The 110,160-nt window shown below is 46.6% G+C and overlaps 2 protein-coding genes and 2 long non-coding RNA genes across 13 annotated transcripts; 2 read left to right on the top strand and 2 right to left on the bottom strand.

Annotated features, from left to right (window-relative positions):
- The first annotated feature begins 7,284 nt into the window (after window positions 1-7,284).
- On the top strand, window positions 7,285-42,337 carry LOC106738199 (uncharacterized). Of its 5 annotated transcripts, none has more exons than XR_009462981.1 (5): window positions 7,285-7,380; window positions 13,008-13,234; window positions 13,358-13,572; window positions 14,027-14,148; window positions 41,739-42,337. It is a non-coding gene; the product is annotated as an uncharacterized LOC106738199 (long non-coding RNA). The 5 variants fall into 5 exon arrangements; XR_002091826.2 differs by having other exon boundaries at window positions 40,844-42,337; XR_009462978.1 differs by lacking the exon at window positions 41,739-42,337 and adding an exon at window positions 19,016-21,207.
- Window positions 38,915-46,082, bottom strand: LOC109284385 (uncharacterized). Its single transcript, XR_002091828.2, has 2 exons — window positions 44,462-46,082; window positions 38,915-43,929 (listed from the first exon to the last, which is right to left on the bottom strand). It is a non-coding gene; the product is annotated as an uncharacterized LOC109284385 (long non-coding RNA).
- Window positions 46,083-46,259: 177 nt separating this feature from the next.
- Window positions 46,260-54,240, top strand: KLF11 (KLF transcription factor 11). The gene is made up of 3 exons (XM_019492669.2): window positions 46,260-46,529; window positions 48,734-48,994; window positions 54,091-54,240. The coding sequence occupies exons 1-3, from the start codon at window positions 46,488-46,490 to the stop codon at window positions 54,238-54,240; spliced, it is 453 nt and encodes a 150-aa protein (XP_019348214.1). The 5' UTR covers window positions 46,260-46,487.
- Window positions 54,241-68,123: 13,883 nt separating this feature from the next.
- CYS1 (cystin 1) lies at window positions 68,124-108,705 on the bottom strand. 6 transcript variants are annotated; one of them, XM_059729661.1, is made up of 5 exons: window positions 90,977-91,603; window positions 83,276-83,376; window positions 79,117-79,166; window positions 76,417-76,498; window positions 68,124-69,606 (listed from the first exon to the last, which is right to left on the bottom strand). In XM_059729661.1, exons 1-4 carry the CDS (start codon window positions 91,362-91,364, stop codon window positions 76,441-76,443), a joined length of 597 nt encoding a protein of 198 aa, XP_059585644.1. In that variant the 5' UTR covers window positions 91,365-91,603; the 3' UTR covers window positions 68,124-69,606; window positions 76,417-76,440. The 6 variants fall into 6 exon arrangements, 3 of the variants coding, with proteins under 3 accessions (XP_059585644.1, XP_059585641.1, XP_059585648.1); XM_059729658.1 differs by lacking the exon at window positions 76,417-76,498 and having other exon boundaries at window positions 90,977-91,574; XR_009462969.1 differs by lacking the exons at window positions 76,417-76,498; window positions 83,276-83,376; window positions 90,977-91,603 and adding an exon at window positions 108,491-108,705.
- Window positions 108,706-110,160: the final 1,455 nt, after the last annotated feature.

Here is a 110,160-nt window from a genome sequence, read left to right as displayed (position 1 = left end):
AGAGCTGATTGGAAGCCTGTTTCCCTCGTGTACTCAGCTGCCCCAGTGCTATTCTAGACAGAGAAAAGGTAGTCTAACAGTACCCAAAACCCAAGCTGCCCAAATCCATTTCTTTGATTGCAGCTACCAAAGAAAGTAGCTGCAGCCCTGTGTTGTGTCACATGCCCCATCACAGGGGAAGTGTACAAGAATTTGAATTCTTATTCACAACAACTGGAAGATTGGAGACAGGTCTGCTGCTAGGTGGCTTAACATGTTACCACACGGTGAGGTTGGCAGTTACCAAACTTGAGTTACCAAACTACTACCAAACAGTTACCAAACTGCTGAGTTGGACACCAAAAAGATTAAACCTGGTAAAAAAAACAAACAAAAAAACCCTGATTTTTTTCCTAAGAGGTGGTTGCATATTTTGGTCTTGTTCGCTGTCCTTGCCAAATGTACTGAGGCAAATGATCTTGGACTCTGCTGAAGCAGCTCTCACTCCCTGTATTGCCTGTTCCCTTTCTTCTAGCCTCCAAGTCAGTCCACTCTCCTCAGTCCTTACATCAGTTCTGAACCCACATCTACCCAGCCACCACCTCCCAGATCATTTCCATCCACGTCAGTCTCATCTCTGCTCTTCCTGGTGTTTTTCACCCTGTCACTGCACCTCCCTGATGCTGGTTGGAAAGGATGTCAAGGGATCCTCTACCCCTTGTCTCAAGCTGTTGCAAGAAGAGGGATGGGGAGACACTCTCAACTGCTTGGCTCTTTTTGATCTTTTGCCCCTCACATGTTCTTTGTTCAAGCAGTATCAATTTGTCAAGGGGAGGGTGAGCAGTCTGTGTTTGCTTCCTGTGGAAACGCCCAGTCGATCCTTCGGATGGGAGGTGTGGGGGACTGCTGAGGGGACCCTCATCAGAGGGGTGCTGGTGGTGTGGTACAGCTCTGCAGGCACAGGCAGGCAGGGTGGCTGGTGCAGGTCTGGTATTGCTATTCAGGCAGCTAAGGGAAATTATTGTTAACACCTGTGAAGTAAAGAATACTGGGTCACTATTAATGAGCCATTAAGTCTCTTAGCTGCCTGAATAGTAATGCATACACAGCTGTACCACCAGGGGGAAGGAGGTAGCTGTTTGATGGCAGGAGCAGGGCCAAAGCCCAGACACTCATTTTAATTTTCACTGGCCATGGCACTTGCAAGGGTGTGCCAGAGTGCCTGTTTTAATTTTCACTGGCTGTGAAACTTGGAAGGAAACAAAATATTGCAAGTGCCCAAGAAGAGGATGTCAGGGGCACAGAACAGGAAACAAAAAGCTGAGTTAATGACTGCAATGGAAAAAGATGCAGACGCGATGGAAAAATACTTGAAACAACAACCTGTGCAGTAGTAGCGAGATGATCACAGCAGAGATACCAGATGAAGAATGCAGAGATGATTCACAATTCAACTTCCAAGAACCATTGCAAGAGAAACAAAGAGACCCAAATGAAACAGAAATTCTTCATCCAGAGCAGAATAAAAGCAGTGCCATTAGTGATAGAGATTAAATTATTCCCATTATAGGCATTGGCGATGTCATTTCTGATCCTTCTTTGTAGCCCAATCTAACACCCATAATACACTATCTGCTAGTGACCAATGCTCCACCAAAAGTAAATTACATGAATTTTCCTGTGGTTGAACAGAATTACCATTTTTCTATGATCTTTTTGTACACAAATCTTGAAAACAGTGAAGTTTTGGCTGCTTTACTTGGAGGCCATTGACAAGGTTTTCTATTTCTGCTGCAAGCTCTTTGACTTGAATCCAAAATTATTCCTAGCATTTCAGGGGTCAACTGATTGGAAGTATATCTCAGATTCTTGTGCATCATGGAAAGTTGCCTAGTCGTTTCAATTTCTGCCAAATGTTGGTTGAAGCAGAGCAAAGGATAAAACAGGATAGTTCCATAATCTTGGTGTTGATCTAGTGTTTAAACGAGCCCCATGCATTCATCATAAGTGTTAATTCAGCTACAGAAGTTGAAATTAAATGGTTAGTAATCCAGAAGCCAAGATCAAATTTGAATTTTTCAATAGGCTTATAACATGATGAAAGTATCCATGGAAAAATGGTTTGAGCAAATGAATCAACGTACGAACCTTTGGGGCTTTCTATATAACATGATGCAATTCTCTAACAAAGAAACTCTGAAGAAGCACTGTAAGGACCTTCATTGTGCATGGACATGTGGAGAGGACTTTGACATTAAACGGTGTTGACCTCTGCAAAAAACTTAGCTATCTCCAAAGTCTACTTCCAACAGACTGTAGTGCTGCTCAAGAAGTTCTTCAATTTATTTACAACAGTGACATTCACAACAACTTCCCAAACACATGGATGGCACTCGGGTACCTGTTGACCATGCCCATATCTGTGGCAAGCAGTGAACAGAGCTTCTCAAAATGGGAGGAAGGAAAGAGGGGGTGGGAAATGCAAGTTTGCCAAGGGCACCATTTTCCCTAAGGCTAGCTCTGGACACACCAGTTAGCTGCTGGTCCAGAGAAGAGGGTCAGTATCATCAGGAGGTCCAAGAGGTTTCATCAGGTAAGACAGAGATTTGCTGGAGGCCTGGATCTTCAGAACTTCAAAAAACCCAAGGCCTTGTCTGATTGCTGTAGTCATGAAAGCATGCATCAATCATCCACGTGTGTCTGGTGGCTCAGCACAGCTACAATCAGTGTTTCACTGGAGAAAGCACCAACTGCTGAAAGGACTACAACAGCTGGCAAGAAGGCACAAGAGTATCTTCATGTTCATTCTGCCAGCAGACAGGGGAGCAACTTGGTTTTGAAGTCTCATTCTCATGTGGGTAACTGAGAGCCTGTGTCCTGGCAATCTGCCATGTAAACAAAGGGAAATATAGGCAACCCCTGCTTTGTGCTGTTAATTGGTTCTGGACAAAACAAGTGTTAAGCGGAATAGTGTTAAGCAAAACCAATGTACGATGCCCATGAGTGTTGTAACGAAACTCACTGAGCAGTAAGTGGAATTGGGTATCAATGAAAAACAAGCGTTATAGTGAAATAGCACGAAGCAAAACCGTGTTAAGCGAGGGTTGCCTGTAGTACTGCAGCTTGCTAGTCAACAGCATATTTAGAAGGCGCAGACCTGGGAGACTGGAACCCAACACAGCTGACTAGTTGAGTGCGCAGTTAGGAGGAACTCTTCCAGGACTGTGATAACTGGACAAACACATGGATATTGGGGGGGAGGTTCCCCCAGGGGAGGGTCTAATGTCACCTTTACATTTGTTCTGTCTGCTCTTTAACAAAAAAAAATATCACAGGTTTTACAAATATTAATGAGTGAGTAAAAGAGAGTAGGCTGCTCTTTAGCCAGCCAACATGGCAATCCTAGCAACAGCAACCTATTTCATAACTTCTGGTCAGTGAAATGCTCTTAATACTTTACAGTACCAATAATTGCAGCACCATGCTTGACAGCATGTTTCTTCCAAAGAGCTCAAAACACTTTACTAATACAGGTTGTTGGGACAGGGGTGGGCAAAATGCAGCCCATGGGACAGATGTGGCCTTCCAGGACATTCTATCTGGCCCACAGGGCCCCTAGAAAATTTAGAAAATTAATATTTATCTACCCCCGGCTACCTGTCATGTGGCCCTTGATGGTTTGCCAAAACTCAGTAAGTGGCCCTCCACCCGAAATAATTGCCCGCCCCTGTGTTAGGAACTCTGTTTTGCAGGCAATGTAACTCATATGTGGTGCCTGGACAAGTTATTGACAGAGCCAGGGGTAGAATCAGTGTTCCAACTCCCAGCCGTCTGCTTAGGCCATTGGCATTGCTTCCTTTTGTTTGTTTTCCTTGGCTTTAAAAGCAAATGTACCTTGTAAGGAGGATTAATTTACACTTGCAACTTCCAAAGACCAAAACCAAGGTAAGATTAGTTCCACAAACTTTGTCTGGATGGTAGATCACTATGGGTGCCTGTACAAAACCGTGGAGGCTGCTGTAACATGCTGTAATTATAGCACATCAGAAATCGAGTCTGCCGGAGCGTGGCAATTACTGTGTTCCAGCCAGCTTCTGCATCTCGTGATTGTCCCCCCACGCTTAAAAATGGTAGCGGGGGTGCTTGAACTAAAAGCTCATCGAACGAGGTTTAGTTAAAGTGTTCCCATTGACATTTTAAAGTGGGGGATGCTGAATTACGAGATACCGTGGTGCTTTAATGAGAGCTGCTCCCAGAGCCACTTTAAAGTGTCACCCTCTCCACCCCCAGAGCACATGTAAAGGTGCCCTATAAGAGCGCCACAGAGGAGCTGCTAGTCTGAAGTCAGGCAGAAGGTAGGGCCTTAATAGCACCTTACAGACTGACTGTTTCAAAGACGTGTGAGCTTTTGTAGGCAGCAACCTACTGTTTCAGATGCTATAATAATGGATTGGCAGGAAAAAAAGATTTTATATAGAAGGCAGATGAGGTTCTCTGGGTGATCTAATATCTTTTATTAAACAAACAAGTAGTTGGGGGGGGAGAGGGGGAAATTTACCAAGCTTTCGGGTTTAAAAACCCTTTGTCAAGCTGAGGAAGCATCTACATTTGGTGTGTGCTCTTCCTGGATGGAATGAATAGTGAAGAAGCCAGAGGCTAGTCTGCATGCAAGATGGGCAAGCAGTGAAGATGTAAATTGAGTAGTCAGTGGGTGAGACAGGCTGGGGTGGCAGGGGAAAGAGGGGTGAATGTAGCAGTTAAATAGTGGAGAGGTACCTGGGGAGTCAGATGTCAGGCAGGTTAGAATGTGTCATAAATCCAACGTCTATATTTAGTCCATGATTTTTTTGTATGCAGGAGGTTGATGAAGTGGAGGAGTTCATAGGCTTGTCTCTGAAGTGTTTTGTAAGTTCCCTCTGAGGATTAAAACTGAGAAACTAGGGAGAGAATGGTTTTCTTGTGAGAAATGTGCCCCCCCTCCCCTCCCCCGGGTAGTTGGGTATTCTTGTCTTTGATAGATTTCTGGTGTGCGTTCATTTTGGTGTGCAGTTGTTGTTTAGTGTCTCCTATGTATTTTCCATCAGGTTATTTGGTGCATTGGATGAAATGTAGTGTATTTCTGGAGGTGCAGCTGTAAGAAGCAGGGATGCTGATGGCTCTGTTGTGGGGTGTAGTAATTGTGGGGGTGGTGCAGATGTGTTGGAAGGTTTTGCATTTCTTGTCATGGCACGGGCTGGATCCATTTGGTGTGTTCTGGGCCTGAGGAAATTTTGCTTCTGGTGATGAGGTTAGCAAGGTTCAGTGCCTATTTGAAGGCCAGGATGGGTGGTTCTGGGAAGATCTCTTTAAGAATAGGGTCTTCTAGTATGGGTGGCAATTGTTTGAGGATTTTCCATATGCATTTGAGGGAACGGGTTTGTCATCACCAGTGGTGTGCTATTCGTGGGGGTGTTTTTTCCTTGGTATTACAGTAATTTTTCACATGGTATCCAGGTGGCTCTTTCAAATGTGCGATCTATCTCTCTGGAGTAGTGTCCTTGTTGAGTGAAAGTGTTTTTAAGATTAGTGAGGTGGCAATCCCAGGTGTTCTCCTCAGTGCAAATTCAGTGGTATCTGACGGCTTGGCTGTATATCACAGTTTTTATATAGAAGGGAAAGGGATGAGGGGAGGGACCATGAGAGGGAAAACACAGAGGTAATAAGTGGGTTGATAAGATCAGTTAAGATGAAACAAGGCTGCCAACACCTGGAGGAACACAGGAGTTAACAGCTAGTCCAGGTAACGAGATAAGAACCCACAGTCCCAGTTTGTGAATGATTTCTTATTCTCTAATTTTGTATTCAAGTTTGCTTTTAAAGCTTTTTTTGTAGTTTATAAGGACAGTTACTCTGAGGTTAGCTATATCCAAAGAGATTAAAGTGTTCTCCTGCAGGCTTTTGTGCATTTCTGGAACTGATGTCTATTCATTCTTTGACATAGGGATTGCCCTGATTGGAAAATGCAGGTGATGGCATATATGATGTTCGCAGAGGAGCAGGCAAATAAATTTTTTTTACTATTAGGAATTTCCTGACTGAGAGACGTCAAGCATTGTAACAGACAGATGTTTGGCTACGATGGTTTAGTCAGAGATGATCCTGCCTTGACCAGGGAGCTAAATTGGCTGGCCTTGTGAGGTTCCTTCCAGCCCTACTTTCTTATGATCCTATGAACCCTGGGTGTTATAATTTTTAGGCTTGGTCTGGCGATGATGTGGTCTGCATTGATGAAGAGGCACCGTTGACATCTGGGTCTGTGGCAAGGTCTGGTGGCTTGGTGAGAATTGGAGTTGGGTAGTGTGTTGCTAGAGAGGTGTTGTTTGAGGGTGAGGGCCTGCCTGTGATCCAAGACAAGCCTGTCCCTCAAGGCTTCTAAAGGCAGCAGTAAAATAGGTTGTAGAACCATTGCTTCTTCCCTGTTTCTTGCGTTGACAGCTGGTTGCCCCTGTGCAGGACAGACCTGACTCTGCTTCTGCTGCTGAGTTTTGACAACAGCCAGCTGCATAGAGAAAATGTGAGAAGAGCAGCCTAATCCAGTAGCAGTGCTTTCTCACAAGGGTTCCCCTTGTGTTGCAATACGTTCATTGGCATGATTGCTTGGTCTGGGTGTTTAAAGAACCAAAAGACTTTTAGAAATTGTGGTTTCTGTAGAAGATGAATCTGAGCTCTTCAAACCTTTGAGGAAATAATAGGCCTGGATCCTGGCTTAGGCCTTTCTCTGCTTGCTCTGGGGTGTGCCTGCTGCTGCAGTGGTTTGTGGGCAAGGTGAGGAGCCCAGTCAGTTGCTGGCAGCCCCACTGCCTGGTCATGCAGAGTGCGTGTGTTCTGCTGTTGGTGCGGGGATGGCAGAATGAACTGGCTTGATGCCGGTTGTCACTGAGCTGAAAGCTAGCGGTTCAGTTTTGTGCCTTTGGCCCTAGGTTGGGGGCAGGAGAGGAGGGTTCGTTCTCTTTGTTTATCACCTGTGTACTGCCCAGGACCCTCATTTCAAGTAGCCTGCTTACGTTTCCCTTCCTGAGTCTTTCTGCAGCTTTGAGCACACAGCTCAGCTTCTCTTTTGTCTCCTAAGTGGTAAGGAGGTCTGTTGCAGAGCACTGAGGTGCCCTGCTCCTAAGAAGGGAAAACTGCTAGGGAAGGGACCCTAGCAGTGAGTGAATAAAGAGCCCAGCTGTTGGTTGCCAGGGCAACCGAGCTAATGAGCAATCACACCTGCCAGCGGTTAGCTAATGATAAGGGACAGGGCCTGGCCCTTATAAACCCTAGGGGCTGATACCGGAGGCAGTTCCCTACCAGCAGCCAAGGAAGAAGGAGAAGCCTGAGGCAGGAGCAACGTCTGACACTGCTGCGGGATGAAGAACCCTGGTAGGCTTGAGCGTGATTATAGCCAGGTGGCTTGTTTGTGTTATAGCCCAGGGGCTTGTGTTTATGTTGCTGTTTGTTATGGGTGGTTTGGATGAGGCTACTAGGGGTTGGAGGAGGCCTCGTAGTGGACCCGCAACAGTGTGGGAACCCCAGCGTCAGTGAGGGCGTAGCAGTTGGGGTGCACAGACCCCAGCATCAGAGAGGGGCAGCTGAGAAGCCCCAGAGAAGGGGACACTGCTGAGAAGCCCCAGTGCGGGCGTAGTGAGCCCCGGAGAAGGGTGGCATTACTGAGGAACCCCGGAGAGGGAGCACGGCTGAGAAGCCCCAGTGCGGGCGTGGTGAGCCCAGAGAAGGGCAGTCGAGGAGCCCCAGAGAGGGGGTATTGCTGAGAAGCCCCAGTGCGGGTGCGGTGAGCCCCAGAGGAGGGCAACATTACTGAGAAGGACCTGGAGAGAGGGTGGAAAGCCCGAGCGCCAGGGAGGGCGTGGAGAGAGAGAGACCGAAGAACGTCACGCGTAGCCCATAAGGCGGGAGTATACAGAGTACTCAATACCAGAGGAGACCTAGAGATAACAGGAGAACTGTGGGCAAGCAGACAAACGGCAGCCTCCCTATAAAATATATAAGATCAAAGTCATGGCGGGCGAGAATTGGAGGGTGCTAATCGGTAACTTGACACGGTAAAGGAGGAGAGCATGGCGACCCAGGCCGCCCTCCTGTTACAAGGTCATTTGATTTTTCCTATTAGGCAGCTTCTCATGTGCATGTGCAATTTCCTCCTTAGAACCCGGTGCTGCCTGGCTTCTCTTTCTCTTTGCACCGCCTGTGTGTGCCATTCCCCAGCTCCTCCGCTGCCCCTTCTTCCTCTCTGGCTTTTATTCCCAGCTTTCTCCTCTTAATCCCTCGCCCAGATCCTTGGGGACTTTGACCTCTGTGCCAATGAGCTGAGCGGGTTGCCTCCTTTCCTCTCGCGTCTCCTCTTCAGCTCACGGCCCTGGATCAACTCCAGTGCTTGCTGCAAGGGTCATTCCCTCTGCCTTGGCTTTGCCAACAAGACTGTACATAGATAAACAAGTGATCCCATGATCTCCATTATAACCCTTGTTCTTACAAGGTTCTTGGACCCCAGACTGTTAACTCTTTAAGACAAGGAAGGTGTCTGTTCCCTGCTGCAGAGTGCCTGGCACTATAGAAAGAATGCAACCTACACCCCTGCAAAATAATAGTCCTTTTTCGTTCCTTCTCAGTCCTTCCATTTGCAAAGGGTTATTTATTTCTGAGCCCTCCGTTGAAACACCGTGTGTTTCAGCCTAGACCTCCCCAAGGCTGTCCTCAGGTACGCACAGATAAGTATGCAAATGACATGAAGATGCCACTTTCAGAAGAAAAAAACCCCACCTGCTGGATGATGCCTATGTCCACATGTAGAGCACTGTTCCTGATGCACTGGGGATTAGTCTTTGAGCTCCTGATGATAGGACCTGCATTTTTGGTTGTAGTCACGTTGGTCTAAGGCAGGGGCAGGCAATTATTTTGGGTGGAGGGCCGCTTACTGAGGTTTTTTTGGCAAGCCATTGAGGGCTGCATGACCAGCAGCCTGGGACAGATCAAAATTTTCTAAATTTTTAGGGGCCCTGTGGGCCAGATACAATGGTCTGGCAGGCCACATCCAGCCCATGGGCCGCATTTTGACCACCCCTGGTCTAAGGACATAGGCAGGCAAGGTTCTTTGAGCAGATGTGATATCTTTTATTAGATAGGACCTGGCTCTTGAGCACAAGCAGTAGAGCTAAAGCTGCTTTAGCTGCAGAGCTCTCCAATCCACTTCCCAGTGCTGGCCAAGATGGTGGGTCTCATTAAGGGTGTAACTGAGAGAGGGTGGCAGGGCAACATCCCCAAGTGCCTCCTCTGGGGCAACTGTGTAAAAATAGGAACACTCAGCTGGTGTCTGGGCAGGCCATTCTCTGCTGTATGGAGCTGCCCCCTGACACCTCTGGTTCCCATGCACACTAGTTCACATGTAGCCTATATTTACAAATACAAAGCAAGAGGGTGGAGATGTTCAGAACTGATGGCAGAGCCTTGAAGAACTGATTTTTTTTTGTTTGTTTTTGGGGGGGGTGTTGTTTTTTTTTTTTTTAACTTGGAGGAGCAGGTTGCATTAGAAGTTGATGCCCCATTCCTTTTCTCTGGGAGGAGACTAGGGAACCCAGTGACACAAGGCCAGCGTAATCCTGCAACACTAAGAACAGACTGAGGGGCCAGGAAACCTCTCGTGTTATAATTTGCTTGGCTTACACGTCTTGGAGGTAGAGAGAGTCAAGGTCCCCCTACATTCCTAATATGTTCAGGGAGCGCTAACTGGCTATTTTCTCCCACTATCACCTTCTTAGGAGTTGCCAAGTCAGGTTTTCCCTCCTTTCTGCCTTTCAGAGTCATAACCCCTGGACTGAGACTGATGGTTTTTGTGTACCTATGAGCCAGTGCCTGATGGACGGCTGGGAGGAACAGGCATGTGTATGTAAAGTTAGGGTGTGTCGTGTTCTATAGCTATGTTACCAGCTTGTTTGATTTCTCTACCCACAGAGTAGCTAATGTCTGTGGGCCTATGCAGAGCTCATGAAACATTCAGGTGTGCAACAAAGCCAAATTAACATTGCTCCGAGAATGTTACATCTACGCTGCTCTGAAGTGTTGTTCTGTTGCTGAGTAACAAGGGCCCTGGGTGGGTCATTAGCGAAGGTCTCAGCTGCAACCTCAGATCTAAAGCATTGACCTTTCCACCTTTTGGAAAGCGGGACACATGCCCATTTCCCCCTCCTTTCCTATCCCCTCCTTCCCCTTCCCCCCCATGGCATAGCTAGAGCAGAGGTGAGCAGAGCCTGTGGGGGCAGGGGAGGATGCAGACTGCCAGCTGCAGGCTCAGGACTCCCACGCTGCTGCCCACCCCAGGGAGCCCCGCATCGGCTGCGCTGCCATAGTGAGGTGCCCTCTGCCCAACTGGCAGCAGCAGGGGGCACAACTGCACCACTGCCACCACTGCTGCTGGGCAGGCAGAAGGTGCCTCACCGTGGTGGCACTGCCATTGTGGGGCTCCTGGGGGAAAGGCAGCAGGGCAAGGAGCCCTAAGCCCACATCTTCTGCCCCATGCACAAATCTGGGGGACATATACCCCCCCCCCACATGCTTCCCTCTCTGGGAGTGTGCACAGCAGCAGCGAGCCTCTTGCCCCTCGCCACTCCCCCACCTCCCAGATAAGCAACTGGTGGCTCCATCCTGCTCCCTGGCTGGGCCCTGTGGTCATGCATTCCTGCCCCGGGTCCCATGCACCACCCCAGCTGGGCAGTGACCCCAGCCCCAGCTGCTAACCCTGCCCCACTCCCTCCCTCAGTCTGCACCCCCTCCCTCTTCTCTTTCCCCCCCCCCCCCCCAACTTAGTGGCAGACAACTGGGGGACATGATTTCCACTGCTGTTTGGGGCTGTATTGCTGGCCACGTGCACATGTGTGCACATGCACCTGGCACCCCCTACATCCTGTGCTCCCCAGCCACAAGCACCCCTTGCAGGCTGGAACCCTGTCATCCTGCAAGGGGAAACCCATAATTTCCTGTAGTTTTCCACAGCAAACAAAAAACCAGGATCCCTGCACAATACTGGGAATCCAAGACAAATGCTGTCCCAGAGTTCAGGACTTGATCTTTAAATTTCAGGACTGCCCCACCCAATTAGGGATGGGTAGCCACCCCAATTTTACTGCTTGATAGGACCTGGTCCATTGATTCAGAGGCACCAATGAACTTTTCTTTCTTTGAATGTCACTAGATGGGAACAGAAAATTAAACATATTAGCAGAAGTCAGTGGCATTGTTATACGTGTACGTAGATTGCCTTATATTTGAGGGAAGGGAAATACAAGGAGTTAGGAGATGGGACTAGGACAGAAAGAACCATGGTAGGAGAACCGGTTCAACAACTCTCCTGCCTCTACCCACAGTTGGTGGGTGTAGGATAAGGATGGTGTCCTCCTAAAAGGGATGTTATAAGTGCTAATTGTGCCTCCTCTCTTTCCATTTAGTGTAAAACTAAATACAAGCACCAGACTTATGTTTGCTTAGAAATATGGATGTTTGCTACATGTCTCAGAATCAACTGTAGAGCAGGGGAGCTGTGTGGGAGAAGGTGGGATGAAAATAAAAATGATAAAGAACTGCCTACAGGTGTCCAGTCAAAAAAACTGGAAATGAGATCAGGAGGGCAGCAGAGGCACAACACCACTTAAAATTTTGCTTTGGTTATAAAATATGAAGCCCAATCCACATCTTGCTGAAGATGCTGGACTCAAATGTAAGTGACTTATGACAAATATCTAAAGCCAAAACAATTTATTTTTGTTTTCATACCTTAATGAATGCGGGTTTTGAACTTGTCATTGCATATTTTCAAGTTTAGGAAGCTGGCTTGTGGCTTGTCTACTTTAGGGTTATTTACATGGGTGTAACTTCTGTGACAGCTCAGGGAATATATTATCTGTGTCAACAAGTGCATTGCTTTTTGGGTTGCGAAACATAGTTAATGATTTTAACCTGCATTGTGGATTTGTTTTGTAGCAAGTAATAGTGTCTGGGAAGCTGAAAAGTGGTCATCAGCACTGAAGCGTCCTATCCTGGCGGGACAATGGGTAGCCACTTACTTTTAATGATTACATCTAAGAGACAATGGCACTTGGAGCATAACAAAAAAGGAAAGAAACAGAAAAAAGATAAGGGGGCTATCTAAGCAAGGGAGCCAGTCCATCACATGAAACAGAAGAGAGCTGTAGGAGAGGGGACTGGACAATCCGTTTTCCCCCAGGGTTGTAATGGAGGAATTGCATTAAGCCTAGGTCTGTAACTGTTGTGCTGCCTAAAAGTAAAGCATTGTGTTTAAGGAATTCCTTTTTAAAAATCAAGTTACTTTACCTCTCCTGTCCCTAAAGACAGGACTGGCTTTAAGCAAGTGGCCATAGAAAGAAGCCTGAAAGAATGCATCTATGCGACTGGGAAGCTTAGGAAGGTCTTAGCTTTGGTCTTGGGGTCTAGGGCTGTTGCCCTTTGAAGCCTCACATCTCAAGGAAAGGTTTTCAGATGAGAAGTCTGCACCTGGGAATCCTATATAGTGTTGAGGTTATGTTGTTGCTGTGATGATCCAGGCAACATGCAAGGCAAGAATTCTTGTAGATGATATCTTTTATTGGCCCAACTGTATAGTTGATATAGACATAGACAAACTTTTGGGTATCACAGTACCCTTCCTCAGTATAAGGGACAGAGGCAGTGTTGTTTTTTCTTTACTGAGACCCAGCTAGCTTGGAAGCAGATAGTCCAATTAACGCAGTCTACTGACAATCTACTGGGGCACTTGGTCCTGACTACAACAACTACCTTGGTATATAGAGCTAGTTTATACCTAGAATGTTACATCTTCATTGCTCTAAATTGCTGATGTATGATGTACTCTGTCCACAAGAGGGAGACTGGCCTCCCTCAGAGAGAGAATTGCAGAGATGCACATTTTTCTAATGGATTTTGAAGTTGTTTGTCTCCCTAGAGTGTCCTGAACACACTGACAGCTTCCCTTTGCTCTACAGCTCACCTGCTTGTTTCCCAAATCTTCAGCTTCTCTCCCTCATCCATCTTTTGCAAACTGTCTTGACCTGAACTCCTCTTGCCTCAGCCCTGGATTGTATAGTGGAAGAGTAGAGGCGCATACTTACGTGCACACACTCTGAGATGGAAGTGACGCAAATGCAGCTGCCTTGGAACAGAGTTCAATGTGATGATGTGAAGATCTGGTGATACTGTCAAATCATGCTCGGTAGGTTTAGATCTGGTAGGTTTAGCTATATTAATTTTAAAAAATAATAATAATAAAACGTACTTTCTTTTCCGCCTCACTACAAAACAGCCAGTCACTGTTTAAAATGCTCTTTGTTTCCAGGGGTGATGCATTCTAAAGTGCTGTGAATGTACTTTCTTTCATCTGCCAACATCTCTCTTGTAAAACGGCAAACCAGAAATCTAATCCAGCAGATGTGCTGCTTGTAGCAGCAAATGATGGTGATGGTCTAGTGACTTGGCATAAAAACTGTTGGGGGAAAAAGACAGCATAACTCCAAAAGAGAGAGAGAGCCAGCTTAATTACAAACCTGAGAGGTAAGAAATGGTTGCGTTCCACAGAGGAGATTTTGCATGTGATTATTTCTTGGCACTACTACAGTATATTCACCACATGGAAATGCATTGACTGGATGTCATTATTTGTTAATAAAACCTCTCAAACTGGAATTGTCATCTTCTGGGAAATTCTGATATTTCAACATTTGTTTTTATCCTTGTCAAGCCTGGCTGAGCTCCCACCGGGAGCTGTGCTTGGGCCCTGAACCTCTGGGCTTTTAAGCTTCCCTTGGCTTGGGCGGGTTGTGGAACTGACTTTCTTTGGCCCCTCTGGCATTTTTTGTGATTACAAAGTCTCTCTTACTGCTCAAGAAAATGAGACCTCAAGCTTAGACTTTCCAAAATGGAGTCTAAAACCATTGTTGTTGATCTTAGAGAGCACAGTAGACATACCTACCCAGATAAAGCACTTGCACATCCTTTTCTGCCTCAGCTACTTCACTGCTCTGGAATGCCTTTGCAAGTAAAGGATACCCTGAGGAATCCAGGATCCCCTGCTACCATCTGCATGACTTTGGTTTCTGCTTCAGATCCCTTCACTTTCTCAAATGGCTGGTAAGAGAGTCCTGCTTTAATAAAATGCAGCCTCCTTTGGTAGGTGATTCTGATAAGCCTTGCCAGGTGAATGAGGACCCATGCCCTGTGAGCTGTTACTTATTCACCAGCCTTTTGAGGAGGGCTATTTTTCTTTCCTTGGTTACCTACTTTGTCCAAGTGTGCTGCTACCATTTGACTAGCCTTGGGAGAGTGATACTCGAGGTGGGGTACCTATCCTGCAGGGAAGAATGAAAGTCTTGAACTACAGGGCCACAGTTCAGAAAGACACAAGTTAATGTGGAACCAACCAAAACCAAAGCACTGCAGTCTAGTTTGGCAGGCAAACAAAACCCTACAGACTGTTGTGAGTTGACCTGAAACAAAATATTTTGTTTGGATTTTCCAATGGGTAATCTAAAAAAAGTGTTGGCAGCCTGGCCATGATTAAGGCCATGGAAAAGCCCAGGAGGAAATCAACAATTCTGTCTTCCTAGCAGGGTTTGAACAGGATACAAAAATGAAAGCTGGGGAGCACCCTCTGCGCAGTGAAAATTAGACAAAATATCAAAGAGATCTTCATTAATAAGGAATATTTAGCACTGAATGGGCTCCTGCAAAAAAATACTGTGTGTTATACGATGCACAATTCTTAATTTCTGAGGCTTGATTTTGCAGCCTCCCTGAATGAAGTCCTTTTCCTGGTTTTGTGTAGATTTTTCTTTGGTTGTATTTATATTTGGACAATTTTCTACAGACAGTGTTATGGGAACATAGCATCTGTGTCTGTAGTACTTGTATTGTACCTCCTGCTCATGATCCAAAGAGGCTTCTCATTAGAGGTGTAAGCACATGTAATACAAACACAGTGAGCTGGGTTTTCAGAAGTGTGTGTGGGGTTTTTTTAGATCAGGAAAGCGAAGGGGGAACTTGCATACCTCAACTGGATTTCTGGTCCGCAAATACAGCACTGTGGCAAAGAAGGAATAAGGCTGGGAAGGCATGAAGGGGAGAAAAGTGGTGGTCAAGAGGGGAAACTGATTAGAAAATGAGCACAAGGGAGGAGGCAATAGTGATCTAAGAAAGCAGTGTTTGTGATACTATTTCAGTAGGTGATATACTTTTCTCTGAGTCCCAAGATAAACAAAGGCCCAACGTGGCATAGAGAACACAGAGACACCTTCTTTCATATGAAGTGTAAGAACTGTGTTCAGTAATCACTCAGAGCCAAACATAATATTCTTTCAGCATTTGAGTTCTACCTCAAAAGCACTGGGTAACATTCACTCAACAGAAAACAGATTTGAAGAACCAACCTTTTCTGCACTTTCCCAATATTGCTGTTCATTTGAGTAAAACATCTCTGGCCCTTCTCTTGGCTTTTACCTCCTGTATCCTTTTTAACATATTCTTTGTAACACCTCTGAAACTGCTATCCTGGGGCCTTAAATTGTTCAGTAATCACAATTACATTGTTCAGCATCCTGCAGTGTTCAGATTCTAACTGATCAGTGTTCTGGAACATACACGCTGGAACCTTTCAGAAAGACAGGACTGTCAAACAGATGACCCATGGGCCAAATTCGACTCTTGGAGGTAGATCATCCAGCCCTCAGGCTTTTCATCATCCAAATGACTTGCTGCAGGGCTTCTACATGCTGGCAGCAGCTATGAGAGGTTTAATGCTGCTGCCACATGACCTGCCGCAGACTTGTCCTGTTTGTAATCCTTAGTTGGCAGCTGTGAGAAGCCCCACAGTTCAGATCCAGCCCAGCATCTCAAATGAGTTTGGCACCACTGAATTAAGAAACCCATTTCCAAACACCTAATGGATAACATGCCAATGGAGATCAGGAGATGAGGAACAGCCTGCATGGATTTCTCAATAGCAACTCCTGCTTAGCCAAACTGGTTCCTTCTTCAAGACGATGATGAGTTTTGTGGATTGGTAGAAAGTAGCAAATGTGACATACCTTGACTTTGTCATGGGAGACGGCACTAATAAAGTTGCTATTCTTGTGACTAAGCTAAGGCCATGGAGCCTAGATAGGCTGTAGGTTGAGCACCACCAGCAGGCTGAATCTGATCCACAAAGCCATGTCATTTGGTATACAGGGCTCACCTGAGCTCTGGAAATAGGGTAGTGTGGGAGCAGTGGCAGGGTTAATTGCTGTGGCTCCCAGATCTGTGGCAACTAACACTGACACTGTTCCCTCACTGCCAAATTGCCAGACTTGTGGGGAGCTGTGTGCCTTGGATTATACTAGAGCACAGGGCTGTCCTCTGGCCTGTCTGGGGCATGGGGCCAGGCTAGTATGCCTGATCACACTCATAGACTCATAGCCCCTTTAATACTCCTCTGGCCTGCTGGGCCCCTTAGGTTGAACTTCAGATCAAACTATTATAAGTGAGTGCATAACTACTTAGAATATTGTGCTCAAAGAGTAGTTATTTGGACTTCGAGCCACAAAGAAGAGGAAGTATCAAGTGTGTTTCCTCAGGGGTTTGTCCTGCTTCCATTACTATTTATCAATGACTTGGAGGATGCAATTAAGTACATATTCTGTAAATTTTTGGACGACACCAAGCTGGGTGGAGTAGCAGACACTGGAGGACAGGATTAGGATTCAAAATCCATTTCATAAACTGGAGAAATGGTCTAAAACAAAGCAGACAAAGTTCAATACAAATAAGTGTGAAGTCCGGCACTTAGGACAGAACAATCAAGAGCACAAATACAAACTGGGCAATGACTGGGTAGGTTTCCCAGAAAAGGATCCTGGAGGTCATAAGCTGAATATGAGCCAAGTGTTCTCTTGTTGCAAAACAAGCCAAAATCATACTGGGATGTACTGACAACAATGTTGTGTGCAAGTCACAGGAAGTGATGTTTTCATCTTTTTCAGCAATGGAAAGGCCTCACCTTGAGTAGCAGGTCCAGTTTGGGGCACAACAGGTGCAGGAAAAACAGAATGACAAAAAAAACCTGGAGGTCTAGAAAACATCCCATATGAAGAAAGGTTGGAAGAACTGGGATAATTTTGCCTGGAGAAGAGAAGACCAAGGGGTGTAAATTGGTAACAGTCATCAAATACAAAAAAGGACTGCTATAACAAGCATGGTGATGGACCATTCTCTCTGCCCGCAGAGGACAAGAACAGTTCAAAGTTACAATAAGGGAAATTTTAGTTGTATAGTAGGAAGAAATTCTGTCTTCTCAGTTACCCAGCTTTAGAGCCACTGAAGTCAATAGGCTTGTGCTAGTGTAGCTATGAATGCCAAACTTGCCCCGAAAGCTGAGACCCATGATCCTGGAAAGGGAAAGAAGTACTTTGTGAGATGTTCAGTTCCAAGCATCAGAACAAATTATCTACAGTAGGCAACTGTCACTCCTTTTGGATCATGGTGTATGCATGAGACGTCACCAGGACCTTTGACACACATGCCTAGGCAGGAGTATGGAGGAGGCTGCCCAGACCTTCCATCCCACTTTTAGGCAATTGAGACATAATCCAAAGGCCAGACCGAGTCCAGACTTTTGGTGCCTCAATGGCTGTAGTTATATGCACATCCAGGAATCAAACCCAGGTCTCCCATGTGGCAGACAAGAATTCTACCACTTGAAGTTTTTTAGAGCAGGTTGGACACAAACTTGGCTGGGCTGGTTTAGACAGGGATGGTCCTGCCTTGAGCAGGGTGCTGGACAAAATTACTTTTAGAGGTCTCTTCTAAGCCCTGTTTTTCTAGGATCACATAATATGAGCCTCTGTATAATGCAATAACTGGTTCCAGCTGACTCTTGCAAGAGTTGGGGCTCCTCTTAAAGGTAAGGCTCCTCAAAAAAGCAAAGTATGATCACACTTGCATCAGTGAGCTACACAGATGCAGCTTACTCAGTGCATGCTTCTAACATACACAGCATATCAGCACCATGCTAGAGATTTGCATACATGCAGCTGTAGTAGGGCAAAATCCCACTGTCCAGTGACAGACACAGACACCTGCTCTGACATAGATAGTTTTGCAGCATTATTTAGTGTTATTTGTATTACTGGAGTGCCTGGGATCCCTAATTGTGGATTAGGACCCCACAATTCTAGATACTGTTTCACACGCACATAACAAACAGCAATAGAGAGCATGGTGAGAGGCTGATCCAAATGAGTGGGTGGTGTTAAATGAAGTAAAAAGCTGAGAGTTGAAGAATGGAACAAAGGGGAGAAGTTGGGAGAGTCCACGCTGAAGGAGAAATGTGATGAAGGAAGGACAGATGCACACAGGGCATGGAGGGAGAGAGCTATGAGCCTGAGCCACACAAAAGAGAAAAAACACCAATAGGATTTGGGGCAGGGAGATGGCAAAATCATCTCAGGGAAGAATTTACTTGATTTTTCTCAGTTTAAATTATTGCATTTCAATTATGTTAATTCTGCATGTTACATTTTAATGCCAACAAAGTGCTCTGGAACCTGCTGAAGCTTTAAAGTTGCTCCCAGACGCATGTCCTTGTAGCTTACAGGCAGCCTACCATGACTTCCTTCAGTGCCCATCAACTTGGCTTTACTCGGCCAAAGTGGGGTGGGGGGTAGCTGGTGAGCAATATGAGACATTCCCTCTTCTGCTTTCAAGGCCTGTGCCATGTGGTGGTAAATATGGAATTTCCAACTCCTATCACACTGGGTATCGATTAGAAATGGGTCAAAGCCCTACAGTTTGGCTTCAACATCAAACTTTCTCATAGACTTTGGATCTGGGTGTTTTAATTTGATCCGTTTCTAATATAACTTTGGATGGAGAAGGAAAAAAGTAACATTTGTTAGGATGAAACACACAGTGCCAGGGAAAGAAGTGGCCATTTTCAAGTGATATATGTTGGCTTTTCTTATAGATTTGATTGGAAGAAAGCCAAACCAACTCAAGAAAGAAAAATAATTTTGCAGCTCAGACAGTCCAAGTAACTGTTCTTGAATGGGAATAAGTCATCTGGTGGAAAACTGCTTATTTCAGTACTGGGAACTCTTTCAAATTATTGCACTTTTCTTTTGGCTCCAAGCAGTCATTAAAAATATATCATGCAACATATAACATGAAGGGACTGGGCACACCCAGAAAGCTCCAGCTTGGTCCCAGTATATTTGATTGTTGTATCTGTAGAATCAAACCAATGTCCATCTAGCACAAAGCCACACTGTAGAACAAACTATGGAGGCTGCATCACATTTCACTGAGGATCCCACATTCTTGCTGTTACTTAATACTATTTCTTTGTAATGTAGGGGGTTGGTCACTGTGCATTTTATTACTGAATACTTCTTTCCTTCCCCTTTCTAGTATGGTTCTCAGCCTTTCCAGGCAACTGTGATAATGATAACCTTGGCATTTATATGGCACTTCACAAGCTAACTACACCAGCACAATCTTCTTGACCTCCCTTGCACTGAGGGGGAGGGACTGAGACTGACAGTTGGTTCACATATCTTTACCACATTGTAAAAGCATTAACTAGTGAAGCCCCAGAGCAAAGAGCAGCCCTACACAGTAGAAATGAGAAACATTTTTCCTAATGAACAGATGGGGAGAGTCTAAACTTTTCAAATCTTCATGCCTAAAATTAGGGATTGAACCTCAGATTTTGGGCACCTGGAAAAATGACCTGTAGTTCCTACTGATGAAGTGCTGATTTGGGTGTCTACCTTGAGGGAACCGATGCTCAAAAGCCTGAGGTCAGTGAAGGGTCAGTGACAGTGACTAATGCAGGTCCCTGTAGTGCTTAGTCCCAAGAACAATCCATTAATGCATGCTGCCTCTGCTCCATCAACTGGCCAGATCCTTGTAAAGCTTATGTAACCCGGGTGGTATGTGGCTGTTACCCCCTCTCCAATTGAAGGGATGTCAGTGGGTGAGTATGCTGTGAGATAGAGACTGCCTAGCTGCAGGCTAGCTCACCTCCCTTCCCTACAGAGCAGAGTCCAAGGACTCCCAGTGATACTTGACTAGTTGAAGGTTTAATTGTACAAAATTACACCCCCCCCATATATAGATATAGACACACATACATGTATGTGTATGCATATCTATACGTATACATACATTATTTACAAAATATAGGTTCATAAAGACAATAACTGTTATTAACCCTGAACTTAGGCATCAGCCTTGATCTGCTGTGGCCTTCCAGTCAGTATGCTGCAGCCCTTCAACAGGGCTCTCCAGGCAGCAGGCAGGGAACACTCAATCATAAAACACAGGTTAGGCAATAAATCAACAAATAAACATCTGGCAGTGATAGGACAATAACTGAACATACAGAGTGAAATTACATCAAATGAGATGCAGATACATAAAGATAACCAATACAATGAATTTAGATATACAGTTGAGGCTGTGCTAGCAGGCTGAATACAGCATTAAGGACACAAGGTTACAACAAGAATCCCAACAACACAAGGAACCCAAACACAACAATGACCCAGCAGTTGTGCCCGAAGAAGAAACGGCATCTGGGGAATGATTTCGTTACCTAAAAGAGCACCAACACCCTCTCCTAGGGCACCCATCTAGGAGGAGTCCTGTAACCGTGAAACCCCTCTTAACAAACAGGGGGCCCTGGAATCCTGTCCACCCCAAGGATGAATCGTTCCCTTCCCTTCCTGTCAGGTGCTTCCCTTTGATCACCCAAAATGGGGAGTACCTCTCCTCCCCTGTGGGATTCCCCTTTCCCAAGTAAGTCACGACTCCCAGCAGTTTTGAAGGGCTAGGCCCATCTTTATCCCTGGGTTGGATGTGGGGCATCCTCCCTCACTAGAGTGGTTGACCCATCCAGTTGCCACTCACTGCAGGAAGGCCTGAGCTGCTTTGTGCAGCTACTGGGCCTATCAGCCCGCTCTCAGCCCCATGCACTGCCCTGTGCACTGGAGGGGGTGCCTGCCTTGTGCAGGGAAGTGGACCTGTGCTGCCTCATGCAGCCCCAGCAACATGGATGACTGGTGCCTCCTGAGTCTGCAGGGGGCACAACTTGTGGGCGGGTCTGGGGGCAGTCCAAAAGCGCCATATCCACTCCTGCACAGGGGAAGGAGGCGAGGCAGTCCTCTGGTTGACTGGAGCGCTCTCTGATGCTCTGGGCTCCAGAGCACTGTCAGGGAGGGTGGGGTTGGGTAGAGAAGCAGAGCACAGTCCCCAGCTGTAGAATTGAGCTGGCGGGGATTCACTCTGCACCTGGCCCTGTCCTAAGTGGTGACAAGTTGGGGTACCTCAATGGGCCACCCAGCACTTTTGGGGGCCAATCTCAGGGGGGGCATGTGCCCCCCCCCGTGTTCTCCCAAACAGTCACCTGTGCCCAGCATCCTGTCAGCTCTGCTCAGCTCTCAGCCCCATGCACTGCCCTGTGCACCAAAGGAGGCACCTGCCTTGTAAAGGGATGGGGACCTGTGCTGCCTTGTGCAGGGTGCCTTGTGTCCCTTCAGCTCTACAGCCTTGTCTACCAATCCATGCACCGAGGGCTCCTGCCTTGTGCAGGGTTGGGGACCCACGCTGCCTCATGCAGCTACCGAGGTCCCATTTGCTCCCAGACCCTCCGTGCACCAGTCTGCGCACCAATACCACAGCTCTTCCCATGGCAGGGCTGGGACACAGCCACCTACTGCCTCCCACTTGCCGGAGGTGTCTTCAGGCTGCTTCTGGGGCAACCGCTCCGCCCCACTGGTCAGCTCTTGCCAACTCTTCTGTAGTCCATCTTCGTTGTCCCTTGTCAAAACCACCCATGTGCTTGGCATGCAGGCTTTTATTCCTTCTTGGGGCTCCACCCTCAGATTGGGAATGAACTGATGGAAAAGCCTGAGGGGTTAGTTCCCCCTCAAGTCCTCCTTTTCACCTTGCCCCTGGGTCAGGGCGGGGCAAGCCTCTCTCCTACCCCCTTCTGATTGATAGGAAAGGGGAATTTTCTCAGCAATCGGCTGGAGCCATCTGGTTCAAATCATTAAGCCAGGCTGCCACCGGCAAGCCTGCCACACTTAAAACAGCATAGTTCCACTGGAGTTATTGGGATGATTTGTGCCTGGCATAAATCAGCATAGCTCCATTCAAAGCAGCTGTGGATCCAGTGCCATGTATAATAATTTCACTAAGTAAATTCTTCTCAACCTCACTGAACTCGAGGCACCCATCACTGGATTCAAGGCACCCCTTCCATAATTTCTGTGAATGGAGTGGATCCCAATTTGAAAAACAATTTTATCTATTGTAGTTCTTACCACCTTACAGGATGATCAAACAGAGGGGACAGAGAAATGGCCAGGCAGGGACCAGCCTGGGCCTGCTCTTATCTGCTTATCTCCTCATGCCTGGAAGCACCAGTCAAAAGATCTGATGACACCCCAGTGTGCCCTGGCACCCTGAATCACTGCACTAAGCTTTCAGATATACCAATCAGTGTTTATTAATGTGCTCAGAATTGCAGCTGAGGAGTGGTTTGTGCTCTGTCCATGACTGGGAACACAGGAAAGTAGGAGTAGAAGGAGCCTCCTGGGTGTTCACAGGCAATCATTTACCCAAGCAACCCCTAGATCCCCAGTTTAAACCTCACATTCAGCTACTGGACACACTATCTGAAACACTAAAAACACCCTACAATGTGCCAAGGTAAAAGCTGGGGTGCTGATGCCCTACCCCTGCAATGATAGAGAAGTACTTGGATAATATGTGTTCAGATCCTAGGAACAGTCCCATTCTAGAGGAAGGCAAAAGCCTACTGTCAATGCCAGTCTGATCTGAGGGAAAAATTCCTTCCCAATGCTAAATCAGGAAATTAGTATGTCCCTTAGAAAAACAAGGCTCTCTGTCCAGGCATTTCTGAGTCTCCCAAGTACTAGCAGGAGCATTAGGACATCCCAGCACAACCCCTAGGCAAAGCTGTGGCCAAGGTCCAGTGCTTAAGAAGCAGGGGGTGGGGAAATCCCCATAAGCCAATAGCATTTTTGAATAAAGAAAAGTCCTGACTGGAAACCAGCAAAAGCCCTGAGTCTTGGGATCACCTGGTATTTATTGCACTACAAGAGAACTATCTCTATTCCCGGACAGGCGGGTTGCAAATGCATGTTCATACACACTGATCACTGAGCCCAAACTCCAGGTTCTCTTTTATCATCTCATACCATGGAACATGCACAGGGTGAGAGGCACAGGGTGAGAGGCATGGCACAACGGTACACTAGTGCCCAGGACCAAGTTCTTCCACAGTGAGGGAAAGAAGGATCTTACTGCAGTCACAAAAGCCTGAAGCTCCATGGCTGGAAATCATTGCTTTGGCACGTTCCACTGGGTTATGTGAGACTACCCAGATAGTGTTTGCACTGCATCAGAAATAACACTCCTGCAATCTGATAGTACCTGGAGCTGGCTCAGCAAACAAGACTTTGGAAACAAAAAGCCCCTTTTAAGTATTGTTGGTAGAAAAATGACGCTCCTGTTCTACTCTTATTACTCAAATATTAGTGCTGCTGGCGATGAATTACTCACAGCCCTGTGGAGGCAGAGCATGTCTTTTGTTATATTTAGGTATCCCAGATGCTGGGCTGGGCAACATGACTTTTTGTTTGACCCTGTTCTCAGGACAGCACCACCCTGAACGTAGAGCACGTACTCGCAGGGCTGACAATCCCAAGCCAGTGACTTCACTTCCAAATCATCCAACACCACCCCCTCTCTGTACGGAGACCGCCGTTGTTGCTCCTGGGCTCAGTGCTATTTGGCGGCTGCTGAGACATGACTGCCGGGCTCTTTGCTTTGACCTTTCCCCTACTTTCTAGCTGTAGACTCAGTAGATTTACTTTGGTGGAGTTTACAGGAGTCACATGTCATGTGTGACCCCTGACCCCGTTTTCTCTCTGTTCCTGGCTCTGAATCTGGAAAGCTTAGCTGGGAGTGACAGAATTGTCCAATCCACTGCCATACAATATATTTTGTTTTCCTATTTCAGCTTGAAGACTTAATATATTACTTGCAGAGTAATTCAGTGCGTGTTTCCTGTAACTGCATTATGAAAAGACTCGTTCTCGATTTCACTGTACACCAATTTAGGTAAGGAAGTTTAAATAACCAGGCGCAATGACAAGTCAAGGTAGTAAGGTAGTATCACACATGGCACTATTTGAAAATAATCAGTCTCGTTATTTGTTGCGTATCATTATCGGATTGGCAGTTTGTTGGTTTCTGGAGGGAAGCTTAAGAAACCAAAACAAACAAAAAGTCAAGCTTAGGTAATTAACACTGTACTCAATGCTGTTCAAAAGACCTGATTACAGCAATGTGCTGGCATAATCAGATTTTTATTTTTTAAAGTTACTGATTAAGTTTTGAAAGTGTAGTTCTAAGAAATCATCTAGATAATGTTCATGATAAAAGTCTCTCCAGAGAAAATGAGGGGCCTGATTCTGATTGTGCTGGTGTTAATCAGGCCTGACCCCACCAAAATCAAAGGAGTTATACCACCATTGAATCCGATCAGGTCTTAAGAGTCTCTTGAACACTTGCAAGCAGCTAAATAAGAGAGTGCTTCGTACAGGGTAATGGTAATCTATTTCTTGGCAGATCCAGGACTGAGCTGCTTGCCGTCAGGTCTCCAAACAACTACTCCTGCAACTTGTTCAAAAATCAGCCAGTGTGAATTTTTAGCAACAACTGCTAGATTACATAGGGAGTAGGCTCCCATGGGGAACCCTTTCCCAAAGAGACATAAAACAAGACTGGGCAAAGCTCTAGGAAATATACCACAGAGCACAGACCTGCACTGACTGCAGAAAGGACTTTTCCAGGAAAAGTGGTTTTCTGCTGTTTTGTTTGTCACTTAACACAGGGACATTAAATGTTCCCTGATTTAGCTTGTATGGAGGGTGGCTATCACCCTGCAGCTTCGGTGTGGTGGTATGATCGACCATGCCCTTAGCTGAACCATCTTGAACCCCAGTATTCTGAACAAGCTGGTGGCAACTCTTGTTCACTGGGTATAATGTGAATATTAAAAGGCCTAAAAAACCCCCATGTTTCAATAATCTGATATGATATATGTGAAATCTGAATTTGGATTTAATCAACATGGTTTTGAGCACACATGAATTTTGCCCAACAGTCAGCCTGAGAAAACTAAGAAAAATCTCTCAGGCTCTTGTTCAGCAATAGTGGTAAGGGTAGGCTCAGTGCAATCCAATGAGACTGGGAACATGTGATTAATGCAGCCAGGAACTGCAACCAGTAAGTAGCAGTCTTCTGTTATTTTTAATTGTAACAATAGGTCGGTAGGGATAGAAAGCAGTTAGAACACCAGTGAGGTGGTAGGAAATGGGAGTAAGATGCAGCTTAGTGAAGTAGAAGACCTGATTCAAAGCACTCTGTCAGGCATGACCCATAAGATCAAAGAGGGCAATGTTTCATATTGGAATAGCTTTTGGGATGCCATTGTCTGTGGTCAACCAAGAAGAGCCTACTTCTGATCATAGTTGTTACAGTGACCCCTGTGAATACCATCATGACTGGAGGTTATTAAATCCATATGGAAATCTGGAAAGGGGGAGAAAGTTGTGTGTTTGGCCTGTTTAGCACAAGGTTTTGGTGCTAGTATTACTACATTGATCCAAAGGCATTCTGAAAAACCAAAACAGGGGCTGCCAGGATTTTAACAAACTGGAGTGGGTGTCAAAATAACTGGCTCATGGAGGATGCCTTGCAGTAATTTATGTGAAAAAGATGAATCAGGATGAAGCAACTGTCTTTTCTGAGTACACAGGGACCTTGACCAAGAATCAGTCCAAAAATAGTAATAGCAAATACAAGAGAAACAGATCAAACCAGGTGATCAAACATACCCTTGTTTTAGCAGGAGTGGAATCAATACTATACAAGGAGACTGAAAAAGATGAGGGGCCAAATTCACCCCTACTAGTAGGAAGGTTTAATTGGAAGGATTCTGCCATTTTATGCCAAGAATGATTTTGGCTTCATGTTTGAATAGGCATCCATTTTTGATCATCTTTAAAGGTTCAATGGTTTTTATCTTTTGCAGGGCAGAAAAGCATATTGGTTTGTCATTATGACCCACATAAACTCTTACTTCTATAACCCTGCACCAAAAGTGGAACTCAGCATTGAACAGGATGGGGTAATTCATCTCATTTACATCCTTTCTGATAAGAAGGCTGTCAATTAGTGATGGTGGTGGTGGTGGTTTGTGAAGTAGATGCCTGCCTACTGAGAACTAGACTGGGGTGCTCAACTCTTGGCCCACAGGCCAGATCCAGCCTGAGGAGCTGTGTCATCCAGCCTTCTGGGTTCCTTATGGGACCAGAAATCAGATGTTAATGGCTACTTCCTTGTTGCCAAATTTTCAGACTGCTAGGAAGCCTGGTTGGCAGGACATATATATCTGTGTTACAGATCAGGCACATAGGGCTGGGGCAGTGTGGGGCCTAATAAGGGCACTCAGGGCCAGGCCAAGGTAGCACAGGACCCAGCCTGGATGTGTAGGGCCTGGCTAAGACGGAGTGGGGTCCAATCTGTGTGCATGGGGCCAAGGCAGTGCAGGGCTGTTCTGGGTACTCAGGGCCAAGCTGGGATGGCACGGGGCCTGATCTGGGCAGCACAGAGCCTGATCCTGATGCACAGGGCCCATATGGGCTTGTGAAACCCAACCCTGCATGCCAGCCCCTCTTCACTCATCAGGCCCATGGGGCCAAAAGGTTGAGCACCGCTGACCTACACTGAGTTCACCAAAGCTATTTCATAGACACCAGTGAATGACTATCATAAGGTTAGACAAGGTTCCTTGGGTGAATTTGATATCTTTTATTAGACCAACCCAAATGGTTGGAGAATAGTTATTAAGCAAGCTTTCGGGTTCAAAAAGGGGTTTTGAACCTGAAAGCTTGCTTAATAACTATTATCCAACCATTTGGGTTGGTCTAATAAAAGATATCAAATTCACCCAAGGAACCTTGTCTGCCTATATCCTTAGACCAACACGGCTACAACCTAAACCCCTGTATCATAAGGTTACACTTTTCAGTCACTGCTCATATCATATAGTTGAGATCTGAACCAATAAGCTTGGAAAGGAAATCTGGCTGGAGCATGACTTACAATGGAAGGGCAATGATAGAGTTCACAGCAATTCATTCATACAGGTCTGACTGCTCATGTAGGTTCCTGGCTGTATTACAGGACCTTCACCTTATCCAGGAAGTACACAGCCCCAGTAGGAGTAACGCCTTGCTGGACCTGGTCCTGGCCACAGGGGATGACCTGGTGAGGGGATGGCAGGTCCTTGACCACCTGGGCAATAGCAATCATCACTGCTGGATTTCATTATCCAACACAGGGCGTCAAGGGCTCACACCAAGGCTAATGCCCTTGACTTCAGAAGGGCCAATTTCAATGAGCTTAGGAGATTAGTGTGGGAGGCACTAAGGGCCCAGAAAGTAGAGGAGATGGGAGTCCATGAGGGATGGTCGTACCTTAAGGGAGCGATTCTCCAGGCCCAAAGGATAACAGTCCCTGAGAGAAGCAAGCGGGGTAAGAGTGCTCAGAAACACCCTTGGCTCAGCAAGGGTATTCAGGAATGCCTGAGGACTAAAAGGGAGGCATACAACCAGTGGAAGGGAGAAGCTATCACCAAGGAGGAGTACTCCTCCTCGGCCCGGGAGTGTAGGAGGGCTATTAGGAATGCCAAGGTACAGATGGAACTCAGGCTAGCGTCCAGGATTAAGGACAACAAAAAGTCCTTTTTCTAGTACATTGGGAGCAAGAAGAGGGCACCAGCCAATGTAGGGCCCCTGCAAGACGCAAACAGTAATCTTGTGGCTTCGCCAGACAAGAAAGCTGTTATTTTTAACAGTTTATTTACCTCTGTTTTCTTGAACAGGGACCGGGATATCCCACCTACCAGAGGTAGGGACAATCTTGGGGATAGCTCTATCAGGCCTTCAGTCAGTGCAGATGTAGTTAGGGATCTTCTGGAAGGGCTAGACATTTTTAAATCTGTGGGTCCAGATGCCCTCCACCCAAGGGCGTTGAAGCTGGCAGGGGTCATCGCAGAGCCCTTGGCCTGGCTGTATGAGCATTTGTGGTCATCTAGCCAGGTGCCGGGGGATTGGAAACTGGCTAATGTGGTCCCAGTTTTCAAGAAGGGGAGGAAGGAGGACCCAAGTAACTATAGGCCTGTAAGCCTCACCTCGGTGCTCGGGAAGATCTTGGAGAGAATCATCAAGGAGCACATCTGTGCGGGCCAGCAGGGGAGATCATGCTCAGGGGCAATCAGCATGGGTTTATCAAAGGCAGGTCCTGCCTGACCAAGTAACTAAATCCTTGGATGATGGTGTTGCCGTTGACGTAGTCTTTCTAGACTTTAAGAAGGCCTTTGACACTGTCTCTCACCCCATCCTCATCAATAAATTAAGCGACTGTGGCATTGATGCCTGCACAGTTGGATGGGTAAAAAATTGGCTGATGGGGCGCATCCAGAGAATAGTGGTGGATGGGTTGTACTCAACCTGGTGAGATGTGAGCAGTGGGGTACCCCAGGGCTCGTGCCCGCACTGTTTAACATCTTCATCAGCGACTTGGATGAGGGGGTGGAAAGCATGCTGTCCAAATTTGCTGATGACACTAAGATGTGGGGCAAGGTGGACACACTTGAAGGGAGAGAGAGGCTGCAACTAGATTTAGACAGACTACAAAAGTGGGCAGACGAGAATAGGATGGGGTTCAACGTAGACAAAATGCAGGGTGCTGCACCTTGGGAGAAGGAGTCCACAGCATACGCACAGGCTGGGGAGTTCCCTTCTTGAAAGCACAGAGGCAGAAAGGGATCTTGGAGTCATTATTGACTCCAAGATGAACATGAGCCGCCAATGCCAGACTGCAGACAGCAAGGCCAGCCATACCTTGTCATGCATCCAAAGGTGCATCTCAAGCTGGTCCAGAGAGGTGAGACTCCCCCTCTATGCGACTTTGGTCAGGCCGCAGTTGGAGTACTGCGTCCAGTACTGGGCGCCACACTTCAAAAGGGATGTGGCCAGCCTGGAGAGGGTTCAGAGGAGGGCCACCTGCTTGGTGAGAGGGCAGCAGGACAGGCCCTACGAGGAGAGACTGAAGGACCTGAACCTGTTCAGCCTCAGCAAGAGGAGGCTGAGGGGAGACCTAGTGGCTGCCTACAAGCTCATCAAGGGAGATCAATAGCAAATAGGTAGAGCCCTTTTCTCCCCAGCACCACCTGGGGTGACAAGGAACAATGGTAATAAACTGATAGAGAATAGGTTTAGGTTAGAGATCAGAAGGCAATATTTTACAGTTAGGGTGGCCAAAATCTGGAACCAACTTCCCAAGGAAGTGGTACTCGCCCCTACCTTGGGCAAATTCAAGAGGAGGTTGGATGATCACCTGTCTGGGGTCTTGTGAACCCAGCATTCATTCCTGCCTGTGGCAGGGGGTCAGGCTAGATGATCTGTTCAGGTCTCTCCTGATCCTAGCTACTATGAAACTACTGGAAATAGTTCTAAAGAGCCTCTAATTTGATTGTACTTTTTGAATGGGGTCTGATCCATCTAGGCCTACCTTGGACCTATGCCCTGATCTGAACTACCACTCTACAACTGAAAGACTTTGCTTATACCAGTAGTACCCTGAGCCATTCAATCCTCCATGTTGACAGCTTGAGGTATGATCTGTTGACATACACTGTGCCCTCTTCTGTATTACCTTGATGCTTAACTGTGTTTCTTGTTACCTAAGATAAGCTATACTTTGTCAACAGCTATGCATTAGGTGTACAGAGAGAATATATTCTTTCTAAATATAAGGACTGTGACTTGGATTTAATAGAAAATGCAGTTGTTCTCACCTTTTCATATGTAGGAATTGTGACCAGGTTTGGCAGGGGAGAGCAAATGGACTTTCCTTTTAATTATGGATACATAGTTTTGTGTGAGGAAATTCCTCAGTTTGTTTCTATGATAGCATGTGAACAGTGTACTGTATGGAAAAGGTTGACACCCAGGGATCTAACCCAAGAGTCCTTAAAGTTTATTTGACTCATGCCCACTGCAGAAAGTATGGGGTGGCTGTGAAAAGCACTTCTGTCATTTCCAGTGATGGGCCATATTCTAATGAGCCATTTTCATTTACATATAATTGTTTCTATAAGCTTCTATTAATACAATTAACATATAAAATATTATATTACCACACAGTATTTCATTGTTTATTTGTCTTACTGATTCTGTGATTCAGTGCTTATTTTAACAGCTGAATGTAGAGTCCCATTGTGTTTGCTGTTGTACAAACATACATGATCCTTGCCTTTAAATAGCTTTCAATGTTGGGACTAAAAAATAGTGCTAAAATTAGGGACAGGGTTCCCTTTTTGGACAGGTGCCAACTAAAAATTAAGGTTCATTAACACGGCTGCCTTTGAAACCCTGGTCTATCCTTGTAGCTTAGATAGGAGAGTCAGTATGACCAGAATCAGCTGATGATGTGAAGTTTCACTGGTACTGACAACACAAGCTGTAACACCAACACCACTGAAAGATGCGTGCTTATCATATATTTGAGATCTGAAACAGTCAGTAGCCTGGAAAGGAAATCTTCAAAGGTAGGTGGTGATGAAGGGACTAGCGTGCTTTAAAGGTAGGAAGGGACTAATCAGGATGAATCAACATCTGTGAGGGACAGGTTAGAGCGAGTCACTATTTCTGTACATAAGCACGGAGTATGCCCGAGCAAGTCTAGAGTCTGGCAGATTTCCCTCACTCTCCTGACTATGCTTTTTAAGGATGCATTATGTAATATGCTCAGGTTTTAGGTAGGATAAACAACAGTAAATAGTGCCAACCAGGGAAACTGAAAAAAAAGTTAAGATAGCTGCATTGGAGCAGGAGAGTCAATAAACAGCATTCTGTTTTTATTCTTGTTAAACTTTAAGAAGCTTCTATTGGTATCCACATTCCATTGTCACTAAAACAGACAACGGCTGTCTCATTATTGTATGCATTAAAACAACATCACTTGTGTGATGCTCATGTCCTTCTGAAAATATGGACATGCATCCTAAGCTTCTTGGATGCTTCCAGGAATGGATTACAAAGCCTTTTACTCCTGAATCACTGTTTGAATACAGCCCAAGAACCTAGTGACTAATGCTGTGGTTGTGAGAAGTTGATGGTTTTAGTAGACCAAGTCCTAAAAGATGACAACATGAATCCCCTCCCCACCTCAGTTAACCAACCCCTCCCCCCACTATCATATCTGCCAGCACTACAATCTTACTGGAAGTTGAATCAGAGAGGCAAAGGACTGAAAGTGTCTATAAAATTAATTTGATTTCTGGTTCTGTGTAACTAACAGGAAGAGTCCTGTTGTTAGAGCACCAAAGGGAAGATTACACTGGGCATGTCGACATGAGATGCTTTACTTGAGATTAGAACTAATTATTGCACAGTAAATGTCACCATCTACATGTGCGGACACTTACTGCACAGTAATCTGCTCTAATCCCAAGTAAATTTGCTACTGGTTAATGCAAGTAGCAAATTTACGCTTGATTACTTACTGTGCAGTAGTGCAAGTGTAGACGTCTGACCAGGAGCACATTTGCTCCAGTCAGCTAGGCAGCAGGGGGCAGGAAATTGTCCCTGCCCCTGAGAGCTGCCTGTTGCTGGAGTGGGCTCCACCACTGGAGCCTGGGTGGGGACAATGGCCTCCTGCCCCAGCAGCAGCGAACTCCCAGCAGCCCAGTCTGCAATTGCAAAGCCAGGCCTGGGAGATCCTTATCTCCCCGCCCAAGCTTGTGGGGCCTGGGCTGGGAGATTCTTCCCACGATAAGAATCTCTCAGTGCTGACCCTATGACCACGGAGCTGGCACTAGGAGATAAGGTTCTCCCAGCCCCATGACCATGGAGCTTGGGTTGGGAGATAAGGATCTCCTAGCCCTGGCCCCATTATTGTGATTGTAAAGCAAGGCTGGGAGCTCCCTGCTGCCAGAGCAATGGGACATTGTCCCCACCTGGGCTCCGGTAGTGAGGTCTGCCCCAGCAGCAAGCAGCTTCTGGGGGCAGGAAGCAATGTCCCAGCCCCTGCCAGAAGACAGCTTTTTTGACCTGGTGCTCCCTTCCAGCCCCTGGGCTAATACCCAGGAAAGCCTAGAGCTCCCCCTGGCTGCTGCAGGGGGCTGATGTAGGACCAGCAGGGGCGGGAGCAGATTGCTGCCATGAGCAGCAAATCTCCTTCCAAGTCTCTGCCAATGTAAGTGTGTGCCCGGGTCAGTTTACTCTTGACTGATTCTGCATTATTTTTCAGATGTAAATGCACCCACTATTACTAAACTGTATCAGCAGATAGTTACAGGCAGTCCTCGACTTACAGTGTTTCACGTTACAATGTTTCACACACACAAGGTTTATAAATTGACACTGTTTCAACTTTATGACGTCAGTTTCGACTTTACAACGCTTGATCCAATATGACGCCATGCCAGCGAACAAGTTGGCTGCATCGCTCATCTCCCTGGAGAACATCTGTCCAAACTTCCTTGGAAACTTTCTTTAAGAAGCAGACAAGACTCCTTGAGAGGCTGGATACCTTCAAGTCAGCTGGCCCTACACCCCAGGGTACTCAAGAAGCTGGCGAGCATCATAGCCCAACCTCTGGCACGGATCTTTGAGAACTCCTGGTGCTCTGGTGTACTGCCCGAAGACTGGAAGAAGGCCAACGTGGTGCCTATCTTCAAGAAAGGGAGGAAAGTGAATCCGGCAAACTATAGGCCCATCAGCCTGACTTCTATCCCAGGGAAGATCTTAGAAAAGTTTATTAAAGAGGCCATCCTTAATGGACTGGCTGACGCCAACTTCCTGAGGGATAGCCAGCACGGGTTTGTTGCGGGTAGGTCTTGCTTGGCCAATCTCATTTCCTTTTACGACCAGGTGACCTATCACCTGGACAAGGGAGAAGAGATTGATGTCGTATATCTTGACTTCAAAAAAGACTTTGATCTGGTATCCCATGATCACCTCTTGGCGAAACTGGCCAATTGTGGCCTTGGGTCCACCATGATCCGCTGGCTGGGAAATTGGCTCCGTGGTCGGACCCAGAGGACGGTAATTGACGGAAGTCAATCGTCATGGTGCCCTGTAACCAGTGGGGTCCCCCAAGGCTCTGTCCTTGGACCCATATTGTTCAACATCTTCATTAATGATGTGGACGTTGGAGTCAGAAGCGGACTGGCCAAGTTCGCCGATGACACCAAACTTTGGGGCAAAGCATCCACACCTGAAGACAGGAGGGTGATCCAGGCTGACCTGGACAGGCTCAGCAAATGGGCGGACGAGAACCTGATGGTGTTTAACACTGAAAAATGCAAGGTTCTCCACCTTGGGAGGAAAAACCTGCAGCATCCTCATAGGCTCAGCAGTGCTACGCTGGCTAGCACTACAGAAGAAAGAGACTTGGGGGTCATCATTGACCACAAGATGAACATGAGCCTGCAGTGCGATGCTGCGGCTAGTAAAGCGACCAAAATGCTGGCTTGTATCCATAGATGCTTCTCAAGCAAATCCTGGGACGTCATTCTCCCCTTGTACTTGGCCTTGGTGAGGCCGCAGCCAGAGTACAGAGTCCAGTTTTGGGCCCCACAATTCAAAAAGGATGTGGAGAAGCTTGAGAGAGTCCAGAGAAGAGCCACGCACATGATCAGAGGTCAGGAAAACAGACCTTACGATGACAGGCTGAGAGCTATGGGGCTCTTTAGCCTGAAAAAGCACAGGCTCAGGGATGATCTGATGGCTACCTATAAATTTATCAGGTGTGACCACCAGTATCTGGGGGAACATTTATTCACCAGAGTGCCCCAAGGGATGATGAGGTCGAATGGTTATAAACTACTGCAAGACTGTTTCAGGCTAGACATAAGGAAGAATTTCTTTACTGTCCGAGCCCCCAAGGTTTGGAATAGCCTGCCATCGGAGGTGGTTCAAGCACCTACATTGAACACCTTCAAGAGAAAGTTGGATGCTTATCTTGCTGGGATCCTATGAACCCAGCTGACTTCCTGCCCTTCGGATGGGGGGCTGGACTCGATCATCTTCCGAGGTCCCTTCCAGCCCTAATGTCTATGAAATCTATGACTCTAGGAAAACCTGCAGCCAAGACTCCTGAGAAGACTCCAGCCAAGAACCCTTCAAAAAGTCCAGCAAAGTCACCTCAAAGAAGTCCTTCCAAATCAATATGATTGTTATTTACAATATAAATACATTAATGAAGCTATATTACTCATCTATAATTGATCCAGTACAAAATTCTGGGGTATTTTTAGAAAAAATAGGGTATCAGGCCTTGGGTCAGGAACCAATCCCCCATTTATAACATTGTTTCTTATGAGAAAATTGGTTCTGAGTTACAATATTTCAATTTAAGACACGGTTTTTAGGAACCAATTGTGTCTTAAGTCCGAGGACTGCCTGTACTTCAGTCACCTGTTCTTCTTTGCAAGCATTTGTATGAGCTTAAAAATTCATTAGAAAAAATGCCTGTATATGGGGAAAATCTTTTCAAAAGATTTTTGGGCTGAGAAAAGGAGTGGCAGATTTGCTCAGAAAGAAGCAATTAACAACCAGTTGCTCTAATCAGTGGTTTCTATTGTCCACAGTAAGAACAACTGAGTTGTAATGAGGAAGGGAAAGATGTAAAACCAGATAAAAGTACTTAACATTCAGATGTTGTTTTATGAGAGGAAGTTAATTGTGATAGTCTAAAGTCAGGAGAAGGCAGGGCAGAGTTGCACCTTATAGACCGGTGCTCAACATCTGTGTCCTGATCTGAGGTCCAGGACAGGCATTGTGGGGCCCCATCCAGGCATGCAGAAGCAGGGTGGGCAGCCTGACCCTGACCCAGCCCTCCTCAGTGTAGGGGGTGTGGCCCATTCCCATGGGAGAAAGGGGGTGGGGCCTGCCCCCAACCTAGCTAGACAGGAAGAAATGGGGTGTAGCCCAATCCAAACGTGGCCAGGCAGAGGGAAGGGGGCATGGCCTGGATCTGTGGGGAAGGGAGAAGGGGCATGGGCCAGCCCTGAACCAGCTGCTTAGGGAAAGGGGGCATGGCCCAGCTCTGACCCACTGTGCAGGGCTTGGGATTTTGGCAATGGGGAGGGGAGGCAGTATTAACTGCTAATGTTCCCCCAATGCCAAATTTCCTGACCCTTGAGGAGCCTGCAGACTGGATTCCAAGGCTCCAGGGGCTGCATTTAGCCCACGGGCCGCATTTAGCCCACAAGCTGTTATAGACTCACTCAGTGGTTCTCAACCTTTTTAGACTCAAGGCACCACTTCGAAAATGCCAGTTCTTAATTTTCACTCATTTTTGACTACACGAAAATAATAGAGCTATTCTTCTATTGCAAAGAACTCAGAAAGACCACAACAGGTTAAAATGCTTTTAACACTATGCATTCCTATTTGAAATCTCTGGGTTTATTGTGTGAACCAGCATATTCACACACCTACTAGTGCTAATATTACATGGCACTCTGCAGCACCCTTAAAAGAATCTCAAGGCACCCCACAGTGCTCTGGCAACCTGGTTGAGCATCACTGACAAAGTAAGCTGTTGCTTACAAAAGCTTACACATCTGTGAATTAGTGTGTAACGTGCAACCCTGCCCTGCCTTCTGTGTTTTGTATTAAACTTTGTGGATCTGGGACTTAGGGAAAGCTGCTGAAACAAGGGAAGGTGTATGCGACTGGCTCATTATAATAATGGTCCCATTGGTAGGTTCTTACCTTAGTGAATAAATATTTGTATAATTTTCTGATCTTCCTTGATTTAAAAAAAAAAAGACATCACAGTGAGAAATGTGGCAATGCTTAGCAACAGAGAGCAAAAACTGTAGTGTTTCTTGTTTTGCACTACTGATAGGTTTTGGAAAGCATGTGATTTATATCACTGTATTTTCTTAAGAGAAATGTGTTTTGGGGGAAAAAGAAAAAAGGGGTAGAACATGATTATTTTACTAAAATTTGGTGGTCAAAATAAAGGGAGAAGAGGAAAAAAAGATAATTTTATTAATTTTTTTTAATGCAATTTGGGCATGTGTTTTTCTGAGCTTTTGGCTGTTCTTCAGGCATTTGGATACTGCATCCAATTTATTTGTGTATATGCTTGAAGTTTTGCCTGTCTGTTGAGTTGAATGCCCCTGCCCTAAAGAAGATACAGGGAAGGGAAAAGAGAATCCATTTTTCCCTAATCCTTGGTGATGTCAGAGGAGGGAGAACATAAATGTGATCTTCTTCTAGAACAACAGAAATGGTCATCTCATCACTGCTTGCCCCTGCTCACACATATTTTATTCACAAGGAATGGAATTTAATGATCTATGGACAGCCTAAGGATGGAGAAGAAATTCATTACATGGATTCATGTCCCAAAATGATAAATGAGGACTCCTGTTTAGCAGGGTTCCCAAAGTTGGTACGGCAATGAGGATGGATTATACATTGTTTGAACACCCTTTCCCTCTTATTCATTGTCAACTACTGTGGCACATTCGCTCTCTGGGGGCATTGCTGCGGAACAGTATATTCAAACACTGGCATGTTTAAGGAACAGGGGAAGGCTAAATGGACAACCAGGATCTACCTTTATTAACCCTCAGGGAAAACAAAACTGGCCATCAGAGCCATACTTTCATAGACTCTTAGCTTCAATGCAGGCCAGAAATCTGCAGATTTCCCTTTGACTCTGAACTCAAAGATAACTTTGCTTTGGGATATTCCCTGAGGTGCTCTCTAGTCCCTTTCTAACTGTTCCCTGATACTTGAGTCTTGTAAAGCAAACCAGCCCACTCTGCAGCTTAGTGCCTGCTCCACTCTTACTCCCTCACCCGATATAGCCATATCTAGAGGTCATTAATCAGGTTAGTCTGAAGTAAGGTGGAAGCTAAAGTGGTGTGGCATCTTATAGATTAACTGGTTCAGAGAGGTATGAACTTTTGTAGGCTACAACCTACTTTGTCAGATGCTAGCCATATCCAGAAAAGCCATGCTCACTCCCCTACCCACATCCTTGCAATTCCCCTGCTTAGCCCAAGAGTGAAATTTATCTGAGGGTTTCCAAAGGGATGGTTCCTGAAGGGGGATTTTAGGGCTGTCAGGCTAAATATGCTGCTTGTTTCTGTAAACATACCTCCAGTCCATTTCTTTCTAAATATTTATTTCTGGCTGTATCTTCTTATTAAAAGTGGCTCCCTCTTGAGCTGATTACGTCACTCGCTTCTACTTTTCAGCTTCCTGACTTGAATTCGTTGTGCAAAGAAATTGAGACAAATTCACCCCTAGCGCAATTCCACTAATTCTGCTGAAATCAAAGTATTTACTCTCAGGGTGAATCTGGCCCTGTATAGGATCTGAATTCGTTTCTTTCTCCTCTTCTGTGAAATGTGACTCCCTAGCACTGCCAGCGTTGCCTAAAATCACCTGCTGCCTGTCTCTTCATGAGCCAAACATATTGGACAGTACTAGCGTGATAACCAGGGATCCAGGTTTTCTATTTGCCATGGAAAAATGCAGTAAAATGTGGATTTTCTCATTTTAAGGAGAAAAACCTGGATTTTGTCTTTTTAAGGAGAAAAATGCAGGGAATGGTGGGTTTTCCCTTGCAGGCTGGCAGAGTTCCAGCCTGCAAGGGGCTAGGGAGAGCAGGAGAAAGGGGACCAACAGGGACTGCCATGTGCACACATACACATGCACATGGCTGCCAGGCAGCCTGGAGAGCAGCTCCTGCAGCTCCCAACAGGTAAGTCTGGCAGTTGGGGGACGGGGAGGGAATTGAGGCTCCCCATAGTGAGGGAGGGAGTTGGGTAGGGCTGGGGCTGCTGCCCAGCTGGTGTGGGGTGTGGGGCATGGGGCCATGTGCGGTCGCAGGGGCTGGACAGGAAGTGGGACACAATTGCAGGTGGCTCATCCTGGGGTGGGAGGGGTAGGGCTGGCTCCCCACCGCTGCATGCACTTCCAGGGGAAGTGGGGGGCACATACCCCCCCAATTTGGGGTGGGGGGAAGATGCAGGCTCAGGGCTCCTCTGGTCCAGCAGATGGGACCTGGCAGAGGTGGTGGGTGCAGTTGTGCCCCTCGCTGCTGCTGGGCAGGCAGGGGACACCTTGCCATGGCAGCGTGGGGCTCCTGGCAGTGACACAAGCCACCCACCCAGCCCCACTCTGCCCCACCAGGTCCTGCCTGCTGGGCCCTGAGGCCCTGGGGGGGAGGGCAGCAGGGCAGGGAGCCACAGCCCACACCTGTGTCCCCACCATGAGCCCCACTCCAGCTGTGCTGCAGATGAGAAAGGGGAAGCATGCTCTCCTCTGCCACAGCAGCTGCTGCCTCCTACAGGCGGCACCTGGGGCTTGGGCGCTGCTGTGGGGGGCAAGGCACTATGAAGCCAGGTCACTGGTCCCATAACCTTGACAGCTGGGGATCTGGCAGGGCTAGAGAGGGTGAAGGGCCTGTGGCTGGGGAGTGAGAAGCACCAGCAGGCCCAGGGGACTGTGGGTGGGGGGAGTGAGGGACACCAGCAGTGAGGGGCTGTGGCTTGGCAGTGAGGAGCAATGGCACAGGCAGGGCACCTGCATGTCAGGGCTGCATAGTGCCACAAAGCAGCTGGGGGACAGCCATAGCTGGACCTGCATCCTAGTGAGCGAAGGGGGCAGGGAGAGCTCTGATTTTCCATGATAAAAAAACCCCAAATCAAATGCCAAAATATATAGATATTTAGAATGTATTTTATTACTACTGAATTGCTCATCAAGAATGACAGATGGATTTCAAATAACAAAAACAAACAGATTTTACTTTTTATATTTATTAAATATTTATAAAACTTAAATAGGCTGAACATTTGAAGATACCAATCCCTTTCTGCACTTGCTGTTGTGCAGCAGGCTGGAGATATACCCACCAATGCTGCCACCTGAGTGCCTCTTTGCTGGGCAAGGGCAGCCGAGCTCTGTACCTTGCAATAGCCACCCACACCCCGGCGCTTCCTCTGCACCACCCCCGGGTGCCTCCTTCCCTGCTCAGGGCTTGGGATGGGGCCACTGCTGCTTGCCCACTGCCTCGTGTCTTTGCCCTGTTCCTGCTTTTCCTTAGCTGCTCCCCACACCCTTCTACCCTTCCCGCCATGCCAGGCTCCCAGTGTCCTCCCGGGAGGAGCTCAATAGAAACAGCCCTGGCCTGACTTTTTTCCCAGTTCTGGAAGTTCGAATCTTCCTGACATGGTCATTAAACAGGCGCTAAGGTTTAGCAAAGAAATTTCTCTGAAGACACAAATGTTCTCTCTCTTACAGTTTTCAAGTTGTTCACATGTAAAGAGTGTTACAGACAACAGACAGACAGATGGACTAAACCGCGCGCGTGTGTGTGTGTGTGTGTGTAGAAGATGGTGACTGAGGCACTGGCAGGTTTCCAAACTGCTTTAAAATTGTAAATATCACTAAAACATTGTGTTCAACTGATACCTGTATATGTACAGATCCCCAGGATCTGCACCAGGTGAGCAAGGCTGGGGCTGCACTGGGCAGGAGGCACTGTGAGCAGGGGTTATGCCCCCCTGCCACTCGCCCAGCTGGCACAGGGCTAGTGCGAGACTGAGGCACTGCACTGCCTCCGGACAAGTGGTACCCAGCAGCGGGAGCTGGCTCGGCCTCCCCACACCTCCTGGACAGGCAGCAGCTTTGCCCTGGCTGGGTGAGCAGCAGCATGGCATGGGGGGGATGTGTGCCTCCAGATCGGGGCAGGGTGGGCAGCAGAGTGGAGGCTGTGGGGGGGCAGACCTTCCCCCAGCCCAGGTCCCAGCCCCAATTCCTCTCTCATTGCAGGGGTATTGATCTGGGCCCCCACACCCCTCCCGACTCCTCTCCCCCACAACAGACTTACCAGCTGGATGCAGCTGTGTTGACTGTGGCAAAGAAGCCAATCCCCCATTTATAACATTGTTCCTATGGGAAAACTGGTTCCAAGTTACAATGTTTTGACTTAAGACGCATTTTTTAAGAACCAATTGTGTTGTAAGTCTGAGGAGTGCCTGTAATGGTGTTTCATTTTAATCATGGTTTTTGGGTTTTTTTAATCGGGGAATTTGCATTTTTAATCAGAGATTTTGCAATTTTTAAACAGAAAACCAAGATCCCTTCTGCTAAGTCAAGTGTAGCTAATCCTTCCCATTTGGTTTCAGCACCAGATTGGAAAACTTTATATTTCTTTTAAATCCAAAGACTTTGGTGACTTGTTTAGAGGCTAAATGAACAAAAACATCCACATACGAAAGTTATGCTCAACTTCTACAGCATTTTTCATCTCTGTCATTTCCTCCCAATTGTATCTGGTTTATGATTAGAACTCCCTAATTTTATTTAAATCTCTAAATCTCAAATGAACAAGTTGTTTGTAGGCTACATTGCTACATAAGCATTATACAGTATATTGGCAGACCAACTGCTGTCAAATTGTATTCCCTAACCCTGGAACTACACCCAAGCAGTTGCTTTTGACTATTTTTAACTTCTGGTAAACATTATGCAAATAGTTTTAGTATAACCATATTTTCCTCATGCCAGATTTCTCTCTGAGCCTCAAAAGGCACTTATGTACTTTCTTGGTGATATGATTTTTAATTTCTTTTCCTTTTATTTTCAAGATGCTCAAGGATGCTGTGTCTTGTCTTCCTTGTCATCATAAAGGGCTACATACCTGGAGCAGGAGCTTTCTCAGTTCTCATTTGAAGTGACTAATTCGTACATATATTTCAGTTTCTAGACAAAGCTAATGCTAGTTGTAAACAAAGACAACTTTTCATCTAAATTTCTTTTCAAGACTTCGAGTTAAATCATGGTTTGTGAAACCAAAAAAAAGAAGAAAATCTTCAACTATAGCAGTACTTTAAGCCGTGACTTAAAGTACTGCTAAGTACTTACTTGGATGACTACACAGTCCAGTGGGTGGCGAATTGGCTGGAGGGTCGCACCCAGAGAGTCGTGGTGGATGGGTCGGTTTCGACCTGGAAGGGTGCGGGCAGTGGGGTCCAGCAGGACTTTTGTTACATTTGCTTCTCTTTGGCACTTTGTTAGCAGTCGTGCACTTAAACCCCTAAATTTAAGAAACACCATAAAATGTTCACATTGAAACTTCTGGTTAAAACGAACGTAAAACTCAGCAGGCATAAGCAGAAGAGAAGGAAGTTTAGATGAACAGGATTCACCATTTATTTTACTACTATCTGGAATGAGGAAATAAAGATTGGGAGAGAGGAAGCAGGAGAGGAAGTTTTAATGGTGCTCCGATTTAAGGCAGTGAAGTGGGACTATTTGTGTTCAGTTCCTAGCTCTGTCACAGACTTCCTGTGTGACCCTGAACAAGTCACTTAATCTATTTGTGGATTGGTCTCCTCATTTATACATTTGGTATGGGACCCTGTGGGGAACAGCGAGAAACTCATTCACATTGTAAGGTGTTCTGATAACTTCTGAAAAATGTCAGTCAACATCTGTTGCTCAGCTCCAGCACAACCAGCTCAATCAACAATTTTTCCACAGGACTGATCAGAAGTCACAACACAAGTTGGTCCCTAACTCCACTCCACCTCTCAATCTGCAGTATCTTGTATTTGTCTGTTCTCCAAGACCCTGTTTCCAGCAACAGGCATTGGGATGTCATGAAACAGATGCTTCAGACCGAAAGAACACATATTGTAAGTCAGGGCTGTCAACTTCCAGTTAACCAGGAACTGCGCATGGCCTGCAGGCTGCCCATTAGACGGCCCTGCTTAAGTGAAAACATCCAAGTAGCTGTTTTGAGGATGCATTAGTGTTGCAAGAACAACCACAATGCACTAATTGAGGGGTGTCAAACGTGCAGTCCATGGAACACGGGACTTGTGGTAGGTCAGGAAATCTGGGGGCAGGCCTAGTGAGGGGCAGGGCCTGTTGCAGAATCTGAGGCTATGGGGCCCTGTTGTGCACATGGCAACAGGGAGAGAAAGGGCTGCACTGCCACGGCCCCAGTGGCCCTGCTGCTGCTTTGCTTGTCTTTGCTGGTCCTGCTGCCACTTGCTTCTCCATTGCTGCCAGGTTTGGATCTGGGCCAGGGCCTGGGCTGAATTGCACCCCTGCATTAAATCTTTCAAGCAATTGCTGTCCTTGCTGTGTTTTGTTTTTTTTTACTGACACACTTCCTATACTTCCTTCTGGTACTCTAGCACAGCTGAGCACATTTGTTTTGGAAAGTGGAAGCCATGCATGCAAGATCTCCAAACAGGAGCCATGTTTGTTTGAACAAATTTGAAAGGAAACAAATGTAATTGCTTTTAAATGACAGACTTGCAAAAATCCCAAACCAAACCAAACCAGCAGATAGTATTTTCACATGTCTATAATTCACACAGGCTTTTTTCAGTGTGAAAGCATGCAAGTAGTCCATTATGTGAGGGGTGTCAAGCTTCCTTGGCCCCTGGGCTGGATCCTCATATGGGAGCAGTGTTGGGCCAAGCAGTTGTGGTGGCAGCTGTAGGGGTTACCACAGCCATTATTTGCCCCCTGTCACCCACACAGGTGTGTAGTGGGGCCATGCCCCACTCCCAAATTCCTGGTCCCTCTATCTTGTCCATGGGCAGTACGTCTGACATCCCTGCTTTACATGACTCAAACAGTTATACACGCATTCATTCTTGCATACAAGATTTTTCTCAGTATTTTAATCATAAAAACTATAGATGTCAGATGCAGGGTTTTCCTGGCAACTGGAAATATCTATCTTGAATTATTACTATTATATATCCATTTGTGATTTGTCTATCACAGTCATTTCCTTGATTCTTCTGGAATGTCTCTGACCTCTTTTCTCTTTATTTATGGTCATCTGTTTCCAGGCTGCTTTTGTTTTTGCAACGTACCTAAGGCACTGAGTAAAGGTGTATACCTGTTATAGCACAACTACATCTGCACATTTGCTTACATCAGTCACTACCACTAACAATCTTAAGTTGAAACTAAGTCTGCTACGTCTGGTTTGTTTATCTTCTCATGTGATTTTTCTCATCAGGCCTTTTGCTCTGTTTAATTTGATTTCACTACTGAGTTCGCTGGACATGCCACCTACTTTCTTTTACTTACTTGAGCAGGCTACTTGTAGCATCTGCAAAGGTTTACTTCGTGAAGATCACACAAAAGCCTGTTTTTGAGTGATCGTTAAGTGAACCTTCGTTAGCCAAATCCCTGCAGCTGGCTTAGGCCCCCTGAAAACAGCCAAGGCTGGCAACACTACGATTTACTTTGGGGTCTGTCCCTGTTCAGCACCCTTAGTGAACCCCCTTTACAGACATTATAGCCAAGTCTTATCTCTTCTGCTGCAAAAGATGCGATGTTTTTTATTTGCATTTTGTGAATTTAAATCAGCTCATTAATGCTGCATCTTAGATCTCTTTTGGAAGCTTAAGCTATCATTTTTCATATGGTCATCAGGCCTAGAAGCTGTAGTCATGAACTGCGCTGTGTCATATAGAAACACAAAAAACCCCTGTCCCTGCCTAAACAGTACACAATTAAAGTACAAGACACAAGAAAAAAAACAATGGAGCAGTATAAGACAGGCTACAGAGAATAACAACATGATGAGCAGTGGTCTCGGTTCACCAGTAGCCTAACTGATTTTGAGTCAATTTCTTACCGTATTAAATCCCAGGTGAAGGTGATGTACATTTGTGTCAGTCTCTCCCCCAATAGTGAGCCACTAAAGAGGAAAATATAGAACTACTGAGGTACAGAATTTCAATTAAAATATAATAGCCACAGCCCTGACTTTAGGACCCATTACTGATTATGTTAACAAAGCACTAACCGGATCTTCCACCCACACTTGTGCAGCACCTATCCAAGAGTGTGAAACAGACTAGGAGAACGAAAATAGTCCCCATTTAGTTTACTTCATCAGTATTTCAAGCTCAAATGTTTCCTTGGGTCACATCACACCTAAGTCTATTCTCCTGCCATGACTTACTGTTCCCTGGTATACCCCTGAAGGTAGTGCTCAGGGATTCCTTTAGTGGCTTGGGACTCATGCCCTACACCCCACCCTTTCCCACTCGGGTTTTACGATGGATCGTTGGCACAATGATGAGGGGCCCAGAAAGAAGGGGTGTGGCAGGGTTCTTGCCACTGTCCTATTGCTCCCAGAAAATCCCAAACACAACAGAAAATTTAACCAAAAGTACTAGGCCTGAGTGTTAGGCAGGGCAACATTGCCCCAGCTAGAAGTAGCTCACCTCTGAACATGGGGGATTGTGTGCCTGGTGCAATCTTCGCTCCTGTTACCAGGAATTTTCCTGCAGCTGATGATAAAATTCTTGTCAGTTGTGTCTCCTGATGCCCTAAACCCACACTGAGATCTTGGGAGGAGCTCTTCAGCTAGTGAAAGCAGACGGCTCTCACAATGATCTTTCCTGTGATGGATAGCAAGGAGATCCCTCTAATTTCCACAGGTGGGCTTGTCTCCTTTCTTGAAGACTGTCACAATCATGGCATCCCTGAGGTCATCTGGGATTTCCTTGTCGTTCCAAATCCTGAAGATGAGGGCGTGGAGCTGTGATTGAGCTCCTTTCCCCCTACTTGAAGATTTTGGCAGGAATTTCATCAGCTCAATGCCTTATTGTTCTTCACCTGCTTCAGCCTGAAGAAAAGACAGCTGAGAGGGGGCCTGGTAGCAGTACATCAAAGGCTTGGTGAGCAACTGTTCACCAGGGCACCCAAGGGGCAAACTAGGAGTAATGGCCACAAACTCCTGGAAAATTGATTCAGGATCAACATTAGGAAAAACTGTTTCACAGTCAGGGTGTCCAGATTGTGGAATAAGCCCCCTTCCGAGGTGGTGCAATCGCCTACCCAGGAAATTGGGTACTGGAAGTTGGGTACTGGACCTTGCTGGGGTCACCTGACCCCAGCTGTCTTTCCTACTTGGTGCAGGGGGCTGGACCCGATAATCTTCCAAGGTCCCTTCTGGCCCCTTACAATCTATGAAAAACATATGCCACATCTCGCCAAGGGCTGGGGGTGCCTGACCTGGTGTTGCAGGCTGGAGTTGAGAGCACTCTTATCAAAAAACAGGCTCTTCAAAATGCTCCTTCCAGCTGGCATTGCAGGCTCCCCTTTTCTTGATCAAGTCTCCTCCATCCTTAGGTCTCAAGGGGGTTGCTCCGAGTGCTCAGACCCCAGCCGGCTCTGAAAACACTGCAGTGTGACAGGCCCACACCCACCGAACCTCCCCATGTGTACCCCCCTTTCAGAGTCCTAGATCGGCCCGCCGGGCTGGTCGCAGCGGTGACACACGCGGCCGTGTCGCACCTCCCCGCTGACACACAGGTGTGGCTGGTCGGGGCAGGAGGGAGCTGCTCCAGTGGAGGGGACCCTCCCAGCGCCTCTCGGCTCTCCTGAGAGACGCACACTGTCCTTCAGGAAGGGGGCGGCCTGTGAGGCCCACCCGCCGTCCCCCAGACTCCTCAGAGACAGGGAAGACTTGAGGGGAGGGGGGGGGGCACCCAGCTGGGTCACGAACAGCAGAGGGTGCGGCTCTTCCTAGCCCCATCCTTCCTCACCGCTGAGGCCAGGATCAGCAGTGAGTCTGAACCGAGGGGTTTCAATGGTCACCCCGGGGCTTCCAGATGGGCTCCGCGCACATGGCGACGGTGGCGTATGCCCCCGACCCGCCAGCAAAAGGGGTAGCGCCCTGCCCGGGGGGCTGGGATCCACAGCCCATTTCAGGGCCACTAATGGCGGGAGACTGGCTTCCCTACCCCGCCAGGGCGGGAGCTGCCCGGATACCTGGGGGCTGGCGGCACTGTGGAGAGAAGAGCGCAGCTGCTGACGCGCCCCCGGCCCGCCCACGTCCCGGCAACCGTTACCGCCCCCTCCCCCCGCGCCGGGGGACGTTCCTGGCCGGCCACCGCCCCATGAGTGGCAGGCGCCGGCCCCGCCCCCCACGCTGACCTTTCCCCTAGTTTCCAGAGCGGCCCCCACTGCCGCCGAGCATGCCCACGCGAGCCCCTTCCTGCGATCAGGCCGGCGGCACGCCGCGATCACGCCGGCCCAGCGCGCTGATTGGCTCGCCCGCAGCCCGACCGTGTTGCGATTGGTCGGTGGGACAGTCCTCCCCACCACCCCCCCTCCTTGTCTGGAGCGCGGCGCGCGCGGGCCCTGCCGCCGGGACTGAGCTGCTCCGGGCCGTGCGGGGCCGGGCGGGAGGAGCCGGGGGCGGTGCCGGCTGTAGCTTTGTGAGCGCGCGGCAGCAGCCTCGCCATGCAGTGGTCCGCCGGCGGAGACATGGACGGGGCGCCCGCGGTGAGTCCCCGCCGCAAGCCCCCGCTGCTCCCGGCTCCGGGCCGCCCGGGGGGTGTCCCTGAGGCGCTGGGCTGGGCTGGGCCCGGCCGGGCCGGGTCCCCTCCCCTCGCGGGTATTGTGCTCCGGGGCTGGGCAGGAGCCGCCGCCCCCTTTCCCCCGGGGAGCGCTTCCTGCTCCTCTGGCCGGCGGGGGCTTGGCAGGGGCCGCGCCCGGCGGGTCATCCCGCCCTGCCCCCCGCCCGCGGCTGCTCATTATTTTCGTGTCGGGGATGGGGGCCCCCACGCGGCTGCGGGAGCTGCACCTTCCCGGCGGGCGGGAGCCGCTTCCTCTGCAGTGTCTGCGCCGCCCCGCCCCGCCCCGCCCGGCCCGGCCCGGCTCAGCCCGGGGTGAGGTGAGGACACACTGCCAGGCGCCCTCGGGCCTGTGGGCGGCTGCCAATCCCGCCCAGGCTTCCCCTGTGCTCGGCCCGGTTTGTGTAGGAGGATATACAGTAGGGGAATGACCCTCCGGGAAGACGGGACTTGCTTCAAGCTGTCTGTTTGGAAACCTTCGTGGCAGCGATGCCCGGGCTTTGCTGGCTCCTGCGCATGGTACCCAGCAAGTCGTGCCTGCGCAGGCATCGCGACGCGAGCTGTCCCCGTGTCCTGTCTCCCGTGGCAGTGGGCTGTGCCTGAGGGTCTCTGAGCACGGGCAGGCGGCAGGTGGGAAGGAGCTGGCACAAACCTCTGCGCGGGTCAGGTGCCGGCCCAGTGGGGTTTGTGTTCTGGGCGGTGGTCTTTCATTTACATTAGTAATAATGGGGACTGATCTGCTGTATCATTAACATAGCGGAGAGGTTCAGGACATTTTCTGTAGTGGTTTTTGCAGTGGCTTCTCTTTTTTTTTTTATCAATTAAAAGGCTTAAGGATTTTTTAATTGAATTTTTGAACCCTGAAAGCTTCCTATCTGCCATGACTTGTCATTGGTTGGAGCACTTCCTGCATATCTGATAGATACCAGACTTTTCCACCCATTGTGTTTAATATGCCTGGCATGGGTGCATGTTGCTGTATCTCTGTTTATATGTACACAGTTAACTATCTGTGTGGCCTCAGATAGTTCTGAGTCACGGGGTACAATCCTAGGCTCATTTGTAGTCAATGATCAAACTTTTTCTGACTTCCCTGGAAGCAGTGTTTTTACTCGGGGTATCCTTTCTGCGTCAGCTGTTTTGCTAGTTGTTGTCACTGCAGTATCTTAGCATTGTCTGCAGGAGCTTCTGAGTCCAAGGTCCTTATTCTGCATTCCTCTCCCACCCAGATTTCCAGCTGACCCCAGTTAGTTTTGGGTGCTCAGGAATGGAGAATTGGACCCTTAGTTAAGGTGAGATGGATGATAGAGAACAGTGGTGAAAGAGAGAGACATCAATGATAGTCTGTGGCTGCTAGGATCAGCACAGCCGGCTTTGTAAAATTCATTAATTTTTGCACCACTGAAGGAAAGATCACAATTTGACCCAGACATGAGTACATGAATACAACAGCTACTTTTGGAGACAGATTGGAGGGGGTGGAGTTTCTCTCCTGTCTCCAAATGGTCTAATTAATATCATTTGTTACTTGCATAGTGTTTTTACATGTTCAGAGTACCCTACAGATTAATAGCCCTCAAAATGCTCCTGTATCCATGAATATTCCTGCCTTGGTCTCCTCATCTGTAAAATAGGAGATAAATGACTGATAAATTGTTGTTGCACCTAGAAAAAAGATAGGCTTTTTGATCTTGAGAGACCTGCCTCTCTGTTCTGAACTTGTAGCAAATATTAGACAGATTTTAATTCAGCAGTCTCTTGCCAATCCAAAAAGTGGCCATGTCCAAGCAAAGTAGGAAGTAATGTGTGGAGGAGGGGGTAGAAAGGAGGGGGATGATGTATTTCTTCAGAGCAACGTAATCCAAGGAAGTTACTTTGGAAACTTCAGCTACATGCTATGTGTATTGGTTCCTGTCCAGCAAGGCATTCCTTCCCCCCTCCAGCCTACTTGTACCATAGTGCATCTTGTCTTTTCTACAAAAGGGCTGGGAAAGGTTTTCCTACTCAAGAATGAGTTATTGGCAAAAATCTTGCCTTGGGCATCCAATGCCCAACGACCTTAATTGTGTACACACAATGTGTCAGCTTTGTTTTCTGACTCGTCCTAACAGCTGTTTATTCAATTGCCTTTAGGTTGACATTGTGGACATATATGAGTCTATACGTGAAAGACAACGGCATGACAGCGAAAGGTCTACGTGCAGTACCCTGGAGCAGAATGATATAGAAGCAGTCAAGGCACTTGTTTGTATGAGCTCCTGGGGTCAAAGATCACAGAAAGGTGATCTATTAAAGATAAGGCCGCTTACGCCCATCTCGGATTCAGGTGATTTCACAATGCACACTGAGACTACAATGGAATTACCAAAGGATTTCCATTCTCTGTCTACCTTGGTAAGAAAGAATAAATACATTCAAAATTAATGTGCACGGTCATATATTATTGTTAGGGACCTGTTCAAATTGTGACTTTGCATTTTTCACAGAAGCTGCAATTTGAGGCAGTTTCCACAAAAAGCAGCACTCTCTGTGATTTGAAGCAGAATTGCTGGGAAGGGGGGAAAAAAAACCTTACTGAAAATAAAATTCTGGCTCCCCAGTGGGAGTCAGCAGTTCTTGCAGCTGCTGGCACAAAGAAAGGGAACCAAGATGGTGGCCTCCCCATCTCCCTCTGCCACTGATTGGCCAGGAGGACTGGCTGTTCAGGGGCAGTGCCATACTCGGCCAATCAATGGCAAGAGGTGGGGCCACTACCAGGGCCCTTGGCCAATCGGTGGGTGGGGGGGGAGGGTGGCTACCATGAAAAATTATGAAAATGGCAGCAGGTGTTGCGATGGGTCTGCTTTGATTTTGGCAGGTCCGTTGTTGTTGTTGTTGATCTCCATTCCAGTTTAATTGCTTTGTTTTTGAGGACAGAATTGCCCTTTTACCCTTATTTTTTTAAGCTTCTTGTTGTAAAATGTAATTTTTGCCTCCTAACTTGTCCCTAGAAGTATAATATTGCTGTTAGCACATAAAGTGAATGTTCCTTAGTTTAAGTATCTGTCATTGTTTGAGTAACAGAAGAGATGCCACAAACAACCTTCTCATCTCCCAGCAGAACTTAGCTGACAGCGCATTCATTTTAACAGATGTCCTGGGGAAGCTTGTTGGGATGGTTTGCTGTAGGCATCTGTTGTGTTAGACGCCTACTCTTACCTTGAATTACTCATACTTTGAGCATAAGAGAGAAGCCTGGTGATTCTGCATTTGTTTACCTGCAAAGATAAGAAAAGATGTTCTGAATGCAGTATAAATCTTACTAAAGATATTAACAAAGCATAAACAGCAATTGCAAATCATTCACTGCTTCATAATGATAATCTGTGGCTTATGAGTTTCCACACATAGCCTCTTTTTGGACAAACTGCTGGTCCTCTCTCACCAATGAGTGGTGTTGGTTGGCATCCACTTCTCTGCAGCAGTTTATAGCCAAGAAAAAAACTTGGATAAAGAAATTGGCTTTTCCCCATTCAATTTAAGGCATTTATTTGACCCACGAGGTGTTCATTAAGTAAAAGTAGTAGGAGAAATGTTGAGAGGGAGTGATAGATCTACTATGTTACATACTGCTTATGGCTGGGAGGGGGGAGTGTTTCTGCAGCAGAGGACAAAATAAACATGACCTATCAACAGCTAATGGAAGAAGACGAGACTGCCATTAGTTTTCTAATGCAAGACGCATTGAACATCAATTGCGTGGATCACTACATGTACCTTTATGTTATGATTATTGCATTCCTTTATTATAATCTCTTTACTGAGTCCATTCAGCCTCCCCTGCAGGGCACAGGGGTTTCCCTGCCTCTGGCAGCATCAGCACCAGGAGGGGAAGGTCTCCTCCTTTCCCCCCTGTTTTGCTGGAGTCCAGCTTCTGGGACCCAGGGTCAGGCTGTGGGGGAGGAGTAGCCTGGTTTCTCCAGGCCTGGAATGGTCCTGTGGTCCTGCCCTGGGCAGAGGGAGGAGAGCTGGGAACCTGGCCCAGAGACCACCTAGCCCTGGACAGCCAGAAAGTCTCACACTTCCCCTGTCAGCCCTGCTGGGCAGGCTCAGGCAGCCAGGCTAGTGTTCAAGGGCATCATGTGGAAGAGCAGGTGGCTGCAGGGCTCCACACAGCCAGTCGCAGGCACTGCTAACCCAGCCCCGCCTGCTGCCATTGGCAATAGACACTTCTACACATGCTGTGGGGGGAGGGTGGCACTTTAATTAGAGCAGCTCCAACAGCCACTCTAATTAGTGCTGTAGCATCTCATGTATTGGGGTCCCCACGCTTAAAAATGGTGGTAGAAACTCATTCGACGAGCTTTAGTTCAAGTGCTCCTACTGCTGTTTTTAAGCACAGAGGCACTGATGCACAAAACACAGGAGGCTGCTAGAGTGCACCCCAAAAAAGGTTTATTTATGTCAGTAATTTAAAATGCCTTGCATTACTACTAAATATCAATTATCAGCTCAGCATCAGCTGATATGCTTGGTTAATAATCAGTTTTTGTATTGGTGAACAAAATCTTTATTGGTGACCCTCTAGTCTTAGCTGTGTAAAATGTAGTCCTTGAGAATCTCTGTTGCTTTATAAATGGTCATCAAAGATGTATTTCTTTGTAAACAACACTAGAGATCCTGAAGGTACATTTGTACCTGGCATTACATTGCATTACAATGCTGTAGAAATTGTTTTCTTTTTGTAGTGCATGACCCCGCCTCACAGCCCTGATTTTGTTGAGCCCTCTGCTGCAATGCTCCTCTCTTCGCAAGTCACTTACTCCAAACCAAGGACTGTTATGGCAAATACATCTGTTTGCTTAGTGACATCCACAAACTGTGCCTCTGCTGTAGCCACACCATCTGTCATAAATATGGAGAAGCAGTCCGGTCAGAAGTCAGCAATATCTGAACCCCCTGGCCCTCCACCTTGCAGGGCCATGGCAACTAGCGTGATACGTCATACGGGCGATAGTTCTGCTTACCACCACATTCCTGCTGTGCAAGAGAAAATAAAGGTAACTTCAGGCAATGGCAATTCCAGAGACTGGTGTGGAGCAGAAGATCAAAAACATTCCAGTGTTTCACAGGACAAGTATCTTCCTGGTGGCTTAGTTAGCAAGACTTTACCACAACACCAGCCCTGTTTGCACAACTCCAGTGACAATGCTACCTATAAAGGTGAACAGCCAGTACAGTCTGTTTCTCCGCAGACTACTTTACCAAAGATTTGTGAAAATGACCTACAAAAAAAAGCCACCCAGCTAACACCTGTCCCAGTTTCAAACCCTCAAGTTCTCTGTCAAATGATCCCTCTGAACAGCCAAAGAGGGATGATTTCTGCCTATCTGAAGCCTCCAACTCAGACAGTCACGACACCTGTCAAACCTATTTTGCCCCAAACAGCCCCAATTTCTCAGCCTGTGCTCATGGGACCTTCTGTGCCTCAGGGGGCTGTTATGCTGGTTCTTCCACAAACTGCTGTTGCACAGACACCACAGTGCCCACAAACGGTAATGACCGTTGGAAGCACCAAGTTACTGCCCCTTGCTCCTGCTCCAGTTTTCATTACTTCTGGTCAAAGCTGCGCACCTCAGATGGACTTCTGTCGAAGGAGAAATTATGTTTGCAACTTCCCAGGCTGCAGGAAAACGTACTTTAAAAGTTCTCACCTGAAAGCCCATCTTCGTACTCACACTGGTGCGTTCCACAGAATGAGTCCTCTGTTGCTGAAAGACCCTCTTGGTTTGGTAAAGGGGAATCTCTTTGGGATTCTGTTGTGGGGAGGAAAGTGGGTGGCCTAGAATCCTTTTACTCCTTCTGGGCAAAGCGGGGGCATATATCCTTCAAGAACAAACGGGGACAAATTCTCTTCTAACAGACCTTGATTAATCCCACTGATGTTGGCTTTCACAAAAAGGGAGGGCAGTCTGTAGGAGGGTGCGAGATGAGTTCAGGGCACAAGTTTAGATTTCTATTTAGTTCAACAGTTTATCTTTAAAAATAACTAAAAATGAAAGGGAATATTTATTTTTCCATATTCCCCACAAATGAGAACCTAATGCTCTTACTCATTGCCATTGAGGCAGAAGCTAGGACAGGGTGGTACCTCACAAACTAACTGGTTCAGAGGCATGTGCTTTTGGAAGCCATAGCCTAATTTGTTAGATGCATCTCTCTGCTGTTCAGGGTGAGTTGGCTGTAGTAGCTTACTTGGCTAATTAGCACATTGCAGAATAGCCAGGGAGTAAAGGCAGGTGCTTTAGAACATGTATCTAGGACAGGGGTGGGCAAAATATGGCCCACAGGCCAGATTTGGCCCAACTGATTTTTCTGGCCCGTAGGTTGGCAGCCCCAAAGTCATAAGATCTGGCCCATAGGGAGCCAGTGGTTCCGACTCCTGCGTTTGTGCTAGGTGGGCAGGGATGCGTCAGCCCCATCCACCAGTTCCCGCCCCATATGCTGGAATCAGCTGTGGATGCTGCCTACAGGTTCCTGCCAGAGATCGGGGCAACTGCCTGGGACCACAGCTGATGCAGCAGTGTTACCTGTGGACCTGGGAGGACACCCTTATCCCCAGGGGAAAGCTGCTGTCTGCATCCAAAGCTGATGCTGGTGTCTACCTGGCGCTGCTTCTGGCACACAGGTCAGGAGCTGGTGTAAGCTGCAGGGTTGTGCTATAGGTGTGGAACAGTTTCGTATTGGAAATGATTGTGCAGTGTGTTTGTTACTATGTAGTTGTGTGTGTGTGTGTGTGTGTGTGTGTGTGTGTGGTCATCAGACACTAACAAACAATTTTACAACCATGAGCACACTCTTGTGTCCCTTAGGCATCCAGAACTCCCGCTGAAGTCTCGTGTGAAGTGTAGGTGTCCAGGGAACAGAATCAGCCTTTGAATTTGGCCTGTCACACATGTTTGATGCATACATGTGATAACTACCTTTTGGGGAAATTGATGAACAGTTTGATTCTAATGAGAAACAGAACCATAGTTGAGGCTGAGATTTTGAATCATTACTGTGAGCAGCTGGGGGGGAGGGGTTGTGTTCATTTGCAGAACTGGGTGGATTTTTCATGAAATCTGAGGTCAGATCCAAGACTTTATTGCAGATAGCAGTTCTTCCTGACAATGTGGCACAGGCTTTGACTCTTAGTAGTAAGGAAAGGGCTCTGAATTCAGCATCAGAGGATATTGTAGCTTTATGAAGAGTATTTTGTTGAATGGTTCCTAGATTAGGGAAAATGTTTAACAAGAAAATTAAAACACTAAACATTATGCTGTTGCCTGTGACTCAGTCCAGCAACCACTGCATAACCATACACATTAGTTTAATCTAGTCAGGTGTTTAAATGGTTCCAAGGCTGAGATCCAATTCAGTGATTCTTAAAACCTCATTGTATTTGTTAGTATATCTTTTTAATGTATTTAAGTAAAGTCTTGTTTTTCTTTTTCTTTGCACCCATTCAGGAGAAAAACCTTTTAGCTGCAACTGGGAAGGCTGTGACAAAAAATTTGCCCGCTCAGATGAACTTTCGCGCCACCGTCGAACTCATACTGGGGAGAAGAAGTTTGCTTGTCCTGTGTGTGATCGTCGTTTCATGCGCAGTGATCACCTGACAAAACACACTCGGCGCCATATGACTACAAAGAAAATGCCCAGTTGGCAGACAGAAGTGGGAAAACTGAACAGAATCACTACAGCGGAGAAACCGAAAAGCACTGGCACATTGAACATGCTCATCCCCATGCCACCTTCTACTTGAGTGGACATGTTGATAAAGAACCTGTTCTTGGAACTTTCTAACAGTTGGGAAGTGCTACAGTGGCTAAAACAAAATTGACAATGGCTTCCTAATTTCTGTTTGCTTTTGTGCGTTTCCACAGGGGAGAGAGAAACTGTCCTTTTTTGGTTCAGTGTAGCAAGTCTTTTGTCCTTTTATTATTATTTTTTTTTAATTCGATATTTAGGAAACCACAATCACCAGCACTTCAGGAAAACTGAACTTTTTGAATCCATGTTGGCAATAGACTCACTTAAGGAACATTTATTGTTACTGTTTTGATGGAAAGTGAAACAGGGTGATTTTTAATTTTTATACTAAAATTTTCTATACAAGATATATTTTGTATTTGTTCAATCAGGTCCTGGCACACAGTCAGTGAAAGTTTGCATAACAAAAGGTGAAAACTCTTTTTAATTAAACCTAAAGAAAAATAGTTAAAAACATTGTATAAACTCTTAATGGTGGTCAACTCAGACTGTTTTTGAGTGTTATGCATTTAGACACACTCAGACCCTCTCATAGATGAGATTGCAGGGTTTGGACATAAAAGTCTGTCACCATTTAAGAGTGTATCCAGGAAAAGATGTAGGCTTCTTGAAACCCACAGGTGTTCATCAGATAAGATCCCTTGGGGGGGAAAAAACAGAAAATGCATTGAATACATCTCAGAACATTTGCACTGGAAAGGCATTGTGATTTGAGGTAAAAGCTTGAACTTCTCTATTCTTGAGTCATTGCTCTAACTGAGCAAAATTAGATGAGCCAAGATTACTCAAATGGAAGCATATTCACAATTACTTCTGAAGAATTTTGTCACTAGTAAATGGTTTTACCATCAGTCCTACTGGAGCCAGCAAACTACAGTTTACAGTAAACACAAAACCAATAAGGTCATGACAAAACAAGTTATCTTGATCTCTGATTTATATTTTTCCTGTGCTACAATTAGACTTTCAGATGCTTATAGTTTATTGTAGATTTTTGCACAGCTAGTGAACTGTTCAAGACTTCCATTTATTTGTATAAAAATCACCAAAAAAATTTAACTTTAAAATGCAGCCACTTTGTTAAAATCATGATCCTCTTGTGGCCTTATATTTCACAATACTTTGTATGCAGAAACACCCTTTTTATTAAATGAAATATTCTCTCTGTTGAATGGACTTTCTTTTACACCAAAGTACACCTTGACTAAGATCAGTTGCAAACTTGCCAATTGCAAACTGATGTGTCATAGTTGTATATAGTAGCATGGTATGAGTAACAACATTAGATGTATGCAGCAGAATTAGACCTCTGAAGTTCCATGTCATGAAGTTTGGTTTGAAGAAAATGAATGTGCGTATTTTAGGGAACAATGATTGTTGTCATGCAGTGAGGTCACATAGGCAGTGTATCATCTTTCATTTCCTTAGTACCTGCAAGCATTGGCTCCGGAACAGGCATAAACAACTCCTGTGCCTTTTTTAATGCAAATATATTTCTGTTTTCATTAGTTAATTTCCTGTGATCTTACTTCATTCTAACATTTCCTTCTTTCAACATTGAAACTGTAGTTTGAACTTCGAGACGAAAATTTAAATTTTCAAGCGAGTGAAACATGGATAACTGTGTTACTTTATTAGTCTTCAAACCTTGTTTTGCTCTGCAGTTTGTAGGCCGGGTTCTGCTCTCCCCTGGACTGCTGCAAACTGGACTAAGTAGCAGTTCATCCATACTTATTGCTGTTGTTCATTTGTAACTGAGAACAAAATGTACCCCTATATTTAAGTTTTTGAACCTGTGGTTATAAATATTGACAATTAATCTTAAGATTTTGCTTAATGGGCATGTTGTGCTCGGTGTACTAAAGCTTTTGGCCTAGCCTTTAAAATATCCTTTCCTAGTTCCTTTGACATTTATAGTGATGTCACTGACCATAATGTATGTGTTGGTACTTATGCAAATATCATTTGTACTTTCCAAAAGGCTCCATTGTAATTCCTCTTTTTTGTAAAATGGATGCTTGGACTTATGTTTGTGTTTGTATCCAACATCCCAGCCCTCAAATTTTAGTTTGGTTGCACAAAAGATACGGCTCTGCTCTTCTTGCTTCAGGGAGCAGAAGAGGGAAAAGGTCTGCCTTTTGAATATCTTAGCATGGCTGTACTGTGGTCTTGGAACCTGACCTGATCATGCCTTCTCAGTTCCAGAACACTTTTATCATACTTTTTAAATGGCAGAATGCTTGATAATTCCCATCAGCAAAACGATTTAGGAACATCTTGGAAGTAATTGAGATGGCTTTGTTCTCTGGTAGCATCTTGGGACAGGGAGGTGGGGGAAGACGCTCTGAAGAATATGTGGTCTCTTTCAAACGTGCATGCTTGAAGTCATTGATCCTATGTAGTGTTTGCATGCTCCCATTCAGAGGAGCTGAGGCCCGCTTAGAAGTCAGTTATAGCTATGTGTTAAGGCTTTTTCATCCCTGGCTTTTGGAGCTTGATTGGAACTTGAAGGGCACCTGGGAGACATAACTATGCTTGTGAACATGCATGAATATCTAAGGCAAAATGTGGTTCCTTTTGTTTTCATTTTACTATTCTGTTGACTCAGACTGTGTAAGTCTTGTCCATGGATTAAGCATGACTAGACGAACTGTCCCAGTGCACTTTATTGCCTGAGCAATTTTGTTCACACTCTTTACTTTCAGCTTGTTTAAAAAAGAATAACATTTTTGTAAGTGTTTTTAACCTTTATTTAATAAAACAGTGTAATATGGCTGTTTTTAAATCATAAAAATGCCTTTCTTTATCTGAGTGGCTAGTCCAAGAACCATGTAAAAAAATAAAAGTAGATTAGGCATATTTAGACGAACGTAAAGTTGTTGGCTCATCCCATTTTTTTTATCTGCAAATGCAGGATCCTTTCCTGTTCTGGATTCACTGGTGCTTTGTTCTCTTTTATAATTGTTACATAGAAGTTTTATGTATTTGGTGCAATATAGAACTGAATTAAAAATGGTTACTTTTTGTGTGCCTTCTGAAAGCAAGAGCTCCTCTTAGATTGTATAGGCAAATTATTCTGATGTGGCCCTGGCTGCTAATACATATTCATGATACAAAATTCTGCACTGCCGCTTGTCCCTTAATTCCATTTTCTTTCACAGTGGAAAAACACTGCTAAGTCTGAAGTGAAATGAAACTGGTTCTTCATTCTACCGTGCACATTTATTCCATTGCATTCATTCAGTTCATTGGAAGTTGCTTGCCCAGATAATTCCGGGTTTTGTCGTTAGCTGTCAGGCAAAGAATTTTATAACGGCAGATAATTTTTTTCTGTTATCCATGGTTTCCTTTTTTCTAACTCAGTCATTGTTTTAAGTGTCTATTTCTGGCTTAGTCTAGAGCAACGCATTGGAAACTCATGGACACATTAAGTTTTAAGCAAGAGAACTGAGGCAGTGCTTTGATTTCTTCTCTTCTGCAATCATCTGCAGCAAGATGGGTTGGTAACCTTTCAGTCTGACCTGAATTTGGTAGTGGGATCAAAGCTGCAAGCATGAGGAGAATGCATCACTGCCCACCTTCCCTGGAAAGAGCAGACTTTCTTCAAATCTTTGAAACGGGAAGAGTCTGAAGAAGAAAATAACTCATGGAGATAGGGTTCATCTCCTCAGTAGGGTACTCTGTGTCCTCCATGGAGGAGGCCTTTATGCAGAATCTGTCTCCTGGTGTTAGCTTAAATGCAACCTCTCCCATGTACCACAGTTCTCTTTTCCCTGATGTCTTTGTCTCCCCTTAGGCAAATATCCTGCTTGTCCAGCTGCCTACCACCATCTTTCTTTACTTGCAGGACTTCTGGTTAACAAATTAGAGTCTACTACCTCCCACTTCGTGCTATACTTTGGGCAGTAGCAGGCAGGAAGCTTTGTTTACATTTTGACTCCTCTTTGCATCTTACTCTCCACCCGTCACATTTTGGCTGAGCTATTTAGCTGCAGTCACTGCTACTCTTGCAGGAACATAGACCCCCATGCACCTACATATTTTGGTTAGCCAGTTGTTTCATGGGTTAAAATAATCGCAGTCTGTTTTGGAAGTTTTTAGCTAAAAACCAGCTGGTGGCAGAAGGATGAGTGTAAACTGGCCCTGAATAAATCTGGCCTAGAAGGTTTCTAACTGTCGGAGGAGTGAGTACTGGAATAGCCTTTCAGTAGGAAATGTGAAGGTGAGAAACCTAGCTAAAGTGATAAAGTGGATCTTCAGTTTATAAAGGAGATTACATGATTTGGTGATGTGGTTGTCTGCAACAGCTGTGGACTGGATTTGATGGTACAGGAAGTCCTTTCTGGTCATACACCTCTGTCTGGAGACTAGGTTTGGAAAGCTTTCATCTGACTGGCCTACCTGGCTAAGTGAAAGCTGAGAGAAAGTATGGCTGTAATGGACACATGAAGCTCTGAACAGAGTAGAGAAGATGCAGTGCTTTATCTTGCCACAAAGACTACTGGTGCGCAGAGGATGTGGATAAATGCAGACTGAGAAAATATCGCTACTTGGAGGCAAGTGCATACTTGTGGTTTTTCTTGAGCAATTTTGTTGATCTACCTCAAATAAGTGCATGTGTTTTCCACTCCTGGTACACACATGCCCCATACATAAGACACGTTTTGAATAGCAGTCTCCACAAATGCTGGACGCAGACATAGCCCGTCTTTCCAGGGCCCTGTACTGGGAGGCTTAAATGGCAAGTGGCCACAACAAAACACCTTGGCTTTCTGCATTCCTGTGAACTGCCCAGTAAGTTTTTAGTTGTTTGTAATGTAACTAATTAGTCTCATTCTTCTTTTTTCCTACCAGCTTAAAGAATAGAATTTAGAGGTCTTTGAAATTGGGAGGTTCCCAAATATATCCTTCAAGGTGCATGAGGTGCAAGATCTGCAAGACAGCTTTTCCTTGAATAATGGTAATTTTTAACTGCCTCTTTTGCCTCTGAAGCACAATATGTTGTAACCTGTGAATTGCTCCTTTTCCAGCTGCTGAAGTAAAAGGTTGTGTGCAGACTAAACGGGGGCCCTAAATTGAAGTGGTGGACTTTTAAAAACACCACTTCAATTTAGGGCGAAGTAAACCCTCGTGTCATGTACACCCATGTCTTGCCTGCCTCTGGTGGCGGGGAGGGGAGGGCGAGTTGCCGGTGGGCAGAGTGGTCCCTGGGCTGCGGGGAGGGGGAGGCTGGTGCTTCCCTCCACAGCAGCACCCCCCCGGGTGCCACCCGCTCATAGGCACCCAGCTCGGGCGGTCCCGGGGGGCACTGCAGCCGTGGAGGGAAGGAGTGGGTCCCCGCACAGCTCATGCAGGCAGGCTCCAGGAAAAAAAAAATCAGGCTCACTGCTACCGGGCTGCCTGCACAGTCCCTGAGCCTCATGGAGTCCGGTGCTTCACTCCACAGCTGTAGGGCAGCAAACTAAAACTCTTCTGAGGTGTTTTAGTTTGCTGCACCCCAAAGTCATTTAAGGCGCATTACACCACCAAACATGCTAAAGCAGCTGGAACTAATGTGCAATATGCCTCTGACACGTGCAAACACCAACACCATTAAAGTGGTGCAAAAACGTTTAATCTGCTTTAAAGTGTCATGCACACATGCCCATTTCATCTACACACGCCACCTGACTACTGAGAGCACTCTGGGTTCCTAAGCCTATTTGGTATTAATAAAGACTTACTCCTCTGCTATGGAGTTGGGCGTGGCTTTCCTGTCTTTCTCTGCTCAGTCTTATGAAGGAGGAAAGCATAAAGAAACAGCATTGTCCTATGGTGACCAGAGACACGTGTTGGTTCCAGGTTAATCCAGGTTAAAAGGCAGTTCAAAGGCCAAGATAGCTCCCACAGATGTCCTGGCACCATGTGACCACTGTGTGATGTCAGTGCAATTTTCCAAGGACTCTGGTATGTTATGTGCTCATGACCAAACATCAAAATAGTCAACATAAAATGTTTTGGTGTCAAGGCTGGCAACACAGGAGTTGTGCATTAAACCTTTCCTTGTCAGTGCTAACGACAACTCGAGATGAACTGAGTTGTTCCAACTTTGCTCAGTAACTATCAGATCTTCCAAGAACTTTTCAAGCAAGTGCCTGATGCCTTGCAAACTACAGTCAAAATAGAGGTCTCACTTGTGGGCATACTGTACTCATCAGTTGCTGACAAGTTAACCATAGAATCATAAAAAATTAGGGTTGGAAGGGACCTCTGAAGGTCAGAACCATCCCCAACTAGATCATCCAAAGCTTTGTCTAGCCAGGTCTTGAAAACCTCCAAGTATGGAGGTTCCACAACCCCTCTGAGTAACCTGTTCCAGTATTTTACTATCCTCCTAGTGTTAATGATACCTCCAAACAAAGGTATAATAGAAACAGGCAGAGAGCTTTGGCAGACCCTAACCTGTAGGATATCCATCTTGAAGAAGATGTACAAGCTCTCCTAAGTCTCTGAGGGGTTCAGATATTTGAATAACCAGTTGAAATAAGGATCTTTGGCCATGGCATTGTCCAGGAGAAGTCTAAACAACAGGGGATGTGCAAAGGAATACCTAAGGATGAAGACTGAAAAGTGGGAACTCTGGCCATAACTTGTCTTCCTCAGCCAGCCTACAATGCTTGCCAGGAACTACCAAGTCCTCTTGGCTAAATGCATCTTCCTAAATTGGGACTGGGTATCCTAGTTCTTCCTCACAAGCACGGGGAAGGGCTCAAGTCCCTGGTGCAGGATGGTCAGCTGGTCACATGGACCTGCGTGGTTGAAGTGTTCAGGAATATGAAGTAGATTCAAACAACCATTGAGGGCCTCTTCTCTCAGTTGCAGCCTCTTCATCAGAACATATGTTTGGTTTTGGTTTCTTCAACTAGGGGGTGGTGTTCCAGGAAGATGGACTGCTGGGGAGACATAGAATCCATCTGATGAAATGAGGTCAGACTGTCTTTGTGTACAGGCTCACTCACCTAGTGAGGAGAGCTTTAAGCTGAGTTCACTGGGATATGGAGACAAAAGCCCAGAGGTAAGTAAAGAACCTGGGGACCAGGATAAAAATTTAGTAAGGGGAAGCAATATTGGAAATCTCAGCATTGTTCCCAGGGACAGGATATTATAGCCAGGTCACTGAAATGTTTACTTACTAATGCAAGAAGCATGAGGAACAAAAAGGAAGAATTAGACATCCTAGTACAGGGGTGTCCGACCTTTTTGAATGTGGGGCCGGATCACAAACTTTTTATCACCCAGTGGGCCAGCAAGCCATATTCAAAGACCTCACAGGAAGTGGTATCACATCAGGAAGTGATGTCACATGACCTTTGACACCAATGAAGTTGCAGGAAGTGACAATGAAATGGGTCTGGAAATGTGGTTTAAAATCCAAAATAAAAATAATATAAAAGCAAGAATGAAATAATACCAAACACTTGATTAAAATAAACACTTTCACTTCTACTCACTTCTCAATGAATGAAAGAAGCATAATGCAAGTCGACATTACAAATGTGGAAAAGATATCAACCAGAGTGGAAACTAATCAAAGCAACAAAATATGGGCATTTTTGAGAATAATCTAGACTATTTATACGTAGGGTGACCATATATCCTGGATTGGCTGAAAGAGTCCCAGATTTTATAGGCTGTCTCAGTGTCCCAGCCACTGGAGAAACTTTAAGCAAAAGTACCAGATTGGTTGGAATCTGGGAGCTGGGGCTGTGTGTGTGCATGTGCATGCGTGTGTGTGTGTGTGTGTGTGCGTGCATGTGTGTGTGCTTCCAAGCACATGTGTGTTGCAGCAGACAGAGCCAAAGCAGCTATTGGGATATGCTGGGAAGCATGGTACTTTTGTCACTGGAGCAAGAGCTGTGGGTTGGGGTGGGGACTGGGGTGCTGGTCAGGCTGGGGATGCTGCATGTGCTCTGTCTGCCCTGCTCTGACTAATGGCTCTGGCCCCATTCTGGCACCTGCTGCTGCATCCTGGCTGTGTGCTGCTGGGCTAAGTCAGTCAGCCGCATTGCAGCCCCATGTGGAGAGCCCAGTCTGGCCTGGCCACATCCTGCCCTACACGGAGAGGGGAGTGTGAGGCTGGGGCTGGCTGCCCCTGCCCAGCCAGGGACTCATGGCCAGGATGCAGCTGCAGGTGTCAGGATGGGGACAGGGACAGGGGCAGAGGTGTGAGTCAGACAGAACCCATGCAGAGCCCCCAGTTTGGCCAGCGCCCCCGTCTGCAGCCCTGGATGTGGTGAGAAAGGCGCTGTGCTCCTGACAGCTGTTCTGGCTCTGCTCACTGCCACACACTTCAGCGTGCATGCATGTGTGTATATGTGTGTATGTGCACGTGTTTCACTCATAGAGATATAAAAGTCAGCAACTGGGATGCCTGCTATCTTGAAGAGCCCAGTCAGACCCATCAGGTATGGTTAGGAGGCGACTAGACGTAGAGTGCCTCTGAGCTGGGCTCCTCCTGCCCAGCCCGGCTCCGGCAACCGCGCGCCCCGCAGCCCCGGCCCAGCCCCAAGTCGCCCCCAGCTCCATGCGGGAACTTACCCTGTGCCTCCTTTCCACCACGCATGTGGGCAGGGTGTGGGCCATGCTGCAGCACCCCCGGCCGCGTGCCAGGGGCAAGGGGCAGAGCCAGAGAAGAAGTTGCAGGTGCTGTCCCCAGCTTGTCCAATCAGGCGCAGCTGGGGCAGCCCTGTGCCAAGCAGCCCTCGGGGCAGCGGCGGCGGGACCCAGCTCATGTGATGAGCCCAGTCCTGCGGGGTTAAGCCGCTCCCCTCCCCTCACTGCCGGCTGGGGCCTGTGGGCCAACCCAGCCCTGCCCGCCTCGCCTCGCTGCTGCCCTGCCCCCACCGCCATGGAGTGCGGAGCAGGCACCAGGACTCCTCGTCTGTCCTGAGCGAGGGACCTTGGGCCAAAGAAAATGGCTTGGCAGGCTGCATGGTGGCCTGCGGGCCATATGTTGGACAAGCTTGTCCTAGTACAAGCAAAGAATTGTGATGTAACTGGGATTACGGAGACATGGTGGAATACTCCACGTGACTAGAGTACAGTCACAGTTGGGTATAGCTTGTTCAGGAAGTATAGGCAGGGAAAAAAAGGAGGTGTTGCCCTAAACATAGTACATGTGTTATGCGGTGCAATATGAAGTGGCAGGTAGGCCTGTTGAAAGCCTCTGGATAAAGGTCACAGGAGAAGCCATGGTGGGCACCTGCTACAGGCCTCCAAACCTGGAGAAGGAGGTGGATGAAGCCTTCTTTAAACAACTGGCAGAAGCTTCCAAATTGCAGGACCTGATTCTCATGAGTGTAGTGATAAGAGTTAGACTTTGGAGACGGTCCCTTACAAGGGAATGTCTTATCACATGAGGAATTTGAACAGGATCCCTGGAGAGTAAGAAGAAATCAAGATGGGGGCAGCCACGTGGTTTGTGCTAGAGGGACCCTGTGTGGTGGTACCATTAAAGGTCTGTTCTCTTCCTCATTCATAGTTGTCATTATTCACTGAAGGACCTAAATCATTACAGTAAGGGACTAATGATTGGGACATCTGCTGGGAGGGAGCTATGGTAGTACACAGACAGTCCAGTACATTCTTGGAGTGTGTTTGGGATAACTTTTTGTAGAGGTCAGCTTGAGGGAAGCTCTTTTGATTTGCTGCTCTCAGACAGGGAAGAATGGGTTGAGAACATGAAGGTGGAAAGTAAGGACCCATGATCCTATCTCCACCCTAGATAGGACCATGGCTGCACTTGATAGTGACCAAAAAATGAGAGTGAAAGACCTTAAAGGGAAGAAGGAAGGAGAGCAGCAGATTAAGGGCTTTGGATTTCAGAAAAGCAGACTCTAACCAAGTCAGAAAACAGATGGGCAGGATCCCCTGGGAGACGAGTCTGAGGGGAAAAGGAGTCCAGGAGAACTGGCTGTACTCTTAGGAGACCCTTTTTGTGGTGCAGGAGCAAGCTAGTGCAACAGCAAGTCAGCCTGGCTAGACAGCAATCTCTTCCATGAGCTGAAACTCAAAGAGGAATCCTATAAATAGTGGAAACTTGGTCATAGTATGAGGGAAGAGTATGACAGCATTGCACAGGCCTACAGGGAGGAAATTAGGAAGGCCAAGGCATGATTTGAGATGCAGTTGGCAAGGGCCATAAAGGGCAATAAATTCCACAAGTCTCTCAGAAGTAAGAGGAAGACCAGGGAAACCATAGGTCCCTTATGGAATGCAGATGGTAATTTATAGGCAGGAAAGGCTCTTTAAGTAGATGTGATATCTTTTATTAGACCAACTAAATAGTTGGAAAAAATGTTCTTTGCAAGCTTTCGGGCACAAACACCCTTCTTCAGGCCTAGGGAGACTCTGCTGCTGTTATGCGTTCTCCAAGGTAGAAAAGCTCAAGTAAACAAGAAATCTGTGAAGATGCAAAGGAGTGGAAGTTTGGAAGACAAAGGGTAGAGATGGGGGAGAAGGAATGCAAGAGGTCAGCTGCAGACCCGTTACTTGGTGTGTCAAATATCAGGCAGGCTGTAATGTGTCATAAATCCAATGTCTATACTAAGTCCACGATTTTTTGTATCCAGTATATTTATGAAGTGACGTTTGTAGGCCCGTCTACAAAAGGTGTTTTGTAAGCTCCCTTTGAGGATTAGAACTGAGAGATCGAAGAAGGAGTGATTGTCTTGTGAGAAGGTAATCTATCATATTTGCCTGAATCTCAGACGACTTTGAATTTAAGATAACTCCCAGTAATTAGATTCTGTAGGAGGAAAATGTATACATTTTGGTCTAATAAAAGATATCAAATTCACCCAAGGAACCTTGTCTGCCTATATCCTTAGACCAACACGGCTACAACCTAAACCCCTACATTTATTATAATTTTCCAAGTATAATATCTAATTATCAGAGGGTCATCTTAAATTCACCTCCCACCCACTGCTATTGTGAAGAAAGCATCAGCAGGAGGGCAAGTAACTGGGCAGCCAGATGCCCCCCCCCCCCACACTTTTCCTCTGCTTCAGCCTCCCCTCTCCCAGTGGTGTCTGTGCATTCTGCTGCCTGTGCCCCCTGCCCCCTTTGCAGTTTCTGCCCCCTGCCTACTTTCTTCAGCTTCTATCTCCCCCACCACCAACCTTCCTGCAGCCCAGCCTCTGCTCCCTACCTCCCCCACTTATTGTCAGGTGTGGCTCCAGCCCCGGCTCTGGCTCCATTCTCTCCTGGGCACAGAAGCAATGCAAGCTCTGTCTCCTGCCTGGCCATGCAACAACATTGGAAGCTTGCATGTGCTCCGTGCTTGGAAGGGATAGAGCCAGTGCTAGAGCTGTGCTTGACAGTAACCAGCAGGGGAAGGGGCAGAATCTGTACAGGGGCAGGCAGGAGAGGGGACAAGTAGCAGCTACAGCTCTGATTCTGGCCCCAACCCAGGCTCAGGCCAGAATCTGAGCTGCAACAGCAGTCTATCCTCCCAGCACCTTGAACTTGAATCCAAGATGAGGGGCTTTTTCCTCATGTTGAATGAAAGAAAAAACCTTGTCTTGGATTTGAGTAAATACAGTAGTTACAGAAGTTGCAGAGTTGGCAGAAGTATTTAATGCCTTTTTTTACTTCCATTTTCACAAATAGGGGCTTCTACCAAATGAGGACTGCAGTTGGCAGCAAACATAGGGAAGGAGACAAATAGGCAGGGCCGGATGGGATGTACCATAGGGTACTGAAGGAATTGGCTGCAGCAATTTTAGTCATTAGCTATCCTCTTTGAGAACTAGTGCCCATCCCTTCTTTTCTCCTTCTCTGCTTCCGTGGAGTCCTGGGCAACTGGGATTAGGGATTGATGAAAATGGTTGCAGCCCCCTTTCCTTTATGTCCTCAGCTATGGGGTGCTGGAAGGCATACAGGGTACAGGTGCCTGAAAGGCTGCACAAGAAGTGTAATACATATGGGCCAACTGACTCTTCGAGCCACTGTTCTGTAGGGGATGTGATTGTTCTCTCAGTCTCACTTGCTCACACAGTAAGCCACAGCTGCTTCTTTGATTCTCCCTCAGTTCCTAGCTCACTTTGTTCCTGGCCAGTTTTTCAAACCCTCCGGAAAAGTCACCTGGCCCATAGCCAGCCAAAGAAACTGCTCCAGAAGTAACCCCATTTCCCAGTTGCTCAGATAGAAGCAGACAGGCAAAACAATTGTATTGGTTCAGGGGAACTTGTGGTAAACTAGTAACATTTGAAAATACAAGATTTGAAAGTACTAGAATTCCTTTGTATGCTACCTGCTGTGTGTTGCATCTTCCATGGGGCCCTTCTGCATAGGTAAACTCTGACTTGCACCATATCAGGAACTGAACACACGCAGCTTCCGAGTGTGCACAAACTTCCAAGTGTGGTGGCAGGTGATGGTGGGGGTTTTGGTTTAGTTAACTGTCTTTTAAGAATTACTTTGCAAGTTTTATCACAGAGTCTTCTGATGTCAATGTAAGGCACCTGCCTGCAACCCGTGTAACTAGGTCAGCTGCACTTAATGCATTCAGCATGGCCAGCTGAGTCCAGTCCCCTCCCTCTGATTGGTTCTGGTGCTGTTTTTAAGGAAATCCTCTGGCACCTGAGCCATACTGCACAGCACTCTGGTGGTCTCTAGTCCTTGAGTGGCTCCTGTCTCAGTAACTCCTCAGGTTTCCTGGCTCTTGACTCTGGTTACCCCTCTGGCTTGGTGTTTGAATTTTGGCTTAACCTTGACTTGCTTCCTGACCCCCTGATTCTGGTTAGTTCTCTGGCTTGGTTTTGGACTCTTGGCTTTGGATCCCGCCCCTTGGTTTGCAACGTAGGGTTGTCCTCGGCTGCCTCTAGCCTGCAGTTCATCCTTGCAACCTTGCCAGTTCTCATTGCTGACTCCTCCTGCTAGGCTTGGTGCTCTTGTGAACCCTGACAGTTAATGTTTGCACACATCAGCAAAGAAATTGTGTAAACTACTGCAAATTGCAAGAGTGAAGCTGGTCATGTGAACTGTGCCTTGCTTTTCTCCTCTCAGCAAGTGTTTTTTCTTCTTTAAATTAGATACTGTTTATAGTAAACCCCTAGTAACCAACAAGGCACTCGCATGTATTTAAATCTTGCAGAGTGTGGCACGTCCTGTATAATTTTCTGTCAAAGGGTCTTACTAGGCTGGGGAAAATACTCAAGAGGTGGAGAATATTTCATTTTCTTGGTCAGGATAAATAGACTTGCTCTACACATCACTCCTGTCCACAGCACCCTGGGCTGTTTCTGTCTCACAGGAGGATAATTTCTAAAATGATGGGAGAGATGCACGGTGTAACTCGTATGTTTAGGGGACAGAAAAAGATGGCTAGACAAGCTGCATTTTAAAAATAGGAATGTGTTTTGTCTTAGGAACAAGTGGATATTGCCCAAGGAAGGTGGCCATCATAAACTGGATAATGTTACCAAAAGTGCTAATAGAAATAAAATGGAAGGAAAAATCACTTTTCCTGCTAGTCACTACCATCATTCTAGTATATAAGCCAGCTCTTGTTTCATTTTTTGGAACACTATTTCCTTTCCAACTGATCAGTAGAGGTTGTAGGTGCCTGACGCGACCCCTTCTGCTAAAATTCTCAAAGGTGCACTTTGTTCTGTCTTTGCATCCTTGGATATGACAACATGGAAGAATTACAGTTGGAGTGAAAGAAGATTGACTTTCTCAGATCAACATTTTTTCCTTTATTAATGGGTATGTGAAACATGGATATATTTGTTTCTATCTCACAAATATTATATGCAAGCACAAAGGCAAGGTCAAACCTTAACATCCTAAGGTGTATCCCACTGTTTCCATTAGCATTTATGTCATCAGTTTGCCTTATTCTCCTTGAGATTTCATCTGGCATATTTTATATATCATCAGAGGAAAGAAATAAGGTATTTTTCTACTTCTGACATTAAACATTTGTATCGTATTACAGTCCAGCAAAAATGCAGGCACAAACCTTAAAAATATAAGGATTCATTGTCTATAAGCATTGAAAGCCTGTGAATCTTTGGCTATTTAGGTTTTTTTGTTTTACGTTTCAGTCTTCAGTAAGAAATGTGTTTTTTCCTTGTAGATTAAGCATAGTGACAAAATCACATATAAACCAGTAGCAATTAATTCCAATGAAGAAGCAATGATTTGTGAACTAAGGTCCTACATAACATTAAATCCCTTCTCAAAGTGGCTGTCCCAACAGCAGCAAAGATGAAGTACTGAATTCAGGCGTGTCACAATTTTCTGCTTTCCATGTAGGTTCTGTTTCCGTGAGCAGTCGGTAAGAAGGTAGACAAGAATCTTGCCCTTTCAAGAAACAGGATTCATGACTATTTCAGACCTGTACCCATTCAGAAGAATGGAGCTAGCAGAAGGAGCCAGGGAGATGTCCACAATTAGAACAAGTCCCACACCTATTATTTGATGTCAGTGCCTCACCCACTTAAACAGTGCAATTTGAATCTTTACATTTTGGATGATTTATTTCTTCCTTGTGTGTGTGTGGTCGGGGGGAGAATAGGCAGAGGGGAAGGAGGAGAGGGTGTGTGTTGGAGAACATTGAAAAAATGTTGGGTTAAATTTAGACCACATGCAATTACTGCAAATTGCATGCGTTAGGAGTGAATTTATCCCACAACTCTTCAATGATGGTGTAGGTAAAGGTTCTACAATGTCTTACCAGATGCAACCAAATGATTTGCTGAATCTTTTGGAAAATTAGTCTCTCAGAAAGGGACATCTCATTCTTTAAAATGCAGCAAGTCTTCACACACACATACTAGTTGGAAAAGGCTTTTAAGTATTAGTTTGGAAAATGAAAATAATGAGACCTTGGTTTTTCCCACTGCATTGCTTTTGTTCAGCAGTCAGTGAAGTTTCTTCATGAATGGCTATCTTGCCCAGTGCGTGCCAGAGATAACTTATTCACTGGCTTCAAAGTCATACCACACTGCCAGCACCCTGAGAGGTAATATACTCCCTCATATAACACTTGCCTTTTCCCCTTCAACAGTGGTCTTGCTCCATATATGGCCTAGAAATTTGTTCACAGCACTGGGTTTCAGCGGCAGTATTCCCGCTCAATACTCGCCATGAGCTCTTCTTCAGAGTAATCATACGATATCGTGGACTGCCCCTCAGGCTTCTTGTTGTGCTGGACTGGACATCTGCAGGTTAAGGGAACAATATCTAGTTACTGTAAAAGGAAATCCAAGCTCTGAGACAGACTATAGTCACTTAGATCTGTGAAAGACTGGGAGCAAAAAACCTGGGTGTCCAGACTTGTGTTCAAGAGTGTCAGGAATCTCCTGCTCCCTCCCCAACAGGTCCTGTTCCCTTAAAGAAGCTGCTCCATTGCTTAACAGTAGAATCATTGCTTCAATACCTGGGGATAACAATTATTTCTCTAAATACCATTTGTAGAATTACCCAAGTGATTTACCGCACAATTCCTCTGCCTGGGCCTGTAATACTAGGATAGCCTTGTGTGCTCCAAGGGGCCAGGTGCAGCCCAGTAGGGTTCTCCCACATCTCTTCTGAGTTGTGGATTCAGTCACTCCAGTGCAGCACAGGAATGGGAAATAAGGTAAGGGACAAGAAAAGACCCATCCCTGCAGCTGGAGATGGGTGTCTTCCAAGAAAGCTTGCCAGAGGCATGGGGCTTCCTATAGGACCTTCCAACACGGGGGAGAAATGGGGAGAAGGAGACTGCAGGAGTCTGCCAGATGATTTAGGGGCCTGTTGGAGCCTCCCTGGGGAGTAGGGACCTGCAACGGAATAAAAGGTGTATTCTGTTTTTTAATTTAATTTTAATCTAATCTAATTTTTCAGATCACCTCAATTTGGTAAGCAATATTGAATTCATCAACAACATTCTTATCTGAGAACATTATATAAACCTTGCTCTCATATCATTGTTTTCCATGGCCTTGAGCAAATCAATTGGTTTTGTAGCTTTCATTTCTCTACTTGTAAAATGGCAATAGTGCTGCAAAGAGAAATGAATGTGTCTGAAGTATTGAGTGACTATTCCCAGAAGTTACTGAACTGCGCGGGAAGGTTTAATCTACAAGTGTCTTAGTTCTCAAGAAGCTGAACAAACACCTCCCTAAGATCCTGATTCTGACAATGACTATGGTTACATCTTGCTGGGCTTGGTAGTTAATTCAGTTTTCTTCTCGTGTCTCTACACCACATTTGACCATTTTTTTATGCATGCTTGTGCTCGCTTATTGTACTTAGCAAGGTCTTTCATTATACACATGCCTTCAAGCACTGGGCATTGCAGCAAGTGTTGCATAGTCTGAGGCTCTGTGCCACAGTTGCAGGTGGTTGAACCAATGGTATAGCCCCACTTCTTCATTAGATCCTTGGACTGTCCAACTCAAGTGCATAGGCAGTTGAGACATCGCCACCTTTGCTATGGTTCATAAACCTATGGTGGGAGACTCGGTCACTGCAATGTCCATTTTTTCACTGTCAGGTATTTTCCTCAGCCTCTTGTTCCACATCTGTGGTTGTGTCTCCTTGGGTGTGGCATTGAGAGGTTGGGTGCTGGTGAGGAAGCTCCTGAATGATTTCAGATGTTTGTGTGCTGTGAGGTGGTTGTACAGGAGATGTGTCACATCTTCAGTTTGTCTCGATTGTTCTGTCCTGCTGGCCACTACTTTTCTGATGTCAGGCAGAGCGATGCCAGCCAGCAGATACACACTGTTTAGGCTGGTAGGCTCAAGACATCTTCTGATGTATTGCCAGCTATCATTCAGGATGGGGTCAAGGCACTTAGCATGTACAGATCTCTCCCATATAGGGTATGTATACTTGGCAGAGGAGAAGCTGAGAGCCAGAGCAGTGGTTCAGATGGTTTCTACAAGTAGGGTTTCTACCTGTATGCCAGTAGCAAGAGGAGGATCCAGGAAAGTCTGGGTCCCTTAGTGAGCGGGGGAGGCAACCTTGTGACAGAGGATGTGGAAAAGGCTAAAGTACTCGAATCCTATTTCACCTCAGTCTTCACAGGCAAGGTCAGCTCCCAGACTACTGCATTGGGCAGCAGAGTTTGGGGATGAGGTAAGCAGTCAACAGTGGCAAAAGAACAGGGTAGGGACTATTTAGAAAAGCTGGACATATACAAGTCCATGGGGCCAGATGGGATGCACCCAAGGGTGCTGAGGGAGTTGGCTGATGTGATTCCTACACACACACCTTTCCTGCTTTTGGCCCCGGAGTACCAGTGCGGGCCTTGTTCTCCCGCAGTCTGGCAATGCAGCCGGGGGCCACATGGTGCTGGAGCGGCAGGTGAGAGGGCAGGGAAGCAGTGAAAGCTGCAGCAGGCAAAGGCTTCCAGGTATGTGGAGAGATGGGGTGGGAGGGGCCTGGGGGTGGAGTGGGGCTGGACCAGCCTTGCTCCAGAGTCCTGCCAGCTTCCTCTGGGTGCTACTGCCTCTGGCTCCTGTCATCTTTGACAGGCAGCCAGGAGCAGATAAATATAAATTTTCTAAATTTTTTAGGGGCCCTGCAAGCCAGATAGAATGGCCTGGTGAGCCGGATCTTGCCCGCCACTGATTTAGAGTGACCTAGACAAATTGGAGGACTGGGCCAACAGAAATCTCATGAGATTCAACAAGTACAAGTGCCAAGTCCTGCACTTAGGACAGAACAATCCCATGCACTGGTACTGTCTGGGGGCTGACTGGGTGGCCACCAGCTCTCCAGAAAAGGATGTGGAGGTTACAGTGGACAATAAGCTGAATATGAGCCAGCAGTGTGCCCTTGTTGCCAAGAAAGCTAATGGCATACTGGCTTGCATTGGTAGGTGTGTTGCCAGCAGGTCAAGGGAAGTGATTATTCCCCTGTGTTCAGCACTGGTGAGGCCACATCTGGAGTACTGTGTTCAGTTTTGGGTCCCCAGACTACAGAAAGGATATTGACAAATTGGAAAGAGTCCAGTGGAGGGCAACAGAAATGGTAAGGGGGCTGGGGGACATGACTTCATAGATTTCATAGACATTAGGGCTGGAAGGGACCTCGGAAGATCATCGAGTCCAGCCCCCCGCCCAAAGGGCAGGACGTCAGCTGGGGTCATAGGATCCCAGCAAGATAAGCATCCAGTTTCATCTTGAAGGTGTTCAATGAAGGCGCTTGAACAACCTCCGGAGGCAGGCTGTTCCAGACCTTGGGGGCTCGGACAGTAAAGAAATTCTTCCTTATGTCAAGCCTGAAACGATCTTGTAGTAGTTTGTGACCATTCGTCCTCGTCATCCCTTGGGGCGCTCTGGTGAACAAACGTTCCCCCAGATACTGGTGATCACCCCTGATAAACTTGTAGGTGGCCATCAGATCACCCCTGAGCCTGCGCTTTTCCAGGCTGAAGAGCCCCAGGGCTCTCAGCCTGTCATCGTAGGGTCTGCTTCCCTGACCCCTGATCATGCGCGTGGCTCTTCTCTGGACTCTCTCAAGCTTCTCCACATCCTTTTTGAATTGTGGAGGCCAAAACTGGACGCAGTACTCCAGCTGCGGCCTCACTAAGGCCGAGTACAGGGGGAGAATGACGTCCCGGGATTTGCTTGAGAAGCATCTATGGATGCAAGCCAGCATTTTGGTTGCTTTACTAGCCGCAGCATCGCATTGCAGGCTCATGTTCATCTTGTGGTCAATGATGACCCCCAAGTCTCTTTCTTCCATAGTGCTAACCAACATAGCACTGCCGAGCCTATAAGGATGCTGCGGGTTTTTCTTCCCAAGGTGGAGAACCTTGGATTTATCGGCATTGAACACCATCAGATTTTCATCCGCCCACTTGCTGAGCCTGTCCAGGTCAGCCTGGATCACCCGCCTGTCTTCTGGCGTGGATGCTTTGCCCCAAAGTTTGGTGTCATCGGTGAACTTGGCCAGTCCGCTTCTGACTCCAGTGTCCACATCGTTAATGAAGATGTTGAACAGTATGGGTCCAAGGACAGAGCCCTGGGGGACCCCACTGGTCACAGGACACCACGATGAGTGACTTCCATCAATTACTACCCTCTGGGTCCGACCCCAGAGCCAATTTTCCAGCCAGTGGATCGTGGGGGACCCAAGGCGACAATTGGCCAGTTTCTCCAAGAGACGATCATGGGACACCAGATCGAAGGCTTTTTTGAAGTCAAGATATATGACATCAATCTCATCTCCCTTGTCCAGGTGATAGGTCACCTGGTCGTAGAAGGAAATGAGATTGGTCAAGCAAGACCTACCCGCAACAAACCCGTGCTGGCTATCCCTTAAGATGTTGGCGTCGGCCAGTCCATTAAGGATGGCCTCCTTAATAAACTTTTCTAAGATCTTCCCCGGGATAGAAGTCAGGCTGATGGGCCTATAGTTAGCCGGATCCACTTTCCTCCCTTTCTTGAAGATAGGCACCACGTTGGCCTTCTTCCAGTCTTTGGGCACTACACCAGAGCGCCAAGAGTTTTCAAAGATCCGCGCTAGAGGCTGGGCTATGATGCTCGCCAGCTCCTTGAGTACCCTGGGGTGAAGATTGTCAGGGCCGACTTCGGAGGAGAGGCTGAGGGAACTGGGCTTATTTAGTCTAGAGAAGAGGAGACTGAGAGGGGGTTTAATAGCAGCCTTCAACTACAGGTTTCCTTCACCAACCACAGTTTTGTGTATCCATACTTAATATACTATATACCATTTTGGCTACCACAGTATACAGTTTTGAGTAACCACGGTTTTCCATGGCTGCACATCAGCACACCGCCTGCCATTTTATCCATAAGCCTTTTGTCTTGCCAACCACAGTTTTGCCAACCATGGGAACTTTCAGGAACCTAACGCCAATGGTTGGTGAGGGAAACCTGTACCTGAAAGGTAGGGGGGGGGGAGGCTTGAAGAGGATGGAGCTAGACTGATCTCAGTGGTGGCAGATGATGTTGGAACAAGGAACAGTGGTCTCAAGTTGCAGCAAGGAAAGTTTAGGTTAGATATTAGGAAGAATTTTCTCACTGGAAGAGCAGTAAAACACTGGAGAAGGTTACCCAGAGAGGTTGTGGACTCTCCATCTTTGGAGGTTTTAAGACCCGGCTGGGCAAAGCTTTGGTTGGGATGATCTAGTTGGGGATGGTCCTGCTTTGAGCAGGGGTTGGAGTAGATCACCTCCTGAGGTCTCTTCCAGACCTCATTTTCTATGATTCTGTGGTTGAAGAGCTAGCTCCCCATTTCAAGCTGGTGAGCTTATATAAAATGTTGTTCCGAGTGCTCACCTTTGCTTTTGTTTTCATGATGTGCTTTTTGTATGAGAGGGTTCAGCTGAGGGTGACTCCAAGGTAAACTGTGGCTGGACAGTCAGACAGTGGGGTCCCAGAACATGTAATGTTAAGCTGGTGGTTGGCCTCATGGTTTTTCAGGTGGAAGGCACATACTTGTGTTTTCGCTGGGTTGGTATGTAATTGGTTTTCAATGTAGTATGAGGTTAGGCCAATTAGTGCCTCGCTTAGGGATTTTTCAGCATGGTCAAAGCCAGTGTTTTGGGCTGTTATGCACAGATTATCTGCATAGATGAAACGTGTTGTTTCCAGATTGGTCGGTTGGTCATTCATATAGATGCTGTATAACAGCAGTACAAGTATGCTTTCTTGGGGGAGGTCATTAATCTGTTTCCTCCATCTGCTTCATTCAGTGTAATGTGGGTTTTGGTGAGGCTAGTTTTTGTGACTCCAATGGTGGTGAAAAAACAAAAGGAAAGAGCCAATTTCTTCACATTTTTATGTATGTGGTTCCTGAATAGGGAAGAAATATCAAATGGCATGATGCCAGCTGCATTCCAGGACTCATGAACTAGTGTCAATAGACCTACCTGAAGTCCTGTGTGGATAAAATTGAATGGTGTACCAATTACATCTGCCAACTAAAATCATATGGGAAGCTTGCATGCTGAGTAGTCAGAACCAAGTAGGATGCACTGATGAGAATCATAAGTGAAGGAACCTAAGAACTCTTCTCTAACACTAGACTCTATTCAGTTTTCAAAATAAGCAGTATTGAACACTTGCATGGTATCCCTGCATGTACACTTGACGAGCACTGTTCTTTCATGATTACCTAGGAGCAGTTTTCAGCATGGAGGGGTAGTGTACACTCTTCTGTAGCATGCAGAGTTATCGTCGTCCTAGGATTCTCTGTGCATAGGTTAATCATTTACTTCTTTACCACCAAAGTGGCAGGGCACTGGCAATGTCTTTGTCTCCCCTGCTTCTACTTGTGGCCTGCTGTAGGGCATTCTTGGTGTTTCTGGTTTTGTGCCTTATGGTCCATAAAGAGTGGATATTTTTTTAGGGATCTCTGGTAAATATTTGCTTGTGAATACAGGGAATTGGACTCAGTGGCCTGGGAGGTCCATTCAAATCCTGTGCTTCCTGTGTAGACCAGCTGGTGATCAGCTGGCATGACAAGTCTTGTGAGTTTCTGAAAAGAAAGGCAATTTACTTATATGGCATATTGGCAGAGCCATAGATGGTTGCAAGCTGTATTTAGCAAGCAGAGTCTTCGGCTGATTTCTCCATTCAATTTCCTTCTTTTGACAGAGTGGAAATAATTGGATTTTCATGCAGTAATTAGTCTGGAAAAATGCTTGAAATCAATGCCCAGAAGATGGAAACATGTAGCAACCAAAAGGTACAAATACTTTGCAACAGTTGGGAAAAGGAAATGTAGAAATCCAACTTAAGCCTACAACTGGCACATGATTTATTATTTACATCCTCCCATGTGACAGGCCCTCCACTAGGTTTTTATTAATGTTGAATGATGTATCAGGAATAGAGCCCCTGGCAAGATTTCTAAAACTCCATATGAAGACTCACAGAAGGTTCACTGTTTCTCTCACTCTTTACATAGTATTTTTTCCCCTAATTATTCCTGGTGTCTTGGCCTTCACCAGTGACTTAAGGGTGACAGAAAATCTCTTTTAGTATAAACCAAACTTAATGAAAAACCATACTTACTGTCAACTTAAAAAATTCACATGCTCACATCCAATGAACAAGCAGGACTGAACTGAAAACTAATGAAGGGGGGGATGATTGCCTGGAAAAGACAATAAGCTGCTTAGTCTTTACTGTGTTTACCTCCCTCAGTGTGAAAAGTTCTGTAGAATTCAATAGGGATGAAACCTATAGGGTACTAGAGAAGTGTAATATGGTCCTGCGGATATTATTTGAAAACCTAAATAGCTGAATTATCTGGTCTACTTAGAGTTGCCTAAAATAGCCAGTGATAGTTAACAGAGAGTTTTTCTTATGTAAGGGAACTCTTTGCTAGAAGAGAGCACTGACAACCAGTCTGCATCAGCCACATGGGTAAGTGAGAGAAAAGACACATCAGAGATGTTCTAGGTGCTGGACGTGGTGTGTAGAGGGCATGGTGGATCAGAAGTACACTGTGCCCAATACTGAAATGATGGCAGATGTTAGAGCAGGCCCCCAGGTGCTCCCACCAGGGTCAGGTGTGAAAATGAGGGAACTGCAGCTGCTTTCAGACAGTTTTGTGTTCTGTCTATTCAATCTAATTGAGAACTATTACATATTCTGTGCTGGAAAAGACTAGATTAACACATCTGGAGGAAAATAATTCAAAACACAACTGCTCAATGGGAGGGAGAAACCTGAAGAGCAGTAAAGTTGAGGGGGGAAAAGCACATAAAGAAGAGTTTGCAGTGTAGCAGGTTTTTAAAAAAATACAAGGGCTGGGAGGGGGCACCAATGCAGCTACATCAGGCATAGATGCCTTCTTACCAAAACATATTGACAGTTTGGAGGGAATGTAGAGAACAGAAACAAAATCCATCCGTGAGCTGAGCAGAATGAAGAAGCAGACATATTTAACTGGCTAATGTCAGCTGTAGGAGGGGAACAGGAAAAGAGTCTACATGCTGCTGCAGCAGGTTCAAAGATACTAGGGTAGGTGAAAATAGAATTTACTTTTTTTCAGCTTAAGGCTTCCTAAAACTGGTAGAGCAGAGACAGTAGTCTAGTACATGTAAGGCCCTGATTTTTCCATGACAGACATGCAGCTGTTACATATTTCACCCATCTCTCCATATCACCCAAAGATTCTCTAGATTTTCCTTTAGGAGAATTTTCCACAATAAGACATTTTATGTATTGAAACTTCAGTGATCTTTTTTGCAATTAAAAATGGGAGAGAGAAGCACATTTCTGCCAGAGGCTTAAGATGGTATGAATTAGCTAGAGCCTGTAGCTTCTAAGTTCCACTTGGGAATATTTAGACTGAAACTTTGCTAGAACAGGTCTCTTAAAGGCTTAGCAACCATTCCAAGACAAAGCAGATGACAAAGGACAAAGTAAAGCATTGGGATGGTAAGGCACAGGGCAGCAAGGGTGCTGGAAGATCTCAGAAATTATTTGCATTGAGGACTCCTGCATGAGCTTTCTGCCTTGTCCCTGATCTCTGGAGATGGAAGTGGAAGAGAATGTGGCTCCCTGAACACTTCAGAGAAGAAGACTCTGATCCATTTCAATTCCCTGCTGACTCAAAAGAAAGAGCTGCTGAGCCCAAGGGCAGGAAAAAGGGTTTCACTAGCAGGTGAGCTCCTCTTGTCACATCCATCAGTAGTGTTGGGTCAGAGTAGCTGACACAGTCTGACAGCTTGGGTTTTCAGTTCACAAGGATTCTAGATCAATCTAGAGAGATGAGGCTGCTTAAAAAATGGAGACTTAAAATAAAAACCCATACTGTTTGGGGAGAGAGAGAGGGTGATATATTGAGGCCTTTCAGTTTCATCAGGGTCCCATTAAAACACACATTTGACTTATTTCCAGGGCTCTTCCCTGAAGGCTGTGATAATGGAGCAGACTGCATTTTTGCTAACAGAAATACTATTTCATTCTTCCTCTCCTTTCTTGCTCTACAGACAAGTTTATTCCAGCCAGCCTTCTTTGTACATCCCAGCTGCTTGGGCCAAAACACTGAGTATCTTCTCTGTAACTGTGCAACTGAGGGAATAAATATGGAGATGAAAGAAGTAACCCTGCTGGAAGTGTGATGAGGAGGTGGCTCAGCTCACCTGAGTGCCACTGAAAATCCTTTGCACATCCTTGTCTTCCTGCAAGTATTGTTGCTGCAGTCTGCACCCAGCTAACAGTGCTGATGTGAGCAAATGTTTGCTTTGGCCACCAGATGGACCAGAGTAGCCTGTGCATACAGCACTCCTACACCTGCACTGTGGGTATCTATCCTCTCTTCCATATGCCGTGTCTACATGAGACACTAACTGCGCAGTAGCTCGTTACTACTGTGCAGCAGCATCATGTGGCAGGAAGCATGACACAACAGTACTGAATAGTCAGCATCACCTAAAAGTTGTTCAGCGATGCTACTGTGCAGTAAGTCCAGTTACTACACAGTCATTTAGTACTTGTTCAGTCAATTAGTAGTACTTGTATAAACAAGTACTGCCCTGCCACTTGTTTATACAAGTACTAAATGACTGCAGTAATGATTGTGCAGTCAGCATCTCATGTAGACGCAGCCATAATGGAGTAAAGAATGAAGAAAGGGCCTACTCTATCCTGAGGCATGCAACATACAGGCTATGAAGCTGATTAGTGGAATAGTAACAAAAAATGTCACCTGTGAAAGGGCAGTGTGCTGCCTGAAAAACATAATACTCATGTACTACTTACTCATTGGTGAAGTTGCTTTTCTCTCGGTCTGGTGTGCTTCTTGTTAGGGCCTTGAAAAAAACAAATGTCACAGGGTTAGTCTATGCAAAATAAAACATCAGCAAATCCAGTTACCTTTGTACGTAAATGACTATGTTTATCTTGCCAAACACCCCAAGCAACTTCAGGGAAGGCAAGATAGGTGCAAGAAATAGGGCTGTTGTCTTTATTAATAAAAGAGTCACTAGCTTACCTTCAGCATCTGAGGAAGCTGGTCTAAGGATTCCCTTTGATCTGAGGCTCTAAAATGATTAAACATTAAGCCTCCTAATTCTCCTGCGAGGCAGGTGGAAGCTGTCAGACCCACCTCAGAAATGAGCAAACTGGCACAGCAATGTGATGTGACTAAAGAGATGCCAGCAAAGAGCTGCTCTGATATTTCTCAGTTGACTGGTCGTAAGTTTCCCAGATGGGAAACACTTTCCAGGACAGGTAAGTCGTGCCTCTTTCCAGCAAATGGCATTCAGAGTCACCCGTGGTATTCCTGAGCCCCCTGCTGGTGCCTGCTGTTTTGGTGAAATGGTACTTAATTTGTGACACTTGGAAATCTTGGTGCTGTTCCAAAATCCAATTCATTTGCACAGATGTTTGTGAAAAACTGTTCAGGACACTGCAGAGGGAAGCTCCCATTTATGGGTTTTTTCCTTATTATTTCCCATCATAAAAAGCTGTTCAGGAGGCTGTGGAGGGAAGTTCCCATTTACTTTTTTTTCCTGATTATTTCCCATTACTAATTAGCATTTCTTTTGGGCATGTTATTGCTCAATGAGAAAGAGAGAGAGAGAGGCAATAGCAGGCAGTGAATGACTGACACAGGAAAACACCCTCTACAATGCAACCACAATACAGGTCACTTTATTCCTGTGCTTTTTTTAAATTAAAATGTTTTTCTTGGCGTCAGTGGACACAGAAAAGTTCTATTAGACAGCATGCTGGTTGTACAATGGTAGTTGGATAAAGGCTGCTTTGAATGAATGTTTTAATTAAAAAAAGAAGAAGAAAAGAAAATTGTCCCTGGGAGCAAAGGAGAATTTCCCATTCCCAGTTCACCTACTCTATAATTAGAGGGGCCTGAGCCCCATTCTCCTTAAGCAATACCTGCAAACAGGAAGAAAAAGGGAGACAATCTATGTAGAGTTCCTGACTGTTCCCCAAGGGACAGAGTTTGTTCCCCTGTGGACCAGGTGGTGGCACCAGCCCCCCAGTCCTGGAGATTGCCTGGTATCTATTGGGACTGTAGGAGCCATCCCAGCAGAGCCCACTTTTGTTGAACTGGCTGTGTTCCCAGTGACTTGTTCCTTTTGGGGGGGGGGGTGGGGGGGTGGAAAATGCTGTTACTTAAAGTACCTCACCCTTCACTCTTCCACATGGGAGGGTCCTTGTGGCTCTTGAGAACAAGTTCAAGACCAGTGCTTTTTTTTTCTCGTTCTCTTTCTGACCCCCTGCTTCTGCCTTTGGCTCTTGCAGGGGGGCTGCAGCTTCTGTGAACACTGCACCCGGCCAAGCCAATTTTAATGTTTTTGCTTTTGTTTTTCTTGTAAGTGGTCGCCCTGTATCTTCTAGGACTGACTCCTGTGCGGACCCTGAGTCATGGGAAGAGGCGCACTGATGGATAACAGATTTGCATTAAGTAACCATACTTGGATTTAGTTTTCTTCATGCAGAAAGGAAAATGTCAAGTAGTTTTACCATGAAAGAGAAGAGAGAGAAGGAGGGGCAGTGGGAGTGAGGGGAAGACAGCAAAATAAAAAAGAGAACGGTATATAATAAAAGCTTCCCAGCCAGGCTTTCATCCTGCAATTCAGCTGTGCTTGGCTTTTTGTAGGGCTGGTTAGCTCAGCAGACTAGTCAATGGGCCTCACACTTCACTCACTTTCATAATCACAGAAAAGGTAGGAGTTGCTTTCCATGCAGATGTCATATGATTTACCTGAGTTGACAACAGCCAGCTTAAATGAATGCAACTCCCTGGTGTGAACATGCTTGTGTTAATGGAGCTGTTTATGTAGGTGCATCTGCATCTACACTAGGTGGTTAAACCAATTTCACTACATTGGGCATTATACTGATTTAGGAGACATCTACACTGCATTCACTACTGTGACTGCAGCTTGAGTAGAACTTCCTGAACTAACTTCATACTAGCCAGCTTGGGGATTGCAAACCGTACAGCCGTTAACTTGGGGTCAGCTTGGCTCCCCTTCCTTTCCCTACAAATATTCACCTTCCTCTGTTTCTGTTCTGAGCTCTGTGCTGCCCTGGCTCCACTGCTGACAGGACCTAAGCTGTTCAGGTACAACACTCAAACAGCAGTGACTGCAGCCTAGATAGACACTGGATATATCGGTGAAAATTCTCTTGTAGACAAACTGAGTAATGACGACACTGAGGGCTGGGACCAATGTTTGTTCTACAATCCTGAGTTTTATTAAGGCTGGAAAGACTAAATCCCACTAGATCCCAGCTTTAGGTGCCTAACTACGTTTAAAAAACCTGGCCCCAGGTGCATTCACAGAGAGGTAACTTCCTTTTCTTGTACATCCCCTGAAATTTCTGAGACTGCCAAGTAAGCGGTCACTCCATCAGAGTTAAGACTGAGTTGTGTGTAGTTGTTCTGTGGAATAAAGGAGGACTCCAAAGATCTGTTCTGATTTTTTGGTATGATTTCCAAAGATTAGATTTTAAAAGAGGGAGGAAAACATCTCCCCTGATGTCCAAAGGAATGAGGTATCTGAGGGAAGTGTGAGAAGAAGACCTGCAGAAAGAGTGCAATGCCTTGGACAGTTTACCCTCTCTCCGCTGTCTATAGAACATACCTTCCTAGCACTATTGAGGATTTTCTTGTTAGACCTCTGGGGCTTAAGCTTTCTGGCTGACTTCATGATGCAGGGCTGTTGGGGCAGGAGCAGAATGTCACCCAGAGGGCTAGCAGACAACAGGCCCTGCCTGGGAATCCACAGGGGTTCAAAACAGCATAGAAAAGAACAGCACTAACCCAGCACTAGGGATAGGGAGTGCCTATGCTGACTGTGGGATATGCTAATTCAGCACTGGGCGGGCAATAAAGTCATTGAGCCATAGAAAAATAGGGCTAGAGGGGACCTTGAGATCAGTTAGTCCAACCCCCTGTATAAAGGAAGATCATCTCTGTCTAAACCAGGGCTGTCCAGCTGGTGGCCTGCACGCCCCTTGAGGGGTTAAGTGGTGGTACCTGGGCTCCTAGTCTACCCCCACTCCCCCCATTGTTCTACTGCTGCTGCTGGGGTCTCCTGCCCCCCCTCCCTCCTCCTGCTTCTATTTCCTGCTCCTGGGGACAGGGGACAGTCTGTGGGGCTGAAGGAGCCCAGAACTGGGGGTTTGGCAGGACCTGGGGCCACTTGTGAGGGGTGGGAGCCCCACTATGATTCAGTGTAGAGTGCTGACTGCATGGCATGGCAGAGGGTAGCGCCTATGCAGCATGGCATGTGGGCACCATAAGGTTGCAGTGGTATTGGGTCCATGTGGCACATGGCCTGAGGGGTGGGGGTGTGTGCAGTCCATATGGTATGTGGCTGGGGGGCTGTGGCCCATGGCCACTCAGAAATTGGACAGCCCTGGTCTAAATCACCCCAAGACTAACATCTGCCTCAGCTGTCCTATGAATCCCCCTCCCTTTTCCATGATGGAGAGAAAATGCTGTCATCCTTTGCTGTTGCCTCTGAGGGAAGGCAGCACTGGTCTCCTTATGCTGCAAACCCACTGCAACACAGGTGAAACTTTCACCTCCCTCTACCAGCAGCGATGAACCTGATCCCAGTCCACAACGGTGAAGACACCATAAGCCCTGCATTCCAATGAAAACAGGAACCATGAGCACCAAATGGAGATACACACTTCCAGCAGCAGTCAGTGTTACAACTCTCATCACAGCAAGAATATAGCCAAGGGTCTTCCATCTTCCAACACTATCCTGAGGGAGGAGGGTGTGGGGTGTTTAAATTATACAATGGATGTTTTTCTTGTGGCTGTCTCCTCCACATTGTGAGATGTACTGCTATGTGGGCGGAGGAGAAAATCAATTAGTCATGAGGACTGTCTCTGGTTAGCAGAACTTGCTGCACACTGCAAAATTAGCTCCTACCTCTATGAGGATCTTCCAGCGACAGCACTTATTTCTCAAGAGAAATGTTTTTTGGAGTATGTAGGCATCTACTGACTGTTCATCTATTGCATCAAGGAAAACTATGGGAGAGTGAAAAGAGAAGAAAGCATACTGTAGTTCACATTTTCCCAGTTCTGTCCTTTGACTCTGCCCTCCATTGACTCAAGATGAGCAAATAACGGAGATTGGTAATGACCTGGTTAAAGTGATTTTAGCAGAAGATTAGGATGTGGCATGAGATGTCACACGGTGTATGGCATAGAACAGGCATAATGAAAACTAATCACATCCCCAGGGTGCTCACATTAGAGGTGATATATATGCTGCAAATGCAGCAGATAATTTGTGTCTGTGTTTATATGGGTTAAAATGATGCACATTACACAGCCACCCCCATCCTGCAGCTAAATGAAATATCACAGGGTTGTGAGTGAGGCCTGCTTCCTGCAAACAGGACAGTGAAAGGCTAAGTAAATTCAGCATCTCATTACTGCAGCTTACAGCCATCTTTTTATTACTCATCCAGACTCCAGTGAGTCTCCTCCTTGTTTTTTTCCATTCTATTTTCAGCTTAGGAAGGAGGTTTTGGCACAGAAATCATTACGACTCAGTGTATCAGACACATTGTGTAGCAGAACTCCTCTGAAGTTGGTATAACTATTGCAGTAGGAAATATGGCCTAATGTGTGACCAGCTGTGCCAACATGGATTATGGCCAAGCTGAATCCCAAACAGTAAGGAGGGCACTCATGGCCTCTGGGAACACTTCATACCCATCTTCAGCAATATCAGTGGGCCAACTGGGGAGTGTTAGTGACAGACCCTGGAGGAAGCGTTGCTCAGAAAATAAAGAGGAATACAGGGAGGTCACAGATTATCCCTTCTTTTCTGCCTAAAAACCCCAAAACATTTTAAAGAGTCTCCTAAGGACTCTACTCTCTAGTTTTGCTTTAGATCAGCAATCCGTTTCAGGGACAGCCAAATGAACCAGACTCTTAGTCAAGGTGAGAAAGTGATACTGGTAGAAAACAAAATACCTACACAGCTGGGTATGCTACTGTGAGTGTACTACCAGTTTTAACTGGAGTGCAGCACAGCGGTGCTGTGCTGATGACATCGGCTCTTTGAAAGTGGTATTGTTACTGGTTAAGATTTCAACTCAAGTCACTGTTTCCTGGACTGGTTGGTGATGTTTCAGACTTCTATAAAAAATACTGGTTTGGGATCCATGTGCGGGGGAGGGGGGAGAAAGACGGAGAGTGACACTGAGCTTGGAAATACCCAAATACCAATCTGGAGCTACACAGTTTGAGAATCTGAATTTCTTTGGATTTTTCATCAAACTTTTCCCTCCCAGTTCTAGCTAGGAGCTTTCAGAATCACAGATGTTAGGTCTGGAAAAGACCTATTTATTAGGTCATCCAGTTCCTCTCCCTGCCAGTGTTCCCTTACAGGACATATTCTAGTCTTATGAATATGGAATGAGAATGACTTGTCTTGAGGTTTCTTTTGAGCATTAATAGCATTACCTAGAAATGCTAGAAATCAGCTTTTAATAGCACTGAATCAAAAAAGTAAATTATTTTCAGCATGAAACATAATTCAGCAAGAGTAGAAAAGTAATGCTATTGTAGTTTCTGTTTGAAACTAATTTGGTATGATATTACAAAAGCATGTCTATGCATATAAACACACGTATTTAAACAATGAGGAATCTTCCTCTAGACTTCCCACATGAAATAAAAGACATAATCAAGAATAAGCTAACTAACCACAAGGTGACACTGTTTCACACTAATCTACTAAAACAGCATTTATCTGGATGTAAAAATCAGGCAATGCCTTTCTTACCAAACCTGATTTTAAAAGATGCATTAAAAATTATTTGAAATATGTTTATTATATATTACATGTTTTACATATGTGTTATTGCAGGTAGGAGCATTGAAGATAGGGCAGGATGTCACCTTAGAACAGTGGTTGTCAAACTTTTGAACCTCAAGGTGCTCCTACATAACTCCATTTATGTTGCCAAAGAAGGTTAAGAACCACTGATCTAGCTGGTGCCAGGTGAAGGCAGCAGGGGCAGAACCTAACCCTGCCGTGTCCTGCTCTTTCCATTATCTGTCCCCCTCACCACACCCATCCTGTCTGCACCTGATGGGGCAGATCCCATCACTGAAGCTGCTCCTGCAGGGTCTCACACACTGACAACCACCCCCATGGCTCCCCTCACCGGTCCCAGCAGGGTGGCAGAAGTGGTGGGAGGTGGGTTTCAAAGTGTGGCTCTGGCCCCATGTCTGCCCCTCCATCCACCCACAGCAGAGTACACTGCTGGGAGCATGGGGGTAGCTGACACAGGCTGCCAGGGGTAAGGGAGGGCATCGGCAGTCCTAGAGGAGCAGTTGCAAGCTCCACTGAGTAACTGGGACAAACGCAGGGCACTGCATAGGGGGAAGAAAGCATTTACTTCCTCATACAGGGGCCAGACAGCATGGTACCTCTAACGGGATCTGTGCTGTGGCACCCCTGTTGAAAATCGCTGCCTTGGGGCATCTATACACATGCCCGGAGCCTGCTCCAACGCATTCAAGTTAGAACGTATCAGAGCAGACTTGATTAATCGAGTCTGCTGGATCCTTCTAATTAGATTGCTCCAGCACCCTCGGTGTCATGTGTATTTAGCTTCCCCGCATTTCAAAATGGTGGCGGGGGCACTTTAACTAAAGCTTGTTGAATGAGCTTAATTAAAGTGCCCCCACTGCCATTTTGAAGTGCAGGACACTGAATATGTGACACTGTGTATGTTTTAATTAAAGCGCCTCCTGAGTGCTGCTCTAATTAAAACGCCCTGCCCCCCCTCCCCATGGAGCACGTGTAAAGACACCCCTAGAGACTAACTGGTTCAGAGTTTTCACAGCATCTGACAATGTAAGGTGCTGCCTATGAAAGCTCATGCTTCTCTGAACCAGTTAGTCTCTGAGGTGCCACCCTGTCCTACCTTCTGCCTGACTTCACACTAACACTGTTAACCACCTCTGTGCACGTAGGATGATGTAGTTAAGTAATCACTTTCTGTCTCTACTCAGCAGGAGCTACAGCACTGCGGAAAAACCTAACAAAAACACTGACATCCTATGAAGGGTGATAAATAAGGCTATGGTATCACCAGTCCTTTCTTGTTTCCAAGGAGAGCCACTGCAATGTACTGTAATATGGCACAATTTGCGAAACCACAAATATTCTCTTTGACTTGAGCAAAGAAAAGTGAGACAAAAACCTCAGAGTAATAGTTGTGGACAAGGGAGTGCTGAGATTTAAAAATGAATGTTTAACACTGTGAGTGTAGTTCAGGGGTCCAAAGGGAATAGGGGGTCAGTACAACTGGGGGTTTGGTGATACAGTTGTCATTTGGAGATGCTCCTTTACTAGGATACAGAGGTTGGGAATTGGTCTCTCAGTTCAGCTAGTTAGTCAGAGGCAAACACAGAGGTCTGAAGAGGTCATCTACTGCTTCACAGTACAACTTGTCTAGTTCTTCTCATTCACTGTGGCTGCTTACAGATGTTAAAAAAGGAACAAAAGACTGGCGTTTTATTTTAAACTTGGTGCACTCCCACTTCAAGCCCAGCACATGGCCAGAAGAGGCAGTGCATTAGTTGGACCCAGCTCGTCCAACATCTGTATACACTGGGCACTTTAGTGGGGCTTTTTTGGCACCTTTATCTAATAACTGATTGAATCAGCTTTAGATAAAGGAGTCAAAAAGCCCTGCTGAAGCACCCAGTCTATACAGACACTGAGGAGCTGGGCTGAAGTAAGGTGCTGCTAATTTTGGTAAAGCACATTTTTTTAAACGTCTGTGAACAGCCTGTATGCCTATGATTATTAAACCTGGTGATCACTACAGAGTCTATCCCAGACTACTGCTGGCCTCAGTTTCCCCATCTGTCTAATCTGACTGAGGGCACCAGGACATATTGGAGAAGTACTTTGAGACAACTAAGAGAAAACCACTTGTGAGTGCTAAGCATTAACTAGGGCACCTAAGTTAATAAAAAAGTTGATAAACTTTAAAAAAAGAGCAGTTTCTCTTCTTTTTTTTTCTCAGCATCTGCCTGGTCCATAGGGTAGTACTGCCAAGTTTCTGTCAATTAAAAAAACTAATTGAGGCTCACATGCAGCCACTGATGCCAGGTGTGCCTCTGCCAAGGTATAGCCAGGAAATGCATTCCTTAGTAGTCAAGTTTCTGTCAAGGCAAACGTCCCCCTACCGCTTGGCAGAAGTCTCTTTTTTCTCAACCTACCCAGGAGTGGATCCAGAGAGGATGCAGTTGCATGGTCATACCTTAATTTCAAACCAGGCAGAGGAAGCAGTGCTAAGGACTTTTTAAAGTCCACAAGTAAGAATTCCCCCTCCTCCAGGACCCTCTTCCTTCCCCTCCATGCTGAGTGGCACCTCCCTCCTCTCCTCTGCTCACCCACTGCTGCCACTGTCTCCAACTGCCCCAGGGGCAGGGAGAGCTCCAGAGCCACTCCTGTCCCACTTCAGCGGGATTACATGGGGAGCCAGGCTCAGCTGGGGACAGTGGCCGTTGCGGGCAGGTGCAGGCAGTAGGAGCCCACCTGCTACCACTGCTATCCCTGGCTGAACCCAGTTCTCCATGCAACCACTTCCCACAGCCCTAGCTGGAACAGGGCAGGAGCAGCTGGGACTGTGGTGGGCAGGCAGGTCTCCCCTTCCTGTAAGTAGAGAGGCTGAGAATAAGAATGGGAAGGGAAGTGCTGCTGAGCATTAAGGGGAAGGGACTGGGTGCCAGAAGAGGAAGGGGATTTTTACCTGATTCAGAGACTTTTTAAAAAAGTCCCCAGATGCATGGTCAGCCTGCCCCAGTTGAGAGGAAAGTATGGGAGTGGGAGTGCAGCCACCCCTGCAGTGCCATTCACTGCTCCCACATCCCTTTTTAAAATCCTGGATCACCCTATGCACCTACTCAACCCAAGTTCGGTCCTGCCTTGCCTCCAAGATGAAGGGACAGCATTTGCTCGTCTGACTTCAGCTTACTTTTCTGCTGCAATGTCTTTTTCATCCCCATTCTCTCACTTCCATGACTATCTTGCTCTATTTAAATCCTACCTGTGAACATACCATATGCTCTATATCAGTGGTCTCCAACCTTTTATGGTGAAGATCACTTTTTGGCACCCCAGGATCAATGATTTGGATGTGAGAGTGAAGAACTCACTGGCCAAGTTCATGGATGACACCAAGTTACGGGGGAGTGTGGCCCTGCCCTCCTGCTCCCACCCCCACAAGCTGCCTGGGATCTGACCCCACTCACCCAGACCAGCCCAGGTGGCAGGGGGCATGGCTCAGCTTAGCCACGTGCATCCTGCTGCTACTGATCGTGGAGCCTCTGACAAACTAAGATAGACTGTCAGAGGCCCCACAATCGGGATCGACTGGTTGGTGACCACTGCTCTGCATGATTATGAACCTTTTTCTGTCTTTATTACCTAATCCCTTTTCTTCCCATAAGTAGGGAAAATCACAGGAGTTACCATTCTTTGATGGGAAGAACTCATTAATGGAGAAGTAGCCAACAAGATCATAAGAAGCTGCCTTCAAAACCTCTGAAGAATTGGAATAAAATGTATTCTCAGCTAAGCAAACATAATCATCTTTTCCAGACTTCTTATATGGCCAGCAAAAGAGTGGAGCAGGAGTGCACTTTGTATGATGAGCTGAACTCCTACACAGCCTAAGTAACTGCTTTTTTCCTTTTGCTTTTAAATAGTTTCACTTGGTCTTTTCTCTCAGGCTGTCTGATTCCTTGGACCCTGCAGATCTAGATGGGTACGTCCATGATGTTCTTTGACTGGAGTCCTGTTACTTCAAATTTAGGATGGCTGCAACACTATCAATCAAAGGATAGCCTCAAAGGATAGAAAAGCCTAAAAATCTAACCAGAGATTTTCTTCCACTACTTTGCAAACTGCTGGTGGTGATATTTTATCTTCCTTCAAACAGTTTGTCTCGAAAGGAATAGGTGCTTTCTTCAATTGTATTAGCACAACTGAGTTGGATGTATATGGCTGGAAAGCCTCTGGAACAGCCCTGTCTGTGCTGGTCACCAGCACTGTACCTAGACTCCTAGTGGCCTGGGGTGAACTTTTAGTATCGGGCCCCCCTTTGCCAGACATAATGATAATAATAAATTTAAAATTACCATTTTTGGTCCCCCTTTTTGTCTGGGCCCCAGGTAGCCACCCAGTTCACCCCTGCCTGTGTCTGGCCCTGCTAGCTACCATCTCTGGAGTTGTGGTAGCTTGTTGTACTGTTCATGGGCTGCATGCCACCTATTTGTAGTCTCTTGGTGAGCAGCAGCTGGACAAAGAGATTTCTAAATGCCTCAAGTTAGTGGATGGCACCACATATCTGGTATGTGCTAGCCTCAGCTAAGCACAACCGAGTGAATTCAGCTGAGTGATCTCATCTATTTCAGCATTGCTTGCACTGTTGTGGTTTGCCAGTTCTTAGCATTTCACTAAAACCTACTCTTACAGTTTAACTTTCCCTTACTTATTTTTGTAGAAAGAAAACCTTTTACTACCTACCAGCCATAGCTTGCTATAATTTGTGAATCTGTTGGGTTGTTAATAAGAACAGACCACATTTTAAAGTATAGCCGTTTAAAAATACTGATCCTATCCAGACTCAGCCATGTTCAGCTGGGTTGGTTTTGAAAATACTAACATTAATATTCCAGCACAATGATGGAACAAAAGTGTACAGCTGTTTCATCCAACTCTTACTCAAGTGAGTAAAGCTAAAGCAGTGAAGTCGGTGGGGTGGCTCATGTAGAGGAACTGCTCACCAACCTCTGAATCTTATAATAGGGGTGTTTTTGAGTTAGTCAAGCCAAGAAAGCATATGAAACCACAAGAGCTCTGTTTTTTTCCACATCTAAAACTTGCTCTGCCAAAACAAGGTTTTTGTTTGAAGGCTGTCTTTTAATAGGACTTATATATAAAGTTTCCATGGTGATCCTGGCCAAGTTTCCTAATAGAAAATGTACTTTATATCAACCTTATCATGCTCCCTTGGAAATAGAGTAGTTTGACAATGGAAATGATGATCTTTTAAAGAGACACCGTCTCTCATGGCATGAAGCCCCACTGTATCTGCTGTGGAGACCATAGGGGAAGCCTGCCAAGGTCTAGCCATTTCCTGCCTTGAAGTCCTTCCCTTTAGCCCTATCATCTTTGTGGTGGATCTTGAAGCCCTATTAAACCAGCAGCCAAAACACCGCTGTGCTCAGAGCCGGCATCAAGGGTGCTGACATTTGTGGCATCAAAAGGGGCTGGAGAAGTTGAGTTGCCTTGACAGGCTCCGCCTCACCCGGCCCCCGCGGGCTGCGAAAGCCCCGAAGGAGTTTTCAGAGGGAAAGCTCATCCGAGCCCCGGGCGGGTCCAGGCTGCTTTCCCGGCAAGGGGCCCGGGGCTGCCTCCTGCCTCCCGGGAGCCGGAGCCGGAGCCCTCGGACCACCTGCCCGGCGGGGCGGCCGCGAGGAGGCTGCGGGCGGGGGCTTTACCAGGGGCAGAAGAAGGCGCTCCGGCTCCACAGCCGCCCGTGGGTGACAGGGCCGGGCGGAGCCGGGCTGGCGCGAGGGCACCTACCGGCTGGGCCGCGGGCGGGGCGGGCGCGGCCGCCTCCTCGCACTCCGCGAGCACCTCCTGCAGCAGCCGCCAGTCCGCGTCCTCCGCCGCCGAGTCCTGCGCGCCGGGACTGCCGCCCCCGGCCCCGGCCGCCGCCGGGCTCCCGCCGGCCCGGCCCGGGCTCCCGGGGGCGCCGCCGCGGCTCCTCCGCCGGCTGCTGCCGCTGCCCATAGCCCGCTCCGCGCTTCAGCCGCCGGCCGCGGGAGGCACAGCCCCTCGGCTCCCTGCGGGGCGGGCCCGGGCCCGGGCCCTGGAAGGGGCGCACGTGGCGAGGGGCCGCCCCGGGCTCCCCCGGGAGAGCAGCCAGGAGCGCCCGCGAGGCCGGGGCCGGGCCCGAGGCGCGGGCCATACGTCGGAGCGTCCCGGGACCGGCTCCTTCCCTGCTCTGTGACGTCGGCACCCGCCCGTTCCCGGCTCTGTGACGTCGGGACCGCCACGTTCCTTGCTCTGTGACGTCGGGACCGGCCCTGTGACGTCAGGGACGGGCCCGTTCCCTGCTCTGTGACGTCGGGACCGGCCCATTCGCTGCTCTGTGACGTCAGAGACGGGCCATTCCCTGCTCTGTGATGTCGGGGCTGAGCCCCCCGAGCTGCCTCAGGCCCGGCAGCCTGCGCCCCCAGCTCCTGTTTGTAGCTGCCGGGTTGCTGGCTGTAGCCGTGTTGGTCTAAGGACACAGGCAGCAAGGTTTTGGGGGCAGAGGGGACATCTTTTATTAGACCAAGTGAGTAGTTGGGAAAAAGTTCTTAGGAAGTTCTTGGGCACAATCAGTCTTCTTCAGGCATGGAGCATATCTGCTGGTCTGAGACTCCAAGAAATGAAAGAAGCTAAAAGTGTGATGGGATGTCAAGTGAGAATGTAAATAGGTGCAAATTAGGAAAGTGAAAGGTAGAGCAGGGAGGGGAGGAGGAAAAACAGCAAGGGGGGGAGCGAAAGGTGAGTAAGGAGACTGCAGTAGTAGTAATTCAAGGTAAAAAGAAGACTGTCTGTGAAAAAGAAAATAACTGGAAATTAGAAAGATTTTTTCCAGTTGGTTTAATAAAGGATATCACATCTACTCAAAACAGCCTTGCCTGTTTGCAGCCAGACTTCCAAACCGGCTGTGGGGCTACGAGAGAGGAGCTTGTAGGGCAGAACAACGTTTTGAACTTTATTTGTGCAGCCCCAGGACCATTACAAAGCAGAGAGCGAGGTTAACACCTGGGGAATGAAGCATTTAGAAGGGATCAGGGAGATCAGCAGTTTCCAAACTCAGACAGATTGTACACCACCAATTTAAAATGATACAACCTTAAGTAGCAGCAAATTTTTGTCATATAAAGTCATTATAATAAATCTGTTAATACGTACCACTGACAGATTGGGAACCGCTGAGGTAGATTATCATGATCCATGAAGTCAAGTGATCTCTTAGCACTGCCACAGCCAGGCAGTAAAACACTTTGGATGGTGCAGGAATCAAAGGGGGGCAAGTGCTGCACCCCCACTCCTGCCCCTGGTGCCCCTGCATTTCACCAGCATATTCTCAACTCTTGAAACAACAGAGGGCAAAAAATTTGGTGTTTTTTTAGCTTGGAGAAGGCTGTGGTCTTTGTAATTGTGAGCCATAGAATTATAGAAAATTAGGGTTGGAAGGGACCTCAGGAGCTCATCTAATCCCCCCAACCTCCTGCTCAAAGCAGGACCATCCCCAGCTAGATCATCCCAACCAGGCCTTTTTAAAAACCTCCAAGGAGGGAGATTCCAACTCCACTCTGGGTAACCTGTTCCAGTACTTCACCACCCTCTTAGTGAGAAATGTTGTGCTAATATCCAACCTAAACTTCCCTTGCTGCAACTTGAAACCATTGCTCCTTGTTCTGTCATCTGCCACCACTAAAAACAAACAGTTCCCCACCCAACCCCACCCAAGTAAAACCCCCAAACAAATGCAGAAGAAAAATGCCATCCCCCCCTCCCTCCCAAAACACCAGCCCAGTTAAAGAAAAGCATACGTCATTCATAGAACCATAGAGAAGTAGGGCTGGAAGGGACCTGCAGAGCTCTAGTCCAGCCCTCATAAAAAGAAGGCTGAATACATTACAAGTTACAATGTAAATTTAGGCTTCATTACCAAGAGGACAAGCTATTGCTTAACGTTATTGCAATAGTGTAACAGTGATGTTGTAGCTGTGCTGGTCCAGAAATTATGCAAGAGGCAAGGATTTCTTAGGGTGATATCTTGTTTTGGGCTGACTATGCAGTTGGGGTAAAGTTAGATGAGCTTTCCAATGTAAGAGACCCAAGGAAGAATGTCTTACATTTGAAAGACTGTCTAACTTTATCCTGATTATATAGTTGGTCCAATAAAAGATCTCACCCTAAGAAATCCTGAATATTATTTCCTCTCTGTTAGTTGTTGCAGCTCACACTAGTCTAGGTGCATGCAATGTAGTTAAAACCTCACCTGCTGGCTTCCTGCAGCAGTTCAGAATTTGCAGAAGTGTGGAAGACAGGGTTTTTAATGCAAATTCTTAGATCTGGTCTATATCAGAAAACAGAACCACTGCTGAAAAGATCTTTTAGTATCAGTTTTTCTTAAATTGGTATAAAAGTTGTCATTAGCATCTAATCTAGATAAAACCATTTCCAGCACTGTGACCATGTTGTCCTGTCCTTGTTTCTGGGTGGACACCATTCTGTTGTACATGGACTCAAATCCTGGGTTGCACGTGCTTTGCAGACCTCTCCTCTGAATCTGGGGCTGGAGGGGACGGGGGAACAATTACTGTTCCTAGCTCTGGGGCTCCTTGATTCCCCCCCCGAGGAGCTTGCCCACTTCCTGATACCACCTTGTTGGGCAGTACAATCCTGCAGTCAGGCTGCTTCAGCCCCCCACCTCCCAAACCAATGTCTCCATCCTCCTGAATCCCAAGTTGCTTTGAACATTTCCAAGAGTTTACCTAGCTGTGGAAGCTCTGGTTTCTAGTTAGCCCCTCAGGGACAGCATGACAGGTAAGGAAGGGACAAATGCTTAGCAAAGGAATTTCTAATTCAGTCATTTTTACTCTTAAAGCAGACTAGAGCAGCAGTCCCCAAACTCTGGCAGATTGTGTACCACCAATTTAAAACAATACAACCTTAAGTACCACCAGCATTTTTTTCAGTTCAACCTTAAGTACCACCAACAAATTTTAGTCATATAATTATGATAAATCTATTAACGTGTACCACTGACAGGTTGTCTGCATACCACAGATTGGGAACTGCTGGACTAGAGAGTTGGTTACAGATCATTAACGCACTGCCCTTAGAATGATCTCAACCCCTTACTGCCAGTCTTTGTTAAGGGTTTTGTTAGCATCTCTGGACTCAACACTCTTCTCTCCTTATTCTTGAGTTTGGTCATAGCCTGTGAGAGTGGTCTGGCCCGTTAACTCAGAGAAACGCCCACCTTTAAAACTCTCTTTACCCACCCCTCTCTCTCTCTCTCTCTCTTCCTTTTGCTTATGTGTTTTTATGTTGGATTTGGAAAGTCATTCAACATATATGGCTCTGTGTTGGGTCTCTAAATGCTTCCCTTCTCCAAAGTGCCTGCTTGAGCACAGCTTGAGCAAACCAGTGTCTAGAACAGACAGCCCATTCAGACTCTGTAGGTCTAATTTAATATGAAGATTCCAGTTTGACCCAGTCTGACAATCTGTTCGTTTTAAGAGCAGTCAATAGTAAAGCTTCTAGGAAACTGATTTCTGGAAACAGCTTAGCCCTGATCATAATTCTGTTATCAGAAACCAATAAGTAACATGCATCAGTCAGTAAAAGAAAAGGTTGCTGCTGCTGTTGTTGGAGACCCATTGTGTTGGACACTTTACCAACAGGTAATAAAAGATGGTCCCTATCATTAGACAAGATGTACAGACAGTCATATAGGATTTCACAGCATAAAGTTATAAGCTGTATTAGCAACAAGTATTAATTTATGTCTTCCTCTTTGGGATTTCTTTTATATTCAGGTAGCTACTTAATTGCTGAAAGCTCCAGATATTTGTTAATATTTGTAATGCCTCATTCACTTCCACAAGTAAAAGTAATAATATCAGAGATAACTACTCAATATGGAAAACCAGTCTAAACATAACTAACTGTGCAACTTGTGATATACCCTGTAATACCAAGGAACATACAAGGGAAGGAAAATTCAATAATGAAACAGTTAAGCCCAATACTGAACCTATTGATAATTAAACTGGACTAAATTCTTCAGTCTTCATGTACTTAAACCACTGGATGCCATTGAAAATTACTCATTGCATAAAAGATCTAATATAATGAACACCAGGAGAGCTGGTGAATAAAAATAGTGACTTTGCATTGAAAAAGTCCACCACACAAAACTCTATAGTGAAGTGGAATGATAGACCCAAATGGTGACAATGTACAAAGTCAGTATAAAGAGGATCTCTATTAATGTGGGGAAAACTGTACAGGCTTCTTTCTGACCCTGAGTAACTAAAAGTTGTTAATGATCAAGAATTGAATGATGTAGCCAAGTTCATGTTTGAGGAAGCCAGACTGAATGTGATTCAGTTTCCTGCTTGTGTCTTTTGCACCATGCTACTAACTCCCAGAAGTCAACAGAGCCTTTGTTTTCCACAGCTGTGCTGTAGTGTATTTGGACATAAACAGTGTAGGAGGCTCCTTGGAGTATCAAAGTTGCACATATGCTTTCTGTGTCATGAAAGATCTGTTTTGCTGGAATGTCATGATTCAAAGGAAGGAACAGTTAGCCTTTTGTTTCCAAACAGTGTACAGCTAACATACCCAGAATATACCACCTAAAGGCATCTATACACATGCAGCAAGGCTGCTCTGATGCACTGTAATTACAGTGCATTGGAGCAGACTCAGTTGAGTCTGCTGCAGTATGGTAATTACTACACTCCAGCAGACTCCAGTGTCATGTGTATCAGTGTTTCTGTGCTGGAAAATGTCAGAGGGGACACTTTAACTAAAGTTTGTTTGATGAGTTTTAGTTAAAGTGCCCCCATCACCATTTTTCAGCTCCAGGATGCTGATACATGTGACACTCCAGGCACTTTAATTAGAGCAGCTCTAGGAGCTGCTCTAATTTAACCGCCCCTCTGCCCAGTCCCAGAGCACATGTATAAACACCCTAAGTGCTCAACACTTATCCCCTTTGCACCTTTTCTCCAGCCTGCCAAGCTCAGTGACGTTTTCCCAGTTGTATAGTAGGAAGGTGTACTGGTATAACATTACATTTATTCTTAATCTGGATCAGAATGCCAAAATGAAAAAAAACGGAGAATATATGGGTTGAGAAACACTAGGCTAGATGATCTCCTGAGGTCCCTTCCAACCCTAATTTTCTATGATTCTATAAAACCGAACAGGAATGGAGTCCATTGGCCAGGATAGGCCTGCCTCCCCCCCCCCCCCCCCCACTTTGTTTTGCAATTGTTATGTCTCAGTTTAGCTGCGTAGCCAAGACTAGGACTAGGGACAGAAGTTACACATAAACCAGTTTAAGTGATCAGAAACTATAACAAAGCATAAGTTAAGTACACATAAATCAATTTTAAAATGGCCAAAACTGGTTTAAGATAAATCTGATTTAACTGATTTAGGTCAGACTGGTTTATGAAGCTTCTGTCCCAAACCCCTTCTGGGTTTAAGTTAAATTGGAGTCCCCCAGCATCCCAGCATGCTTGTCAGCCCTGGGCTGGGCTGGGCTGTGCTGTCTGCTCCAGACAGCAGGGCTAATCTCACCCCTCTGCTCTTTAGCCAGAGCAGGGGTGGGGGCGTGGCCAGATACCAGTCCATCATGGCCCCCTAAGGTTAAGGGGGTGGGGGGGTGTTATTCCCCTCTCCCCCCATCCCTCCCCTCAGGGACCGCAGCCAGGGTCTGCCTGGCTGGGTACAGAAGACCCTGTCAGGGTAACCCCTGTGGCTGTAAGGCTGAGCCAGCCTGGCCTGAGGGTGGGCATGGAGGGGCCAGCCCAGGCTGGGCCGCGGGGGCAGGGCCCTTCCTAGCCAACTGCGGCTTGGGCTGGGGGTGGTGGGAGCTGTGTGGTCAGATTGCTCCTGGCTCCTCGTACCCAGAGTGGGGTGGGCTGTCATGGAACTGCAGCCGGCTGAGAAGGGTCTGGCAGGGCTGGCCTGGGGTGGGTTGCAGGGCCAGGGTCCTTCCCAGATGGCTGTGGCTCAGTGACAGCCCAGCCCGGTGGCACACAGTGTTTTGGCCAGGCAGCGCTGTGGAGGCGACACCACTGCAGCTGTGGGCAGGTGACTTGACAGCCGGACTGGCCACGTGGGGCATGTTAATCATGCCCGCAGCTGCCCAGGCTGACTCAGAGGTGCCAGCAGAACTGGAGCCTGGCAAAGGCTCATGTGCCTGCAGCCACTGCCACTGTGCCCCCTGTCCATCACTGTGCAGCACCCAGCCAGCTGCAGCCAAACCAGAAGCTGTGTGCTGCCAGCAGGGTTGTTCTGCTTCCCTTGCCTCCAGCTGCTGTTGCTGCTGCCATCCCTTCCCCTGCCATCTTGCTCTGGGTGGATAGGCGGGACATTTCAGCCCAGCAGCTTCTGCCCATTGCATGGAGCTCTGGCTCCAGCCCCAGCCATCTTCCATCCACTCTGCCTGCCCAGTGTGATGAGCAGCCCCTGTGGGTGGGCGGAGTGGGTGGAAAGTGACCAGGAGCTGAAGCCAGATCTCCATGCACTGGGAAGAAACTTCCTGGCTGAAGCTGCCACCAACCTGGAGTGGTGCGGTGCAGCAAAAGCAGGAGCCGCAGCTGGAGGCAAGGGAAGTAGAACAGCTCTGCTGGCCCCAGCCAGAGTACAGCTTTGACTGGACTGTTTCCAGTGTGGCTACAGCTGGCCAGGTGCTGTTTTGCTCCACTCGCTTCTAGCTGCTCCTTCTTTTCCCACTCCTGTCTCTGCTGTGCTGTTCTGGGCAGTGGGGGGTGGGGAGGGGAAGCTTCAGTCCAGCGGCTTCTGCCCAGTGCATAGAGATCCAGCTCCAGCTCCCGGCTGCCTTCTACCTGCTCCTTCTGCCTACAGGAGTAGCTCATTGCGCCTGGTGGGCCAAGCAGATGGAAGGCGGCTGGGAGCTGGAGCCAAAGCTCCATGTGCTGGGCAGAAGCCATCAGGCTGAAGCTTCCTGCCCACTCACCCAGAGTGGCAGGAGCAGAGGTGGCAGCAGCAGCTGGAAGCAAGGGAGGCAGAACAGCCCTGCTGGCCCCGGGCAGCACACAGCTTCTGGTGCAGGTGCAGCTGGTTGGGTGCTGCACAGTGATGGACAAAGGGCACAGAGATAGCAGCTGTGGGCATACAAGCCCCCGCAGTGGGCAGCTGCTGGGCTCCAGGCCTGCCAGCACCTCCAAACCAGCCCAGGTAGCTACAGGCATGATTAACACACCCCACATGGCCAGTCCAGCTGCGAAGGCAGCCTTCTGCAGCTGTAATGGTGTCGTCTCTGTGCCGCTGCCCGGCCAGAATGCCTCCCAGGCTGCCAGGCTGGGCTACCATGGAGCCACAGCCATCTGGGAGGGACCCTTCCCCTGCAGCTTGACCCAGGCCGGCCCCACCAGGCCCTTCCCATCTGGCTGTGCCTCCATGACAGCTCCACCCAGCCTGGGTGCAGGGAGCCAGGAGCAATCTGGCCACGCAGCTCCCATGGCCCCAGCCGGAGCTGCAGCCCTTTGGGAAGGGCCCAGCCTGGACCAGCCCCTTTGCATCCACCCTCAGCAGCGCCCACGGGCTGACCCGGCTCAGCTCCACAGCTGCAGCCCCAGCCCTGGGCAGATGGTGGAGCCATGTTGTCCACCATGTGAGCAGTGAGCAAGTAGGAAAGCCGAGCAGACCCCGGCTGAGGTCCCCATGCCTGTTTCTGAGAGGGAAGATGGGAGTTTAATCCCTCTCCCTGCCCCACTTCACATGAGTTGCTGCCTGGGGCAGTGCCTGGCCATGCCCCCTCCCTGCCACTGGGGACAAGTCTGGCAAGGCCTGCTTTCCCCCTCCCCCTCCAGACACACTGTAGGACAGGATAGGGGTTTAAACCCCTCCCCAGTCATACTTAGCAGCCTGCTGGGTCCTGGCCATGCCTCCCCGGTCAGCTTCCCTCCAGCCTTGCAGCTTCTGCAGAAGGGAAGGGAGGGCTCACTCCAGCACCCACCCCCAACTTCTAGCCTGAGCCACTTCAGGCATCTGTCTGCATTTCTGGAATACAAAGTGAGTGTCTATTCACTTGCAAATCGGTTCAATCTACGCAGTTTAGATTAACTTTCAAAGACTGAATCACTTCAGGCTTGGGTTTTTTGAATGTCTGCCCCTAGCCTCGATGTCCAGGCTACAGCCAGATAGGCATGGTTCTCTTTTTTGCCTAGTCCAAGCCCAACACAAAGCAGCCTGGCACTCTTTTGCTGTTTGGCTCAGGCCTCAGTGCAGGCCCAGCCTGGCCCTATTTGAGTTCTCTTGCAGTTTTCATCCCCAGGAGAGCTGCTCCCGGGAGCAACAAGGGGTCCCCTGCAATGCAGAAGTACTGACGCTCACAAGCAGCTACCCAAGGTGCCATGAACCCAAGGAGCAGCTCATAGAGTCTCCAGTGTGAGCCTCCTGGCCAGCCTGTTTGCTGAGTGGGCAGGTATAGGGGTACAGGCCCCCAGAACCACCCTGTTGGGTGAGCCCCACCCCCAGTCCCAGACTGCCTGGGCAAAGGGAAATTTCCCTGAGAGGGTGCAACCTATAAACTATGCCCTGTAGTTAGTGTTTTAAATGGCATTTGGTGTTTTCCTTTGTTTCCCTTTCCTTTATTTTCTGTAATAAATCTATCCTTTGTGTTTATATACTGCTTACCAGGAGGGAGTTTGTTTATGCAGGAGATCCGAGCCAAATTCAGTGATCCCAGATTTCTGAGTGGGGGCTCAAGCCACAGTGAAAACTTACTGCATACTCCACAATTTGGACCCAGACCTTGTTACTACCAACCGGTAGCTGGCAAAAGGATTATGCTGGGTAAAGCTCGGTAGTGGTGGTATGCAGGTGAGCTTAAGAATGTCAGGGAGAGTGAATACTTTATGTGGTCACTTGATTTGATCCAGGGTAGCTGTTATGTCTGTCTGTTTCTTGGTATATTTTCAAGGGCACCCACAGCTCTGGATGAGCACTCCATTTCTTATATAAAATGTATTTATAGCAAATTTAAGAATTAAAAAATAAATTATTTATTTAGACTGTGCCTACAGTCAGCATTCCCTTACTGTGAATGTATATATTTGTACAGTGTGTGTTGCATTTGTAGTTACACAAAATCTGGTCCTGCAATATGGCAAAGATCCTTAGGTCCTATTAACACAAGCGGGCCACGTTCTGAGGTCCTTACTTGGGACAGATCTTTCACTGCTGCCTGGTGTAAATGGTAGTCAATCGCAGTCACTGAAGTCAGTGGAGCTATGACAGTTTACATTATCTGAGTATCTGTTCCACAGGGCTCATTCAGGTTCTGCCCCCTTCACATTTCATGCAGGCTATGTCTGCAGTGGTGGGGCGGCAGGTGGGAAGCGTGCTCTTAACTTGGATCAAAAAGGCAGCGGAAACAAAGACAGGGTAATTTGGGTTTCTTGGGTCTGAACACAGATTAGCAGCTTGTGTTTACCACAAGCACCCTTGTCAGGTTTCTACTCAAGCTGCTAACTTAAGTTAAAATATAGTGCTTGTCTGTTCTACTAATTGAGTTAAAAACATGCCTCAGTGTGGATATCCCACAAGTTCTTTGACGGAAGAAGTACCTATACTTCAGTAAGACAAGGTTCTTTGGGTGAATCTGATATCTTTTATTAGATAGACTTAAGTAGTTGGAAAAACAATTTTTAGCAAGCTTTCGGGTTTAAAAATCCTTTGTCAGGCTGAGGAAGTATCTGTAGTTAGTGTGTGCTCTTCCTGGATGGAATGAATAGTGAAGAAGCCAGAGGCTGAGCTGGGCTGCATGCAAGACAGGCAGCCAGTGAAGATGTAAACTGAGGAGTCAGTGGGTGAGAGACAGGTGTGGGGGGAGGAGAGAAAAGATGGATGAATGTAGCACTGAAATAGTGGAGAGGTACCTGGGGAGTCAGATGGCTGGCAGGTTACAATGTGTCATAAATCCAATGTCTAAATTTAGTCCATGATTTTTAGTATCCAGGAGGTTGATGAAGTGAAGTTCATCGGCTTGTCTCTGAGAAGCTTCTTTATTATTCATTCCATCCAGGAAGAGCATGCACCAACTGCAGATACTTCCTCAGCTTGCTGAAGGGTTTTTAAACCTGAAAGCTTGCTAAATTTTTTTTTCCAGCTACTTAAGTTTGTCTAATAAAAGATATCAGATTTACCCAAAGAACCTTGTCTGCCTATGTCCTTAGACCAACACAGCTACAACCTACACCCCTGTATTCTTTAGTAAAGAATAATGGAAAACAGTGAGCAGCTCAGGATATTAACAGATTGCAGAGACTGAACCAGACATAACTGCCAATGACATTGCCTTGTTCTTTTACCTTCTGTAAACATGCTGTGAGGAGCTGCTGCCCTATGTACTTGCTGGGCTATTGTGCTCAGCTGTGTTCCCTTGATCCATTTTATTGACCCGCTTTGAAGAGGCATTTTTGTCCCTTTCCAAATGTAATTGTTGCTTGGGCTTCTCCAAAGGGATTGAAATTTCCTTTGTGCAGTGCCTAATGGGTGCATTCCTCTCTGATCGAAAGGGCATCCCAGATATCAGGCACAAAACCTTTCTTTCAGCCTTTTAACTAGAAGAACTGAGCAAATTCCTCCTCCTGCTCCATCTTTTCAGCCAGGGTGAGGGCTGTGCCAAGCCATGGCTGCTGTTTGTTGACTCGCCCTCATTGTGTCCAGGAGGAATGTACAGAAAGGCACAACACAAGGTGTCTACTAACCTCCCTCTCCTGAGGCTGGCAATAGCATTGTATCCAGGCCCCAAGTATTAGCAGAACTAATATTAGGCATCTTCTGACTCTCAGCAGTTACTAATGCAGAGACCTTCTCAACTTTCGGAAAGACTGAAAACTCCAGGAACATTTCCTGGCTACGCCTTTGGAAACAGCCTGCTCTGTATGCTTGCGCAGCCTTCTCTAATTCAGTTGGATGAGATGTTTATATAGGTAAATTGCCTGCCAAAGTTATTAAAATATGTGGATTTTGAATCAATTTGCTGCAGATTGTGTTTCAAAGGTAAGCATCCCAGCCAGCAAAATACTTTGGGATTCAACAGTAAGGAGCTAAATGAATAAGCAGTAATGAGGAGTGACAGGGAAGCACTTGGGGCCTTTCCTACAGAATACTGTAAAATTTCTTTTCCATAAAGACTTTCTTTTTCTTTCCAGTAAAAAAGTTGCCTTTATAGTTTCATAGTTAGTAGGGTTGGAAGGGACCTGAGCAGATCATCAAGTCCGACCCCCTGCCATGGCAGAAAAGAGTACTGGGGTCAAATGACCCCAGCGAGGTGTTCATCCAGCCTCCTCTTAAAGACCCCCAGGGTAGGAGCCAGCACCACTTCTCTTGGAAGCTGGTTCCAGATCCTAGCTGCCCTGACAGTGAAGTAGCGCCTCCTGATGTCTAGCCTGAATCTACCCTCTGCCAGCTTGTGACCGTTATTTCTTGTCATTCCTGGGAGTGCTCGTGGGAACAGGGACTCCCCCAATGCCTGTTGGTCCCCCTGACTAGTTTGTAACAGGCCACTAGATCCCCCCTCAGCCTTCTCTTGTGGAGGCTGAACAGGTTCAGGTCCCTTAGCGTCTCCTCGTAGGGCCTGCCCTGCTGCCCCCTGATCATGCAGGTGGTCATCCTCTGGACCCTCTCCAAGTTGTCCACATCCCTCCTGAAGTGCGGTGCCCAGAACTGGATGCAGTACTCCAACTGCGGCCTGACCAGTGTCACATAGAGGGGGATAATCACCTCCTTGGACCTGCTTGAGATGCATCTGTGGATGCATGACAAGTGTGCGGTTGGCCTTCCTGACCGCGTCCCCACACTGTCAGCCCATGTTCATTTTGGCATCAATAATGACTCCAAGATCCTTTTCTGCCTCTGCACTGATGAGAAGGGAGTTCCCCAGCCTGTAGGTATGCTGCTGGTTCTTCCTCCCCAGGTGCAGTACCTTGCACTTGTCAGTGTTGAAATCCATCCTGTTCTTATCCGCCCACCCCTGTAACCTGTCTAGGTCCAATTGTAGCCTATTCCTCCCTTCTAGCATGCCCACTTCTCCCCACATCTTAGTGTCATCTGCAAATTTGAACAGGGTGCTTTTTACCCCCTCGTCCAAGTTGCTGATGAAGATGTTGAACAGTGCAGGCCCGAGGGCCAAGCCCTGCGGAACCCCACTGCCCACATCCCTCCAGGTCGAATAAGACCCGTCCACTACCACTCTGGGTGTGACCCTCCAGCCAACTAGTGACCCATCTGACTGTGTAAGTGTCGACGCCACAGTCTCCAATTTTTTAATGAGAATGGGGTGAAAGACAGTGTCGAAGGCCTTCCTAAAGTCCAGAAAGACTACATTCACCGTGACACCTGCGTCTAAGGCTTTTGTGACCTGGTCATAGAAGGCCACCAGGTTGGTCTGACAGGACCTGCCTCTAATGAACCCGTGTTGACTGCCCCTAAGCATAATCTAACCTGCTGGCCGCTCATGGACATGCGCCAGGATAATTCTCTCAAAAAGCTTACCCAGGGCTGAGGTAAGACTGACTGGCCTATAATTTCCCTTAACTAACGGGTGGAGTTTTGAAGGGCACAAAGGGCAGTTGAAAATCAGTGAGAACTGGTACCAAATACCATCTGAAAACAAATGCTAATAAAACTAATTATACCCAAATATACATATATATGTACATATTAAAATGTACCTCCCTACACTTTTCTATACCTAACTCATTTCTATCAAGCTCCAAGGGAAGAAAACCTCTTTTATGTTACTGTCATTATTCAAAACCACTAAAACCACTACATTGCCAGTGTGATATTTGATGAATAGGGTTTACTAGATTTAAAAGAATGAAAAGAAATATAATGAAGGGAAATACCAGTATATGATTATATGGACAACCTACTAAACCTTGATCTCATTATTCTAGACTGCTTTGTAACAGTCTGAGGATGAAGTAGGATAGATTTAAATCAGCCTCCTCCTGACTGGGAATGTCTACACGTGCATTTTAAAGAGCAGTAGCCTATTTTACTGTAAATAAGCAATGCATACGAGGGGCACAGGGAGGCACGTGCCCCCCCGAGATTGGCCACCACCAAAGCCACTGCTGGCTTCTGCAGGTGGTCGCCACCCCCCTTCGCTGCTGCCATGGCTGTGAACAGTCCCTGCCCACTGCTTACCACCCCCACTGCCCATCGGAAACACCGCTGGTGGCAGCTGCGGGTGGTCCCTGCTTGCCGCCATGGTGCCCCACCAGTCAAGGGAGGCACCAGTCATTCATGTTACTGTGTACTAAAGTATCAAAAAGAAAACCATGCCATTAGGCTAAAGCATAGTAAAACAGACTGCTGTGCATTAAGCATCATTTGAAAACCATGCACATTCATTACTGAGCAATAAGGTAGCTAATGTGCACTTCTTTAGTACCTCACATTGGAGGTACTAAATTTAATGAGCATTAGAAAAAGTGCCTTAATACATGTGTAAACACACCCACAGAGTAGCAGAGACTAGTGATCGTCAGTGGAAGAGTTGTCCACCACTTTCCCTTTTATTTTCTATTTTGGAAAAGAAAACAGGGACTTTGATTTAAAATATTAACTAGTTCCCCTTTATGTTGACTGTTCTTCTTCTACTTCTCTTCATATTTTCTTCTTCTGCTTCTCTTTCAGATTTTTTCCCCTGCAAATTGGTCAAGGAAAATGTACCATGACAGCCAAGAAAAAAGACAGTCACTAAAGCCAACAATTACCTAATTGCAACAGATACCATATTTCTACCTTGAAGTACTATTGCAGTAAAAGGTGATTAAATTAGATTATTGTTGGGAATCCCTCAATTCAAGGATGATCTCTACCATAGCTTAATGATAAGTCCTGAAATTACTTAAGCATCCAGTCCTTGAGCCACAGATCTGTCCACAAAAGTTGTAGGTCTTTCCACAGGGGAGAGTAGGATGCAGACTGGGATTCATCTCCTTTTTCTTCCTTTACTCTCTCTTCTTTGCTTTGAGGGCAAGACACTTTACGTCAAAGTGGGCTGCTGCTTGGTTGAGGTTGCAGTGCCACTGGAGTTGGTTAGCAGCCAGCTCCTCCCAGCTCTTGATGTCAGTGTCCATTTTCTTGAGGTATGCCTTCAATGTGTACTTGTAGCATTTCCTCTGGCTGCTGTAAAATCTCAGGCTGCTACTAAGTTGGGAATAGAGTACTTGTTCTAGGATTTGAGTCAGGGTCTGCACACAATGTCTGGTCCAATGAAGTTGGTGCTTGAGGATCACTGACTCAGTGCTGGTAATGGTGGCTTCAGCAAGGATGTTGTTGTCTGTGCACCGATCTACCTATTTGATGCCAAGGATTTTCTGGAGGCATCATTGATGATACCTTTCCAGACTCTTGTGATAATGACAGTAAGTCACCCGCGTTTCACATCCATAGACGCAAGTGGGGATGATGACTGCATTGTAGATCTGGACCTTGATGTCTTTCTGGAAGTCACAGTCAGTAAAACACATACCAAAGCAATTTCCTGAGGGTGTCACTTGTGCCAAATTGGCTCTAACAAGGAGCAGGATCAGACCCCATGTCTCTTTCCTATGAGTCAAAATGTCTCTCAACCACATGGTACCCTTTGCCTCCAGGTAGGGAGGGGACCCTCTGTGCACAGAACTTGTCTTCTCCATACAGAAAGCAAGGGGTGAAGGTCAGCTGTTTCCACAAAAGCACTGTACTTCCCTCAGACCATGCAGCTTGTGTGTGGGGAGGGAAGGATATCAGATAGAAGCAGGTGGGATCACAAAATGCAAACATCAACCTGCACTGCACCCAAAAGTCAGCTTGCAGTGCTCTTCAGGGGACAAGTCCAGTATGGCAGGTGATGCCCCACAAAACAAACTCCCAGACACAGGCAGCAGCTGGAGAAGCTGAAACAACATGGCTCAGATGCCCTATGAACTCAACTAGCCTTTTGGCAGCATGGCTCACATTGGGCCAGGACTGCACTGCCCATTTGTGGCACCAAAATCAGGTGTCACATAGGGCTACAGAGGTGTGGGGTTTTATTTTTATAACTGTGGTGCCTACAGGTCACTTTATGCCATGTGCTGCACCACCAAAGAGCAAATGTAATGACTGGCAAGGCAATGGGTCTGTCTTCAAATGAACTAATCCATTCAGCATAATCAAGGTCACAATTTGGGCAGGAAATGAATATTCATATTTCATTCATAGAATTAGTTCCTACCAGGAGATTTCTAGGGTGAGTGCATTTGGTCAGATAAAACCATAATGTAGCTAAGAGGGCACCAGCCCTGGACACTGAGTTGTGGGGACAGCTGAGGGGCTGGGGGTGCAAAAATAGCTGCTGCTGTGCTACAAGCTCGGCTAATGGTGGCAGCACAGCCACTGACACTGCTGCATGTGCTTCCGCTGCCCAGGGGCCAGAAGTGCCCAGGTATGCCTCTGAAACAAACCAGGAAAAGTCCTTGTCTTGTGATGATGCTCAGATAAGTATGTAGTCTGGTTGTCTGGTCTGATACTCTACCTTGTGCATATGGAATTGTTTTTCTTTTTTGGTACTTACACTGTTTTCAACAAAACTCTCATTGAGAATACTGCACTCCTTGTTTCTGAGTTCTAGATGCCCCTCAACGTATAGAAGAAACTCAGGGAAGTTAAGAGGAGGAGGTGTCAGCAATATCAAAAACATATCACATGATAGAATGCAGAAGAAATCTTTGCCTTTTGCTCACTGAAAATGAGTGTCTTTGAAGTTTCTCCATTGTTTGACCAATTCTTGGTTGCTTGACCAGAATGTATTAGCTGTTGTAGATGAATATTTATTGATAATAACCTACTGGGTGGCACTATACATCTGGAAATTTTTTTAGCCACCTTAAAAAGTATACTTAGTTTTTCCTGCACTCTATTTCAAATAAAGGATGAAATCTTTTCAGGGTAAGCAGGAGAAACTTCATTTTTCTCACTGTTGCCCAGTCTAGCGTCATCCTTCGGTGAACAAGGTTTATTTATTAATCTGCTTTTCTAGTATTAACCTGTATGTACATAAGGAAGCCCCTTACTTTACCAGCATTCAATTAAAAGGGTGATTACATGAAAAAAGCAGAATGATTTTTCAAAACCTTTGCAAACTTATTGACCTTAGGTGGCGTTGCTGGAATGCAGAGCATTCCCAAAAAATCTGACCCAAACTTGTATATTTTTCTTTAAAGTTCATCAAAAAATTGGAAAGCTTTTAAAGCACTTAAGGCAGAGATTTCTTGCCTTCTAGGACTGAATGTTGACCTGACTTAATAAAGTACAAAGCAAAGGAAAAGCTGTTCCTGAGAACAAAGCAAGAATTATTCTGCTATGGAAGGGAAAAGGATTTGCCTTCACTGCTGCAAGCTAAAGCAGGATAAAGAGAAGTAATAGAGGTGAGGTCTAATGGCTAGCATTTGAGTGCCAGGAATTCCTGAGTTACTATCACTACTACATTTACAACATGCCTACCACCACAGGCACTTCTTTCCAATGGCTTTAAGATACTGTTATGCTGCCATCCTAAAACCTTATCCTCCTCCACTGGAGATTAATGGCAGTTGAGGATTCTTAGCACTTTACAGAATCTGATCTATTTATTGGAGGCAAATCCTACAGAAAAGGTTAGGACAGGGAGTAAAAAGAAACACTGGAGCAAATTAAAACTACAGGGGAGATTCAGGTGACCAGATTGTAATGATCTGAACTGGCTTTTAGCTTAGTGCTGTGGTTTCATGCTTTTAATTTGCAGAGAACTGCTGTATACATTAGTACAGGGGTTGTCAACCAGGGGTTCGCGTACCCCTGGGGGTACTTGGAAAGGGGCTAGGGAATCTGCACAGGCAGAGACGGAGTGCTGCTACCCAGCACCCCGCTCCACCGCCTCCCAGGACCAGGGCTGGGAGGGTGGGAAGGGACATGAGGACAGCAGCTCCCCTCTGCAGGCTGCACAGATGCTGCCCAGCTGGCCAGACACAGGGGGCGGGGAGCTTGCACATGGCAGCCGCTGCTGCCATCCACCACCCCACACCACTGTGTTCAAGTCCCCCCCCTTGCTCTGCGTCTGGCCAACACCCTCCACCCCCTGCTCCACCAGAAGTGTGCCCAGAAGGGGTACACTCCTTAAAAAAGTTTGAAAACCCCTGCATTAGTACAAAGAATACATGCTTCAAGTCTGCAGCCAAGCATCTTTCAGCATATCTTAGCTTTTACTGTACATACTATTTGTAAATATTTGTGCTTTACCTTGCTCAGCATTGTGAGAAGAGAAAGAGATTTTATTTAAGAAATCTGCAATCTGAAATCAGACCTGGTGGAGAGTTGCTTCATGTTCTTCACCACAATCCTGTTCTTCCTACTTCCTTGGAAAGAGGGGAAAAGACCAGGTCCACAATTTAAACTGTGACAGCATTTCCACCAGCCACAGCATCTGGCTCCTTGGCAAGCCTTGCACTGTGCTTCAAAGGCAGCTTTGAAGTAGGCGGAATATGGTATGCCTCATATGATCAAGCTGCGTGCTAATGGACTGTACTTTTTAACTAGCCCTCCTGGACTACATTTTCCATATTGTCCTTTTTCAGCTGTGAAGATTGCATTCACCTGGAGAACACAAAGCCCTGAAATGGTGCAAAAGCGGTCTTGGGATAACATATAGGCCTGGGTGATGCAGGAACTTGGGGAGGTCTTTAGAGCTGTGTGCTTGCTGACACCTTGGACTCAAGTGCTGGCTCTGCAATTCACAGCTAGTAGATGAAATACAGAAGACCTGTACAGAAGTCCAGATGTCTTGCATGCATGCAGGCATATTCACTTAATTGGGGGGGGGTGCAACCTGTAGCTTTGGATCTAGCTCCCCAAGTTCAAGGCTTGTCCACCTTCATAGTCCAGAGTGAGGGAGTTTGCTTCTTAATTCCACCATGAATGTGTCTGGAATCTGTTAAATTAGCTGATTTCATGGGACTTTTGTTATTCCAAATGGCCAAAATATGCAATGGGATTAGTTAATCGGCTGCATCTAGATGCAATGGGCTGGCCCCAACAGCCTTACTTGGGGTTCTGGGGGCCTCCTGGGGCTGCAGCTGTTTCGGTCCTGCTGCACAGAGGCTGGATGGCAGTGGAGTGTGGCACCAGCTGGCCAGGTTCTGGCTTTGGGTGGCACACACTGCCGCTGTGTGCGCCACTCTGTTTTTTTTTTTCAGCGCTCTTCCCCTCTGCGCTGTTCTCTTGCAGCACAGAGAACAACTGAAGGTGTGGTATGTGGTGCCGCAGACATGTCTACCACTTTCTGAAGGTTACCATGAAGAAGAGGGCGAACAACAGTCCTCCCTGACCACAAAGGGCAACCCATGAGGCAATGGGTTGAAGTTGTAAATTAAAACTCAGAAAAAACTTTCTATCTGTGTTCCTGTATTTCAGTTCCTCATCTTTAAAATAGAGCTAATATTTCCATTCTTCACAGATGAGCTGAACTTTTAAAAAACATTCCTTATTTTAACTTTTTTCTAACTACTCAGTTGGTCTAGTCAAAGATATCACATTTACTCTAAGAACTTTGCCTGCCTATGTCCTTAGACCAACATGGCTACAACCAAAAACCCAGCGTTCCTCATTTTGAGGCACTTAGACACTGTGTAGTTGAGGGTCAAATTAGTAAATAGATAGTATTTGCTTTTTTCAAGGACAATTTCATTAGCATTGCTTTTGGTTGTAGTAGCTGTAATAAATATTCACTGGGTTTTTACTTCTGCTGAAGTTACATACACATTAAAATTGTTGGTTCAACCTTGCATGCCACATCACTGTTGGTCCCCTCGAGTCCAACGAGGTCAAACAAATGAGCTCATGCATTCTGACGGCATAATTTAGACAGACCCATCAGCTTTGTCACACTGTGTTTATCAGGAGACCAGAGGTCA

This window comes from Alligator mississippiensis, chromosome 1 (genome assembly GCF_030867095.1).
Source record: "Alligator mississippiensis isolate rAllMis1 chromosome 1, rAllMis1, whole genome shotgun sequence".
Classification (NCBI taxonomy): Eukaryota; Metazoa; Chordata; order Crocodylia; family Alligatoridae; genus Alligator; species Alligator mississippiensis.
Note: the sequence above shows the minus strand (reverse complement) of the source record. Positions and strands in the feature narration are given on the sequence as shown.

What these genes read in the sequence shown, in the direction of transcription:
- KLF11 (XM_019492669.2), top strand. Translation starts at nt 46,488, where the DNA reads ATGCAGTGGTCCGCCGGCGGAGACATGGACGGGGCGCCCGCG. An exon ending in ACATGGACGGGGCGCCCGCG is followed by an intron (nt 46,530 to 48,733) that starts GTGAGTCCCCGC and finishes AATTGCCTTTAG; the next exon opens with GTTGACATTGTGGACATATA. An exon ending in TCCATTCTCTGTCTACCTTG is followed by an intron (nt 48,995 to 54,090) that starts GTAAGAAAGAAT and finishes GCACCCATTCAG; the next exon opens with GAGAAAAACCTTTTAGCTGC.
- CYS1 (XM_059729658.1), bottom strand. Translation starts at nt 91,364, where the DNA reads ATGGCCCGCGCCTCGGGCCCGGCCCCGGCCTCGCGGGCGCTCCTGGCT. An exon ending in GCTGGAAGATCCTCATAGAG is followed by an intron (nt 79,167 to 83,275) that starts GTAGGAGCTAAT and finishes GTTTTTTTCAAG; the next exon opens with GCCCTAACAAGAAGCACACC. An exon ending in AAAAGCAACTTCACCAATGA is followed by an intron (nt 69,607 to 79,116) that starts GTAAGTAGTACA and finishes CTTAACCTGCAG; the next exon opens with ATGTCCAGTCCAGCACAACA.